This window comes from Dipodomys spectabilis, unplaced genomic scaffold (assembly GCF_019054845.1).
Source record: "Dipodomys spectabilis isolate Male_0828 unplaced genomic scaffold, ASM1905484v1 ptg000289l, whole genome shotgun sequence".
NCBI lineage: Eukaryota > Metazoa > Chordata > Mammalia > Rodentia > Heteromyidae > Dipodomys > Dipodomys spectabilis.
Genome location: NW_024870966.1, coordinates 3,760,027 through 3,888,838, shown reverse-complemented (window position 1 = coordinate 3,888,838; position 128,812 = coordinate 3,760,027). Strand labels below are relative to the sequence as shown.

Here is a 128,812-nt window from a genome sequence, read left to right as displayed (position 1 = left end):
CTGTACATGTTGAGCACTTATCTTTCCCTATTGGAAAGTCTCTCTCCAGACTCATAATATTTTGGAAGCTTCCTTGTGGGAGGAGAGTTGGGATTTTTGAAGCATCTGTTAACAAAGCAAGCTTATTGTTGACAAGCTTCTGGAGCTTATATATTCATTTATCAATGTAGTCCTTAAGTCTCTTCCATCCGTTCCGTGTTAACTATCTTACAGCAGTGATGGCTTGTAACCATATATTCCGTATTTTTTTATTGGAGCATTCTAATGTTTCTTTTAATTATGAATGATAGCTTTCTAGTAGCAGTAATCTATGTTGATGGTTATTTTCACTCAGGATTTGAAATACATTATTCCCTATCCTTCCTTCTAATTTCTGTTGAGAAATCTGCTGTTACTCTGATGGGTTTGCCTTATATGTGGCTGAGCTTTCTGTCTTGCAGTAGTGTTTTCTTGTCTTGTTTGATATAAGTCTCCTGTACCTGGACCACTGTCTCTTTCTCAAGATTTAGGAACTTAAAAAAAAAAGAGTATGTTTTCTATGCCTTTAACTTGAACCTATTCTTCCAGGCCCATCGTTTGCAGGTTTGGTCTTTTCCTTGTACTCCAAAAGGCCTTGTGTACGCCCCACCTTTTTTGTTGTCAAGGTGATGTACAGAGGGGTTACAGTAAAGGTAATAAGTACATTTATTGTCAAACTTCCCTCATTTTTCCTCTACTTTCCCTCCCCAATCCCTCCCCGCCCCCAAGTTGTACAGATTGTTTCCAACATACTGTCTCATGCATATTGCTGTTGCAATGGCTCCCCCTTGTCCTTTGTCTCAACCTTCTGTTGTTCCCCTTCCCTTCCCTCATTCAGATAAATGTATATACAATGCCAGGGAACCAAAATCAAATACAGTGGCAACTGGGGATATACCATAGGGGAAAGAACAACTTTTTTTTTTCTTTGAGTGTTCTAATTCCTCTCTGTTGTGCTCCAGCATTGATAATCTTTCTTCAGCTTGATATAGTCTGTTGAGAAAGGCTTTCAACGGAGTATTTTAAAATTTGAGTTACTGAACTTTTCCAGAATTCTTTTTTTTTTCAATTTTTCTGTCTTTTCGAAATCCTCTTTCATATTCTTCATGTTTTCCTTATTTAATCCAGCTGTTTATTTGTATTCTCTTGGAATTTTTTCATGAGGTTTGTTTATGACCTCCTTCACTGGTCATTCTTGGAGATTTATCCACTTTGTTGTTGTTGATTTTTGGAGGGGTTGTGTTTTCCTTTTTTTTCTGTGTGTGTGTGTGTGTGTGTGTGTGTGTGTGTGTGTGTGTGTGTGTGTGTGTGTGTGTGTGTGTGTGTGTGTGTTTCCATATTTGGATTTGTGCACCTGAAGCTAGGTCATGGTTGGAAGAATTAGTCCTTTCATTTAATGTCCAGAACGCTGTATGTACTGGCTGAGTTAAGGTATAGTGTTTCATCACTAGACAGAAGGCATTGACTTAGCTCCAGCTGCCAAACTTTACCCACAAGACCCGATTCCCAGCACCTCTCCAAGTACAACTGGCTTGCCTCTCTTGTAATTACTAGTATGCAGGTGCTATATGTAGGTCGAGGGTAAGGCTGGCCAAGAGTTGTTAGATGATAGTGTCTGTGCTGCTTTCACCTTAGAAGCTTCCCTTCTTTGTGAACCTGAAGTGACTTCTGGTCGCAAGTAGCTTCATAGTCTGTTGGTCAGGGAGACTCCCACTTGCTTTACAGAGCCCCCTAGTTTGTGACACCAAAGGCAGGAAGTATCCAAGCCTAGAGATATCTCCAGAATGCACAAGTAGAGAAAGTAAACAGAGCACTGGGTTCTGTGCTGGTGGTGGAGAGCTGAGGGACTCAAGAACTCTGCCTGCTGGTCTCAGTGCATTCAGGCCCTGCCTGTTCACTGTCCTGTGGAGGGAAGAGGCTGGGGAATTACATGACTTCTAGGTCTTGTGTCCTCAGCTTTACATGGAAGCAAAAGCTGACAGCCAGAGACATAGCTATTATAGACCTCTAAGAAGGCCTTAAGGGGAAGACATTCTTGAGCATGCTCAATTAAGGAACCTATTCCTAATTCAAGTTCATAGCTAAAGCTAATGGACACATTTTTGGCATACTTAGAACATGACTATGAGGCCTATATTCAAAAGTTTGAAATGATGGGCAGAAACCTTTTGGGCAAGCTCCATCTGTATCCTATGGATAGGTCCAGGCACCTCCCAAATCATAACCTACAGATGCGCAACACAGAACTCAGAAGAAGGCTCCAGAGACCACGGCGATTCCTCTATTTTTCTGGATATGGACGTTCTACCCAAACCTGTGATTTGAGTCTCAGTTGACTGAGCACATTTCTGTATCAGCCACTATGTGTACGAGTCTTCCTTGTCTTACATGTGTGGGGCAGTGCCACACTACCCACCTTCACCCAGGTAAGGCTTTTGACCCACAAGCTCTTTAGATACGCATAACTTCTTCGTGCTTTTGGAGAAGAGCAGAGGTTTAAGTAGGTAAGACCACCTTATTTATGTGATAAATAAACTGCAGGGCAATTTATTCTACCTGCAATTGATTACTCTCCTCCAGTGAATAAAATTGCAGTACTGACAATCAACCTGTGATGATTGTTGTAAAGGGAACACTCTCTTTTGAGGTGGCTTCTAATAAAGCGGTCACACAGCTGTTGTATTCTCACACAAATCTATGTCTGACTGGAATTGGTAAGTTTCCACGGAGGCTGGTAGGAAACATTTGCCAGATGATTTTGACAGATTGAAAGTGTGAAGGACAGCTAGTCCTCAAAGCTGCCCAGCCATTTGGCAAGGTAGAGAGGCCATGATATTTTTCATGCTTACTGTGTATCAGGAGAAGGAGAGAATGGAAGGAGGAAGAGAGAATGTAGTGTGGGTTCTTTATTCCAGGCAGATTGAACCATCATTCAGGCAGGCCAAAGATAATTTGAATCATAGGAGGAATGATAGTCATATTTTAAGCATAAGTTCTTTGTTCACATAGTCATCATCATCATCATCATCATCATGAGCACCAGCAGCTCATTCTCCCATGGTGGTGCTTATTTATACACCCACTTGATAAAAGTGGCCTCTGACCAAATGTGGCATCAAGATTTTCTAAGAGAGCCTCAGGCTTACAAGAATGCCAGTCCCTGGGAAGTGTAGGCCCAAAGCCCTATAGAAGTTTTGGCGAGGAGGGAGCCTGACTTAAATCCCTTTCCCTTCAGAGGGAAAGAGCATTGAGTGAACATTTCCTGTGTGCCAGGAGTGTGGTAAGTCTTCCTGTTCAGAATATTATGAATGTCCCTACAATAGGAAGTAGCCCTTTGTAGCTCCATTTTACAGACCAGAACACTGAAGGGTGCCATCTTGGCTCTTCATGCTTCAGTTTTCATATCTGTCAGCTTTAGCTTTTGTGCCCTGACTGTTTCCTTAAAACTCAGAATATTGTTAAGACATGTTGGAAGTAGTAAGATCATTTAGTTAGATTCTAATGACTTGTCAATATATATATTTGTTGGCTGTGGGGCTTGAACTCTGGCCTGGGTGCTGTCCCTGAGCTCTTTAGCTCAAGGTGAGCACTCTACCACTTGAGCCACAGTGCCACTCTGGTTTTCTGATGGTTAATTGGGATAAGAGTCTTATGGACTTTCTTTGTGCAGGCTGGCTTTGAACCATGATCCTCAGATCTCAGCCTCCTGAGTAGCTAGTAGTACAGGCGTGAGCCACCAGCACCTGGCTTTAAAATATTTTTGATGTATGAAATAATATAGATCAAATTTTAGTGCTCTGAGTTACTGCTCTATCTGTACTGAGGGGCTCAGGTACACTGTCGCCACATGACAACATTCAGTTATGAATAATTTTCTATACCATATGCCAACACCTAATGGGTTCTAGATCCTTTTTAGGAATCCACAGTTCCTGCCTTCCTGGAACTCATGAACACCTTGAGAAACCAACCTTTTGATAAACCCACAAGAGACTAAATAGAGCAAGTAATGATGGGAATGAAGGGAAGCTGGGAGAGGGCCTGGCTTCTTAACGGTGGCCAAGCTCAGGAAGGCCAAGCTCATTCATTCCTCGGAAATGTTGCTGATTCAATAGGAAGGAATTTACTTGGAAAAATAAAACCTTCGTGTGAGAGATAATGGGAGAAAGACAAAACTCATGGTTATTTCAAGTCAGCGCATAGGATTCAGTGGGTTTTGGTAGGTTCCTAGACTCAATGTCTAGTCAACAAGGTTGAACACAAATTGAGAATTTCTTAGGGTAAACACACAGATTTTCATATAGCTATATCAACATGTGTAAATTCATAAGAAAAGCAGTGGGAAGAGACAGGAATCAGTGAGGATTTTACAGAGGCAGTGACATTAAATGAAGCCTCACAAGGTTAGAATTTCAGTAGACAAAGGAAGAGAGAGCCTGGAGAGCCATTTAACTTAGGTAGGGAAGCATGAGAATACTTGCATTGTAGAGAAAGGCAGAAGCAGATGGTGAGCCAGAAAGAGGAGTTATGTTGGGATTCAGATAGGATGGCATTGTAGATGTGACATTTTGTGAGGCACTCATTCGCAGATCTGGGCAAAGTTTTAGGGTTGGTTGACACAGTGTTGTGGTCACTAAACAGAGTATGTATTTTAAAAATTCACAAATATAGTCTTCTGTTTCAGGGAATATGCACTTTCCTTATTCTAAGGAGAACGAAACTTGTGGACATCACATATAAAACAAATGGAGAGAAGGTGTACTAGTTGGGGATGTTGGGAACCAAAGAATGCCTTGTTGGAGAGTTTTCTGGGTTTTATTTTTGCTTCAAACTCCTAGACTTGGAGCTCAAGATTTTCACGACCTGGGAACACTGGGGGGGTCAGGCAAAAATAGCAGCACAATCATATTCTGTCTAACCTAAGGACCAGGAAATGGACAATCTAGCAACACTGAAAACCTTTGGACAATATCTGCAGTATTCCATCCATCTACTTTTATTCTGCCATCAAAGATTGAGTAGAGAGCTTGGATGTCCACTCCTAAAACTGTTAAGTATTACATTAGATCACCCCTCCATTCCAGGGTAGTGTTAGAGAAGGCTGAATAGAGCTGAGAGTCACCCTGGGGTTATTCATCCCTGAATCCCTGTAGTGTCACTGGTTATCCCATGGGGAGTCTAGACATCCAATCTGACCCTATGGTAATGAGCTACTCTTCCACTTAACCTTGGGGAGGTGGTAATCAGAGGAGGCCTGGCTGGAAATTACAACTTTAGTCAAGATCACTGCCCAGCAGAATCTGCAGAAAATAAAGCATAAGGAGATTTTTCTGAAATCTCTAAGAACTTGGTTGAACTCCTGGAGGTAAAACTCAGGAGAGTGTGCTCCTGATCTCCTACAAAACAAAATTGGGTATCCAGGGCTTTTAAACTCTCAAGCTCGTCCTTATCCAGCCTCTAGCATTCATTGCCATTTAGTTTCTGCTGCTGGCTCTGGTGCTGACTTCTGCTCCAGAGACTCAGTGATTCTCTTTTTTCATCTTCCTGTCCCATTTTGCTAGTGGCTTGTTTGTCCTGATTCCAATTCTCCCATTGACTTAAAGGTGGTTGGTTTTCAGTTTGTTCAGCTTTGCTTCTTGCTGTGAACATAAGTTGCAACTCACAAACTCTTTACACATTGGAGCAGAGACAGAAAAACCTGTGTTCATGTCTATACATTAGTATTTTTTTCCTCTTCCTCTGGGACCTGTCTCAACTTCAGGGTTTTATTTTCTTCTGTCTGCTCAAAACAGCTGCTCAGCCTCTCTAGGGAACCATTTTAATTAGCTGCATAATTTATCTTTGGTTCTTTTTACTAGTCCTTACCTTCATTGATAATCTCTACAATGAGATATTATTCTTACTCTTCCTTTTAGCTCTTTAGAAAAGCTTTAACATAGTTCAAATGTTTATATTTTTTCAGGAAACATTTTTATTGATTGTTCCCCTGTCTTTTGTGCATTCTACTTTATTGTTTATAGTTTTCCTCTTTTTTTGGTACAGATTAGACATTTAAAATCATGTTTCTGCCTCTTAGAATCATATGGTTTGTTGAGTGACTTTCCTTAACAAATTCGGTAGCGTCTGTATTCTTTGTAGTATGTAAACACTGAAAATTTTGATTAGTGGGAGTAGGCAAAGCTATCCTAAAATGCTTGGGAAAAAATACCCTATTCTTTACTGAGAACTCTGTGGGTATGTGAAGTGTGCCCCAACACTCTGCTAAACAGTTGAACTGTTAGCATTCCCTTCTTGCTTTAAGAAGAGTCTCAAGGTCAGGTAAAGGTGAGAGCTTAGAGCCATGTCACTTCTATTTTGAGCCTGTTTATAACTCTAGTCAGGCCTGTAGCCTTACATGGGTGTGGTTTTTTACACTTCCAGGAATATGTCAGCTTTTCAAAATCCATGTTTTGGGGAATTTGTGGCATGTCATTTCCCCAGCTTTTCCTTTCAGCTTTTGGCTAGTCTACCATTTGCCCCAAATGTTACCCATCACCTTTGGTAGCCAGTTGTTAACATCATGGCCTACAATTGTTTTCACTAAAGCTCTCTGCAGACAAAAATTACTGTACTGAGTGATCTTCAAATACAGACAGCTTCAAGTAAGGTCTCAGGTAATGAATAGACAGTTCAAAGAATAGCAGTCCTTTGATAAGGATACTTTGAAATTCTGTGTCTCTGGTAGTGGCCACACTGGAATGTGGGCAGTTACTCTTATGGCTACTATGGAGCTAAGGGTGAATAACAGTACAGGGCCACAGAACTGGCTGTATACCTTGGATGCTGCTGATTTCCAAAGTTCTGGAAAGGTCTGATCCTGACTTTTTTGGGTAGATTTTTCATTGTTTTTATGGAGAGAATTTCCCAACTATTCTGTACTATTTCTGTTGATATCTCTTCTGGTGCTCTTAATTAGTTTTTTTCCCCCAGTCCTGGGGCTTGAACTCAGCACCTGGGTACTGTCCCTGAGCTCCTTTTGCTCAAGGCTAACGCTCTACCACTTGAGCCACAGTCCCATTTCCAGCTTTTTCTATGTATGTGGTACTGAGGAATCGAACCTTGGGCTTCATGAATGCTAGGCAAGCACTCTACCACTAAGCCACATTCTCAGCTCTTCAGTTAGGTTTTGACCAGCACATCCAGAAAAATACCTGTGATAATTTAAAAAAAATTATGAGAATTAAAATAATTCCTTCATGTAATTGAGTTGGCTTTCCTGGGTTCAAATGTCTTTGAAATCATGGAAATACAGCTAAAATTGGCATCCTTTTAAGTCACTTTTGAATTATTCACTTTAGCCACAAAGTATGATCTGGTGCCAAATGCATCTATATTGGAATTTTCTTAAACGTTTCTATATTATTTTACCGTGTGCCTAAAATACTAAGTCTAAGCATATATTGACCTTTTAATTGCCATTTAAAGTATTGATGTGTTTTTAGATATTAGCCTCACGACACTACTGCCATTTTGTTTAACAAAAAAAACTACCCAAATTTGTTTTTAATGAGCAGTCAAACTTTGTGTGTTTTGAAGGACAAAAATATCTGAAAAGGGAAGACTGAGAATTATATGACTTAAGTAAGTCTTTGGGAATTCCTATTTCTATTGGTGCTAAGATACCTGAGCATAGAATGGAATTCAGAACTCCATGAAACAGGGCTGCTGTCTTAAGAGCTGATGTCACACAGCATGTGTCCTGACCGGAAAGATGCTAGAGCTTCGAGGGGCTGTCCCTTCCACCAGCTCGGTTGGAAGACTGTGTATACGAAATTGAGTTCTTCCGCCTTGGATCTTAATAAATAAGAGTTTGTGTCTCAAAGGTTTGAGAAATTCCTGATACATAATTATTATTTTTTAAACCCTCGGCCTTCATCTAGCAATGAAGACTGAGAAGGAAGTGAGTATGTTTTGGCAGTTAGATTGTTTCTTTACTCACCAGTTTCTTTGTCTCCCTATAGAGTCAGAGAGGTAAAGAAATTGACTGTTCTGAATTGGATTTCCTAGGAGTATTTGAGATTTAAAAGGAAAATGGGCAGTTTTGAGTAGAAGAATTAAAAACTACTTTTTCCTGAAACATGCTTTAAAAATGAAATGGATTTGCTGATTCTCTGCTTTCTGGAGACAATAACATTTTAAATCAGTCATTTCCATAGGAGACTTCAGAGACTGATGATGTACGCAACAAGGGACAATTCTGAGTGTGGGCATAGTTCAGGAGGCCCAGGCATCTGGAAGTCAAGCTACTACTACCTCCAGTGAAAGTCTGTGTGTTATTTAAGTGTGCAGCACCACCTGTGACAGGTAAAAATCCTTTCCACTATCTGTCCTCTGTCCTCTGTCCTCATCTCCTGATGTCTGGATTTCCTAGAGAAAACTTTTATTTTCCTTTCCTTTCTTTTCTTTCCTTCCTTCCTTCCTTCCTTCCTTCCTTCCTTCCTTCCTTCCTTCCTTCCTTCCTTCCTCCCTCCCTCCCTCCCTCCCTCCCTTCCTCCTTCCCTCCCTCCTTCCCTCCTTCCCTTCTTTCTTTCTTTCTTTCCTTTCTTTCTTTTTCTATCCTTCCTTCCTTGCTTTTTTTTTTTTTTTTTTTGGCTGGTCCTGGAGCTTGAATTCTGGGCCTGGGTGCTGCCCCTGGGCCTCTTTATGCTCAAGGCTGGCTCTTTATCACCTGAGCCACAATGCCACTTCTGGCTTTTTCTGAGTAGTTAAGTGGAGATAAAAGTCTCATGGACTTTCCTGCCTGGGCTGGCTTTGAACCATGATCCTTAGATTTCAGCCACCTGAATAGCTAAAATTATGGGCTTGAGCCACTGGCACCTGGCTTGAGAAACTTGTCTTTTTTTAATCTCAGAATAAACCTTCTTGCCACCTGTGGACCAATTTAGCCCTCCTTGGGAAGTGTCTCATGCTTTACATGTATGAAGATCCATGTTTGGGGTCTGTTCCTCCTCCACTGAGGAAGCTTGTAGAGGTTGCTAATGGCTGTGTGGGGAGGGAGACCACCTTTTCTGCTTACTGCTCTTCTCTGCCCAGGTATGTCTAAGCACATGGACCTCCGGATGGTAATGATTATCATCATTGGTGGTGGGATCCTGGCAGCCATGCTGCTGCTGATCAGCGTTATCTTCTGCCTTTACTTCAAAGTGTCCAAGACAATCAAGTGAGTCACGTGGGTAAGAGTGAAAAAACCTCAAGTGGGAGCCTGGGGCTCTTGGCTCAAGCAGGTTTATTTCTGACCCAGGTGGTGGCACCGTGGGTGAGGTGTGGGAAGCAAAGGCAGGTTGGTATAGAATCTTGGAGGTTTCTGTTGTTGCTGCTTTGTCATTCTGGTTTGGGGTTGTGAGCTCCTAAATGGAATTTTCTCAGCCTGCATGCCACATATGTCAACATGGCTTTGCGGTCACCCAGACGCACTAGGTTTCAAGTGCTTGGCGTCCCCTTACCCGAGCCCCTTCTGTCCCCATGCTGTGGACCAAACCATCTGTGGGGGGTGCTGTGGGAAGGTGCTCTGACTCCTTGTCACACAGGCAACCCTAGCCTCTCACTTGAGTCTGTGAGTCCATTCCTAGGATGGTCCCTCATTCATTGCCTGTGGCCTTGGGAACAGAGGCAGAGGCTCTGCCCAGGACAGGTGACAAGGGGTTGTACAACCAACAAAGAGATACTCGAGTTTGTGGAGAAAAGCCTTAACCATGGGAGAAGCCGGACGTCAGCAGCAGCAGTGTCCTAGGTGTAGGGAGTCGGATGGTGCCAGGGCGCAGGTAACTGCAGCTGATTTCCCATTATTCCTCTTATTTGAGGCTGTGCAGTGACCACTGTGCGGTCCCAGCTTGCAGTTCATGCTCCCTTCCTTTGTCATCTGATTTCACATGCCTAGCAGTTATAGGAGAAAAAAGAGATGGGCAAGGAAGTTGGCATAGGTCAGACAGTTTGACTCTAAGGCGGGTATCACCTGTGAATAGCTGCAGCCCTGAACGGCCCAGCTTAGCCTTGATAATTAGAGAAATGCACTGAGAAGAAAACATGGTAAGCTCTGGCTCTCTCTGTCTTCCCTTCAGATGCGCAGAGGAGTGCGGCGTGATACCCCTGTCCTGTGTCAGCTCAGCCAGGGTTGCCCAGTCGCGGGTGTTCCCAGCCACCTTCATCTCCAACGACTCTCCTTACCAGGCCGTCAAGTGCTGTGATAAGTACAACTCATACACGGGAGTGGGCAGAATGCAACCTTGCCTCTGTAACTCGAAGGAGGGCATTTGACGTGGGAATGGTGGGCAGAAAAGCTGTCAAGAGCACTATTTCTTCCTTGGAACAATGTTTTCTTATCCAATTCAATTTCTATGGTGTCTTAATTTATGCTGCTTGCTGTATACTTTAAATATGCAAGGATGGAAGTTGTCCTCTTTTCAGTATGTCTCTTTGTTTCATATACTCCTTATTTAAAAATATGTATTAACTGCTATGAGATTCAAGGAAACAAGCCTGTGGTATTTTACCTACAAGAAGGAGAGAGAGAGAGACAGGCAGACAGACAGAGAGAAGTATAAATGGATCTCAAGGTGTACAAAACTGGAGCCATGTGTGTGTGTGTGTGTGTGTATCTGTCTGTCTGTCTGTCTGTCTGTCTTCTGAGAATCTGTTTGCTCTTGATCTAGCTTGTCCAGTGATCTGATGGGGACATAGTATGCACGGCAAAACCTCTGGGTTCAGTTGTCTAACTTACGTAGTGTTGGGGGTCAGCAGGGGGGTCTGAGAAGGTCATAGAGAATATTAGAGACTCCTCCTGTCGGCTTCCTCAGTGTGTTCAGAAGCTGGTGAGTTCCTGGGGTTACTCTCAGACTGACAGATTGCTGACTGAGCCATCGGCCTCTTCAACTGTCACCGGAACCTTCAACCCAAGGCCCAGATTCGCCAAGCATCTCATGGGATATGCCTCTTTGACACTTGTGCTCTTCCTGTCCAGCCCTTTCTTGGAGCCCATTTCTAAGCACAGATGTCTCAGCTCTGTCCCAGATACCTGTGGGTGGCATAGATACCCAAAATAAAAACAGCAATTGATTAGTAACAAAAGTGAGAAAACAATTGTAGGAAGCCACTGTGTGACCTCTCAGTTATGGAGTCCTCAGTGCTGTGAAATGAAGCTCAGAAGGAGGGCCATCTAATGGCTGGTCTTTGTCCTGGGGAAGAGCTCTGACTGGGAGTCCTTAGGACATTTGTGATGGAAAAGCATGTGGCTGGTGGTGTGGGTTTTGCCATCCTGCAGGAATCACCGTTGGGTGGGATAGCAGTTCCTTGACAGCACGCCCTGCCCCAGGGAGCCTTAAAGAAGCCAAATCACATCTGCACCTCCTCAGGAGACCCTTGAGGTAAGGCGGCTGGTGTCTCCTGAAGCAGATAGCGCCCGTCATGGTCTCTTGCCTGGCTTTGATTTTCTTTTGTTGAAATTTTCAGCAAGTGGCTAACAAATGGAGCACATGTAACACAACTCTGACCAAGCTTAGCTCGGGGAGCAGTGGCAACCTGGTTTAGGGGTCAGGGAACACAAGGCAGGTGTGATGAAGGGTCTCCAGGGCCCCTCCAGGTAGATAGGAGGACAGAAGCCATGTGGGGCTTTAGATCCCACAGATGTCCCTATAGGGCTTTCACTTGGAGAAGTCTCTTGACTTGTAGCCTCACTGTCCTTGATGTAAAGATGAGACCATCCTAAGGGACCAGAAAGACTCAGCAGGAGGTGGTCTGCTAACCCCCATAGCAACCCACAATTTATAACCAGAAGCCTGAGGCTCACCTCTCTCCTGCCTGGACACTCGCCCCCACCCCACCCCACCCTGACTTCTCTTCTACCAGGCTCCCATCCCAGTTTGACCAAAAAGTTCTCCCTCTCAGTGGTGATCAGGGATTGTGGAAGTTAGGAGATGCTGGTGTGGGCGGTGAGGGGTTCAGAGACAAAGCCGATGGTAAAGAGAGTACGGTGGCTACAGCTCACAGTGAGCAGCCCCTAGAGATGAAAGCGTGTCAGCCCACATATGTATTCTCCCTCTCTGTCTCCCCCCGGTACCAGGTCCCTGCCTCTGTGACTACCCAGACAGACAAGACCCCAACAGAGCAGAGCAGGGCCTTGCAAGTGTCCAAGCTCTGCACAGCAAAGCTGCCTGGCATCCCAGGCGCTGTTTGGTAGCATTTGGCATGGGACTTTGTCTGGCCAGGGAGCCAACTAGGAATGGATCCCTGGGCCACCAGGACTGCTCCTCCCAGCCCGCTTCACAGGCCCTTGAAGGGTCTTAAAATGGACAGCAGGCAGAACAACCTAGGGGGATCAGGAAGGTCCCAGCTTTAGGAGACAGACACACACACACACATATCTGTCCACAGAGGACATCTTTACACATTAGCCAGGCAGGAGAAGCCAGGCATGGGGAGGGGCAGGGGAGGGACAGGGGGGAGATGGGAAGGGGAAACAGAGGAGGAGGCAACAATGCTTGATAAGAAATGTACTCCTTACCTTACTCATACATACATGACCTTAGAATACAATTTCTTTCTCCTGTGACCTTCATTCCTTTATTGGGTCTCTCTTCCATTCCACTCCCGGCATCTCCCTCCCCCCACCCCAATCCTTCACTCACAGCCAGCTACAGGTCTTCCCTTTGTGTGGTCGCCATGCCTAGCTGGTTCCTGAGAATCAGAAAAATACTGATTGCCCTTTTGCCTAAAAAAACATTCCTCAAGACACTAAGTTGAAAATAAACTTTACAACTTTGGTGGGGGGGGGGGGAGGAGTTGGGGTGTGGGGAGGGAAAGGATGGTAGGGGAAAAACAAAGGAGAGGGTACTCATCACTTCACAGAACTGTAACCCTCTGTACAGTATCTATATGATAAAAAAATTATACATTAAGATAAAAAGGTGCATGTTTGTTTTTCTCTGTCAGTCTTTGCTCAGATTTCTCCTTCCCAAGATACCTTTCTTCATCTTCAATGCTGAATCCTCCCTCACCCTAGGCGGTCTCTCTATCCTCTCTTCCAATTTACAAATGTAAACACACCTCTATGGGTTGATTGTTAATTTGTTTGCTTCTTGTCTTTGTCTCCACTTAGGATACTCTCCCCTCCTTGGGGGGGGGCCCCCCACCCCGCCCCCCAGGGCAGGGTCTGACTGTCTCTAGGGAAGTCTGGATTCCCAAGCTCCAGAGTTCAGTGAACAATGGATATTTCCTGAATAAAGGAATGGCTTGTGTACTGCCCTCTCCTTAGGAGCTCTTACTCCTGTAGTTTTACCTTGGGCACTGAACACAGCTTGGGGCCTGAGGGACTCTAACCCACCTGCTTTCCTTGGCTGGTAGACTTTTCAGGAGCTCCTACACGGGTCCCTTACCTACCCTGTCTTTCCTTCTGATCATCTGGTCCTACTTTTCTCCTCAAGCTTAGCCCCCACAGGTGGGCACAGAGTTTACCCAGATGCCACACTATCCCTGACTTGCTGAGCTTGAGATCCCTGAGCTACTCATCCTGGGAAGGAGCAGTGATACCCTCAGGTCATTACTGCCACCTTGTTCATGATCTGCACAGATAGGCCAGGGCCCAGTGCCTGCGGTGCCAGCTGCCAAGGCCGGGAGGAGCTCCGCCAGGCCTACCTTCAGACCTTCCACGAAGGAGTGGGGAGAGGGGGGCACCGCGGGGGACGCTGGCAGTGACACAGCCACACAGCCGCTCTGTTCTCATGCCACCCGCCTCTTGTGTGGCCAACCTGACACATTTCCCCAGGGCTGCCCCGAAGCTTATGAAACCAGTAGTTGTGAAACCCAGGGAAGTATAAAAGCCCGACTGTGGGCACTCAGGGCTTGCCCCCTCCAAAGATGGAGCTTTTAAGGAGCCTCATTATTTTGTTCTTATTCATTTCCTCCTGTTTGGCAGAGATGAATTCAACTGAAGCAGAAGGTAAGAAAACAGAACCAGAGTTCTCAACCCTCCCTTTACCGAGCCTCTTCCAGAAATTTCCAAGGTTTCCTGGCTTACATTTAGCCTCAGAAAGAGTATATATATATATATATATATATATATATATATATATATATATATATATATATATATATATATATATATATATTTGGCCAGTCCTGGGGCTTGAACTTAGGGCTTGGGCACTGTCCCTGAGCTGCTTTTGCTCAAGGCTAGCACTCTACCACTTGAGCCACAGTGCCACTTCCAGCTTTTTCTGTTTATGTGGTACTTAGGAATTGAACCCAGGGTTTCATGCATGCTAGGCGAGCACTCTACCAATAAATCACATTCCCAGTCCCTAGTACTAATATTTTTCAGGCATATTTGTGAGGGTATGTTGAAGTAGAAAAAGTATGCCAAATTTTACTAAGACTTTATCTTCAGGAAAGGATCATGAAGGTGTAGAAAATATTTGTAGATGAATATGCACATGTACATAATTTAAAATCATCCAACAACAAAGTTTCATTATTGGCTTTGTTAGGGTAAATCTATGCAAAGGAACACTCTTCAACAAGGTTTAAAGATACTATTAATCTCTAAATAAAGGATTTGTTAGAATCTACATTAAGTGGAAAAATTTTTACAATATGAAAATACTTTTATTTAAAATATATGCATGGCACTATTTTTGCAATCTGGATGAAGACAAGAAAAGAGAAAGAAATTGGATACATTAATTCTATGTAGATAGGATTTCAGAGTTGTGCTTTGAAGATTGTCTTTGAGTTCTGATATTTTCCAAATAAGCATATGAATAGTTATTTTCAGGTAAACACAACTCAGAGACTTTTATATATTTATATATGTATATATATATATATATATATATATATTCAGCCACAAATGAAAAAGAAAATTAAAAACTCTGTATATAACTAGAGCTTTCTTTTACTTTTCCACATACTATCATTTGAACTTGAGACTTGCTCTACTAGCCATAGCTAGCTTTTTTTGATCACTAAATCTTCCCTGGAAAACTGTGTGTATGTGTGTGTGTGTGTGTGTGTGTGTGTGTGTGTGTGTGTATGTATGTGTGTGTGTGTGTGTATGTATGTGTGTGTGTGTGTGTGTGTGTGTGTGTGTGTGTGTGTGTATGTACCATATGTAGAGAAATCACAAATATTTTCCCCAAAAGGCTGAGGGTGAAATCCAATTTAGCTGCACACGTGGATGGGTATTATGTGTATGTGGTAGAGACCCAGACACTGCTGGAGGAGGCAAGGATTGCTAACTTTCCTCAGTGCTGACTATGGTCTCTAGCAGGCAGATCAAGTTGCAAGGCCAGTCTGGGAGGGAACAACTTGGGAGAGTCCCACAAGTCCCTGGTCCTGCAACTTGGTGCCAATGAGAACTGCGTCTGGACAATACAAAAACCGGAAAACAAGAACCTCAGAATCATCTTTCCCCACATCCAGTGAGTAGGGGCTTCAGCATTTTAGGAGGAAGCTTGACTTCTGGCCACATTGGGGGCGGTGGGGTGGGTCTTTGTGGAAAGGATTTCAATACTACTGGAGGAGGTGGTCATCCTGATGATGGTGGTGATGATGATGATGATGATGATGATGGTGGTGGTGATGGTGTCCGGTAGTTTCCGATCATGTTCATGATGACAAGAGAAGATGGCTGATGGTTTCTGAAATGATTATGATGATGGGCATGACTAGCGTCGTGGTGCTGGTGCTGGTGGTAACAAAGATAATGGTGATGGTAGTTATGATGATAAGGATGATAATAACAATTGATCATGTTGATAGTGATGAAGATGATTGCTGGCAATTGATGACAGCGATTACAGTGATGCTATTGGCTGATAGTCACTGATGATGATATTGGTGATGGTGCTGTAATAGTAGTGATATTGGTATATTGGTAGTGATGTTGGTTGAAGATGACTACATGCCCCCACAGGATTGCCAAGGTCCTGCGTGGTCACTACTAGGGTTACAGACACGGGGAGGTTGAAAACTTGTGGGACTGCGTAAACAGTGAGTGGAATGAGCACAGTTAGTACTCAGCTCATCCAGTTCCAGAGCCTAGGCCTGAAAACTCTAGAATTTGGTGTGTACTAGAACCATCAAGGGTCCTTCCCAAAGCCCAAATTCACCAGTGGTACTGCAGGTAATTAGACCAGTCTCTGGGGAGTAAGAAACAGATTTCTTTACAGTCTTAAGTATTGTTTATGTCAACTTTTATTTTGAAGGAAGTAGATATTCATGGTGATTTTTACAAATGTAAAAATCTGACGTGAAGTCACCTCAGACAGTTCTTTGGGTTGTGTGTCGGTGACTATTTGCCAATGAATTGGATGATGATTCAAAAGCAGGAACGACGTCTTTCTTGCCGCAGACCTGACCTAGCAGAGGGGTTCTGCTAGAGTGGTGCTAGCCCTCTCCAGCAGCCACAGTTTATCCTGTAGATAGGAAAGCCCAGAGAAGCTGGCACACACACACACACACACACACACACACACACACACACACACACACACTGGAGCACAAAAGCTCACATAGAGCACTGAGTTTACATCCCAGGACCAGCAAACACACACACACACACACACACACACACACACACACACACACACGCCCAGAAAAGTCCCTTAATGAGATTAAGTTCCTTAATGAGATTAACTAATATGCCTTCAGGGAGTAGAGGGAGGAGAATGGAAACCTGGTGTCCTAACTCCCAAATCCCTACTTTGCTTCCCCTCCCCTATGTTGTTGATCCCAAGCTCCTGGAGTGCGCCTTAAGGCACACCTGGAGTGCTCTACCAAGGGGCTTCCACTGTCTTATTCAGATGAGTGTGTGGTGCCTGAGAATTTTCGTAGGAAGCAATTCTGAACTTACTGAAGTGCTGTTGGTCCAGAGACCACACTTGGAGAGCCCTGCTCCTCCAGCATTGTAGCTGGGATGACCCACCACGAAGTGAAGTGGGTAAGCCGCAGTGCTGATTCACAATGAAATACAGATTTCCTAGCATGGTCGAAATCAAGAAACACAGATGTCATTTCCAATGTGTAAGGAGAGGAAACGAATGTGTGGGAAGAACAAAGTTGGTAGACGTTGAGATTTAGCACTGGATATTGGATACAGTCTGAGAGCTGGGCCTGTGGTGACTGCTTCATGTGAGGATAGACACTCACACTAGAGTAAAAGTACAATGTGACATCCTGACTTTACAGAAGAGAAAACTAAGGTCAAGAGAGGCTAAGGTGCTTGTGCAATTGTACACAGCAGGTGAGTGTCTAGGGTGAACGCAGAACTCTACCCTGTGACCTTTTCTCTAAGCCATGGGTATATGTCCTCTGGCCTTTCGGGAGATACTGTCAGAAGGGGCCCAAACAGGAAATCCTGGGCATCCATGTTGAACACAGTGTGGGACTGTTGTTCAGAATGAGGAAGTGGTAATATGGGGTTGGGTAGCTGGAAGGAGTAACTGTTAGCTTTCCTTTGAGAGAGGTGGCCATGGGAGACAAGAAGAGCTGTTTCTGACCAGCCTTTGATATCAAGCGTCAGCGAGGATCAGTTGTGACTTAGCAGCTTATATATAAACCGAGTCAATAGTGTACACTGTGGGGAGCGGGAGTGGCAGATGCCACTCTCTGGCATCTGTCCTGGCTCCTGGCCCCTTCTTCATCGTTGACTTAATAGAAGGTGTGGACAGCAGTCAGGCTCAGGTTGAAGATGGAGAAGATGGCGGTCTTGGAGAGGCGTCAAGGGACGCCCATGCTCACCACTTGACACATACATAGCTGTGCTAACAGGAGCTCTGTGAAACCCACTTTCCCAGGGGCTCTCCTCCAGCCACGAGTGTGTTCTGTCCACAGGCTGGATCCTGAAGGGACGTGTGACAATGAGAACATTAAAGTCTTCGATGGAAACTCTACCACTGGCCCTCTGCTAGGTCAGGTCTGTAGCAAGAAAGACTTCGTTCCGGTCTTTGAATCGTCATCCAGTTCCTTGACAGTGCAAATTGTCACCGATAGGTCGACGCCCCAAAGAACGGTCTTCATTTTCTACTACTTCTTTGACTCTGGCACAGGTGAGCTCTCATTGATGTATCCTGTGGCCCTTCCTCCTGCGCACACAGCCTGTCCTCACTCGGCCTGGGTTATTGTAGTATGGAGTCGGAGTGTGTGCACTCAGAGACCTCTCTGCTTGGGAGAGGAGCAGTTTGCTAGTGTGAGTGTGCAAAAATCACAGCCGTGGGCCTCAACGGTGAGATTCTGATTACTTTGTGCTGGCGGTGCCCATGAATTTTCTGGCGAAAATTCTAAAGGAGCCCAGGAATTTTTCTTCCTAACCAGCTTCCTGTTGAGGCTGCCGGTAGAAGCTCAGTAGGTGGTACAGGTTGAACGGTGCTGTGTTAGAGCTCAAAGCAGAATCTGCATGGTTAGCCTGTTTCCTAATAACCCTGAGACCTTGTGCAAGGTCAAGATGATTGAATAGAGGTTAATGCCATCAGCTGTGGCTGATCTACATGATATGCCCAAGCATTGGTGATAAGCCACTCTCCTGAGTAGAAACCATAGCTGGTTCCCAGCCAGTGAGCCCAGGCCAAATTCCGTGCTACAGTTAGTACATGGTATTCTCATTTAACCTCTCATAGTATCAGCTACTAACGTTCTTAAGGTGGTATGATTCATTAGGTTTGGATTGGGCTGTTGGGCGTTCACAGGTATCAGGTTCCAGGGTGATTCTAACAAGGTTAGGGTTCAGGTACTGAGGAAAGCTGGCCTGCTTTTCACACATCAGAAATTACACTGCTCTGCCTTCCCTGTACCTACCTACGTTTGATTGTAGTCCAAGTCAATCGAGTGAGCATTTCACAAGGAAAGCTTCACTCTGGTTTTCTTTTTGAGGCCGGGAGTGATCTCCACACTACTTCTGAAGCCATTGATTTCTTGATGCCACTCGACTTCTGAAGTGAAGCCCTCACACTCTTCTAACCTACACCTAGGCCACCTTTCCACACCTGCCTTGTAGCACCTACCTGACAGGCATCCTTGTACTCCGCCTACTTATACCATTTTATACTTCCTACATAAAGCCTTTGTTATTGCTCCTCTACTCTTTATTTTGAATCTGTACTCACTGGAGCACGGATGTACCAAAGATGTTTTGCTGAAGGTTGTATCTGAGCTTCACTTCACATCAAGACATGGCCAGAGGAAGTAGAGGAAGTAATAGCAAAGAATTCTGCTGGAGCCAGCAGTCCTGAGCTGACCAGGGAAGGAAAGACAGGCTGAAACTGTGGGTCGTGTTCTAATGGGCAGTGCTCCTCCAGTACTGGTCTGGAGAACTGACCTTATCTTCTATGGCACAGGAGCAAAGGGTGTATACCTGGGACAGATCATGTGAGTTCAGTCATCTGGCAACAGTATCTTTCTCTGCCCTGTACCAAGGATCAAAAGTCAAGTCCTAAGAAAGGAGGAAGTTCAGTATGCTACCCGGGGGGTCAGTGAGAGATGCAGAAAACAGGGACGTGTTATACACTGCATATAACAGCAAAATTACAGGAAATCTGTGTTTTGATGCTGGGTCTCAGTCACCTGCATATCTTTTGCAGTTATTCCAGATTGTGGAGGTTACCTGGACACATTGAAGGGATCCTTTACAAGCCCCAATTACCCAAAACCACACCCGGAGCTGGCTTACTGTGTATGGCACATACAAGTAGAGAAAGGTTACAGGATAAAATTAAGCTTCAAGGAGATTTTGTAAGTATGATGATCCACTTCTTTTGGGGGAAAAAATGCAGTGAACTCATGTGGCAGTTGGAAGACCCAACTTGGGAAAGAGAAATAGCCACAGGCAACCTCCGTGTACGAGTTCTTTCCAAAGAATTGATGCAGAAAGGGAAACATAGCAATGCTCTTGCATTCAAGGAAGCTGACTATTTCTTTTTATTTTTAATTTTTATTTTTTTATTGTGAGACTACCTTACAGAGGAGTTACAATCACATGGGCAAGATGAGTACATTTCTTTTTTTTTAATTATTATTGTGAAAATACTGTACAGAGGGGTTACAATTAGATGGGCAAGATAATGAGTACATTTCTTTTTTTTAATTTTTATTTTTTTATTGTGAAAATACTGTACAGAGGGGTTACAATTACATGGGCAAGATAATGAGTACATTTCTTATCAAGCATTGTGGCCTCCTTCTTTGTTCCCCCTTCCCATCCCTTCCCAGCCTCCCCCTGCCCCCCACCCAGTCCTCCCCCCCCCACCAAAGTTGTAAAGTTCGTTTTTGACATGACAACTTGTACTTGTCATTGTTGCAACGGGTCCACCTGTATCCTTATTTAAACGACTTGTTTTTCCCCTTCCCCTCCACAAATTATACCGACTTCAAATACAGTGAAAGCAGGGATTATACTGTGGGGGAGGGACATACAAAGCAACAAAGAAATAATCTTATAAATGTGTTAGAAACAAATGCATGAAAGAAAAAAACATTTAAATACATATCTAAGGGTTCATTTCCATAACATCACCTTATCTGACCTTTTCTGCTTGACTCAGACATATACTAGATATTGCAAATAAGGGAAACCATAGGACCTATGTTTCTTTGGGCCTGGCTTACTTCACTTAATATAATTTTTTCCAAGTCTTTCCATTTCCTAACAAATGGGGCAATGTCATTCTTTCTGATGGAGGCATAGAATTCCATTGTGTATACATACCACATTTTCTTGATCCATTCATCTACTGAGGGGCATCTGGGTTGGCACGAGTACATTTCTTATCAAGCGTTGTTGCCTCCTCTGTTTCCCCTTCCCATCCCATCCCTTCCCATACTCCCCCCACCTCCCCCAACCCAAACCTCCCCCGGCAAAGTTGTAATAACTAGCATATGTCTGAGTCAAGCAGAAAAGGTCAGATAAGTTGATGTTAGGAGAATGAATCCTAAGATATGTATTCAAATGTTTTTTTCTTTCATGCAATTGTTTCTAACATATTCATAAGATGATTTCAATGTTGCTTTGTATGTCTCTCCCCCACAGTATAACCCCTGCTTTCACTGTATTTGATGTTGGTATAATTTGTGGAGGGGAAGGGCAAAAACAACTCGTTTAACTAGGGATACAGGTGGACCCATTGCAACAATGAGATGACTATTTCTCTAAAGGTTCTGCCTGGAGCTAGTGACTCATGCCTGTCATCCTAGCTCCTTAGGAGGCTGAGCTCAGAGGATTGTGTTTTGAAGCCTGCATGGGCCGAAAAGTCCACCAGATTCCATCTCCAATGAAGCAACAAAATGCTGGACTGGAGATGTGGCTCAAGTGGTAAAGCACCAGCTAGTTATGAGCAAAAAACCAAGAAGCGAGAGTAAGAGGCCCTGATTTCAAGTCCTGATTCCAGAGTAAAAAACAAAAACAAACAAAAATTCTGAGGTTCCACTCAGGACTAAAAATGCCTCAGGCTTGACATCATCAGCCTGACATTGAAAGGGAAAATCCTAATGGGATGACAGAAACATAGAACTGAGTTGCCTGGAAAACCTTTTACACAGTGACCTTTATTTGTAGCCTAGAAGTAGATGACAAGTGCAGATTTGATTTTGTGGCTATCTACGACGGCTCTTCCACCAACGCTGGCCTGATTGGACAAGTCTGTGGCCGTGGGACGCCCACCTTCGAATCTTCCTCAGACTCCTTGACAGTTGTATTATCTACAGACTATGCCAATTCTTACCGGGGCTTTTCTGCTTCCTACACTTCAGTTTATACAGAAAACATCAACACTAGTGAGTTACCCTTTCTACACCTTGGCAAGTTTGAGCTTTCTGAACAAACATAGAAACTGCTCCTTCGCTCTTAGCCTGTCATGTATATCTTTGGGAGCACGATGAAAATCTGCGCCTTGAAAATTAGTTCTGTGCATTGCGTAATACAGGAGGGGAATGATGGCTTTGTTAATCTGAAAAAGATTTCTGCACAACATAGGGACTACTTTTCTCAATGCCTTCTGCAAACACACAACTAAAACTGTTGGATTTATAGATTGGAACTTCAAGCCAGGGGAGCAATGAATATTGTAAACAATGTATCAATTGCTGGAGATCCAGGCTTCTAAGGACCACTTATGGCAAGAAAGGTTTCCATGCCCACAGGGAAATCTTCAATATCCAGAATTCTTAGCTTGCACAGAGTCACTCATTTCCTTCCCACCTTTGTTTTCCTGACAGCATCTTTAATTTGTGCCTCTGACAAGATGAGAGTTATCATAAGCAAATCCTACCTAGAATCCTTTAATTATAATGAGGATAACTTACAACTAAATGACCCAACTTGCCGGCCGGAGGTGTCAAACGTTGTGGAGTTTTCGATCCCTCTGGATGGATGTGGTACAGTTAAAAAGGTACAGGAGACTCTGCCAGCTGGGTTCTGGCAGATGCCAAATGCATTCTGGTGATGCATGAGTGGAATGCTGGCTAGCTACTTCCCCAAATCACCACTGGCCCTCGGTGGCTGAAGGAACACATGGTAAGCATGTGTGGACATAAACATATACACACTTATTCACATACCACTGCTTAATTGTCTCTGTTACTGCAAGGTAAGTGGGTAAAGAACTCTAAAACCCCATTGGAGAGCATTTGAACATGTATGTAGTGTGGGTTAACTGGTCTACCTGGAGCCCTTGGGCAGAAAATGTTTATAATCCCATATTGAGTAAAAGTAGAGTTAAAGATCTTCTTCCCTTCTAAAGACACATAGTAAAAGCATCTTTATTTTCAATAAAGTGAGCTTTCCTGTAAGTCTGTGATTTGTTCTGTACATTCTAGAAATCCTTTCCAAGATCTCTACCTTCTCAACCTGTGGGTTCCTTTAGGACACACACTAGAATTTTCACACAGGGTGTGAAACAGCAATGTAATTTAAAAGAAGAGACACTATGTGAGACAAATTGATAGGGACAGAAGTAAATAAGTTTTCTCCCAGAAAGGAGCACAGAGACTTTATTACAGGAGGGAAGAAAGCCAAGAGAGCTCATAGGCCAGCTTGTCTGCATTCCTGTGGGAATTTTCCAGTTAGTCCAGTAACTTAGCACTTCTTATGAAGGGAGTACACTCTAGGGGTTAAAGTCTGTATAGCCCTGGGAAATCACATTCAAAATTGTTTTTTATGTAACAGAAACAAATATTATATATAATTCTACCTTTAAGTTTTCTAACTGCTTCTTTTATTTCACATCTTTCTTTTCCCAGAGTACTTCTTTAAAAAAACACATTTACTGCTTATAATATTTGACATAAAAGCTATTATTTCATGATTTAGTTAAGGCTCTCACTGTATTATTCACATCTGTGTTCTAACAATACTGAACTTAAACTACAAAATCTGAATTTCATCCGATTTTTTAGGTTGAAGACCATTCAATTACTTACACCAACATCATCACCTTTATTGTATCTCCAACTTCTGCGGTGATCACGCGTCAGAAACATCTCCAGATTATTGTGAAGTGTGAAATGGAATACAATTCCACTGTCGAGGTGATGTACATAACCGAAGATGATGTGATCCAATATCAAAATGCGCTGGGCAAATATAACATGAGCATGGTTCTCTTTGAGTCAGATTCATTTGAAAACCCTATTCTTAACTCTCCCTATTATGTGGATATGAACCAAACTCTCTTCGTCCAAGTGGGTCTGAGCGCCTCAGATCCAAACTTGGTGGTGTTTCTGGATACCTGCAGAGCCTCTCCCACATCTGACTTTGCATCTCCAAACTATGACTTAATCAAGAGTGGGTATGTATTGATGTTTGGTCTTCTTTCTTGCCAGTAATTTTCTGAATTTAAATTTTATTGTAAAGGTGATGTACAGAGGGGTTACAGATACATGAGTCAGGTAATGAGTACATTTCTTTTTTTTTTCTTTTTGCTTATGTGGTGCTGAGAAATCGAACCCAGGGCCTCAAGCATGCAAGGCAAGCGCTCTACCAGGGAGCCACCTTCCCAGCCCCCTGAGTACATTTCTTTTTGAGTAGTTACTCCCTCCCTCATTTTCTCCCACTTTTCCCTTTCCTGACTCCCCTTTCCATCAAGCTATACAACTCACTTTCAACATAGTGTCTAGTGAGTATCACTGCTGAATTGGTTCATCCTTTGACCCACTGCAGTAATTATTTTATTTGGTTTTTTTTTTTTTTTTTGGTCCGGTCATGGGCCTGAACTCTGGGCCTGGGCGCTGTCCCTCAGCTCTTCAGCTCAAGGCTAGTGCCCTACCACTTGAGCCACAGTGCCACTTCCGGCTTTTTTTTTTTCTTTTTGCTTATGTGGTGCTGAGGAATCAAACCCAGGGCCTCAGGCATGCAAGGCAAGCACTCTACCACTGAGCCAACTTTCCGGCCCTGCAGTAATTATTTTAATAAAGTAATATATTCGTGTGTGTCTGTGGATAAAATTTTCCTAATGCTGCTATGATGGAATTTTATTAAATTTATGTTGGCTATTTCATAAAATATAGTTACTATATATTAGTTACAAATAATGCAAAACATCTGTGTAGACATAATCCATATCTTCTAGGATTTTAAATGTATTTACAAAATAGTTGATGGTAGAAAACAAATTTATTTTTGTGAAGGAGGCTATATTTGTGTTTTTGATGTTAGTATATTTTATTTTCAATAGAAATCTGTCTGACTCATTGATGTATGCCATCTTTAGAAATAATGTTATCTGGAAAATATGTGTAAAATTCTTTTTTTTTCTTTATGCTGATCCTGGGACTTGAACTCTGGGCCTAGGTACTGTCCCTGAGCTTCTTTTGCTCAAGCCTAATGCTCTACCACTTGAGCCACAGTTCCACTCTCAGCTTTTTCTGAGTATTTTATTGGAGATAACTGTCACTGACTTTTTTTGCCTCTGCTCACTTTTGACTGCAATCCTCAGATCTCAGCCTCTTGAGTAGTTAGGATTACAGGTGTGAGCCAGCAGTGCCTGGCTTGGAGAATTCTTAAAAGGAAAACTGTAAAGTTCCTCTTTGAAAGGAAAAGTTTACTTGTTTTTCCATACAAGCTGATGGCCTTTTGACCAAATCAGCCACCTTTATACATTAACAATAAACATGTAAGAAAAAGGTATTTGAGTACTAGTATATGGGTATCGCTTTTTGATTAGTTTACATATAATTTCAGAGCTAGAAGGAACTTCACCCAGTAATCTGTCCATAGTTTTAGTTTACTACAGTCTGAACCATAGATTCCTTTCTAGAGAAGACTTTCTAAAGACTAGATCTACAATTTAGACTTCACAACTTGGATTCTTGTGCATCTTCTAAATATGTGCATAAACTCTGTTCTAGATGTAGTCGAGATGAGACTTGTGAGGTGTATCCCTTATTTGGGCACTACGGAAGATTCCAGTTTAATGCCTTTAAATTCTTGCGAAGTCTGAGCTCCGTGTATCTGCAGTGTAAAGTTTTGATATGTGATAGCAATGACTCCCATTCTCGCTGCCACCAAGGCTGTGTCTCTAGAAAGAAACGAGACATTTCTTCATACAAATGGAAGACCGATTCCGTCATAGGACCCATCCGTGTGAAAAGGGATCGAAGTGGAAACTCAGGTAACACAAAAGCTATTTCATGATCTAAGAATACCTTGTGGTGTGAGAAATGCCACTCAAACTGAGTTCTTCTCTATGTAGAAGAACTCTAGAGAGTCATACCAGAAGTTCTAACAAATAAGTGAGGAATATTAACCACATAGGATAAATGCTTATTTCCATTGCCACACCTTGTGTAAGCATATGAGACACTGGTAATACCATCATTCCCATGGCTCTTGAATATAGGTCTATATCCTTCATTTCTACAAATTTCTTTTAGCTTCTTAACTCCTTATGATATACATGCCATAACTTAACCAAACCATCTGAAAGAAATAAAGTAAAAATTAAACATAAATATAAGCTAATTCAAATATTTGATAATCATTCCTCTTTGATGTATTGGAACTATGCATTTTGCATTAACTCAATAAAAGATTCATATGGTATAAAAAGATATTATAAATAATGCTAATATATGCAAAAATCTATATTCAATTGCAGGGCTTCTGCATCAAACCCATGCAGACATTCCACAGCAGCCTTTCAATGCTCTGCACCTGTTTTCATTCGTGGTCCTTGCTCTGAATGTTGTGATTGTGGCCACGATCACACTGAGGCATTTTGTGAATCAGCGCCAAGACTACAAATATGAGAAGCTGCAGCGCTACTAACAAATGGCTCCTTTCCTAAGATGGCACCTTTCTCCATGGCTACAGAGCTTATGAAGAAACTAGGAAGGATCTGAAACCGTAACACACAGACAAATAAGACTTTTAGCTCTCATCTTACAAACTAAAAGCATTGTATGAATCAAAAACTTGGTTTGTTTTTGGTTAAATACAACATTTGAAACAAATATTAAATGGAAAGAAAAAGGTTTTTCTTTTTTTTTTTTTAAGAAAAGTAGTCTTTATGTGGTGGGTACGTAGTATGTACCTATAATCTCATTGACTTGGGAGGTCAAGGCAGTAGAATTGAGGGTTCGAAGCCAATCCAGGCTAAAAAGCTAGCAAGACTATCTCCAAAACAAAATAAAAACAAAAAGGCTGAAGATGTAGCTTAAGTGGTAGAGTGCTTGCCCACCAAGTGCAAGACCCTAGGTTTAATCATTGTGACTTCCCCATTCTTCAAAGTTGTATGCTTTTATTATTTATATGCCAAATAAAGCATGCACATATAAAATGTAAACAGTGAATGGGCAATATGCCACCTTCTGAAACATCAGAGGCTGCCGCCTGATACTGACGTGCAGGAGAAAGCATCACGGTCTCCTCCATCTCGAGCCTCTCTGCTGACAAACATTCTCCTGCTCCACACCTGGGTCAGCTCAGAGAAGGGCTTTAGAGGAAACAACCTGACTGCCAGAGGCTGCAGGCAGTTTTTGGGTTCATGAGATAAAAATGTTTCTCTTCTCCTTTACATGAAGCAGAACAAAAACCATTAGACTCTAAGCTGATCTGAGTTTACACTGGACAAAAGACAGAAGCTAATTATGTTAGATGAATAATACAACTCTACCTCATCACCTAATATAAACTGAAGCAGGTAACCACTAGAATGCTCATAGATAGAAAGATCTATATCTATCTATATCTACATCTATATCTATAGATCTCTATATATTATCTTATATTTATATCTATATTTATAGCTATAGAGATCTATATATCTCTATATGTATATGGATTTTATATATAGGTATAGATTAGCAATAGATATATTTATATCTCTATATAGAGAGAGCTAGAGATAACTATAGATAGATATTAATACTCCCTATTCTCCTCCCTCTTTATGTCTCCTCTCTCTCTCTCTCTCTCTCTCTCTCTCTCTCTCTGTTCCTCCCCCAACCCCAGGTGAACTAGGAAGAGGCTGCAGTGAATGGGCCTGCACACGTAGACCATTGTCTGGAGAGTCCTAGGGCTGGGCTGGGTATTCAGAGATGCCCTGTTGAGGCATGATGCTCAGACCTTTATAAACCTCTGTGGCCCAGTCACTGGACAGAGGCTGCTGAAACTGTGGCCATGAACTCTGGCAAGAAAGCTGTCTTGGGCTGAGGGGGATTCCTAGGGAGCAGTGGCGCTGATAGCTACAGCCACCAACACTCCAGCAGCCAAGTGCAGCACTGACTCTACCCGAGGGGACCAGCAAGATTTTCAGAATACCTCACAAGGCAATCTACCTCTAGGCTACATTGAGACTTGTTTAGCAAAACTTTTCAAAAAGACTACACATGCTGTAGTCTTGTGATGGCTGTAATCACAACTACTTGGGAGGCTGAGATAAAGAGGATTGGAAGTTTGAGACCATTCTGGGCAAGAAGTTCACAAGCCTTCAGCTCAAATAGTAAAACGCTGGGCCGGTGGCACAGGGCTTCACCCCAGCTCTGTGGGAAGCGTAGCGAGGAGGACTGATGTTCAGGCATAAAGCATGAGCCTCATTCAAGAATAACCAGAGGTGAAGGGCTGAGGGCAGAGTGTGAGTGGTAGAGGCCTGCTAGCAAGCTTCAAGCCTAGAGATCAAACCCCAGTCCCGCCAAAAAGATAAAGGTGAGCCACAAAGGGATGAGAAATTGGAGTACCAGGAACATGCAAGCTATAGGGGAGGAACTGGAATCCGAGCTCCCGGCTGGCCTCCGCTGCTCTGAATGGGGCTTCCCCTCATCCCGCTAGGCAAGGACAAGGGTCTTTGGGTTTGCTCTAAACAGCTTGGGTGGACGTGTTGGTCCAGGCTCCCTGCCTGCTCTGTGCCAGGCTCAGGGAAGCAGGTGAGGTGATGCACATCCCAGTCTCCACGCTGCTTTCATCCTGGTGAGGCCAGGCAAGGGGGAAGGGGCGTGGAGAGAAGGAAGGAAATTAGCTTCCCTAGTCATTTCTTACTAGTCTGGGGTGAAAGCCAGGACTCCAGGGTTCCTGGTGTCTGGTTGGAAGAGAGCAGTTTTTGTCCTGTTAGATCACCCCTTTGCTGGGAAAGCGAGCAGGCTTTCCTTGGGACACCTTTGGTGTTCCCTGACTGACTCCCTGTTTTGATCCACAGAGCATGGGAGGCTCCCCAGTGACCATGGCTTTAAGTGTTCTTAAGAATTGCCTGGCTTGGGATGGGAAGGTGGATCAGTGGTAGAGTGCTTGCCTTGCATGCATGAGGCCCTGGGTTCGATTCCTCAGCACCACATAAGCAGAAAAGAGCTGGAAGTGGAGCTGGGGCTCAAGTGGTAGAATATTAGTCTTGAGCTGAAGAGCTGAGGGACGGCGCCCAGGCCCAGAGTTCAGGCCCCACGACCAACAAAATAAATAAAAGAATTGCATGGCATGCTTTCAGAGAGGGCTGTATCCTGGGCTCCACCCCTTGAGCCATGCCAGCAGGAACTGATCTGGAAGCTTTTTTTGATTCATTTATTATTTACGTGGTAGTGCTTCCATTACTAGCACGTTTACGCTTGGGATTTGTTAGAGGCACAACATGCTAGATTTTGGTCACTGTTTAGTTTCTAATTACTGGTCACCCTGTGGATATGCACAGTTAATAAAGTAGATGATCTTTGGAAAGCAGAAACTCCAGAAGTACACAATTACTTGGAAAAAAACTCCTTTAATCTGTATTTGCATGAAATAGATGTCCAATGCAAGCGTCATTGTTTCATGTGACTGAGGGTGAACCTACTGGGGGCCAAGTCATTACCATTGGTTTAAAGACATTCTGTTCACCAAACCAGCCACTCACATTTCACCAATTTCTAGGTATGTTTATACATAGAACTTCATACAAATAAATACTAACATCCTATTTTGTTCAACCAAAACAGTTCTTGAGGAAGTGTATGCTTGTAATGAAATGGAGATGATGTTCTTGGAAGAAGTACCCCCTTGGGATCATTTGTCAGATTTTCATCTCTTAAGACCTCAGGGTTAGCTCCCCGTTTCTGCCTTCCTCCTTCCCTCGCCACTTGGCAGTACTGTAGCCTCATCTGTTACATGCTGTTTATTGACAAAGACCACAACAACTTCTGGGAGATGGGGACACACTTTTGATATTGCTACTGGCTATGCCGACAAATGAAAATATCTGACTATGCTCAAGTCTGTTTCCTTAAAGACAACGTTGAGGCTAGGGAGTCTTCTTGTGGAGTTAATATGCTCCTTTTCCAGAAGGATGCTGTTATCCATACTGATCTGCCTATGCTTGCTTTTCTGATTTCTTGTGTACTTTTCAGGTTTCCTGGCAGCTTTGAGACCTGGACTTAGACAGAATTGAGTGAACATTTGGCTGCTCAGCAAGCGCCCTCAGTCTTACCTTGAGTTTCAGCTTCTCAATTGCAAGCTGAAACCCAAACTCCAAATTGTTAGGCCTTCTGAAACAACAATGAAAACTTATTTTGATGAATCGGTGGCTTATGTGACTCAACTGTCTTGTTCTTAAGAGTTTAAAGAAAAATGAGCAATGGCTTCCCAACAAACATTAAAGTTGTTTATTATTGTTATTATTATTACAGGACCCTTAGCAAGATCTCGAAATAAATTCTCACAACACCAGAGGGACAGAAAAGTATGCTTACTTATTAGCATCTGGATAATAAGATACAAACTTAAAAACAAGAATAATTAAATTGACTATGGATTAGAGGGAGACAATCCTGCTTTTTCTAACATTTACACATAGTAAGACAATGATCAAGTTCTTGAAGTGAGGAAGTAGAAAATCAACATTTTTAGCTACCAAGAGAGTAACCGCTTTAAAAGCTCAGTAATCAGAAAAGATTTAGTAACAAATCTCAGGAAAGAAAGCTACTATCTTTCTTTAGCCAGGCTCTCCATGAGTAACTTTTGATTCATTAGTATTTCCCTGAAAGAAATAGATTTGGGTTCCTAGTTTCTGGCAGATTCACATGACAGCTGGGAAGAAAAAATCACACGAGGGTCTTGCTGTAAGCAGAAGCTCTGGGGACCTCCAGTGGCCCCACCATTTGGAAATACTCAGTCTGTTCTTCCTTGGCCTCCACAGGGCCTGCACCTCTCCTCCTGCGCTCTGTACATCCTTGAGAACACCGAGAAGAGTAGTCTCCCTCTCTGCACACAGCAATCTTACACTGCAGATAGATCACTTCGTAGCTGTCGAGAATGCTGAAGGCATTGAACTTGAACTGGGCCACATTCTTCTTGACGGAGTGCAGGTTGGTGTAGGTATTGTCTTTGATGCACCTAATGGGGAGAAAATCCGCAAACAATTCAGTATGACATGGATTCACTGAAACCCAGGTAACCAGGCTTGGCCCAGATGTATAGATTTCAAATGGGACTCTTCCTACCACTCACTCTTTCTTCAATGAGGGAACTACTAGAACTATCATTTTAGTATGACTATGAATGGAAACCCCCTACTCCTGGCTGTAAGTAGAAGGGGACTGTAAAATAAACACAACAAAAACGAAAAGGTTTTAGCTAGACCTCTTGCCTTCAGAAGGCTGACACTCTTTTGTTCCAAAGGGAAGATTTTATGTAATGGTTCTCTTATTTCTTGGTAGACTTAGATTATTTAAAATATGTGTTGGTAAACCCCAAGGAAACTTCTGAAAAATCTGGGGGAAGATGTGTAAATGGGTCCCAGGGAGGAGACACAATGGAATCATGTGAGTGCTCAATTATAAACAAAGGCGGCAGCAATGGCATCTGTGGGGTTAAACGAAGCACACATGCAGTATGAGCAGATGGTGCGTGCTCATCAGCCTTGTGAGCAATCACTTTAAACAGGGATAGTCTAGATATACTATTTTAAAGACAAAAGACAAGCAGACTAAAAATGTCAAACTACATGTTGTCAGTACAACTTTCTTTTTAAATATACAAGCACAGAGAAAGCAAGGGAACAGGGAATGATGTGCCATGCTAAGACGAACTAGATGACAGCTGCAGGTAGCTGCATTAACTCACAACAAATCTCAGAGCCAAATAATTCTCAGGATCAAAGAGGGACATTGTATAATAATGGAGAGATGAAATCTTCCAAGAAAGACAATCCTTAACCAAAATAATCAAGGCACAAATGATCCTCCAATTTACTATGATAGTCCTGATGGTATACATACCTACAAACAGACCATCAAAATACTTGAGGCAAAAACTAATAGAACTGCGAAGAAATCGACAAACTGCCTATGCTCATGGAATTATTGTTAGTGTCCCTCCATCAGTAATTGATGGGTACAGCAGGAGGAAAGGCTGTAAGGATATAGGTGATGTGAAGAGCGCTACTAGATCCCTGGAACTAGCTGACATTCCACCCAACAACAGCAGCAGCATGCACCAATTCCTTCCGCTCACACAGGACTTCTTCAGAACTGACCATATTCTGTACCCTCAGAAACATCTGAACAAATGAAAAGAACTCTATTCACAAAAACACTCTCACATAACAATGAGATTAAACTAGGAACCAATGACAGAAATAGTTCCGAAAACTCCCCAAATGTTTGGAAAGCAGACACCGCACCTTTAAAGGAACTTGTGGATCAAAGGAGTCTCAAGGAAGGTTCTAAAATATTTTCTTTTTTGGGTCCAGTCGTGGGGCCTGAACTCTGGGCCTGGGCGCTGTCCCTCAGCTCTTCAGCTCAAGGCTAGCACTCTACCACTTGAGCCACAGCGCCACTTCTGGCTTTTTTTTCTTTTTGCTTATGTGGTGCTGAGGAATCGAACCCAGGCCTCATGCATGCAAGGCAAGCGCTCTACCACTGAGCCACCCTCCCAGCCCTCTAAAATGTTTTTGAACTAAGTGTAAATGAAGGTGAAATGAATCAAAATCTGTATGAGGCAATGAAGGGAAATTTGCAACCCTATCTGAATGTATTAGAGAAGAGAGGGCTAAAATAACCTAACCCTTAAAAATAGAGAAAGGAGAATAAGCCTAAAGCAAGCAGAAAAAATCGTGGGTTGTTAAATTTGGGCACTAACTCTAATTTCTTGCCTTAAGATGTTCAGAAAAGGGATTAAAAGGGAAGCACTTTTTCTCTGCTCTGGGACTCAGTGCAGTTTACTGCTGTGATGCACCTCTCATCCCATCAGTGACAGGTTCTGTCTGTCCCTCCCCTGGCCTCTGGACGTGGGTACTGCCAAACCTCTTAGGACCGTCAGTCTGCTAAGATCTCATTATGCTCTAGCTGCCATTAAGTGAGGGAGGTGTTTTGGTCTTTTATGAATTGGTTGACAGTTACCTATTCATAAGTGTTTGGCTCCTGAAAGGGGACAAAGGACCTATCAAGGCAAACGACTGGCCAAGGTTCTAACTTGGCAAATCATTGGATTAACTAAGGGAGCCAGAAGAAATCTGACTAGTATGACATCATCTACCTTGAGGGACTTCATCAGCTCACCAGGAAGGGCCAGATGCCCAGAAGGCTGCACCTTGAGTGCAAAATCTACTGGAGGTCTCAGATTGGAAAGGAAGGGAGGCTTGCATATGAGAGGGTGGAGTGGAGCAGAAGAGTCCAGGGCAGCTAGGACTCTGCCCAGGTATCTTTGGAGAATCTCCAACTGAGATCAGAGGGCCAATAAGGATCCCCACTTCATCTGCGGGGTATGACTAGAATTCTTTTTTTTGGGGGGGGGGGTCCGGTTGTGGGGCCTGAACTCTGGGCCTGGGCGCTGTCCCTCAGCTCTTCAGCTCAAGGATAGCGCTCTACCACTTGAGCCACAGCACCACTCCCGGCTTTTTTCTTATGTGGTGCTGAGGAATCGAACCCAGGGCCTCAGGCATGCAAGGCAAGCGCTCTACCACTGAGCCACCTTCCCAGCCCCTGACTAGAATTCTTGTACACAGCTCCAATTTAGGACTTTACATTTAGCAACTCCAAGTTTCCTAAGTCATTCCATGAAAATCTAACAGAAAATCCTGGCGCTGGCAGCTCATGCCTATAATCCTACCTAGTCAGGAGGCTGAGATCTCAGGATCACAATTTGAAGCCAACCCTGGGGCAGGAATGTCCTGTCTGTGAAACTTGTATCTCCAATGAACCCCCAGATAAAACCAGAAGTGGCGCTGTGGCTCAAAGTGGTAGAGCGCTAGCCTTGAACAAAAAGGGGCTCAGGGACAGCGCCCAGGCCTAGAGTTCAAGCCCTAAGACTGGGGTGGGGCGGGGTGACTGGGGGGGGGGGTGAAGAAGAAAGAAAGAAAGAAAAGAGGGCCTTCCATTTTCCTCACCCTTGCCGGATCAGATCGTATGTGTTGGTTGTGAAATCACTGGCATTGGGAGAAGCCACACACGTGTCCACGGAGAGCCTCAGGTTGGGATCTGTGCTCTGGAGCGTAGCCTCAAGGAACACCTCTTCCCCCTGGCCGGCATAATAAGGTGCCATGCCTTTCCCCCGCGGGGATGCGGGTGACTGGATGAATGAAATGGACACTTCATAGCCAGCATCCTCTGCCCGGGCGCCAGCTTCACCCGTGGATGGGCCATCCACTCTGCAGGTAAACTTCAGGTGGGGCACCTTGTGTCTCACGATGACGCGGCCAGGGTGATCCCGCCCTCGACCTCTGATGGAGTTGGAGTAGCTGAGCGAGCCACGGTGTTCCTGTGAGGATCAGAGGAAAGCTGGGGTGCCTGGGGCTCTTTCCCACCCCTGCTGAGCACTTGCTTGTTGGTGTGCTGGAGGCCTGAAATCCCTAGCCAGACTTTGGTAGTATTTAATGCCCCAAAGGAAGGAAAGTTCTAGACAAATGATGAGCTACTTTAGATCTCACCAGACTCAAACAAGCTCATGGCTTGTGTCCTTTCCCAGTTCCTACAAGGTGTTCAGCGGGTGGAGTTCCGTAAGCCCCTCCCTGCCCCATCTCCGCCTCCCTCCACAGGGCGGCTTCCTAGTCAGTTTCTGACCTGCTGGACAGTGCCGCAGCGGCCGTAGGGAATGTTAAAGATCAGGTAGCGTCCTGTGACATGGGGGCGACACGCGTTATCGTTTAAGTGAAGATCCCAGGAGGAGTAGCCCAGTCTTCGCAGATAGCCTCGATCCACGACAGCTTGGAAGCGGTGAGGTAGGCAGGAAAGCTGGGCTGCAGGACAGGGCGAGTGGGGGGAGCATTAGGAAGAGAAGCCAGGGTCCCAGAGCCAGGTCAGGGAATGGGCCTGTGTTCACCATCTAAATAAAAGCAGCGCTCTGGGCTGAGGCTGGCGCAGCCGTCTCTACTCTGCACCAAAGGCTTGACTCCAATGAACATCCTCCTCTGCCCAAAGCCTCTGAGGTCTCAGGCTAGCCCCAGCATACGCCCCGTGTGCTGCGAGGTAGAGCTTTGTCCAAGGAGTTCCAGGGCACTCCTGTCCCATGTTGGGAACACCCACGCCTAAACACACATCTATCCGGAGCTTTGGATGGAAGCTGGGAAAGGAAGGCATGAAGACAAAGGAGGAAAGAGCGCCTGGGACTCGCTTCTTCCCCAAGCCCCTGAAGCCCAGTATGTGGGGACACAGAGCTCCCAGCAGGCTCCCTTCTTTCTTCCCCATTTGTCTGCTTTTAGCCCCCCACTTTCTGTACGTTGTGTCCCAGGCAGGAAGATGACATTACCATTGTCCTTGGGTACAACAGAGTCCTCCGGACCTGCCGAAAAGATAAAAAACAATGTCAGTGGTGCGATGCCTCTGGAAGTGGATGATCTAGACGCAGGCAAGCTAGCCACGCTGGAGAACCGAGGCCTGAGAGCATCCCAGGGCATGCAAAGGCCCCAGGCCTCCTCTCAGAGCTGCAAGCCGGCCTGTGTGGAGTAGTGTGGAAAATATGGATGCTACCAACACCAGGATTGGTTGAAGCAAGAGAGCAATCAACTGGGGCTTCAGAGGCAGTAAATGCCATCAGATAGGGGAGATCCTGGCTGGTGTCCCTTTCCGTGCTCACGGCAGGCTTGGGACCTCAGGCTAGGATCCCAAGAGTCTGTAGCTATTAATAAGGGTTTCTCAGGCTCAAAATGAAGACAGGACTTCGGCCAGGAAGTGTGCTAGTCAGATTTCCCCAACTTCTTCAGATACCAGACCCCGATAACAGAGACCTCTTCGTGTGTACTCTTGGGCAATATTGTCTAAGAATAGAAAATGGAGTTTCACTGAAGGTGGGACCCTCCCAGGAATGGCAGACAGTGAAAGTGAAGGAGAGTGAGCTTACAGAAGTCAGACAGAAAGGTGGGAGTAACAAAATAACGCCCGGGAGAGGTAGAGGCCCCACCTTGCATGGGAAGGACTGGGGCATATTTGGAGGAGGGTAGGCCGTTCTGTTGCTTCCTGAGGGTTAGGTCAAGGTGAGGCAGGGGCCCTCTGGATGGGGACCTTGGTTCTTTCCTCTGAGATAGAAAAGGGAACTGACAAGTTGTAATGATGGAAAAGAAGCAGGTTCTTTGCCCCTAATCATCTCAAGACATTTCCATTTTCTTTGGCTTCATCATCCCTTGCCTACATTTCAGAGCAAATATTTCACTGAAATGGGATTAGATAAAACTGATGACTAAACTCTCACGGGGGGGGGGGGGGGGGGGGGGTCCGCATTTCTAGTTCTTCATAATAGAATAAGGAATAAGCTACCAAAAATTGAGCCCGTAGTAAAGACTGAAACAGTAATTACCAGACACTCAGGAGGGTGAGAGAGGGGAAGATGGGGGGTGGGGGGATTGCTTAGCAGCTACAAATAGGAGGAATACATTTCAGTGTTCTATTATTACATAAAAAGTGGTTATACATTATATAATTCCAGAGAGCTAGAAGAGAGATTTTGAACGTTCTCCCCATTAAGAAATGGTAAATGCTCAAATGATGGGTGGCTTAAGTATCCTGATCAAAGCACGATATATAAGTGGATCAAAACATTACATTGGCAGGCGCCAGTGGCTCACGCCTGTAATCCTAGCTACTCAGGAGGCTGAGATCTTAGGATCACGGTTCAAAGCCAGCCTGGGCAAGAAAGTCTGGGACTCTTATCTCCAGTTAGCCACCTAAAAACCAGAAGTAGATCTGTAGCTCAAAAAGCTCAGTGACAGGCTGGGAAGTTGGCTCAGTGGTAGAGTGCTTGCCTTACATGCCTGAGGCCCTGGGTTCCATTCCTCAGCACCATATGAGAAAAAAGCCGGAAGTGGCGCTGTGGCTCAAGTGGAAGAGCGCTAGCCTTGAGCTGAAGAGCTGAGGGACAGCGCCCAGGCCCAGAGTTCAGGCCCCATGACCGGACCCCCCCCCAAAAAAAGCTCAGTGACAGCGCCCAGACCCCGAGTTCAAACCCCATGACCGACAAAAGCCCCACGTCACATCATTCTTCATAAAGATGTACAAATATTATCTGTCCAGAAAGGCACACAACGACTACGACCTGTCAAAAGCGTACACCATCTGTCAGTTACCATCTGTACAAATTGTTACCCTACGACTACGATCTGCCGACTATATCGGTCAAGAAAGCACAAGGAAAGGCCCGCTCTTCTCCGGTGGAGGCCTGGCCCATCCATTGGAAACTGAGGCCCTCCGCTGAGCGTGGGGTCTTGGCCGGAGCACGTACGGATTTATCTATAGGGGTGCGTGGAGGTTTCCTCGTGGCAGTGCCTGGGTGGAGACCCACACGCGGCTCCCAGGCCGCGGGAGGGGGAAGAGGCGTGGCGACTCGGGGTGTGGGCGGGGCGTGGGCGGGGCGAGTCGGGGCGTGGGCGGGGTGTGGGCGGGGCGAGTCGGGGCGTGGGCGGGGCGTGGGCGGGGCGAGTCGGGGCGTGGGCGGGGTGTGGGCGGGGCGAGTCGGGGCGTGGGCGGGGCGTGGGGCGGGGAGGGGCTGGGGAGGGGCGGGGCGACTTGGGAAGGGGGCGGGGCGGGGCGCGGAGGGGCGGGGCGGTACCTGCGCAGATCACGCTGGCGTCCTCCTGGTGCCCACAGTTGTGCCGCCCCCAGCCCGGGTGGGCACAGCGGTCCAGCGCAGCCTCGGAGCCGGAGCAGCGCACGTCGTCCAGCAGGATGAGCCCCGTGCCCGGGCCGAAGTGGGCGCGGCCCGGGGCGCGCAGGGCACGGCCGCAGCCCAGGAGGCGGCACACCACAAAGGCGTTCTTGATGCCCCAGTGGTCGTCGCACACGGTGCCCCACTGGCCCCGGTAGCGCACCTCCAGCCGGCCCTCGCAGCGACTGCGGCCGCCCACCAGGCGCAGCGGCCGGCCTGCGGGCAGAGGGGCGGTCAGAAGGCCGCCGCGGCCGCGTGCAGCCCTGGATCGGCCCGTTTCCGAGGCCCCCCTCCGTCTTCCGCTTCACTCGGAGCCGCGCACCGACTACGGTGACATCCCTTTTACGCTCCGTGAGTAGAATGACCCAGTTTAACCGTCAAAAGGCTGTCACAGCCCGGCGCCGCGGGCGCACGCCCGTCATCCCAGCTACTCAGGAGGCTGCGATCTGAGGATCGCGGTTCAAAGCCAGCCCCGGAAAGGAAAGTCCTTGATATGCTTATCTTCAATTAATCACGGAAAAAGCCGGAAGTGGTGCTTGGCTCAAGTGGTAGAGCGCTTGCCTTGAGCAAAAGGAGCTCAGGGACAGCGCCCAGGCCCTGAGTTCAAACCCCGGGACCAACAAAAAAGGCAAAGCAAAACAAAACAAAGTAAGAAAACGGTATTACATAACCTATCTATTCCACTTCTACACAATACGTGAAAACATTCGTCCACAGAAAGATTTACACGCGGCACCATTCTCCATACTAGCCCCAAACTGGAAACAACATACCAGGATGCACAGACTATAGTATATGAACACAATGGAATATTACTAAGCAAAGAAAAGGAATGTATTACCAACTCATGGAACCACATGTCTGCACTTCAAAGAGAACTGTAAATTTAATTTTACTTAGGTAAAAAAAAATCAGATACAAAAGCTCATGTTTTATCTGATTCTATTTCTATGACATTCTAGCAAGAGCGCATCTAAACTCAACAGACAGCAGATGCCTGGAGAAGGTAGGAGAAATAACGAGAAAGAGGCAAGAGGGAATTTCTCGGGTGTGGGAAATTTCCTGGGTGATGGATATGTGGTGTATTTTAATTGTGCTGGTTATATAACGGCATGCATTAGACAGAATTCATACATGTGTGTCATATATATATGATACTTCAAAAATTGATTTTAAAAGACAACAAAAAGACCTCTACATTCATGTATCATGCAATGCTGAGGACCTATTCTGAGAAATGCATTGTTCGTTGTACAACACTGTAGAGTGGACTTATGGAATGGAAAACTATTTCAGTGTCACTTGGCAACATGATTTTATGGGGTGCCTGACTGATTATGTTGGCAGTACCTCATACATAAGTGTGTAAAATGAGTTCTCTTCATATTAATTGCTTAATAGTGTCTGCCTTGAAATTTTCTGTACTTTTAGGCATATGAAGAGGCTCACTGAATGTGGACTCACTGGTGTTAGATTCTCTGACTACAATCAGAGAATTGGCCTAATTGAAGCTACAATATTGGAAGCAAGATAATCATATTTGTGTGAACTATGAACACAAGAGCTGAGGGTGTATCTCTTGAGTGGTAGCACATTTGCTAATATATATGAGGCCCTGGGTTTGATGATGGAGCACCATCAGAAGAAGAAAAAGGAAAAATAAGAAGAAAAAGGAGAAATAAGGTGAAGAAGAGAATGAAAAGAAGGAAGAGGAGGAGGAGAAAGAGACAGAGAAGAAAAAAGGGGAAGGATGAGGAGAAAGAGAAGGAGGAGGGGAAGTAAGAGAAGAATAAAGATGAACTTCGAACACAGTTAAATATCTTCTGTGTGAGGTCTTGGAGGATAAACTTTGGGTGGATTTCTGTCCCACAATGTGTGTGTGTGTGTGGGGGGGGGTGGTATCTGTGTGTGTTTGCATATATACATCTACAAGCTCATAAAATTTTTTGGTAAGGAGGATGGAATTTAAATGAAAAAGAAATCTTATTCTAACAGTAATACCAAACTAGATATAAATAATATAGGTATATTATCATTTTAGAGATTAGAAATAAATGAAAATATTTACCAGGTAATGGGGCCATTTCTTTATCAACTGAAATTGTAACTGTAAAAGAAATAATAAAAGGTTTAAAATGTAGTCCCACAAAATCACATATTTCTATTTAAAACAGAAGAATAAAAGTATATTCAGACATGAATACTTTTTAAGTTGTTACTTTGGTTTGAGTATAGAAATAGTGGCCATTTAATTTCATTTTCTTGGTATCAAATGTAAAAGTGATGTTATATCCTGTTAATCCTTTAGAATTAACTTAAAATAACATATGAAACAATCACAAAGGAACCTATGCAAATATACTGATTTTGGGGGGAGGAAGATAAAAATATTAGATTTTCCTACAAGGGTGGAAAATGAAATGAGAAGAGTCATAGTCAGACAGGAAGCTCATAGCTGAGAGGTGCAGTTCAGCCTCTCAGCAGGTAAAGAAATGGAGCTAGGAAAACTAATGAACTTTATGATAAAAATATAGTTATTGTAAACTACAAAACTATTTTAATTGAGGAACAGGTATATGATCATTACCAGGCAATGGAGTCATTGTTGTCCAAGTTAGATCTGGGGCTGCCAGAAAAATAAGTAAAAAAAAAAAAAGATTACAATTTGGCTCCATTCGCAAGTCAGTTTCCTCAGAGCTCTGCATTTATTTTGTGGATGTGCAGATGTAGGTGTGAAATTGTGCCTGAGAAGATGATGTGAAGCGTGCTTCTCCTCTGAAAAAGATCATTGTAATATGACAGCAAAACTTACATCCCTGAGCCAGGTCAGGATTAGCACTATTTTAGTGATGGGGAAATGGAGACTCAGGATTGGATAGCGTGACCAGATCTCCTGCAACTGAAACCTGTAAGCCTGTAAGGCCCCAAATCGCATAATCGTTCTACCTACTCTGTTTTCAGGGGCATAGGAGGTGGGGGTTGCTTTGGTCCTGGAATCAGAGTGGTAAAGAACAGAAATGAGGAGAAAGGAGAGGCTTCTGAAAGAAGCCTATGTCTACACCTATACCTACGTCTATGCTGACATCTATGTCTATGCCTATGTTTATGTCTATGCCTATGCCTATGTCTATGGTTGAGTTCCATCCCTGTGAAAGGATGCTGGACTTTCTTAGTACTTGGGATTTGTATCATAGGCAAGGTATTCTGAGTCCAGGTTATTTGCCAAATAGAAAGATGAAACGTTGTGTTTCACTTAAGAAATATGTCAGCAGAAAACATTACCAGGCGGACTGCCCTCTTCTGCTGAGGTATTGTCCTCTTCTGCTGAGGTATTGTTCTCATCCTCTTTTGTTGAAGTATTTTTCCTTCCTGCTGAAGTATTTTCCTTGTCTGCTGAAGTATTTTCCTTGTCTGCTGAAGTATTTTTCTCTTCTGTTGAGGTATTTTCCTCTTCTGCTGAATTATTTTCCTCTTCAGCTGAGGTATTGTCCTCATCCTCTTCTGCTGAGGTATTTTCCTCTTCTGCTGAGGTATTGTCCTCTTCGGATGAAGTATTTTCCTCTTCTGCTGAAGTATCTTTCTTTCCTGATGAGGTATTTTCCTCTTTGGCTGAGGTATTATCTTTGTCCTCTTCTGTGGAAGTATTTTCCTCTTCTGTGGAAGTATTTTCCTCTTCTGTGGAAGTATTTTCCTTTTCTGCTGAAGTATTTTTCTTTCCTGCTGAGGTATTTCCCTCTTCTGCTGAGGTATTGTCCTTGTCCTCTTCTGTGGAAGTATTTTCCTCTTCTGCTGAGGTATTATCCTTATCCTCTTCTACTGAAGTACTTTCTTCATCTGCTGAAGTATTTTCTTCTTCTGTGGAAGTATTTTCCTCTTCTGCAGAAGTACCTTTCTCTCCTGCCGAGATATTTCCCTCTTCTGTGGAAGTATTTTCCTCCACTGCTGAAGTATTTTCTTCTTCTGTGGAAGTATTTTCCTCCACTGCTGAAGTATTTTCTTCTTCTGTGGAAGTATTTTCCTCCTCTGCTGAAGTATTTTCTTCTTCTGTGGAAGTATTTTCCTCTTCTGCAGAAGTACCTTTCTCTCCTGCTGAGATATTTCCCTCTTCTGTGGAAGTATTTTCCTCTTCTGCTGAGGTATTTTCTTCTTCTGTGGAAGTATTTTCCTCTTCTGCGGAGGTATTGTCCTTATCCTCTTCTACTGAAGTACTTTCTTCATCTGCTGAAGTATTTTTCTCTCCCACTGAGGTATTTTCCTCTTTTGCGGAAGTATTTTCCTCTTCTGCTGAAGTATTTTTCTTTCCTGCTGAGGTATTTTCCTCTTCTGCTGAGGTATTGTCCTCTTCCTCTTCTGCTGAAGTATTTTCTTCTTCTGGGGAAGTATTTTCCTCTTCTCCTGAAGTGTTTCCTTTTCCTGCTGAGGTATTTTCCTCTTCTACTGAGGTAATGTTCTTGACCTCTTCTGCTGAAGTATTTCCTTCTGCTGCTGAAGTATTATCCTTTTCTGCTGATGTATTTTGCTTTCCTGCTGAGGTATTTTTCTCTTTTGCTGAAGTATTTTCCTCTTCTGCTGAAGTATTTTCCCTTTCTGCTGAGCTGTTTTTCTCTTCTGCTGAGGTATTGTCCTCATCCTCTTCTGAGGAAGTATTTTTCTCTCTTGCTGAGGTATTTCCTTCTTCTGTTAAGGATGAAGGTTCATCTAGGTATAAATCAAGAGACTGAGGATACTTTAAATAGCAGGGTTAGCAGTGTAGCTTAGAGATAGATTTCTTGGTCAGTGTGTGTGAGGCTCTGGGTCCAATGCCCAGCACCATGAAAAGACATAAGCTGAGTGGCACCGGTCATGTCTTTTCATTGGTTTCTACTTTATGGTCCACATGATTATTAATAAGGTTTATTTTCTAAAGAAAATATGACAAAGAGATCATCTCATTGAACAGTACAACGAGAGACTTTACCTGTTGGAGAGGTTGCCTCTGCTGATGTTGATCTATGATGTTGATCTATGCACAAAGAGAAAAAGTGACTTAAATACCAGGAGGGACTCCAAGGTCTCTATTTTTTTTACCAAGACTTTTGGGGGCAAAGTTTATGCAACAGCCTAGCTTTATAAATGATACCCCAGGAAGAGATATGTAAGGGGATGGCAGACAGAGCTCTACCTGATGTGGAGGTCACAGCGGTTGAGACTGAAGCTGTGGATGGACAGAAATGACAAGGCAGCAGTTAGTCGTGTCAGGCTCACATCCCTCTACACATACAAGGGGTTTTAGGGTGCGGCATAGATCAGTCAGCATGCCTTCTTGCTCTCCAGACACGTGTGTGTCAGGCCACGTTCAGATCCTCTACGGCTCCGGGACATGCTCCTACTTCTTGAATCTCCCTTTGTGTCCTCACCCTTTCCTTCTTCACGTAGAGATGGAGATGACTTGTCTGGAGGGCAGTAGCCATTGGCTGAGTTTCTGAATCATACAGGGCTGGTCTACCAATGATTCTGAATGGAGACTGGCTTTCCCAGCCTTCCTCCTCTTTTCAGATGGGTGGGACCCAGTGAGTTGGAGAAGTGTCATCTCTAAGCTGGGAACTTTCTCTGGACAGCTTGAGACTAGGAGGGATGGCTCTGAATTAAGTATAGCCGTCTGAACCAGCTTTACTGGCAATAGTGGCCATATTTTTGTGCTTACAGTGATGATTTATTTCCTAATTGCTTTAGCACCAGACTGAGGAAACACAACCTTTTTATTGCTCCCCCATACAAGCCCTCTTCACATTTCTTGTTTTTTTATTTTGAAGTAGTTTATAGATGAAGCATAAAATATTGTTGCTTGTTTAATGTGCTCAGTATATCTTTACTGAAAGTACGCCTTTTTGGGGAACTATAATAAGCTCATTACAAAAAGATAACATAAAATTTCAGTAAAAGTCAAGAATCAAAATTTTGACAGTTTTCACTTTACAATCTAAACGAGATGACAATTATGCAACAAAATTATTTAATAGCCAAAACATAAACTTAAATACTTTTCAGATGGAAAATTTAAAAAATTATATGAATACAGAAATATATTCATATTTCAAAATACTGAGAAATATTTCCATAATCTAATAATATTTCTGTAGATATTCTTGCGTATAAAATTGAACGAGGTTAGTGAAAAAAAAACAATTTGTACTATTTCTTGTTTCACCTAATTAATTTTGCCTTGATTTTACCAATAGAGAAGAGATTTGGAAAAATGCCTTCCCTTGTGCTTTTTGAGAAGCATGCCCTTTGACACTTTTGTTTCCGATCTCCAGCTTTTACATTATGATGTACCAAACTTCTATTCTCTAAGACATTGAGTTTGAATGACCTTCTTATATGAGCTCTAGCAAACTAATCCACGCATTCTATATGTCCTGATAACATTGGTAAAAATTAAGGTAAAGCTAACTTGACAAAACTCTTCATACTCTCATTTATAAAGTTGTTTATTGTAATGGCACACTAGGAACCCCTTGCATAATTTCAAATGGTATTACTCAAAATCTATCACACAAGAATGGCTTGTGGTCTAGGTAGCTCTGCTGTGTGGCTGTCTTGGCATAGATCTAGCAGATGGCTGAATGGTAGGTGAAGGTTAGAGGATCACTGAAAGCTGTGGTCTTGATGTTTCCCTATGCTGGCAATACTACTTGGTGGCTAGCCTCTATAAGAAATGGAGAGTGAATAGGAAATTGTACTTGGCCACAGGTTGGTTTTGTGTATGTTTTAATCGACTTGGCTTAATATGTTTTTACTCTGGCGCATGCATTTGGCTGGGTCACCCAGAACTCAGGGGATCCAGAGATGGATCTCATGAGTCAGGCCAACATAAACACATTAAAACAAAATGAAAAAATACTAAAGAACCAAAGATTTAACCAATACATAAATTATTTGATAGATTCACTGGTGATTAGAATAATCTGTAGCGAGTAAATTAAATTTAAATTACCTGTTGAAGTTGTTTTAATAACATTCAAAGTTTCTAGAAAAAAGAAAAAAAATTTGGTCAAACCTTACCAAATGGTAAGCAAACACTGCTTTACAATGAACTTTTTCTTGTTGTTTCATGGCTGACTTCCTTCCTTCCCTCCTTCCTTCCTTCCTTCCTTCCTTCCTTCCTTCCTTCCTTCCTTCCTTCCTTCCTTCCTTCCTTCCTTCCTTCCTTCCTTCCTTCCCTTTTAATTAACACATCTGATCACCCATTCCTGGGTTCCAGGCACTGAGCAGATGCTGAGGTAAAAGGTCAATAAAACCACGTAAGGTTGCTGTCCTCACAAAGAGAATCCATCACAGGCAAGAAGGAGTAACCATACACATAAATATGAGCTTGCAGTGGTGAAAGCAAGGTCTGGAGCCTTTGACAGGGGGTCTGTCTTGGCTAGGGGGCTTCCAGTCTACATCTGCTCCTCCCACCCCCTTGTGTCTGGCACAGGGTCTGGATTTGGTGCTGAGTTCAAAGATAATGACCACCTGATACTCCACCCTCCCCCTCAAGCCTGCCTCACCTCAGCCCCAGTGGCATGAAGACCACTTTGCTGTTAAATACACACAGTGCCATGGGCAGAGCCCATGACCAGGTGAAGGTGTGATTTCTTCTGAAGTGGAAGTCATGTCTGAATGTTAAACACCAGGTAGGAACGTTAGTCCACCGGTCAGAAAGTTTTCATCCATTTTCTAGTTGCACTCAATTATGCTTTTGTTATGGTCTCATATACTAGTATTTCTTTTGGGAAAATACGAATATACTAGTCTCACCATTCTCATTTTAGCATTATGCTGTAATTAACAGAATGAGAATATATATCTATTTTGGAGCCAGGCCATCAAACTCACAGGAAATAGCCTCTACATGTGCAAACTCAAGTTTCATTATTTCCTTTAAGCCAAGCATTGTCCAAGGTTCAAAGTGAAAAAAACAAAGTACAACAAAACAACCACAAGAACCAGGGAGTGGTCAAGCAGTCAGAAGTTCCCGTGTGTTTTCCCAGTCCTGGGGGAGACACGGGTCTATATGGGTACAGACATCACTGTAACCTCACAGAGTCCCCGAGACACAGCCAATAACCAGAAAGCATCAAGAGAAACTTTGGGAGGATTACCAGCGGTGGGAGTAGTTTCTGCCAGGGCTGGAGCAACTGTGAGAGCTGAAAGAGAAAACAGGTGATGTTCACCCGAGTGGAGGTGAACTTTGCTAAGACCTCACAAGCTGAGCTGGAAGTGAGCTTTCCCTGGTCCAGGATGGTGGGTGACCCCAGGCAGTGCCAGCACGGGCAGGCCGGCATGCTCAGGGGGCCAGGCCAGCTGGACAGCAACTCTGAGCCACCTTCCCTGTCTAGCAAGATACTCATTAACGCATCTCTCTGAATTGTACAAGAAAGATCGGATTTAGCCAATCAGCAATTAGGACAGCATTTATGTAGCATAATTCTCTTTGGAAATATATTAATGAGAAAATCATGAGTTTGACATACTTAGGAAAACCATTCTGGAAATTTAAATCTGACCCGGGAATCTGGTTCGGGTATATTTATGGTCACAGATCTCTTCTCTTCTGTTCGCCAGGGAAAACAGGCTGTGATGATGGGCAGAGGGACCTCCTTTATTGTCACTAGAGCGCCAACATCCTGTGTTGTCAGGGTCTTGTGGGGCTTCTGGGTGTGTGTGGGCTTTCAGGGCTACAGCCATGACAGTTCTGGGAGAAGTTGTTCCTCCCTCCTGGGATCCCTTGCTGTTTAGGGTTGGCCTTCCTGGCGGGTAAGGTGTGCTGTTTGCAAGGGAAACAAGTTACTTGGATGGAACCCTGGGGTTGTGGACATGTCTGTGAGCGTCCTCGTGGGCCTGGCCCACAGTTGTGCACAGACAGGCCATGGTGGTGACCCTGCCCAGGTTGGTTCTCTCTCTGTATACATAACATTGTTTAAAAAGATGGGGCTGGAACCATTGTTAAACGGAGTGCGCCAGGGGGCACCAGGGCTGAACCATCTGCTGGCACACCACCTGGGCAGCACCAGGCCCATGAACCTTCCAGGTACTTCTGTGATGGCCCTCCACCTGACTTTCACACCAGCTCTTCCCATAGGCCAGCCTCACCACCGGCAGATCTGCAGGGGCCAAAGACTACATCAGCTTGTGAAGGCTCCTTCAGGACTCGAGGGAGATAGCACCGCTAGCTGTGAACTTCCACCACTGTGGGGGTAGCAACACCTGATCAGGTGGGAGTGTGCTAACATGGGAGCCTTCTGTAGGCAGCATATGCACACGACTGCTTTTTGTACCTGGAAGTTAGTGAGATGCTGTGTTGGTCTCTGTACTGGGCAGATCCATCAGGGAATTAAGGACACTGTCATCTTTGTGGGAGATACTTAAAAAATAACATCCTGCGTTTACCATGCTTGGGATGTCACTTTTCATGCCTTATTTTTCCCTCCTAAAAAATCCAACACAGTGAAGCTGAATGCTTGGAGTTCAGGCTTTGCCTTCCGAATCCAGGCCTATCAGAGAACATGTTGAGTTTTTCAGAATGCAATTAATTTTGGTTTACTCAAATTTAGGAAGCTGTAAAACATTGATTTGGGAATGATGGTGGGCAGGGGAGAGGTTGAAAGAAATCAAACCGAGGAAGTATTGCTTGAAGCCTGCTGCAAGGAAGCGATGGGGCACAGGGAAAGTGCATCCTCTGAACCCAGAGGAGAGGAAGTTCCTCAGGGGCTCAGCCCTCAAGATTGGAGCTGCCTTGTGGGGTCCCTTACAAGAACATGTGGGTACACAGCGGGGCCCTGCAGGGATGGGAAACAGCCTGGCCTTTTACCTTCTGTAAGAATCTGCTTCAGGGCATTGTCACGGAGGGTTAAAACTTGCAAGAGAGACCCAGCGTGGGACCCCTGCCCTAGACAGTCACCAGCAACAAATGCGGTGGATCTGAACTCAAACTTACGTGGAGGTTCAACAGCCTCAGAACCTGTGGGGAGAAACAGACAGGAGGATGTGGGCATCAGAGGCTGCGATGGTGTCATGACTGAAAGGGCATTTTGTTAAATAGCACTCAGCAAGGTGGGTGGAAAGAAAGTTGTTCTTCAGCATTGAGGGTTGACATTTCCAGTGTGGGTTGTTCTCTCTGCTTAAGAACTCTGACAGAATTTGGCTTAGCAACTAGAACAATGTCAACAACAGAATGGCAATAGCTATGTGTGTTTTGTGTTGGATGGACACTTGCCCAAATGTCCAATATGGGTTGTCTGGTTTATTCCTTCCAGCAACTCTAGGAGGGAAGGACGGGCATTTTCTTTATTTTTACAAGTGATTGGCCTCTGTAGACTCTACCATTGAATAGGACCACCCCTAATACTACAAAATGGGAACACACACACACACACATTTCCTTTTCAGACTTGGAATAGAAATCTGCTACCCTGGCCACAGCGAAAGGCTCCAAGTAGAGAGCTCTTTCCAGACTCTTCCGATGACTTCGGGGCCCCCTGACCGGTCCTGGATGGACATTCACTCACCTGCGCAGATGACACCGGCGTCTTCCTGGTGCCCGCAGTTGTGGGTGAGCCAGCCGCTGTGAGGACACAGAGCCAGGGAAGGCTCGCTGCCCGTGCAGTTGACGTCATCGAGGAGGATTCTTCCTGACCCCGGGCGGAAGCTGGCCCCCGGGAGGGCAGACAAGGCTGGCCCACAGCCCAGCTGTCTGCAGACCACGTGAGCATCCTCTATGGACCAGCTGTCATCGCACACGGTGCCCCAGGTGCCGTCATGGAACACCTCCACTCGGCCCTCACATCTGCTTGCCCCATTCACCAGCCGCACGCCCAGACCTTGGGTGGACATTCCAAAGCAAAGTCACTTTGAGTTCATCGCCAGAGCTCACCAGAAAACCTTCCATTTCCTTTGTTCTTTTCATGTCTTACTTTTGTCTTGGGAACCATGTGGTATGTTGTAGATAGTTATAACTGGTTTAAAAATAAAAACAACTGTTCCTTAATCAAGTGGACTAGTGACCTGTACCACTGCACAGGTGTCTTTTTACTGTGTGTGGTGACATCTTCATTTCTGACACTGAGTTTCTTCAATTTTTCGTGAGCTAACTAGCACACATGTGTGTGCATGTGTGTGTCTTTACACATGTTAATCAAGTAACAACAACAGTTCTTGCCTACGTTGTTCCCAGGATCAAGTATGGCTGAATGAATGCGTGAATCTATTCTCGGCAATGGTTAAGGTGGCTCCCTGCATGTTCACACCCACATCCAAAGGACTGTGTGTCCCAAGGAAGTAGAAGCCTTGTGTACTCAGGGCAGAGCAAAGATGAGTTTCGAAAGAGGGACTGGATGGAGACTGGGGGTCATTAGGAGTCTTCTTAGATGCCAATTCCCCAACCAGCCTCCTTGGATCTTACAGCCTTTTTTCCCCCTCTCACTTTCCAGTCTCAGATTTCTAGGTGGGGCCAGACAGGGCCAGGCTGAGGCCGGGGAGGAAGGTGGAAGCGGACAGTGTGTTGCATGGTCACACTTCCTCCATAGAAATGCTGGGTCTCTCTGAACTCACAAGGGGAAGGCAGCCAAAGAGACAGCAGGTTACCTGTGGATAGTGGTGCCTCAGTCGGCTTCAGGAAAGGTACTAAAGGTAATAGAAGGCAAAAGAAGAAAATCAGACATCTTAAGATTCATATGATATCTTAGTTACATGTCAGACATACTCAACTTGCAGTCAATTGTCAGTGGGATCTCCATCTTCTAAAAGCTCTGCACATACTTTCTGGCTCTAAATCAGATTTTCTTCTGATGTCCTTTTCCTTTTTATCCCCCAACTTGCATGTGTATAGCAAATAGGGACCAACTTGTATAAGCTCAAGACAACTAAAGCTTGGGGATTGATCAAGTTTTCTTTTTCTTTTTTAAAAAATCCCCCCCCCCTCAACTCTTTTCTGCATATTGGACTTCACTCTAAAGATTTGTGATGGGAAAACATTTAATCAAACTTGAAATGCAACAACGTTGGGGCCAGAGCCAGGAGCAGACTCAAAAGTGATGTTCTCAGCTTCTACCTTCTTAATTCTGCAAACAGAAGAATTCCTGCAGAGACAGATCCGTGCAGTGCTCTGGCCTTGGACCAGCTCGGAAAACCATAGCTAATGTCTACATAGCATGCTGTACCATACAGCAAGCACTGCTCTAGCCACACTGTACAGAGGCAGACACTAGCACCCAGCACAGCCTTACGAGGCAAATGTTTCTGTTCTCAGCCTCATCCAGAGGAAGATACTGAGCCATGCAGTGACTGGAAGACTTGCTGGAGGCCTAACAGCTGGGAAATGATGAAAATGGCATTTGACTTCTAAACCACTACAGTATGGGATAGCTCTGCCCAGGCCAGTTACTGACAGACAAGCCATTCAGATTCAGAAGAGCCAGGGACATTACCTGAAGTTGCGTAATTCACAGCAGCCGATGGTGTTGAATGAGGGAAGGAGGCTAGGAAAGACGGAAGGAGTGTGGTAAGTCATCTCGTTTCATTCTTAAGCCTGAGAGGTACCCTTGCTTATCAAAGCACATTGACTTGTTTGGGAGAGAATCTCAGACCAGATGTACCCCACTGGGCATCTAAGAGTGGCTCTGAGTTACTATAGCAACAGCCACCTCCCACCTTTGTTCTCTGGGGCCATTTCTGTCTTGTGACTGGACACTATACTGTAGCCATTGTTGTCCCTTTGTTTAAAGTACTTGTCTTGCCTGTTGGTTTGGTTGTATAGGTTTCTCTGTTTTTCTGTCATGTGTGTGATTGTGTGTGTGTATGTGTGTGTGTGTGTGTGTGTATGTGTGTGTGTGTGTGTGTGTAGGCCTTTTTCCCCCAGTAAATGTTGGTTTGTAAAGGGCAGAGCCACATGAGTCTCAAGGTTATGGACAAGCGACTCAACTCAGGGAGGGAGGCGGGGTGGCAGAGTTGGGCCAGGTCCTCCAGCTGGGGATGGAGGAGAACTCAAAACTGCTGCTTGGTGGCCCAGGCTTTTCTGACCCATCTCTGACAGCTAAGCCTCTACTCGATTCTCAGATGTCATCTGCAGCCTGTAGATTCAGTTTCTGTGTTATTCAGAGTATACTTTCATATTTTGACTTTTCTCTTCTCAGAACCAGTTCACCCTGTCCTGTCTGGCTGATATACTCGTCTGCCTCTTTCTAGCCAGGCCTAGTAGGATACAGGAATAGATGAGGGACATGTGGCTACATGCCTGAATTTATCAGCTGGGAGAGGCTGCCTAATAAGAGCCCCGGATGTGGATCTGGGCTCCTGGCTTTCTTTTAGGGAAGTTCTCTGTTCACCCCTCCACTCTTAGAAGTGTAAAGCGGAGTGAGTTGTCACTGTGAGGACCGGGGTAATTTGCGATAGTGTATCATCTGTCTTAAGACTTGCATATTTATTGCCTTAAAATTTTTAATTTACATTTAGTTCCATTCTAAATAGGAATATTTGCAGATGTGCATGGGTGTGAATTGATTGAAGTGAGTTCACGGTCACTTTTAAAGCATTTTAAACAGGATGTAAGGCCAGCCTGTCTGTTCAAGTACTGTCTGTTTGTGGCAAGTGGATCTGGTTCTGTACTTAGGATGGGCAAAGCATGAAGAAGGAAGTGTGAAAGCCACACCATGGGTGGCAGGTGGGAATGTGAGAACCGGATTGGCTGAAGTGTGAGGGGTAACGGTCTGGGGCCTGTCCCAGGTCCCCACCCCATCTCTTCCCTCTGCACTGGGCAGAGGGCTCCCCAGGGTGGGAAGAAGCCACAGGCCCACCCTCCCGGCTCAGACCCCAGCCCACCTGTGCAGATGACACCCGCGTCTTCGTGGTGGCCACAGTTGTGGGAGAACCAGCCCCCGTGCAGACACTGCCACAGCCGGCCTTCTGTCCCCGTGCACTCCACGTCGTCCAGGGCGATGGGGCCCACGCCTCGCTCGAAATGTGCCCGCCCGAGGGCCGCCCGGGCTCCGCCACAGCCCAGCTGCCTGCACACCACCCGGGCGTCCCTCAGGTCCCACGCGTCATCGCACACAGTGCCCCAGCTGCCGTTGTAGTGCAGCTCCACGCGGCCCTCACACGCGTGGCTGCCGCCGGCCAGCCTGAGGCCCACAGCTGGAGGACAGACGCCGAGTGAGGCCCACAGGGCACCCACCCGGCTTTGCGGCCTCCCACTTCCCCTCCCAGCCGAAGGGGGCCCTGGGGGCTAAATCTAGCTACAGAAGCATTCAAGTTGCATCTCTCATGGAGGGGAGGTTGCTTTTAAATGCTTTCCCCCAAACTGCACCAGCTCTGTGCTTCACAGAGCTCAAAGACGGCCTCCAAAGACCTGTGTAAGTTGACAATGACCACGTATGAACGTTTTTTATTTCTGTGGCAGCATAAGGGATTGAACCCAGGACTTCATGTTTGCTGGGCAGGTGCTCTACTACTTAAGCCATACCTCCAGCCCCTTTTGGTATTAGTTATTGGTAGGATCTTGCCTGCACTGGCCGGGCTGCAGTTCTTCTGCTTGTGTTTCCCCATGTCACTGGGGATGGTAGGCACATACCATCATGCCCAGCAATCGAGTGAAATGGAGTCTCACATACTTTTATGCCCAGGCTGGTTTCAAACCATGATCTCCTGATTTCCACCTCTCAAGTAGCTTGGGTTATAGGACTGAGCCACCACTCCTGACTGGAACAACATTCTTTCTCTCTCTCTCTCTTTGTCAGTTGTGGGGCTTGAACTCTGGGCCTGGGTGCTGTCCCTCAGCTCTTCAGCTCAGGGCAAGTGCTCTAGGACTTGAGCCACAGCACCACTTCTGGTTTTCTAGTGGTTAATTGTAGATAAGAGTCTCAAAGACTTTCCTGCCCGGCTGGCTTTGAACCGGGATCCTTAGATCTCAGCCTCCTGAGTAGCTAGGATGACAGGCGTGAGCCACCAGTGCCCAGCCAAGGAACATTCTTTGACACCATTGTGAACGAAAGTCTCCAACACAGGCCTGGCCAAGTCCCCCTCCTCAGCCTCGTGTGTTTAGCTCTAATCTCAGAAGTATGTGTGGAAGATGCTCTTCAAGTCACATCTTAGTAGACATGACTCCTAAGGAGCCTAGAAAACCTCTCTCAGTCCCTAGTGCCCACGGAGCTAAGTGGTCATTCAAATCCATCATCATTGTGACCAGGGCTGGGGGTGGGGATGACTGACGGACCTACCTGTGTCACTGTCATCCTGTATCAGAGCCTCATAAGATGCATAGAAGCCAACGTTGGTGACGATTTCATCACTGTGGAACACCACGGTCATCTGGTTTGATGAGGAGGTAAATATCGGGGTTGTTTCTGAGCAGAATCGTCCCAGTGAAAAAGATTCACTTTGTGGGCCATCAAAGATTTCAATGAAGTCATAGGGACAGCCATAGAAATTTTCCAGTCTGTGAAATGAAGTGGTGTCATTTAAGCTCGGACTATTGGAATTTTTTTTCTCCAGGAAGCAATTGCCCAGATGAACCCAAGAAAAAAGTTGGGGACAAGCTGCCAGAAATCGACCTCTCTTCTCACAGGTTGGAGGAAGTGCTACTCTCCTGTTTCTATTTTTAAGTTTCTTAAAATTGTGCACCAATGGTATTTTATGAGTATGCATATAAGCACATGGAATAGAATTCTAATGGCATCGATGGTTCATGGCAAAAAGTAAGATTTTCTTCTGTCCTTAATTTTTCTCTCTTCATTGCCACAATAGGAAGCCGCTGCTTCCTAGAAGCAGCTCCAATGAACAGTTTCTTTCATTTCCTTCCAGAGATAGTCTTTGCACAAATGGGAGTGGGCTATAGTATTGTTCAATATCCACAATGCATGTGACAGCTAAGAATGTACCCACAGTTATTTAACTGATCCACAAGAGATGGACAGCTAGATGGTGTCTGTCCTACTATGTAAAACATGTATATACTGCCATGATTGTCCTCAGTGCATACACAAGACATTGTATCTGTAGACAAGACTCCTGGGACTGGAAATGCTGGATTAAATGATCTGCTTGTGTAAAGTTTGCATCAACATTGCAATGAATTTCCAGGCCTTGCTCACTATTTTTTTTTTTTTTTTGTGTGTGTGTGTGTGTGCCTGTCCTGGGGTTTGGAATCAGGGCCTGGATGCTGTCCCTGAGCTACTTTGCACTCCACCAGGGAAACTATAGCTCTACTTCTAGCTTTTTGGTGGTTAATTGGAGATAAGAGTTTCATGGGCTTTCCTACCCAGGCTGGTTTTGAACTGTGACCCTCAGATCTCAGTCTCTTAAGTAGCTAGAATTACAGGCATGAGCAATGGATGCTGGGCCTCTAAATATGGAGGGCTTTTTGGGGGGGGGTGTTGGGTGGAAGGGAGAGGAGGGAGCAAAGAAGGAGCTAAAACTGGTATGCATGGCTGAAGGAAGGTGCCAGTACCAGCAGGAACTACTCACTTGACTACTTCAAATGTAAGTCTGATGTGAGCCCTGCTGTCCACTTGGATGTCCCAGGTACACACCACATTTGTGGGGTATTTTTTGGGATACCAAGGGCTGGAGAAAGAGCCAGAAATATTTGTGAGCAAACCACCACAGTGGAAATCTTCATCTGTAAGAAAGTGAAGAAACTCCATCACAAAAGGTTATTGACTTGAACGGTTTCTGTTTCTGTTCTTTTTTGTTTGTTTGTTTTTTAAAGTGGGGTACGATGAGAACAGGAGGAAAACAAGCCAGACATGGTGCTATGGGCCTGGGATCCCAACACTGGGGAGGCTGAGGCAGGAGGATCATGCGTTGGAGGACAGCCCGAGCTCCATAGCTAAACTCTGTCCCATGAAAACAAAAGTAAAAGGAAACAAACCTAGTCTATGTAGTAAAACCCTGTCTCCAAACCAAACCAAACGAATAACAAAAAGAAGTAGGCTGCTGCTGCTGAAGGTTGGGTCCTTCAACCCTCCATCATGGTCCTCTGCAGATGACCATCACGGCATGTGCTTTTGTGGAGAGAAAGCAGCAGAATCACGAGTTTAAGGGGTTCTATGAATCCATGAGCATAGATAGGCACACACAGGCAACGATAGTGGAAAAAATATCAAGGAATAAACACAATGCAGGGCTAAGTAATCTCCCTCAGCACAGTGGGTTTGTTATAAACCACCCAAGATCAGCAAACTACCCCCTCACCCCGCAGATGAGTTTATTAAAATAATTTAAACTGATCCAGTGATCTGGGTTCCTACATTAACAAATCAAAATTCCATGCAGTGTAAACTGCTTTGGCCAATCAGAAGCTTCCAACTTGTCTCTTGGGATTCACGCTGAAATGATGCCAAGGAGGCCACTGCTCCACTATCACCAAACGTTTTGATTGCCTCCAAATCTACACTGTCGGGCTCCCCTCCCCCCTCAAGTCCCCACGCAGGGTGCCCTGGACTTCGGTGGCCATTCAGTGGAGTCCTAAACTATTTCATTTTGGAGTCACTGAATTCCAAAGTGCTTCCTTATTTTTGCCGCGCAGGTTCTCTACGATTTGGACCATGCACCCATTCCTTTTTGCTCCAGTGACTTTTTGAATAGAGTCTATTTATGCCCACACTGTCCTGGATCATGACTCTCTTATTTATGCTTCCTATATAGCTGGGATGACAGGGCTGAGATGGGAATCTTGCAAATGTTGTTATGTTCCCCATGGCAAGATCTCCAGGTCTTTGCCTCCTGAGTAGCTGAGATTACAGGCATGAACCCCTGTGCTCAGCTTTAAAAATTTAATATGCCAAAGTTTATCTTTTAACAATTAGACACAAATCGTAGCTGAAATCAAGACCAAGATTACCTAAAGTGTCCAATTTTAGCTGCAATATTGGCTATACATATGCATACACATGGAAGGATATCCTTCTAGATTCAGGAATAGCTAAATGGAAAATAAAGCACATGCAGGACAGTACATACAAAGCTGAAGTATACCTGTAAAGGTGTTGTCATCTGAGATGCCTGTAAAAATGCAGAGGAAAAAAAAGTACCATGAGCAAAGACTTTTATCCAGAACACTCATCGAAAATACTCAGGAACTTGGAGCCAGGCTCTGGTGGCTCCCGCCTGTAATCCTAGCTACTCAGGAGACAGAGCTGAGGATTGTGTTTTGAAGCCAGCTCCCCTGGGAAGACAAATCTGTGAGACTCTTATCTCCAAGGAACCAGCAAAAAACCAGAAGTGGAGATGTGACTCAAGTGGTAGAGCACCCACTTTAAGTGAAAAAGCATGAGGCCTGGAGTTCAAGCCCAGGTACCAGCACAAAAATAAAGTAAGAAAAATAGAATAGAATAGAATTGAATACTCAGGAACATTGACCTCAAAAGCTGTGCCCATGGACAGGAGGGTGTCTGATAGCTCAAGGGCTTGGACATTTGCATCTCACCATACCATACCACACCATACCACTTTTGTTGAAGTTGACCCTGAGGTGTCTACATGTTTGCTCCTTCTGGTGTACCACAGCGCAGCCCTATGGTCCTCTCTCCACAGCAGACATGACTCAGGGAGACCCCAGCTCACATCTCAGGCCTATCTGAACCCCTCTTCCTTCCTACCTCTCTTGCTCTCACCTTGGTAGCCCCTCGCCCCACTGTGTGGTCAACCCCAGTGGGCTGTTTGTACATCAGAGACCTGGCAAACAGAATGAACGGTAGGGCTGAACCGTACCTGTTGGTCCTCTGCTTGGACTGGCATTGATACCTATCAAAGACAGGGGAGGCCATGAGAGACAGATAGGGGAAGATGGTTGCATCAGTCATTACAAAAATCTGGTACTTGTTCTGGATCAATGATATTCTGTTGTGAGCCATGGGGACAGCAGTATCAAAACGCATCAAAGTTGGCTGAAAGTTAAGTGCCTTCTGGGTAAGGGCGTACACATTATTCTTGGTGGCTCAAATGCAGCCCCATACTTATTTGCAGTGACTGAGATTTTTTTCTTCCTTCTTTTTTTCTTTTTTTGTCAGTTGTGGGGCTTGAACTCTGAGCCTGGATGCTGTCCCTGAGCTCTTCAGCACAAGGCTAGTGCTCTACCACATGAGCCACAGTGCTGCTTCTAGTTTTCTGGTGGTTAAGTGGGGATAGGAGTTTCATGGACTTTCCTGCCTGGGCTGGCTTTGAACTGTGATCTTTACATCTTAGTCTCCTGAGTAGCTAGGATTATAGGCGTGAGCCACCAGTGAACTTTTTAACAGAGTTGAGCTCAGCAAGGCAGTATTTTCAGAGTATATGTGATCTTAGATCTTCCTTTTCTTTCTTAAAGTCAACATACTAATGGCTGACATGGTTAGAAGCTACAAAGATTAAATGAGAACACAAATACACTGCTTGTAGCACAGAATTTGGCTTGAGTGCAGCTCTGGCTAGGAACCAGCTACTGTTTCTACTCAGGAGAATGGACTGCCTCCAATGCCTGGGCATGCCACACGAAGAATACAATGTGTGATGGTTCCAACCCCTTAGTTAATAACCAAAGAATACAATGTGTGATGGTTCTGACCCTCTAGTTAATCATCAAAGCTTTTCAGGTGGGATCTGGAGCATTTTATACACACAACAACTAAGGAGAAAGAAAACGAATCCTTAAACATATTGACCTAACTTGCTTGCTGCCCAGGGCTGGTTGCTGACCGTGGGCTAGCATGGAGGCCTCTGCTGGGGAGCCGGCCCTCCCCCAGGGGAGCTGTGTGCCCGCAGCGCTTACCTGAGCAGATGACGCTAGCGTCCTCATGGTGCCCGCAGTTGTGGGAGAACCATCCGTTGTGCGTGCACTGCCACACCTTGGCTTCCTTCCCCGTGCACCGCACATCATCCAGCAGGATGTGGCCAGTTCCTCCGTTAAAGTAGCTCTGAGTCGGGGCTGCCATGGCTTCCCCGCAGCCCAGCTGCTCACACACCACCTTGGCATCTGCCAGGTCCCAGCTGTCATCACAGACGGTGCCCCAGGTGCCATTGTAGGAGACTTCCACTCGGCCCTCACACCTGTGGTTACCATTCACCAGCCTCAGGGCCAGACCTGGGGGACGAGGAAAAGGGGACTTCCATGAGTACAGGGCCATCTTCGAACTCTAGAACTTTCTCCAAGTTGAAATGTTTTTTTAGACTTGGGGACCCCTAGGTAGAATAGCACAGTGTCCTGATTTCCTGAGATAGCCCTGGCTTATGGCCATTGACTACTAACACCTGTTATTTATTTTAGAATCCCTTTCAACTCTCAAAAGTACCTCAATTGGTGACAACTTTGTGTCACTCTAGGAAAAAGGAAACCAGTGCTCTGAATCACTTCCTGTACTGCAGAACCTAAGAGGTTTGTATGTGTTCCGGACAGTATGTACTAGGTTCAGCCAGGAGCTTGTGGGCTGATAGTAGTAGTTGGAGATGATTTTTCCATCTGAATGATTTTTCTTTTTTCTTTTTTTGTTGGTCATGGGGCTTGAGCTCTGGGCCTGGGTGCTGTCCCTCAGCTCTTCAGCTCAAGGGGGGTGCTCTACCACTTGAGTCACAGTGCCACTTCTGGTTTGGAGATAAGTCTCACGCACTTTCCTGCCTGGGTTGACTTTGAACCACGATCCTCAGATCTCAGTCTGCTGAGTAGCTAGGATGCTAGGCATGAGCCACCGGCACCCAGCTTGAATGATTTTTCTTATTGGGTTTTCCTTTCCTTTGGGGGAAGAAGGCCCTTAATCGGGTCCTCTGTCAGCATGCAACAGACAATGCAAGATGCAATGTCAGTCGTCTCTTTCCTCAGAGAGGACAGAGCAGGGTGAGGACTGGAGCTGGTGACTCTCGGTGTCAGTACAATGTCATCAGAGGAGAGGGACAAGTCAGGTGGGATTTGCAATCTTCTCTACTAAAGAAGAGAAGCTTGTAAATAAGCTACACATATTTCCTTCCAGGGAGTGTGTGACAATACCCACCGCTCTGGCTTTCATCTTGCTGGATGGTGTTGTACAGAGCGTAAAACCCTGTGTTGGTGACCATGGCATCGCTTCTGAACACCGCAGTCATGACGTTTGAAGAAGAGAGGAACGTGAGCCCAGTGCCAGCACATACTCGGCCCAAGGATCGCGAGGCGGCTGGCTGTCCATCGAACACCTCCACAAAGTCATAAGGGCACCCCGAGATGTCCTCCAGCCTGAGCAAATGACGGCAGCATCAGTTTTCCCAGAGACATGGGCACAGGAACCCCTTCCAACTCCTTCTACCTCATCTCCACACACACACGGCTCGACCTAGGAGTCTCTCGACTCTGCCTCGTGTGCCTTCTCCCAGGGCTGCCCATCTGCTAGACTCTTTCTCACCTTGTGTATTTTAGCAGCTTCTCACCTTGAACCCTGGCTTTCAGCTTCTCCCACCCTCTTCTGCTCTACCTGGAGTCTAACTCTATCTCTACTGTGGATGACCCTAACTTGGACAATCAGTCTGTGCTAACCATGTTATCTACAGCTAGCTTCTCCTTTGCTCAAGCAAAACACTGTAGTTTCTAATGCATTAACTTCATAGCAGCTTAACACTATCTAAAATTGTCCCTTGAGTTAATGGCTTATTCAAGTATTATTTGTTTTTTTCCAGCTGATTAAGAACTGAGGTCTTGTCTGTTTCCTCATACAACAAAGCACATTTCCATACTGGAACCCTCATGGTAGGGGGATAGGTTCAGCAATAAGTATGGGAAACCTACCATGACAAAGTGTTAGGTACATACGCTTGCACCTAAACAGTAAGCCGCATTCGATGCCCACATTACAGCATCTCACCCCATAAAATATACCCACTCAGTGGACACCATTACAATTTGCAAACAAACTAAATACCGGATTTGGAAGCTTACTATGCAGAGCATATTTATTCCAGTGGGGAGGCGGGGAGAAGCCACCGACCTAAAAATAAACCATTTTTAATTGTTAGGAGAAAGTGAGTGATAATACTTGTATGCAAGGCACACAGTGAGAATTGTAAGAGTGAAATGAAAATGGAGACCAGCCTTAAAGAATCCTGAAGCGGACAAGCCAAGTGGGTTGTGTAAGTGACCTTAGCCCTGCTTGGCTTGCAAACATAAGCAAATTTGTCTGTGGTAAAGGAAACAGAAATTAGGCTGCACCAGAAGCAGTCAACACCAGGGCTTTCTAATAGGAAAGGCAGCCACGCAGGCATTTCTTCGCTGTGTGCACCATCACGGGCTTCCCCTGGCCAGCTCTCAGGGGCGCTCTCGAACCGTCTCTGGTGGGGTGACACGAATCCTTGTTTGCCAAAAAATTAAAAAAATTTTTTTTTACTGTGCCTTATTTTATCTAGTTTAACACAGGTGACCTTTGAATCTGAGAAGTTATTTCCTCAGAAGGAAAGAAACCGTGGGAATGAGATGACATAATTGAAATATGTATCCTTTTTTCAACAAATCCAGTATGGGAGTTTTGTGGTCGTTGAAACGGGAAAACAAAGATCATCTCAAGTGTCAATCAGAATTCCACCATCCCAGCACCTCCTCCAGAGGGAAGGAGAAGGGAGGGGAGGAGAAGAGAGGGTAAGATAGGGAAGGGGAGCAGAAGGGAAGGGAAGGGCTGGGAAACTGCCTTGTGCTTTAGAGAACATTCAGCAGCAGCCCTGAACACTATCCACTAGATGGCAGCAACACGCTCCAATTGTGACAATCAACAAGGCCTGCAGACCTGGCCAAAGTCCTGAGAGAGCTCAGAATCACTTATTCCTACTTGAGACCACTCTAAAAACAAATGAATGTTATGTTCTGAGAAAAAAAGCAAGTAACAAATTTGCAAATTTGCAAAATAGCGAATTTGGACTTCAACCCATCACATCCATTCCATTCAGCAACTGTCTTCTCCCCCAGCCACCTCCTGGACTTGTACGCTTCCCAACTATCATAGGAATTTAAGCTGGAATATCAACCATTACATTACAGACGTGGGTCAAACAGTTTTGGAATAGCTATTTTCCAGAACTGATAGAATACCATCCTGTTCCCTAAAACATTAGAACTGTGAATTTCACAGATTTGAAGGATATGGTACCAAAATTCTCATGAACATATATGCTTTGAATGAATGAATTTGTAAGTATAGTTTGCTCAGAAAAAACAGTTCCCCTGACACTAGGTTATGTCCTCTTTATCCAAAAAGAATTTAGTCATCATATAAAACCAGCTGAATTTACCCCTCACTCCACTACGTACCCTTTGTATTCAGAGCCCTTCAGACCCTTGACCACGCTGTGGCCAATGCACACAGATAGAAAACATGGATGAGGTCTGGGACACATGGTAAGGCAAATCCAGGAAGAGTGAATGACCCAGATGTGGCCCAGCAGAGACAGATGAAATCAGGGCTAAACATAACCAGGCAAAGTATTCTTCCCCCATAGAAGGTCACTCATGTGCATGACCTTGTGTATGAATATATGCATGTATATGAATATATGCATATGAATAGATGAATATATGTATGAATATATATGTGTATATGAATATATGGTTAAACATTACCAGGCAAAGTATTCTTCCCCATAGAAGGTCACTCATGTACATGTTGTTGTATATGAATATATGCATGCGTATACAGTTGGTTCTCTATCTGCAGATTTTAAATCTGAGGATTCAACCAACCGTGGATTCATAATATTTGAAAAATTAGTATCTGTACAGAATATAAGCAGACTTTTTTCTTGCCATTACTCCCTAAATAATATATAAACTATTTATAAAGCATTTACTGTGTATTAGGAGTTATAAGTAATCTGAGATGACTGAAAATATACAAAGAGACATGCTGTGATGCTTTCTATAGGAGACTCACATATCTGTGGGCTTGGCACTGGGAGGGGACCTCACACCAAGCTGTGGTGCATACCAAGGGCCAAAGTGTACACATGCTTATAAACACACTTAAATAGGAGAACACCTTTGATTAGAGAAAGGTGTAGGAAGTATAAGCTACACAATGGGAGGAATGAAAGAAACCCTGTAATTTGTAGAAGAAAATTCCAGGTAGGAATATGCTAGAACTTCTTGAAGGGAAGAGGAGCAAGATTTTGATTGTGTAGCACTCAAGTAGGTAAGAGGAAGGGCAGATGTGCGCTGAACTGGAAGCAGCTTGTGTCTCTGAGGGTGCAGGGACGAGGGCGGCGTCTGTGAGCAGCGTTCACTCCAGCTACGTACGGCTCCATGGCCGCCTGGCATCTGGATGTTTGTGGACTATTCTCTCATTGAATAGGAGGCTGAGCTAAATGCCTGGAATATTATTATAGCTCCCATGACCAGACCAATTCTCATTGAAAACGGGTAAGGATTTGTCCATTGGAAAGGGCATGTGTATGGGAGGTTCAGAGATCCAGCCTGGCTTTTAGACTCGAGAAAGTCAAAGCTGCTTACTGCACAGTGGGGATCACCAGCTCTATGTGGAACGCCTCGGCCACGTGTATCACCCAGACACACTCCACGTCCGTGGGGTAGTTGGTAGGGTACCAGGGACTGGAGAAGGAACCCGAGAGACTGGAAATGACGCCGCCACACACGTTGCTTCCTTCTGTGGGAGCAGATGAGACACCGTGGTTGGCTTCACATGTGCCGTGCATTTTCTCAGTTGCAGAACCCAGAATTTTAAACGCCATAGTGCACTTACAAAACAAAAAGAGACTGCTGCCCTGGATCTCGCTGCGTCTTAGTGACTGTATTTGTGAGCACAGGTCATATTTCTCTTTAACTTGGCAGAAATGGAAACTCAGTGTTGTACCTACCTGGGGGCTTCGGAGTCACCGCTGCCGCCCAGTCCCCAGCATCTACAGGCATGGAAAAGAAGTGCATTCAGAATGTAAAAGATGTACATCCTAACAAATTCACTGAAGACAAAAAATGACGAATTTCTAGCATGAGAACCTCTTAAGCAATCAGACTTTGTATTTTACAAGCAAGCACAAATGACAGCTTTCTCCAGAGAAGGCATCAGCCATTTGAGTGGCTCTGGTGTGTTTGTGTGTGGATCAGTCAGGTTTTCAGTGTCCTGTGGCTACTTGGTTCAATGGGCATTCATCTGTTAGCAACTGGCCCCAGTTCCCTGGCCCTCCACCCATCACTAAGATGCTTCACAGAAGGAAGAGAGGAGAGGAGGGGATACCTGAGCAGACAACACCAGCATCCTCATTGTGGTCACAGTTATGGTCTGACCAGCTAGCGCTGGGGCACTGACCGAGGTGGTTCTCACTTCCGGAACACTGGATGTTGTCCAGGAGGATGTCTCCAGAGCCTGGGCCAAAGGAGGCCTTTCCCAGAGCAGCAATGGCGGGTCCACAGCCTAGCTGTCTGCACACAACTGCGGCTTCATTCATGTCCCACAGGTCATCACACACGGTGCCCCAGGCCCCCTGATGGAGGACCTCCACACGTCCTGAGCACCGACTGGAGCCCCCCACCAGGCGCAGTGCTGGCTCATTTTCTAAACAGAGAAGGGATATATGTAAGGAGTAACATCTTCCATGCTGGGCCTAAGACAAACACAAGGGCAAAACTTTTAAAACCATCTTGATTCCATTGTAGGCTCAAGGATGCTGGAGGGGAGATACAGTGGGTTTGAATCCCAGTATTATTGCTCCCTAGTTGTGTAATATCTGATCAGTTCTTTTGTCCCCTGAGCCTCAGTTTCCTTCATCTATAAGATGGGGACTCCAGCATCTGTCAGTGATCATGAGAATAAACACAGTTCAGCATCCCGCATGTCATGGTTACTGCCAATCTTGTGATGAGCTTCTGCATGCTGGTTATTAGGGAACTAGAATCCCCCACTTCTTTTGGATGAGCCTTAGCTATGTGTAGATTTAATCCCTGCAGGGCCTCAGGCCAAGGACGTGACTATGATTTCATAGAGCCCAATGAGAGTAGCTATGTCTGAGTGAAAGAGCTGTGGTCAGCTAGAATTACCTCCAGTCTTCTGGAGATACCTCAGGGACAGGACCCCCTTTCTAGACTTCCAGGCTCTGCTACTGCAACTGTCTTTCTGTGGCTCTTTCCTCTTGAAGATCTTTACATTTTCTTTCTGCCTGAAATGTCCCTGGACTTCCTCACATGTCTCTTCCCCAGAAAGCCCCTCCTTTCCCACCGGGTCTACTGTAGCCCCTTCCCCAGGGAGCTCCACATGTCACTTTTTTTTTTTTTGTTGGTCATGGGGCTTGAACTTTGGGCCTGGGTGCTGTCCCTCAGCTCTTCAGCTCAAGGCTAGCACTCTACCACTAGAGTCACAGCACCACATCTGGCTTTTTCTGCTTATGTAGTACTGAGGAAATGAACCCAGGGCCTCATGCATGCAAGGCAAGCGCTCTACCACTGAGCCACCTTCCCAGCCCCACATGCCACGGTTTATCCTCAGCCTTTATATTTACTATTGTTTTTATCCTTCATCCTAAATAACCTCATTTCTTGTTTCTTATGCCTTGATCTTTCCCCTCATATCTACATCCACATGACAGTACAAGGCAGGGGATTGTATTGCTTGCTCTACTTGCTTGTTCCTATACTCAATGGAGCCTGGCTTGAGTGTCTGGATTCTTAAATTTGGAGTTTGTGTAGCTTACCCAAGGTAGGATCTCATACACACCATTGAGTGTCATATAAAGGGAAATCCCTTACACAGAAACAAATGAACTGAAACTTCATCCTAGATCTTAGGGACCCCTGAAGACCAGAAGTCCCATAACTGGCCAGTAGTGTGCTTACCAGGTGAAAATTGAACTTGGGTTTGCAATGACTGGCTATAGCACCCCAGATAATAGGCATCAACAATCCTCTCATTTGGATGGGTCTAAAAGCCAGTGCATTAAAAGTGTGAAATGGGTCCGCTGGAGGAGGGCAGTAGTCTCCTGAATATGGGGCCTCCACATTTCAGCACTCTGGACAGCTCCCACAAGGCTGGATATAGCAGACAGCCCTCCAGACCCTGCGGGACAGTAGCTGCCTATCACCACCTTACTGTAACTTGCCACGTGGCTCTCCTGGTGAGAAACCCTAGCACCTTTGAAGCAGAGCTGATAGAGTTATGTGTGGGGATCTTTTAAAACTGAGTCTCAGGCCTCTGCCCGTGGGGGATGCCCTCTCAAGTTAACAACTGCCTTCTTTTATTTACCCAAAGCTTTATACATTTGAAGCTTCCTACCTGGCTCCCCTTCTTCCACTGGAATCGCATGAAACAGAGCATAAAAGCCAGTGTTGGTTATCATGTAATCACTTCGGAACACCACTGTCATGATATTTGAGGAGGAGAAAAACATAACAGCTGCTGAGGCACAGAACTTCCCCATGGAGAGGGAGGCGATCCTGGGGCCATCAAAGATCTCAACCGAGTCATAGGGACATCCAAGAATGTCTTCCAGACTGGGAGGAAAGAAGCGGGGTGAGGGGGGGAGGTCAGCGGCAGGTTACCAATGTCCTCGTTATCAATGCCCCCCAAAAACGTGGTGATCACTGAACTGATCATTGAATATCGGGAGTGCAGTTTAAATTGCACATGAATACACAAATATTGATTAACCTTTTCAGGTGCTTTGTCTTTGCTTGAGAAAAATGTGTGAAGATGGCGGTAACACCTTTAAGACAGAAGCTTTAAAATCATTAATGTTTTTAGCCAATCACAATGAACCCAGGTTTTAGTTAACAAAGATAGCATGGTTTAGGACCTCTGTCTGCTTGCTTGCTTGCCTAGGGTTAACCCTATGGTCATGGGGTTAGTCATAATAAAAAAAATAATTTGCTGGGTTGGCTAAGGCTAGTTTACTGTGGAATTCCACGGTCTTGGACTGCGGTAACATGATGTGTGTCATGAACAACAAAAAGAGATTTTTTTTTTGTAAATTTACTCATAGAATCATATTTGTATGTGTGAAAAATATCATAATGAAGTCCATTCTTAAACAAGTCATAGATAAGAAGAGATGATCAGCTTCACTATTAAAGACAAAAATTCTCATATTGTACAGAACAGATTTGGACTGACCCGTGTAGGTTTCCTTGAGCATCTAAGTTTCCTTCTCAGTCTCTTTACCTCACCCCTAAGGGGATGACAAACACGTCTATCTTTGGGCTATCATGACAGTGGAATAAGACAAAGCATAAAAGCATGTACTATGGAGTCTGGACATAAAGAATGCAAAAAAACGTAAAAATAAAAACATGACAGTGCCTTTGGAATCACTATTTTCTTCTTTTCACTTAGTGGAATATTTAGAAAATGCACAACCCAAGGCTGGAATATTTGTCTAATGTGTATATAAGAAAGTCTCTTAGTGCTCATTTAAAACTTAGATTAGAAAAAAAAAAAGTGTAAGAAGACAGATATTAAGACTCAGTGTACCATGGGTATGTATTGAGAATTTCTGTGATGTTTTAGGGAAAATGGTCAAAAGAAAAGCTATCAAATAGGCTGATGATTTATTGTGTGTCAAATAACCCAAATTTGGACTTGGACAGACTATGGAGTTTTATATTCTTCCATTTTGACCTTTAAATGTTTCCCAATAGAAAACAAACCTTTATTATATTTTGAAAATGAGTATACTTATTTAGATAAAATCTCTCTAATAACTGTTTCCTTACTTCAAACTTGGAATCATGAGTTCTATATGAAACTTTTTGTCCACGTGGATCTCCCAAACACACTGGATGTCTGTTGGGTAGTTTTCTGGATACTGTGGACTAGAAAATAAGCCGGAAAGACTAGAAATGACTCCTCCACAAGAATTGTTTTGTCCTGGAACAATAGGGAAAAAAGAACGTCAGGAGGTCATTTGTATAGCCATAGGAATGATGGCTCATGGCCAGTGGTTAAAGCTTGCTGCGAGAGACAAAGAGTAGGTCTTCTTAAAGATTGGGAAGGAGGGACAAAGGAGACAGAGTATACATGCAGAGTTAGGGAGGTGTGAGCAGCAAGGAGTTCTAGAACAACCCTACAGTTTGACGAGTCAAAGACAAAGAGAAAGGGACATGGTGCACTGTTGTGGGAAGTTATAACTGGGATCTTCTATAGGAGCTTGTCTATCCTTTTTCCCCCTGTATAGGTTATGTTCCCTTTAACTCATTCTGCTCAGACTGAAACTTGCAAGTTTGAGGATTTGTAAGGGTTAAAATAAAGTAACAGCAAAATCAAATCCTTTCATATTAGTGGTCACATTAACATAAATAAATTTACACATGTACAGCACATGTATATATTTAAGATAGCATGCACATAAGGAAACAGAAAATGTAGCATCATCAAATTATTCTGGAGGAAGTTTGAAAACACCCAAGAGATTTCATTGACCTTGTCCCTGAATCACAAAATTCCTTAATTTTTCTTCCTTCTGTCCCTCTGGTCAACTTATACTTCTCCCAAAGCTCTGCAGGTCCCTAGTCTTTCCTGGGCTGAATGGTGGGAAGTAGTGGGGCACCTGGCATCCTATCTTCCATGACTGATTATTGATCACAGTAATAGGTTACAACAGCAGAGCCTGTCAGACTGACATTGAGAGTCGTGCTCTCCAGAGTCTGTACATGTGAGGCAGGGGGTTGATGGCTGACCGGCTGACTCAGGACTGCTAGTGCTCACCAGAGCATTGGGTGAATGTGGGCCAAGTGGACTGGGAACCATGTTCTAGTCTCTCTTGTCACCCTGGGCAGCTTCCTGTACTGCTAAAAAGCCATCATTTACAGAGTGTCAGCACAGAAGCCCGAGCTGCTCTCAGGGCTCCTCTATGCTGTACTTCAGCATATCACCTGCTACTGGCTGTGAAATTCTCCTGACAGGGAGCGACCCTTTCAACTTAAAAATAAGTCCCAACTTACCTGCTACTGGATCCCAAGAACTCACTAAAGGACCTGGGAGAGAAAAACAAACATTAAAACGGAGATACTATTGATATCTGGGGGAAAATACCTTTGGAAGTTAGCAAAGTGTGAGTGTTTCCTTGGGAATATCTACGTACTTAGTGCAAATGGAGAAGGAAGTTGCTGCTGAATATTCTCTATGCTTTTCTGGCAGATCAAAGCAGGCCACACATTCCTGGACATACTTGCCCATTACTAGGCTTCCTCCTTTAAGAACAGTTGGGCTCTGTGACTGCCTTGAACAGCATAGCAGAAGGAGTGCTGTGCTTTTTTTTTGTTTGTTTTTGTTTTTGTTTTTGGGTCCGGTAGTGGGCCTGAACTCTGGGCCTGGGCGCTGTCCCTCAGCTCTTCAGCTCAAGGCTAGTGCTCTACCACCTGAGCCACAGCGCCACTTCCAGCTTTTTTCTTTTTGCTTATGTGGCGCTGGGGAATCGAACCCAGGGCCTCAAGCATGCAAGGCAAACGCTCTACCACTGAGCCACCTTCCCAGCCCCGGAGTGCTGTGCTTTAAGGGACCGGTGGCTTCCACTTCCTGTGTTTGAGCAAGGCTGGCTTACTCGGATAGTCCTATACTACCTTATTGACTGAAGTCTGCCGTCCTGTTGGCCGAACCATGTAAAAGGGCCAGCTGGAAAGGCGGAGGGCCCCGGTGTGAACCCCTCCTCTCAGTGTTCCCACGAAGCCAACAAGTAAGAGGTTCTGCTCGATGCTCTGGGGTGCAGAAGAATCTCACAGCTAAGCCCTGCCCAAATTCCTAACCCACTATACCACTGCATATGTCTACATGGCTGATGTACTGAACCACGAAGGGATAGCCACAGATAACCCGAATAGCTTCTTTCATGAGACATGTTTTCCCCATTCCTCTACCATTCATACAATTTCCACACAACAGGGAAGCTGGAGATGAGTCTTCCTTTGACTGTCTGGCTGTGAGACACAGCTCCCATTCACCCATAAGATCATGTAAAACAGCAAAGATTTATCAGTGGGCTGTATTGACAAACTATGAATTTCAGTAGGATAGTAGGTATAGGAAATTCATTTTGACCTATGATATGACTAAATTATAAATTGAAGGACAGTTGTATATTCATGAACAGTGCCCATTAACAGTGCCTAGCTCTTAATATTTATAAGCAGTCGCTGTTATTATTATTCTTGTTGTTATGATTATTGGAAAGCTCCCTAGGAAAAAACAGGGACATACCTGGAGGTGTGGGTGGCAGGGCATCTTCTGCATCTGCAAACACAAAGGAAGACCTCAGGTCACTGTCCTTAATAAGCCCAAAGGGTAGACAGATGATATGACAAGGGCTGTGTGGAGAAGTATAAAAGAGACAGGGTGCTGCCTTTCTGAGTACAGGAGTTAGACTACTAGAACTTCCCACTGGGCACCTGCAGCCCTTCTCCAGCAGGATGACTTAGGGAGCCAGGGCATGACAGCGCTCTTGGCTACTCCTATGCAGAATCCCTGAAGGATCTGTTAAAGTGAGTTCTCTTAAGCCCCCTTTCCAAACCTACTTAGTCCTAGTGTCTAAGCAGAGCCCAGAAATCTCAATTGTAATGCCCCAGGTGGTACTGGTTCCAACACCTCTACTACAAATCTCGGAGCTGCCCATGACAGGGCATATGTCTGCTTCCAGGGCCTGGTCCCAAGAGGGTGCTTGATGAATGAACAAAGGATGATGAGTGGATGAATGGAAGGATAGAAGGATGGAAAGAGGGAAGGAAAGAGGGAAGGAAAGAGGGAAGGAAGGAGAATTCTACCCATGAAAAATGGTTTCAATGATAACATCCATTCATTCCGTTCATTCTATTCTTCTTCTTGTATTATCCTATCCTAGTCTTTCTTTTATGGCCTTGGGGTTCAAACTCAGGGCTTCCCCGGGGACTTTTGTCTACCTGAGCAGATGACACTGGCATCCTCGTGGTGGCCGCAGTTGTGCTCCAACCAGCCTGAGTGGGCACACTGGCCCAGGTACTGCTCTATCCCAAAGCACTGGAAGTTGTCCAGGAAGATGTCTCCGGAACCTGGGCCAAAGTAGGCCTCACCAGGGCCAGAAATAGCTGTACCACACCCCAGCTGGCGGCACACGACCTCAGCTTCTTTCAGGTCCCAGAGATCGTCACACACGGTGCCCCAGGCCCCCTGATGAAGGACCTCAACGCGACCCGAGCACCGGCTAGGGCCGTCCACCAGCCGGAGCTCTGGCCAGTCACCTGCAGACAGAGATATGGCACGTGAGCAGCCACAGAGGCCAGTCTGGGGTCCAGCAGGCCCAGGCTGGGAGGTTGCCTCCTCTCTAAGTTGTAAGTCTTGGGACTAGCTTGTTTCTCGCTTTCCTCATAGGCTCATTCATTTCAAAAGTATCTATCCATTATTTCCTGTTAGGAAACAGCTAAAAACCAAGAAGCCCATCTTTTCTAGTAAAATATACACACTGGTGGGATGCATTATCCCGTGCACACAATGCCATGATTACATATGAAAAATCAAAAAGTCAGTCTAATAAGGCTTTCTAACAGCATCTCAACAGTGTGAAAAAAAATCTGTGCTTTGGACAAGGAGTGAACTCAGACATATAAGACTAAAACAATTCCTGAACAAAGTCATGTACTGCTGACAGTTAACTCCCATCAATGCAAGGCTATGACTCACCATGACTGTTCGTCTGAGATTCTCTATCACCTGAAAATGGGGAAAAGTCAGTATGTCAGTATTTTGAGAAATCCATGACTTTAATATTAAAAGTGATGTTTGATTATACCTTTACACCTGTTTATTAATCCAGCATGGGAGAGATTAGTCCCTTGAAATAACAAAGCACAACAGAATTAGCTCTAGACAGAAAAAGTAAGCTTCTCTGTGGTTGTTGGCTTGCTACTTGGTGGTAAGAAAATGGCAGATGTGGAAGTGCACATCTGGCTTAAACTTTTTATTTTGTTGTGGATAAATTTCACTTTGGAGGTCTTCATAGGTATCTCAAATCGGACAATTATCTTCTACAGTGCTGAAACTTGGAAATTGCATAGGCTTATGAATCTGGGCCTAGGTTATAGGTGTAACACACAATATACCATAAAACCAATGGACAAATGAATCACCAACATCCAAGACAATACTTTAATGTATGTACATATATGTAGAGAGAGACAGAGAGACAGAAACAGAGACATGCATACATATATATGTGTGCATATATATTTGTTTCCATTTCCTGGAACTCATTTTGATAAATGTTATTTCATATGATCAGATGCACATAGACATTATGCCTTTCTGTTCCTCTCCTAAGAGTATCCTCCTATTTGCATATGTTTGAGACAAGTTCTTGCTATGTAGTCTGGGCTGGCTTTAAACTCCTGATCAGCTTCTTAAGCCTATGCCTGACATAGACAATGATTTGTTAAAAAAAAATTTAAATTAAGAGCCACATGCAGTAGGGCTGCATACACATGGACAGTTCTATGTAGTGAATACATTCTATGCAGTGAATATTATTAAAGTCATGTCAGAGATTGCAATTGTTAATTTACTAAAAGGTAGCTCTTTGTCAGGACTGTTAGAACAGACTTCCGAGAGGTAACCAACTTATTGCCAGATGTCGACATATAAGTACTATAAAAAATTTGTCACAAGGCAATTTAAAGAAGTCATTTTAGCTGACAGATTTCCTTGTGTTATGACTGAGTGAGGAAAATAGTAGTAAGCATCATCAAACGTGCACCCTATAGTGAGGTACCACACAAGTCTTTTGCAAAAGAGGTTCTGAGAAGGCAAGCGCAGGCCAAATACAGTCAATGTGTTCATGCCAACTATGAGCCATCCCCAGGCTTTACTACATGCCCTGCCTCGATCAGTGAGTACATTGTCAGCTGCTGAGCAACTGACCCACCATGTCCTCTGCATCTTCCTTACAGCACAGATGCCTTTGGTAATTCTTACTACCCAAAGAGGAAAATCAGAGGTTTTATCCAGTAGACTGTAGTTAACACATTGTGGTTGTTGTTATTGTTTTTTTGCTTGTTTGGATTTTTTTTTTTGCCAGTCATGGAGCTTGAACTCAGGGCCTGGGTACTATTCTTGAGCTTCTTTTGCTCAAGGCTAGCTCTCTACCACTTGAGCCACAGTGCCACTTCTGTCTTCTTCTGTTTATGTGGTACTGAGGAATCGAACCTAGGGCTTTGTGCATGCTAGGCAAGCACTCCATCACTAAGCCACCTTCCCACCCTTAAACTTGGTATGTTTAACCAAGCTGGAAGAAGGGAAACATTCAAGTGCTACATGTCTGAGGGTCCTGTCCTTGTCCCTGGCTTGATTCTGGATGCCAGCAGGTGGTCTTGGGCATTCCAGAACTAGTAGTGCCCACCCAAATTGGGGAGAGTTACCTGAGCAGATGACTCCAGCGTCCTCATGGTGACCGCAGTTGTGCTCCAACCAGCCTGAGTGGGCACACTGGCCCAGGAAGCGTTCCATTCCAGCACACTGGAGGTTATCCAGGAAGATGTCTCCAGAGCCTTCGCCGAAGTAGGCTTTCCCAAGAGCGGACAGGGCCCGACCACACCCCAGCTGGTGGCACACAACCTCAGCTTCATTCAGATCCCACAGGTCGTCACACACGGTGCCCCAGGCCCCCTGGTAGAGGACCTCCACACGGCCTGAGCACCGGCTGGAGCCCCCCACCAACCGCAGCTCTGGCCAGTCCCCTGCAGACAGAGACCTGGTGACTTTTGTCATCTGGGAGCATGGTACTCTTCGAGAGCAGGCTAAGCCACACCCTCCTATACTACTATTTGAGAGAGAGAGTAGTACAGTCATTCACAGGTCAACTTCCAGCTGGAATCTGATCATTCATTAGCATTTTCGTTTTTTTGTTTTTTGCCGGTCATGAGGCATGAACTCTGGGTCTGGGCGCTTTCCCTCAGCTCTTCAGCTCAAGACTAGTGCTCTACCACTGGAGCCACAGCGCCACTTCCGGCTTTTTCTGCTTATGTGGTGCTGAGGAATCGAACCCAGGGCCTCATGCTTGCAAGGCGAGCGCTCTACCACTGAGCCACCTTCCCAGCCCCTAGCATTTTCAATAGCAGTTAGCCTACCCACCATCTACCTACTTTGTCAGAGGTTGGTGGCCAACCTGTTTCAACAAATGCAGAGAAAACATAAGTAATTTGCAATGCTTTGTGATGCTTGTAAAGCACTTTCCTATGTATGTGCTGTTGCCTTTAACTTGATGATAACCCAGTGGGATAAACAGCAGAGTACATATTGTGCCAATCTTATCCATAAAGGATCTGAAAGTTGGAGAAGCAAAGTTGATTCACCCCAATTCCCACATCTGGTAACTAGAATATCTATACTTTAGTCCTCAGAGTCCAGAGGTCCTGCATTATTTTTCTTTGTCGGTTTATCCTCTTAAGGATGCTAGCGACAGAAGAATCTAAAATTTTGAATGGCCATAAAGCTTGCATAGATGCAAAGTGAACTGCACAGTTCCAATTTTCTACGTATGGAGCTGGTGCAATTACAGATGCCAAGAGGAAGGGACATTTGATACATGGATGGGTGCATTTCCGGGCTTACTTGGTTTTGTTGTTACAGGCCTGGACGTTGTCGTTGGGATGGCTGTGGAGAGAAAAAAATCTTGCATAAGAATGAAAAGGAGGACTTGTCCTTGGAAGTCTACAAATTTAATGCAATATCCATCAAAACCCTGATGTCATTCCTTATGGAGACAGAAAAAGCAATTTTAACATTGTTGTGGAAATACAAAAGGCCTCAAATAGCCAAAGCAATTCTAGGCACCAAAACCCAACAAAACAAAGAGCAATACTGATAGTATTATAATACTAGATTTCAAATTGTCCTGAAAGCTGTAATAACAACAAAAACAGCTTATTACTGTCACAGAAACAGATCCAGAGTCCATAGAACAGATTAGAAGAACCAGAAATGAACTCATACATCTACAGCCGACTGCTATTTGACAAAGGAACCCCAAATACACATTGGATAAAGGATAGTTTCTGCAACAAATGATTCTGGGAGATCCAAATCTTCACATGTAGAAGATTGAAGCTAGACTCTTATGATCTCTTACCCTGTCCCCATGTCGATGCAAAGTGGATCAAAGACCTTAAGGTAAGACCTGAAACCTTGAAATTACTACACGAAGAAGCAAGGAAAACACTACAGCTTATTGGCAGATGCAGGAACTTCCTTAATAGAATTTCATAGGCTCAGCAAAGAGGAAAATCAACAAATGGGGTTGCATCAAGTTAAAAAACTTCTGTACAGTGAAGGAAATGAACAATATGCTAAAAAGGAAGCAGGCAGTATGGGAGAATATCTTTGCCAACAGTACATTTGATCAGGGTCTAATAAGAAGATTATGTGAGGAGCTTAAAAAGCTGAAATCCTAAAGAAATCAATAACACAACAATAAATGGGCAAAAGAACAAAACAGACACTCGTCAGAAGAAGGTCAAATGGCCAATAAGTAGTTGAAGAAATGCTCAACATCCCTGGCAGCAGGGAAATGGAAATCAAAACAACCTTGAGATTCCATCTCACTCCAGTCAAAATGGCCATCATCAGGAATCTAAACAGCAACAGATGCTGGTGAGGATTCAGAGAAGGAATCCCATTACACTGTTGGTGATGATGTCTATTAGTGCAACCGCTATGGAAATCAGTACAAAGATTCCTCAGTAAACTAAGCATAGAACTACCCTGTGATCCAGCCATACCACTCCTGAACATCTCCGAAAGTTTGAAAGGCAAGATACAATAAAGGCACATCTGTATTCATTGCAACACTATTAACAATAGCCAAACTATGGAGCCAGCCCAGATGCCCTACAATGGATGAATGGATCAATAAAATGTGACATATATCATAGGTATAACTTCATTTTATATACTATGCTGTATAGTATTGTTTATTTTATATTATATCATATATTATGATGATATATAATTATATAATATACTAATATATATGACAATATATTACACAATATATATCTATTTATATCTATATAATGAAATTTTATTCAACCAGCAAGAAGAAAAAATTTATGCCATTTTCAGGAAATGATGGATCTGAAAAAAATACTGATTTGAAGCAAACTAGGCCCAGAAAGACAAAGGCCAAAAATACAACCTCTCAGGAAATATGCCCAGGGGCATATGCATAATACATGACCAAATCATACATGTAGTCACATGTATGTGTGCAGGAATGAAGCTCCACAGTGTCAGCCCTTTGAATAATTAAGAGAGTCTAAAAACATGAGAATCAGAAGGTTGTGCTGTATTTTGAATGGTGGGGTTGTCAGGGGCGATGGGTGGATGAATGGATGAATACAGTCAAAATACTCAATGTACATATATGAAAAAGGAAGTGGTAAACGATTTGACTGGGAGGGAGGGTGGGTGGAAGGAGGGAAGGGACAGCCCTGATCAAGATGTGCTATACTCATAAACGGACATGTTGATAAATGACAAATATGGTAATCCCTTTGTATACCCACGTATAGATAAAGCATATTGAGAATGAGAAAGACGTGGGGACTGGGGCAAGTTGAATGGCAGCTTTCTGAGATATATCTTCATTCAGTGCCCAGGTGTGGGCTGATTCTTTCTCCCCCTTATCCGTGTGGTAAGTAACATCCCAAATCAAGGTTTTGGAGGTGAGTCCTGTTTCTCAGGAATGTGTAGTCCAATGGAAATGCTATTCTACTTTTCTGACCAGTCACTAAAAATACAAGAAGATTTAAATTGTACCAATATGTGTGAAAACGCAAACACTGACAGTCCTGCAGAGGAAAATGGCATCTTTATGCTGGCTTCTGCTTTCTCATTTCCCTACGTGTGTAGTAACTGATGAGGCACATGGAATTATAAAATCAAATAGACAATTGCCAAAAAACCAGAAACCTGACTGTTGGAGGCATGTTGGTTCCAATGTAAATGTGCATTGTACTTGTGCAAAGACTCTGCAAATAGTCTCTCAGTATGGTAGTTGATATAGGGAAAAAGAAGAGCTAAAGCACCAAGAGTGAGGACGGGTGAATGAGGATTAAGTAACAAGGTGAAGGTTGACTCACTGATCAGACTTGGGGTGGAGAACACTGCCCCTGCAAATACAAGGAAACTGCATCAGTGGCTGATAACCATTATGGTGATTTTCCAAATCCACTTGGTGACTCAGAGGCGCCTCTTTTTATAGCATGTGTCCCCAGCTTGCTCTGTGAGTTACCCTGGTGTTCACCAAACACACTGGAGACCATTCTGAAGAGTGTTTCGGATGAATGAAATGGAAGACATCATTAATTCTATAAACTCTGCCTGTACATCATGTTGGTTACTAGTCTAGGGCCCCAAATAAATACTGAAGCTCTTGAGCTCCAGCTTTTCCATCCGCTGAGAGGGAGAACCATTGTGTGAGGATAACATATTCAGGGAACTTACACTGCTGCCTGGCACATAGCAGACATTCAATCCACATCATGTTTTATTTGAGTGTTTGGATCGTGTAACCATTCCTGTTCTTAGGAACTTGATTATACACACTTCAACCATACCTCTACCTCCCATCTCTTGGTTTATACTGTCCTTGACCTTTTGTGCTTTCTCCATTTCTCTACCCACAGCCTACCAGGCCGTAAAGTGATAGCTAAATCAGATTTCTCCTGGTGTTTTTTCTTAGTTCTTGTAATCTGTATTGCTGCCCCTCTTTCCTTCCAATGTCTTTTGCTAAGATGCATTAATAAGCTAATTTAGCAAATGCTGATGTATCCTCTTGTTCTACTGGCTTTTATCAGTCTAGTACATTCTACGTGTCCTCTAGTTGTGCCATATGCATTTTTAGAACTCTCTCTCTGTTTTGCTCAGGCGTCTCTCAACCAGGACCACACATTCTCCTTGTGAGACCCTAAAACACCCTTGGACTAGATTCAAAATAGATCCTGGCAAGCTGATTCCAATGAGTTGTTTATGTAAAACCAAAAAGTCCATGATATAGCTGCCAATTGCCAAGCACATAATAGGATGTACCATCCCCTTGGTAAGTGATTCCTTGTATCACTGAATGGAATCATGACAGCAAGCCTAGGAAATAAGGGTCACCTAAGAGGAACTTGAGGCCAGGAGAGGGTCGAGTCACTTGTTCAAGGTCATAGAGCAAGTGAGGGTAGCTGGAGAACAGTGCAGAGCCGCGGCTCCTCGCCACCCACTTACCTTTGGCTGCAGAATAATAGTAAGCCATAAAAACTTTCCCTATGTTGTTGAAGCTTCGGAAGTACACAAGGGTCATTAAGTTGGAGGAGGATGAGAAGGTGAGGTAGTAGCCAGAGCAGGTCCTCCCCAGGGACTTCGTAGAGGAGGGGGGGCCATCCAGGACTTCAAAGTACTCATTGGTACAGTCGAGGCTGGGAAAGCAAACACCCAACAGGCTTCTTAGTCTCCCCGATGTAAGGGCAAGGAGGTGTGCTGTAAGAACAGTCTATTTCCACACTATAAGAGAATCAACCAGTGGGCTGAGTTTTAAACCACATGGCTTATGTAAGTAATGTAATTCACACTTACTTAAGATGTGGAAATGCCAGCAGTATGTGATCAGATGCATTTGCCTGGATTTCCCACACACAGGTTATGTTGTCATGCATTTCATTTTTGGGGGGATTCCTAATTGCTCCAGATGAATTGGTGATAATTCCTCCACATTGAGGCTTGTCTAAATGCAAAGAATAGTTTAAATTTCAGGTTTTTCTTTGTTCTGGCTACTACTTTTATAATTCACATGTCTTTCCTAAAGATACTTTACTAGTGATCATTCTTTGGGTATTTTTTAGAATCTAGTAGGGATACAAATTAGTTTATAAAGTACTGCAAGTGTGGAATTGTGGTAAGACCATGAATGAAGTTCTTATATCGTTGGAGACTTCTATCATTGGCATGAGCTTGTTAGAAAAGGGCTGGAAACTGAATCTAAGCCAGACCTGTCCCTCTGATTGCTCCCTGGTGAGTAAAATCTTGCTTCAATTTTCCCAGTTAAGTGTTCCCCAGCTGGACCCTCTGCGTACATGATGCTGACACAATATCAGCTGCCATTTTTTAAAACGATGTACTCAAAAACGATCAGATCTATTTCATTGGCTAGTCACCGCTGGACTGGAGGCCCCCTTAAAACCTCCCATCTTAACCACCTCCTCCGCGTCCATTGTGCACTGTCTCTCTGCACACCTCAGAAGGGGCAGAACAAAGGCGCTAGGGAGAGGTCTGAGAAACTGAAGATCGGGTTCCTGTTTGTGCGAGGCACAGGGGAGCACGTGGAGAGGTAGCAAGCAAGGCCGAGACAGATGGTTTCTACGCCTCCAGTTGGACAGCCAGGCCTCACTCAGCCATTCCATTTGCTTGGAGAGTGAGACACATGTACTTACCAGTGGAACAATTTCCACACTCATTCATGTCGCCTCTCCTAACTTGGGGGTCGTCCACGGGATAGTCAGCATCTATGGTGAGAAACGAGAGCAGCCTCGGTGAGTGAGTAACCCAGGCTTTCTCACCAGTGTGTGGAGGGTGCTGCCCCAGAGGAGCAGAAGCTGGGCTCTGCCTGGGATGGGGGCAGGGCTTTACCTGAACAGACCACACTGGCGTCTTCAGCATGATCACAGTTGTGGGAGAACAGCCCAATGTGGGCACATTCCTCCAGGTGCTCCTCGTGTCCCTGGCAGTGCACATTGTCCAGGACGATCTTTCCAGAACCTTCCCCAAAGTGGGCTTCACCAAGGGCAGAAATGGCCGAGCCACACCCCAGCTGCCTGCAGATGACGTGTGCTTGTGGAAGGTCCCAGAGGTCATCACACACGGTCCCCCAGACTCCTTGGTAAAAAAGCTCCACACGACCTGCACAACGTGTGTGGGTGCCCACCAGCCGCACAGGGGCCGGGCCTCCTGGACAAGAGCAAGGGGACCGGTGAGAGGCAGCTTCTCCCTCTGACTGCCGATGCAGACTTTCTGCTCTTTACCCTACTCTTGGTTAGAGTCCTCCCAGTGGAGCTTGCGCCATTCCTCTAGCACATCTGCCCTAAGAAGCCTGTGGTATCTTCCTTGTCCATACACTATTGTGAGATCACTGGCCTATCATGAGCTGATTAGAGAAAGGGCAACCGTTTTCTTCCCTGCCTTTGCTCTTCGCAGTGTGACATTGAAGCCTTCCCACTGAGAGGCTGGGTTTCTTTTCTTACCCATTGATGCAGGGCTGGGGGCCTTTGGATCATGTTGGCTGTGACAATACGGCAGACACACTGTGCAGCTACCCCTTCAGTGAGCATCTGTGAGGCTGCTCAGACTGCAATTCTCTCCCTAGGGCCTCTGACAGCATCACCTGGATGAACTTAAGCTAGTCTACTGGGTGATGGAGGACCTGTCACTCAGGCGACAGCCAGGTGACGGAGGCTGTCCTAGGCCAGACAGTCTTCAGCTGTGCATGTAATATAGACAACTAAAAGTTACTGCACCAATGATGGCACCTTTTGTGAAAGCTCACATTCCCAAGGCAATGGACAAAAGCTAGGACCCGCAGCACCTGCTGGGCACTTCGGCCACAAGGATTCTCTCAATGTCTGGGGCTGTGACAGTTGCATTCTGTTCTTCTTCTGCGATTTATAGCTGCACCACTAGATTAAGGGAACGTAAGATCCTACTTGAGGCTGAATGCCCTAAATATGACCCATTCTAGATCACTCGGACCACTTTTCTCTTCACTGACTATGTGGCTATTGGCCCTAGGGTCTAATCTGACAAGTAGACTAATGTCCCTCACCCTGTAGCCTTTAGGAAGTCTGTCTGTCTGTGTACATTTGCCTATATCCTCACACTTCAGATCTTGGGTTAGACTTTGTTTCTTCTTGACTGATTGGTTGGGTCTGGAAGGACACCCTCTTTTGGACACCCACAGTACCTGCACTCTCCATTCACTGTTCCCCAGGCTGCTGCAAAGCCCCAGTGGACTTAGCTTACACGAAGGTCTGCTTTGTTCACTGCACATCCCAAATAATCCACACTCATTCAGCCATTGTTGTCCAATGAACTAACCATTCCCAAGTTATAATACACAAAGACCCAGCCCTACCTGGCGGTGCAGTAGAAGGTGAGTGTTCAGCCGCTGATAGTGCAGAAGATGTGGGAGACAGGTTCTTTTGGAGTTCTGAAATACAGTCATCAGGGAATTGTCACAACTCATGAGAGAGGAGATAGGGTAGCAGCCAGATGGTGTCTACCTCCTTTTGAGGATTTAGTAGGAAAAATGATGATCCTGAATTCTGAAACTAGTGACCTCATATCCTCAAGATCATTATTTAGAGCAGAACATGATATTATTGCTTGTTGACAAACTGACACACACAAGTTCTCTAAGAAAAACAAAACTCATGGGTAAACGGTTCTCTGTGACTTGCTGTACAAGGCTGCCATCTGCCTTCACATGTCACTATCATGACTTTACCTGGACAAAGTAGAGAAACTCACAAGATGATCCACAGAGAGAAAGAGCCAACTATGAAATGGATGAGGAAACCTTGCCATAATCATGGACATAGCCATACAACTTTGCACAGTTACCAACACCCACCAAACTGTATCTTAATATATGACACAGTTGGGGATCTTAAATCAAGCTTTAATAAAAATAAGATAGATGGATGTGGATTTAGCAATTTAAGTAGAATCTAGATATTGTTATATGTGTCAAACTTGACTGCATTTTGGAATGTTCTCATAGAATGCTGAGGAAATGCTCTATTTAATGTCTATTCTAAGGTCTAGACCTCTATTTTTTGGTTCCAACATATTTCACATCCAATCATTCTAGGTGTCTGTTGTCTTCTTGTTAGCAACAAAACATCAAAAGCATAACATTGTAGAAACATGGGTTCCAGTGAACCTGCTATAATGATGGGAAGATGGAGAGTCAATGTCATTCATCTGGCCCAGGCCATTTGACCAGGAATAGATTCCTGCAGGTTAGGGGCTCTTTTCACCTAACACATCAACCCTGTCAGGTACACATGTGATCAAGAAAAGAAATCATGGCCGGATGAGTGCCTAATAGCATAAAACTGGGGTGGTCACATGTTATATCTGTTTCTTCTGCTAAGGAGTGAACCCCATGGAAAAAAAGACCAAGTGTGTTTTGATTCCTGACAAGTCTTCAGGACTGACAAATCTTCAGTTTGGCATGAGGTAGACAGTCTTTCAGTCTGCAAATCTAGGAGGCCATATCCTGGCAAGCACACAAGACAAGTCTTTCTCTCGTTAGGGTTGATAACTGCATTATTTGAGTTGCGAAAGTGGCACATATTCCTCATAGACAAATTGAATAAAATAAGCAGAAAGAATATAATAAATTCTAATAAGCCTATCCTTCAAACATAACCTCCACAGAAACCATGGTATACAACTTTGTTGACTGGTTTAGGCTTTCACTCATGCAAGTGAAGATGTTCATGAACACAGAGACATACAAAGTAAGTTGCTGGTTTTGTGTACCCAAGAATTAGCTAACTTAATAATGATATATGCATATTGATTTTGAGGAAATCATTTCCTATTTGTCCCATGCCAAAGTGATTCTTGTTATGTCTTAAAAATATGTAGTTTATCTTACCTAGTGGTAGATTTTTTGGAGAATTTGTACCTATATGGGTTGGGAAGATGGTTTCAGCAACATACAGAGAAAGGAAGAGCATATTAGTCTCACCAACCAGGTAGAGTAGTCTCAAATATGCACTGGGTCTAAATCAAGGGGTCCTAAACGCCTCAATTTGTGGAACTTGTTGGAGACACAGACTTTAGGGCCTCTCCTCAGAGTTTCAGATCCAGGATGACTTTAGATCCAAGAGTTTTCTACATCTTAACAAGTACCTGAAAAATCACCCTGTGTGTACTGGAGCCCAGAATTCCCGAGATGTGCTTTGAGGGTTTCATCCCTGCCTTCCTTGGGGTAGGCACTGATGATGCTATATCATATTTAATAAGACCTGGAGGACTGCTTCGACTTTCAAAAAGAGAGGACAGAAAAAATGGTCCTAGTGGGTGACTTAGCCCTGCCTCTACCCTAACCAGCTGCCACTCAGCCCCGGACTAGAGAAGCTGCGGTACCTCTGCGACACTGACTTGCCCTCCTTCTGGCAACTGGATGCCCCATCTTTTCGCTAATTGTCTTTCTGTCTTCCTTTGGTACCCAGAAAGCTCAGTGCCATATGTTGAAGGTCTATGGTAAGAAACTAGATAGTATCCTGACTGTACGTTGATTTAAGAGTGGGTACCAGTGGGAGTGGAGAGAGCAGAAGGAGGCAGTATGGAGGTGTTGAACACCATCGAAATATTCTGTACACATAGGTACAAATATGGAGAACACTGCGGGCACAGTTATACAGTGCACTGCCTTTGAGGAGCTCAGGTGAACAGCTGGCAAGATAAGTGGGCAGAAGAGGAGGAGGTGTTCCTAGGTCCTCAGTCAAGTTCCATAGACATATTCACAATTACTTCATCTGGGCAGCGAAGGGAAGTTAACTCTCCTTGATGGAGATGCGGTTAAAGACCTGCACGTCACAGTCAATGGAGAGAATCTACTCCCATGCATTAGGCCATCTCTAGCGCACATTGTGTATGGGGGCCTGAGAGTGATATTTATGCAGTGGGCTGAGGAATGCCAGTCAGCCCCTAACCTGCACAGATGACTCCGGCATCCTCCAGGTGCCCACAGTTGGGCTCGGCCTGCTCTCCATGCTTGCACTGCCCCAGGTGACTTTCCATGCCCACACACTGCACATCATCCAGCAGGATCTTCCCAGAGCCTGCTCCAAAGTGGGCCCCCCTGGGGGCGGACACAGCCTGGCCACATTGCAGCTGGTGGCACACTACGGTGGCCTCGGTAAGGTCCCAGAGGTCACTGCACACCGTCCCCCACGTGTCCTGGAAGAGGACCTCCACACGACCTGAGCATTTCCCTGTGCCATTCACCAGCCTCACCTCCAGCCAGGCTCCTGGGGACACAGAAGGAGGGGACACTGAGGCCTGGCCTCTGCCTGGCGGCAGAGAGGTTTTCTTCAGTCTCTGGACAAAGAGGGGTTATAGCTTGATGTGACAGAGCTGTTAGCTATTGAGCATCAAGTCTACTTGTCACCAACAAGAAGCAAAGATACTAAATTTCAAAGGGCATTGAGATTTTCTGTGCTGCATTTGGTGAATATTGAAGTGTGTCACAATCTGTTTAGGAAGATTTTTACAATGACAAAACATGCTTTAAAAACAATCACAATTTTTTGTAGGTTTTCTTTTGGTTGCCATCAATATTAGGATCTGTTATTCAAAGAAAACCACTGAATGCCTACTACCTGCAAGGCACTTGGTTTGTTCTCTGGGTAAAAGGAGGTGAATGTTTAAACATCTCCCCCAATCAAGAGGTTTATAAATCAGATGAGCAAGCGCATGGTGAGCAACCTGAGCATAAGAAATGCTCTGGGAATTTTACAGTGGATACTTGGTGTGGACAGCCATGTCACACATGTTGGTCGTGGGGCCTGAACTCTGGGCCTGGACACTATACCTCAAAACTCTTCAGCTCAACGCTGGCGCTCTACCACTTGAGCCACAGTGCCACTTCTGGCTTTTTCCACTTATGTGGTACTGAGGAATCGAACCCAGGGCCTTATGCATGTAAGGCAAGCACTCTACCACTGAGCCAGCCTGTCACCTGCTTCTATAGCAGGGCTTCCTGAAGGAAATTGAGCTCCACTCAACAGGAGTTTCAGAACAAGACCCATGGTTCTTCAGAAGGGTCCAGCTATGACAGGGAAGGCCGTGTGAAGTGGGGAAGGCCGTGTGAAGTGAGACTCACAGCAGAAGTGAGCAGGCTATTTATGTGGAGATGAGCCCTCTGTTTTAGTATACTCAAATGCCTATTTAACCCAAGTTGGAATGTCTTTGGTACCATGCCAATTCTTTCTTAGGTACGTCTCAGAATTCCCCACATAGAGACACTACATCTGGTTAAACTACCAAGCCTCTATTCCAAATATGTTTGTGAATTTTCCATGCTACCTATGCAGTGCAGCACTCACATTGGACTTTTAGGCACTGCCTTTTCTCTTTTCTCTCTCTCTTTTTTAAAATAAATCATGAGGGCTGGGAAGGTGGCTCAGTGGAAGAGAGCTTGCCTCTGGGTTTGATTCCTCAGCACCACATAAACAGAAAAATCTGGAAGTGGTGCTGTGGCTCAAGTGGTAGAGCACTTGCCTTGAGCTGAAGAGCTGAGGAACAGTGCCCAGGCCCAGAGTTCAGGCCCCATGACTGACAAAAAAAATCTTTTGAAACATTAAACAAACTATCTTAGGGTTCTTGAATATGGGATTCGTTTGTGCTAAGTAACTAGGCTCTCAAGCAGTAGTTGGCTAAAATGGTTGGTTGAGTGCGAGGCAGGTAAAAATCCAATTCACTCATTTAACCTTTTTATCTGGGGGAAGAGGAATCTATTGCTTTATGGTTGACCACCCTTTGATCTGTAGAATTATCCTGGATATATAAAAATATTTAATTTGCTTTAGCAGTTGGTCATGCAGGAGGTCTCCTGCTCGGATATAATGAGGATACCTCACTGTGAATGCTACCAACCAGGATTTCCTTGCCTCTCTTTCTTGGATCACGTTTGCTCCCTTCAAGGAAACCTGTGCTTCTGGGGTCCTGACAGAAGGACACAGAAGAAAGAACCTTCCCCGTGTCCTCCTGCCCTTTCTACCATCTTACTCCTTCATCCCTGGGGAATGCACTGCCTTCCCTTCCGGCTTCTAGGTCTGCAACATGAAGCGGAGCTCATAATGACGCTGCCAAAAACTCCTGTGCATCTGTGTGTCTAAAGGGAAAGGCTTACCTCTGCCTACAAAAAGCACCCATTTAGCCATGTGTTTCCTGTTTAACTACTTCCATTGTTTCTAAGACCATGAATCAGTTTGTACTACGAGAATTTTCTGACAATCATCACTGATCAATAACTTGTCTTCTTTTTTTTTTTTACAATGGGGTCTCACTATTGTCCTGTCCCTGCCTCCTGAGTGCTGGGATTAGAGTTGTGTGTCACCATATCCAGCTAAGAAAAGGAATTTTTAAAGAACTCCAAATGATGAAATAAGTGTCTTATTCCTCTTTTATTAACTTTCTGATCCTGCTTAGCTCCGTGCTTCTGGATATCATGAAGGACTGCTAACACACTTTCAGAAAATAACCCTCCTGACCCATAGGACCCAAAAATTTGAACAATCTGGGTGTGTGCGTACCACAGCGGCCTCTTCAGGCTCAGCGGTAGGGATGAGGGCTGGAAAATCATTGGTCTTTAGAAAAATACAGGGACAAAGGGCGAACAAATGCAGCAGTGGTTCTCACTGGACACTATGTTGAAAATGAACTATACAACTTGTGGGCACAGGCAAGAAGGAAAAACTAGGACAAAGCGAAGGAAGAGGTGACATTGTCTAAAAAGAACTGTATTCTTTTCCTTACTTATGTAAGGAAATAATAACAATAAAAAGTTTTATAGAAAAGAATGAAGAAGGAAAAAGAAAAATATAAATTAAAGCCATAAAGAAGCATCACTTTCTCATTAGTAGAGATGTAATAGTGGCTCAAAACTAAAATAGACAATCTTAAGTGTTGACATGGATTCAGAACAACTATGACTCTTATATATTGTCAGTGGGAATGACAAATGGTAAAGACATATCAAAAAATCATTTGCAACTTGTTCATGAATGTCCAGCAGGTTTATTTATTTATTTTTGTCAGACATGAGGCCTGAACTCTGGGCCTGGGCACTGTCCCTCAGCTCTTCAGCTTAAGGCTATCGCTCTTCTATTTGAGCCACAGTACCACCTCTGGCTTTTTCTGCTTATGTGGTGCTAAAGAATTGAACCTAGGACCTTATGCATGCAAGGCAAGCAATCAACCACTGAGTCATCTTCCCAGCCCAGTAGGTTTATTTTTAATAATAAAAGTCAGGAACAAATTCAATGTCCATTAAGTTATAAATGGATAAACAAATGATACATCTGTACAGAGGAGTACTGCTTAGCCATAAAAAGGAATGCATATCTTATGCATGGAATTACATTGTGCTAAGCAAAGGATCTGAATATAAAATGCTATGTACTGATTACATTATGTAACATTCTAGGAAATGCAACTCTAAAGACTGATCCTTGTGGTTCACAAGGACCTAGTGGGTTCCTAGGGAAAGCTGCTTACCTGGGGATCTGAGCTTTGACGAATTGCCTCTGCCGCTGGCAGATAGTGAGTCAGCCATGGGTAGGCCTGGAATGATACAGGAATAGAGGTCAGACCCGGAAGTCTCTTTTCTGAGACTGACCTGGGACACATCTGCAAAGGACTCAATTTGCAGCCGGCCAAGAGCTACCAGCTCAGTCACCCCTAAACCTGAACATCTGGACTGGCCACACAGTCATAATGAACTGCTGGGCCTCTTCTTCTTTCATGTCATCATTGTCATTATTTAACCAAACAGTTTAAATGCACTTCGATACGGAAGTCCTATACAGAAATTCCACAAAGAATGCCAAAACTCTAATTTATGGAGTTGAGTTTTAAAAAGCTGATTAGGGTTATCTGTCCCTCAGTAAAAAGATTTCAGGAGAATACATCTTACAATGCAAACCAAGGACTATTTTTATCCAGTAATTTGTGATTCATTCAAGAGGATTTCACTGTGAGTGCACTGGTGTGGGAAATACTGTGTTTCAGTAAGAAAAGCAGAGAAAAATCTTTTAAACAGATGTTAACTGGCATTTTAACTGTAGTTAGCACTATAGAATTTTATATAGCGCTGGATCACACTTAATTTTTATAGAGTTCTTTTACTGATTCTATTTATTAGGGTTCATTCAATCCTTTATATAGAAGATAAGGTTGAAATTGGGCGGAAGGTACAGAAGATAAGGTTGAAAGTGAGACATATGAGAAGGAAGTGAAGGATTTAGAGCGAGAGAGAGGAGAGAAAAGAAAGACATTTTGGTTCCTGGTCTTACCATACCAGATTATTTTGGGTAGAGATCCTAGAATCTTAGTGCATTAATTCAGCAGGAAAGATCATCTTTTTGAAACATGTTCTGCATTTGTTTTGGGTATTAGAGATTCTAGAAGTATCTATTGGTTCATAAATTTTTCAAAAATATAGCTTTTACTGAACTTAATAGATTTGAAGCACTGCAGATTGCTCTTTTTGAAGGAAAAATTGTTACTAAACATTTTTCTCTCTTTAGCTCACAAATGAAATGAAGAGTTGGATTTGTTGTTGAATAATATGCCTAAAATTGAGCCAAAGGTGCTGACAGATTTATGAGGAGGATGGTGTCAACTTCAGAAGTCTGACAGAACCCTTCTAAGTGCCTTTCTTCCCTTTTAATTCTGAATTAATTCCAGGTTCTGTAGCAGTAAGATGAGTCATCGAAGAATTGGACCAAAAACTGAACAACCCTTCAGTCATAAAGATGCTAATTGTCCTTGATCACTCTGCCAAGGTCATCACACAGCCTAGCGAGTGGTCCAGCTCAGCTCATCCCACCTGACGGAGAGGCTGCATACCCAGGGGGCTAACGGAGAACTCACCAGTCTTGCCTGATAAGACAGTTGGTAACTTTTTGTTCTCTGTTGAAACTAAAATGTAAATAATGTCTGTTAGAAGCATCTGACTTTATTAGTTTGCTAAAAATTTGTTTTGGAATAAGGAGAATAGTGCAAATGGGACACTGGCATCTTCCAGAGTGCTGCTGCGCTGGGGGATCTGCCACCATGACTCCCTGTCTAGAAGGATTATTCCTGGCTATTATAATCTGGATCTGTAATGTCCCCTGAAGGCAGACGGGTCACTGCAGCAGTGTTTGGAGGTGGGCGTTGGGAAACTGATGAGCTCAAGAGGGCTCTGATCTCACGAATGGATTCATCTGAGAGCACTATTGTGTTACTGTGGAAATTTAAGGAAGTCTAGCTGGAGGAGTAGATCTCTGTGATTTTGCCCTGTAAGAGCACCCCGCACCCCCTCTTTGTATGTCCATGCTTCTCTCTTTTTCTTTCTCTGTTTCCTGAGAATCGTGGTGGGAACAGATGGATCCTATCATATATGCTGCCTCACCGAAGCACAGAAACAACAGAGCCCAGTGATTATGGACTAACACTTTTGAAATCATGAACTAAAGTGAGTATGTCCTACTCCTTTGTGTGTGTGGGCTGATGATCCTGGGGCTTGAACTCAGGGCCCGGGCACTGTTCCGGAGCTGATTTTGTTGGGGGTTTTGTTTTGTTTTTTTGTTCTTTTTGCTCAAAGCTAACACTCTATCATTTGAGTCACATCTGTACATCTGGCTTTTTTGGTGGCCAATTGGAGATAAGAGTCTCACAGACTTTCTTGCCTATCTGGCTTCAAACTGCGATCCTTAGATCTCAGCCTCCTAAATAGCTAGGATTACAGGCGTGGGCCATCTGTTCCCAACTGTATTTCCTACTCTTATGTTGCTTTTCTCAGGTAGTGTTTGTCACATCATTAGAAAGCTGATTGACTAATACATTGGCCAAGACTGAAGCTGCACCCCAAGGGGCCAAATGCCCTTTCCACAATGCACTATTTGCATGTCCTTTCATTCATTCAGTGACTATTTGTGCAGTGCCCATGATGTGCCAAGCATGCTGATATATGCCCAGGACATAGTGATGAGCATTGGTGTTAAAGCTGGCAGCACAGGTGACATCGAGCCTTTGCCTTTGGTGTTAAAGCTGGCAGCACAGGTGACATCGAGCCTTTGCCTTTGGTGTTAAAGCTGGCAGCACAGGTGACATCGAGCCTTTGCCTTTGGTGTTAAAGCTGGCAGCACAGGTGACATTGAGCCTTTGCCTTTGGTGTTAAAGCTGGCAGCACAGGTGACATTGAGCCTTTGCCTTTGGTGTTAAAGCTGGCAGCACAGGTGACATTGAGCCTTTGCCTTTGGTGTTAAAGCTGGCAGCACAGGTGACATCGAGCCTTTGCCTTTGCTGTTAAAGCTGGCAGCACAGGTGACATCGAGCCTCACACATTCTCTCTACGTTGCTCAGCAGGGACGTTTCCCCTCTTCCCAAATATCAACTCCTCTTCTCTGTGGAGTTAACATGTGGCCCATGCAATATATCACACCTAGCTTTTGTTTTAACTCAAGGCACATTGACTTACCTGATGCCTTCATTCTGTGGTTAACATCTTCTGAGTTGGTGGAAGTTGAGAGAGCTGATGGAGAAACAACACAAGGAAAGTTACACCTGATTTACTATTGAATAGAAAGAGAAGGACGCTCCTTCTCCTGGAAAACAATTCAAGATGTTCGTACAAGCACGTTTAAAAAGAGACTCTCCAAAGGAACCAGCACTTTTGAAACAGCGTGCCAGATATTGCATATAGTGTGGTGCCATTTTCAATGCAATATCCAGAGTAAGTAAATTCATAGAGACAGATGAGCTGTCTGAAGGAGTGGAAGTCAGAATACAATAGAGGCACCTGTACACATACCAACTCCTTGAAGTAAGTACTTGTGCCATTTCTCAGGTGAGGTAATCAAAGCATAAAGATGTAAAGAAACATAGTTAGGGTCACGGGGTTGAGTTAGTAGAGAATGGGGGTCCAATCCTAGTGTCCAGGAGTCATTCTAAGCATCATATTGCCAAATGAATGGAGTCTTCCACTTAGACTTCCAATCTACTCTTATTTAGTCATTTAGAAATGAGAACCTAGTGTTTAAGTAGGTTTGCGCTCTCTCTCTCTCTCTCTCTCTCTCATGTTGAAAAGTGAACATAAGAATATAAACTGAAAACAGCCAGGAGGTCTTCATTTATCTGATGTTTTCTTGACATTTTTGTTCATTTAACAAGTCTTGAGTACCCAGCCTAGAGGAGTCAAGCAGACATTTTTGGGATTCTGTGTCTTATGAAGTCATCAGGAAAACGAGTGGATTCAGACCTTCTGTCTGAGAGTAGAAAGAGCTGGAAAATGTGGGCAGGTAAAGAACTGCAGCTGCCCCAAAGGCCAAGAGCATTAGGAGTGTTGTGCCTAGGTCACAGGACCCCCACCAAGAAGACCACCGAGAGTCAGGCTTTACAGCTGTTTTAAGGTTTTATTTAGATGGGCTGCAGCTCGGGCCTCGTCCTACACTCCAACACAGAGGAGCCTAGGAAGGGAGCCCCCGAGCTAAGGATTTGCAGGGGTTATTTAGGCACCCAACCAACCAGGTGTTTGGATTACCACCACGTGTTGCTCTGCTAGACAGAATTTGCTGATCTTAGGTTTAGTTTAAACAAGCAACAAGTGGTCACTGTCTCAAAACTTTAACCCTTCATTCCCCCCCTTGATTTTATGGTCCTGAGACACAATCTTGTGGCTCCGGCCCAAAACTAAAGGTAGTAGAGAATGGGGGTCCAATCCTAGTGTCCAGGAGTCATTCTAAGTATCATATTGCCAAATGAGTGGAGTCTTCCACTTAGACTTCCAATCTACTCTTATTTAGTCATTTAGAAATGAGAACCCAGTGTTTAAGTGGGTTTGCGCTCTCTCTCTCTCTCTCTCTCTGTTTGAAAGTGAGCATAAGAATATAAACTGAAAACAGCCAGAAGGTCTTCATTTATTTGAGGTTTTCTTGACATTTTTGTTCACTTAACTAACAAGTCTTGAGTACCCAGCCTAGAGGAGTCAAGCAGACATTTTTGGGATTCTGTGTCTTATAAAGTCATCAGGAAAATGAGTGGATTTCAGACCTGTCCCAGAGGAGAAAGTGCTGGAAAATGTGGGCAGGAAAAGAACTTCAGCTGCCCCGAAGGCCAAGAGCATTAGGAGAAATGCCAAACATTGAAATGCATGGTCAGCTCAGAGATGAACTCATTCTACTCCTAGCTTCTCCTATCTCAAAGGAATCCTCCATTTCTGAATAGGCAGCATGCTCAGTCTTCTTGTAGTTATTAGTAGCTAATAGGATTTTACTGTGGCTTAGAACCATTCAAGATCGCTGGTGTTATCATTCAACTGACCTTGAAGACAATTTTTAACTTATCAGAACCTGTGTTTCCTTATCTGGAAAAGAAATTCTAGGTGCTTCCTCCTCTACATGTTGCGAGACTCAGATAAGAGAAACTACACAAAGCATTGAAATAGCAATTGAAAGGGTATTAGGCAGTGCTGCTTAATGGAAATTAGGCTGGAGCAACAAAGGTAATTTAAGATTCCCTGGTAACTACATTTTAAAAGGGTGAAGAGTAACAGGTGAAATTTATTTTAATGATATGTGTTACCTGTTACACTTGAAATATTATTACTTAATATGTGATCAACATAAAATACCATTGAGCAATTAAAAATCCTTTTTATAGTTCTGTCTTTAAAAAAACCTATTCTAAAACATGAGGTATAGTTGATATACTAAAACATGCACATGTGTAGTGTATGTAACTTGATGCATTTGGACATGTGCATACATCTGTGGTACATAATCAAAAGAATGAATGAATGAATCAAAAGAATGAGTATGTCATCTCTTCTAAACATTGCTTAGCATCCCTTTTATGTAGGTAGTAAGAATAATGAATGAGATATACTTCCCTAGCACTTTTTTTTGAGACACACTTTTACTATATGGCCTAGGCTGGGTTCTTTGCTCAAGTATTTGGTTTACAGGTTTAAGTGGGCCATCATGTTTGACACCAAAATTTTAAAGATTTATTAAAGATGATCATATACCTTGTCAGATTATTCATTACATGATGGTATAGCTAAAATGTCAGTTGTCATAGATGATGGAAGACTGAAGATGACAAGCAGGATGATAAAATGGGAAAGGACCACAATCACAATGGTGGCCACCAGGGATGGTCACTAGGAAGAATCATCCCTCTCCATGTGGCTCACCAGGTAGGAGAAATAACTAAACTCTCACCATGGTGGACAGCTTCCAGACATCAGGCAGTTCTTTCTATACTTTATTTCTTAGGTTTAAAAGATACTAGATGATCCTTTAATAACTTTCCTTTCTCTGACACACATACATGTGCATACACACATGTGCATGCACACACAAACACACATACACAGAACCTCTTTTCTTCTTATTCTTTGCATTTCTAAAAGGATATAACATGAGAAGTCTTGAATTACCATTATTTTTGTGTGTGTGAAATCACAGAGTCAATGTTGATGTTGGGGTTGACCATCCAAGGTCCATTTTCTTCCCTCCAATTAACCCTAAATTAAGCATTATTGGTACTCAGTGAAGATGGCAATGAGCTCAGGAGTCGAGGTGCTTGGGTCTTACCTGAATGTACAGCAGTTAAGGGAGATAGCCGAGTTGAGACAGCAGCAGGGAGAACTGCAATAAAGAAACACCTGTTAGGGGCTGGGAAGGTGGCTCAGTGGTAGAGCGCTTGCCTTGCATGCATGAGGCCCTGGGTTCGATTTCTCGGCACCACAGAAGCAAAAAGAAAAAAGCCGGAAGTGGCGCTGTGGCTCAAGTGGTAGAGCGCTAGCCTTGAGCTGAAGAGCTGAGGGACAGCGCCCAAGCCCAGAGTTCAGGCCCTACGATCGGACCCCCTCCCCACCCCCCCTCCCCCCAAAAAGAAACACCTGTTAATGGTCTACAACTTCTCAAAGCACTCCATGGTGCATGGCCACCTAAGGGCACCCTGAGCTTTTGCAAGATACAATTTTGTCGTAATTCCAAAGCAACCACTACATACGTAAGTGTTACCCCATCTCTTAGTCACCGATATTCATTTCCAATGAACTCGATGTTCCCTATTTTTGTCTTTGCCAGACTCAAAGTCCATGTACAGGTATTTGGTGTTTTGTGGTGTGAGTTGTGTGCTTTAGATCTTAATATTCTCCCTGAGAGCTGGCCCAGTGACCTGGACATTCATTTGTTATGCTTATTTTAGTCCTCTGCTTGTTTTATTACCTCTCTTTCTATGGTAGGCACTTCCTATTTGGAGGTGTGGCACTGGTAGACGTTACAGTAGTTAGATGGGGAGTCCTTTGGTCAGCTTTTACCATTAACGTGGCACGTGCGGCCTTTCTTCTAGCTCACCTTCCTTCTCTCAACTTGCTATTTAGGTATCCTATGTCAGTGTGTGTCTTGAGAGTGGTGTCCATTCTGAGCTTCTGACAGTACCACATATGCAACTGCAGTGGCAGAATACTGTCTTGTTCCTCAAAGATATCAAGCTCTAAGCTTCTGGCTCTGAAGTCAGAGGGTATGGGCCAGGAATGCAAACCACCTCAAAATACTGACAAGGCAAAGAAACAGAGCCTTCCTTTCCTTTATTTTTTTTTAAATTGTAAAGGTGATGTACAGAGGGGTAACAGCTATATAAGTCAGGCAATGAGTACATTTCTTTTTGGACAGAGTCACCCCCCCCCTCATTTTCTTCAGTTTTTCCCCTGGGTCACCAGTGTCTCGTGGGGATCACTGCTGAATTAGTTCACCACTGTTTCTGTGCTTCCACTCCTTCCCCTCCTCAAACCGGATAAACTTACATACCAGACAAAGAATACAGAAATCAAAAACAGTGACAAAAGGGATAAAACGCAAGAAAAATGGAAAAGAAAAAAGAATACCACAAACAGCACAATTAAAAGAAAAACCTCTTGTTTCAATTTCTTGGAGTTCATTCCAATAAGCATCATTTTATATAATCACACACATATAGCTATTGAGCCTTTGTGAGCCTCTCCTAAGAATATCCTCCTTTGGTCTCACCATGTAAATGTTTAGAGTCCTGCTTAATTAATCATGTCCAAGAGTAAATTTTTGTCTTTTACTATCCATTGGGTTTACTTGTAGATATATAGACATGTTCTAATTATTACAAATGAGGGAAATCATGCAACCTCTGTTTCATTGGGTCTGGCTTACTTCACTTCATATAATTTTTTCCAAGTCATTCCATTTCCTTAAAAATGGCAGAGCCTTCTTTCCTAGAGCTGCCAGAATGAAGGTAGCCTGACGCACACCTTGCTGTTATCTAAGTGAGACCCACTTTGGACTTCTGACCTTCAGAACTGTGAGGAAATAAATCTATGTTGTTTAAGCCATGGGGTTATGTTGTTTGTAATAGCATCAATGGAAACTCATAACAATACTATATGTGAGTGAATGACTCTTCCTCCAAAGAAAATTCAAAACATGTTATTTACAAAATTGACAGTTTGAATATTTTCAAAGCTGAGCAAATGAAAGCCTAAGGACAACTATGAAAGTCACATTCAAAATATTATCTTTCAATGAAAGTCTCCTCCTCCTCTTCCATTTCTTCTTCTATTTCTTCTACTTCTTTTTGTTCTTGTTCTCCTATCCTTTTTCTATTTCTCCTCCTCCTCCTTCTCTTTCTTTTCCTCCTCCTCCTCCTTTTCCCCTTCCTCCTCTTCTTCTATTTCTTCTTGTTATTGTTCTCCTATCCTTCTTTTATTTTTTTCTCCACCGCCTATTCTTCCATTTCTTCTATTTCTTCTTGTTCTTATATCCTTCTTCTATTTCTCCTCCTCCTCCTCTTCTCCTCCTACACTTCCTCCTCCTCCTCTTCTTCTTCTTCCTCTTTTTCCTCTTCCTCCTCTTCTTCTTACTTCTCCTCCTCTTCTTCCATTTCTTCTTGTTCTTGTATCCTCCTCCTCCTCTTCCTCCTCCTCCTCCTCTTCCTCCTCCTCCTCCTCCTTTTCCTCCTCCTCCTCTTCCTCCTCCTCCTTTTCCTCCTCCTCCTCCTCTTCATTCTTCTTCTCCTTTTCCTCCTCCTTCTCCTTCTCTCTTTTAAGCCAATAGTTCATCTATTGTAGCAAGACCCTAGGAATCATTTCCATATAAATTCACTTATTATAGATAGGTTATGAAGCCACCTGGAGAGCTAACTAAGCATGTACTGTCATTTACTTCTCTCCTGAATTTGGATAGGTAAGAGAATATAACCCTGCATACCACTGGCCCAGGAAAAGAACAGGATTAAAATACAAACTATGGTTCCTATCACTTTCTTGTGACCATAATATCTGAAAGTCATGTCATATCTAGGAGGAGATAACAAAAAGTTTTTTCTTACCTGATAATATGGTTACTGAGCTTCCATCACCTATTGATACAAATAAATTGAAATATTTATTATTCAATTACAATCAATAACCTTTAAATAACCTACTTAATACTTTTCAAAAAACGAATATGACAGGTTTTAATTACAAAAAGTGAAATAAATCCCTGGTAAAACACAGCCCTTAGGACTTAACAGGCTTTCATGACTTGATTGTTCTGAAGACACTGTAGGTAATACTGGCTTTTTGGAATGCCACATAATGACAGCAAGCCAGTCACTAGAGGAATTTGAGGCCATCTTCTTGCTTTAGATGGTCCATTTATAACTAAGCCCAACTATGTACAGAATATATAATCTATTCTCCCTTCCAAATTTAACCCAGTAATTAGAATGAAAAACAAGATTGTCTTAAAACTAAAAGGAATATTTGTACCCAATAAGGACCTTGAACTTCAGCAAGAAATCACTTCCTACCTTGATGCATTGGCAGTGATTCTTCAGCATTCTCTGCCAGGAGAGGGGCTGAGAGTTCGGTGGCTGTTGGGACATACAAGAGTGGATGGCAGTCAGGTCCTAGCCCTTTCCCCGCTGACCGGAGTCCCGCAGAGTGCAGAAGGACATTGACTAAACAGCCATATGAGCAATAGAAACTATTTGCCAACATTTTTCCTCCACCACAGAGAGGTAGGAATTATGCTTTTAATAACAATTTCACTGGGAAAAGTGAAAATAACAACATCAGAGGATAACCAAGATGCTTATGATTAAAATTAAAATGAAGCTAATTATTTAGAAAGAAGAAACTGACCCTACAGCATTTTGAACCTAATGGCCCGTTTATCTTAATGGCCCAGTAATGTAGAAATGGCAAATGATGACTGTTGAAATATGACAACCAAATACCTTCCAACACTATTCCTCCATTATCTTCACACAATTTGCGCTGGAATGGAAAATGTCCTCCATAAAACAAAAACATGAACTTACCTGATATAGGCTTTGAGTGGTCACTCTCTGTAAACAAGGAGGAAAAGAAAAGATCTGTTTAAGAAAAGCGTAGTTAGTGTTGCTAGAGACTCTCCTGTCACAAGGGAATTTTAAGGTGACAAAATATATCTCTCGGAAATTAAAAAAATATTGACTCTTCTAGGCTTAGTTTACATGACTTCACTTGACCACCAAATGTCTAAGTACTCATTAGCACAGTGTGTCTAATGACCCATGTTGGATCCAATTGTGACTGTGCTATCTCCAATGGACTAACTCTGTAACACTCTCAAATAGGAGGCAAATAACTCTTTTTACTTACAGAACAGTTTAGTGGACCTTAGAAGCTTTATAGAGCACATGTGTTTTGATGGAATTTTAATCAGGAGAGGGATAATAAAATGAAAAATCATTCAACAATAGCACAAATAGATAGGCAGATAGACAGAAATACATACATACCCTCAATTAAACTTCAATAGATGTAAGAATCTAATTCATCACTTTAATATTATGTAGGTCTTTCTGGTTGAATGTAACTAGAAAATTTGATGAGTGACCAAGTTCATTGCTCTAGATACACCCCTGCCACACGCGTGTGCGCTCACACACACACACACACACACACACACTGCACATTGCATACACATTTGCTTTTAGCATTGATAGTATGCAGAAAATTAATTGCAAGCATGGTGGACATTTGTTCATATTTCTGGACCAGTGGTTCCTAGTTGGCAGCAATTTGCTCCCTAAGGAGACATGTTGGGAGACATGGTAGGATGTCACAACTGGTGGACAGGTACTATGTGACAGTAGCAGAGGTCAAAGACGCTGCCACGTGCGGGACAGCCCACCCACCACGAGGCATCGTCGAGCTTCAAATATCCAGAGCCAGGGTGCAGGTTGATCATAGCCATACCATTTTGTCAAGGACTTGTGATCCAGAATTCCCGGCCTGAAATCAGTCAGCAGGACAAGCTAGGACTGTGCTAACCTGGTCCTTTGCCCACCTTCCCTAGACTGCAAACCCAAACGCTTTACATCATCACCCCCCACGGGCGCCCCGAACGCTTCGCCTCACTAGGGACTGGGGTCGCCTCTCCAGGAGACGTGTCCGACAGTCTGGTCCTGCCGTTTCTCTCTCTGTCAAATCCATGTCACGACTTTGGCCCCCACATTTCTGAGCCCCAGCCGAGGTCCTCCAACCGGCCGATGGGCCAAGCCGGAGGCGGCCCTGGCCTCACAGCAGGCCGGCCTGGCCCGCGATCACGCAGGCCGCGCGGATGTGCTTGGCCGGGGAAGGGGGGCGGCGCATGACCTCAGCCCTGACCTGGGGGCCTCCCCTGCGCCGAGGACGCCCTGCGTCTTGGCCGGGGCCGCAGGCATGCACGTGCCCGCATGCGCACACTGTCCCATGACCTCAGCCCTGATCTGGCTGTCGGCTCATCACCTCGCGCCGCGCTGGTCCCACTGGGGGTGGCACACCCGCCCCACCGGCCAAGCCAGAAGCCTCGCACTCGCCCGAGCACCTGCCCGAGCAGCCGCCCGACCTGAGCACCTGCCCGAGCAGCCGCCCGACCTGAGCGCCCGCCCGACCTGAGCAGCCGCCCGACCTGAGCACCTGCCCGACCTGAGCAGCCGCCCGACCTGAGCACCTGCCCGACCTGAGCAGCCGCCCGACCTGAGCACCTGCCCAACCTGAGCACCTGCCCGACCTGAGCAGCCGCCCGACCTGAGCGCCTGCCCGACCTGAGCACCTGCCCAACCTGAGCGCCTGCCCACCCTGAGCAGCTGCCCGACCTGAGCAGCCGCCCGACCTGAGCACCTGCCCGACCTGAGCAGCCGCCCGACCTGAGCGCCTGCCCACCCTGAGCACCTGCCCGACCTGAGCAGCCGCCCGACCTGAGCAGCCGCCCGACCTGAGCACCTGCCCGACCTGAGCAGCCGCCCGACCTGAGCGCCTGCCCACCCTGAGCACCTGCCCGACCTGAGCAGCCGCCTGACCTGAGCGCCCGCCCGACCTGAGCAGCCGCCCGACCTGAGCAGCCGCCTGACCTGAGCGCCCGCCCGACCTGAGCAGCCGCCCGACCTGAGCGCCCGCCCGACCTGAGCAGCCGCCCGACCTGAGCAGCCGCCCGACCTGAGCGCCTGCCCGACCTGAGCAGCCGCCCGACCTGAGCAGCCGCCCGACCTGAGCACCTGCCCGACCTGAGCAGCCCGCCCGACCTGAGCACCTGCCCGACCTGAGCAGCCGCCCGACCTGAGCACCTGCCCGACCTGAGCAGCCGCCCGACCTGAGCGCCTGCCTACCCTGAGCAGCCGCCCGACCTGAGCACCTGCCCGACCTGAGCAGCCGCCCGACCTGAGCAGCCGCCCGACCTGAGCGCCCGCCTGACCTGAGCAGCCGCCCGACCTGAGCAGCCCGCCCGACCTGAGCAGCCGCCCGACCTGAGCAGCCGCCCGACCTGAGCGCCTGCCCGACCTGAGCAGCCGCCCGACCTGAGCACCTGCCCAACCTGAGCACCTGCCCGACCTGAGCAGCCGCCCGACCTGAGCAGCCGCCCGACCTGAGCAGCCGCCCGACCTGTTCGCAGCGGTGGCGGGTCGGGAAGGGCGTGGATGATGTGCGGGAGGAGCGGATGCGCATCCACCTCGGTGTGCTCGCGCGGACGGCCACACACGCGCGGTCACACACGCGTGGACGGCCACACACGCGAGGACGGTCACACACGCGCGGACGGCCACACACGCGCGGACGGCCACACATGCGCAGGGCCACACATGCGCAGGGCCACACACGCGCAGACGGCCACACACGCGCGGACGGCCACACATGCGCAGGGCCACACACGCGCAGACGGCCACACACGCGCGGACGGCCACACATGCGCAGGGCCACACACGCGCAGACGGCCACACACGCGCGGACGGCCACACATGCGCAGGGCCACACACGCGCGGACGGTCACACACGCGCAGGGCCACACACGCGCGGACGGCCACACACACGCAGGGCCACACATGCGCAGGGCCACACACGCGCGGACGGCCACACACGCGCAGGGCCACACACGCGCGGACGGTCACACACGCGCGGACGGTTACACACGCGCGGATGGCCACACACGCGAGGACGGTCACACACGCGCGGACGGTCACACACGCGCGGACGGTCACACACGCGCGGACGGTCACACACGCGAGGACGGTCACACACGCGAGGACAGCCACACACGCTCGGCGGTCACACACGCGAGGACGGTCACACACGCGCGGACGGCCACACACGCGAGGACGGTCACACACGCGAGGACGGTCACACAGGCGCGGACGGTCACACGCGCGGACGGTCACACACGCGCGGACGGCCACACACGCGAGGACGGTCACACACGCGAGGACGGCCACACACGCGCGGACGGTCACACACGCGCGGACGGTCACACACGCGAGGACGGTCACACACGCGAGGATGGTCACACGCGCAGACGGGCACACACGCGCAGACGGGCACACACGCGCGGACGGTCACACATGCGTGGACGGTCACACACGCGTGAACGGCCACACATGCGCAGGGCCACACACGCGAGGACGGTCACACACCCTCAGGGCCGCACACCCGCAGGGTTGCACGCATGGACGGTCGCGCACCCACAGGGCCGCACACCCGCAGGGTCACACACGCAGACGGTCACACACCCGCAGGCTTGTACGCATGGACGGTCGCACACCCATAGGGTTGCACGCGTGGACGGTCGCACACCCACAGGGTTGCACACATGGATGGTCGCACACCCACAGGGCCGCACACCCGCAGGGCCGCACACCCGCAGGGTTGCACACATGGACGGTCGCACACCCACAGGGCAGCACATCCGCAGAGTCACACACGCAGGGTCGCACACCCGCAGGGTTGCACGCATGGACGGTCGCACACCCGCAGGGGCGCACACCCGCAGGGTTGCACACATGGACGGTCGCACACCCACAGGGCAGCACATCCGCAGAGTCACACACGCAGGGTCGCACACCCGCAGGGTTGCACGCATGGACGGTCGCACACCCGCAGGGGCGCACACCCGCAGGGTTGCACACATGGACGGTCGCACACCCACAGGGCAGCACACCTGCAGAGTCACACACGCAGGGTCGCACACCCGCAGGGTTGCATGCATAGACGGTCGCACACCCGCAGGGTTGCATGCGTGGACGGTCACACACCCGCAGGGCCGCACACCCGCAGGGTTGCACACCCGCAGGGTTGCATGCATAGACGGTCGCACACCCGCAGGGCCACACACCCGCAGACGGTCACACACCCGCAGGGTTGCATGCGTGGACGGTCGCACACCCGCAGGGCCGCACTCCCGCATGGACGGCTCCGGGGACCGATTGCGAGAGAGACCCGCCCTCGCTGGCCCGCAAATTAGAATCCAGCTTCAGAGTCCGGAGGGGTCGGGTCAGCCTAGAGTCAAGGGGGATTCGGGGCTGGGCCAGGGGCCAAGGAACAAAGGCGGGCGAGGGGGGGGGGGCGTTCACGATGTCTTGAGAGGAAAATCGTGCTGGGAATGCTCCCCCCCCCCCCCCCCAGGCCTACTGTGTGACTTTGGCCAAGGCGCTTGACCTTGACTAACTTTGGCTCTGAACCTCAGTGTCCTTATTTGCAAAACAGGGATCACGAAGCAAGCCCCTGGCAACAAGCGTTGCCAGGATGGATGGAAAGCACAGTGCGACCAGATGGGATTCCGCACTGAGGTCATCTCTTAGACAAAACCACTCAGCGATTTTTATACCCCTGGCTTGGAATAAACGACAGGCAATGATCCCAATGAGAATTCAGTAAATCAGCCAAAATAGCATAGTTACAAGAAATTATACACCCCTGCAGATACAACAGGATAAATGAGATCAACTTCCATAGAAGATGAGACTCCCAAGAAATTACTGAGAAAAGCTGGATGGGGCTAATCCTTGGTGAAGGAGCTAGGGACAACTCTGCTTCCATTATCAAAACAATTAATAATCAACATGTTATTAATTAATAAGTCAACATCGTAATGAATACATCCAACCGCACATGCTTGATTCTAAAGCAGAATTTTTCAACCACAGCACTGTTGAACTTAGGGCTGGAATACTGTGTTGGGGAGGGTATTTAGTAGTGCTCGTAGCCTACCCACAGATGCTAGTAACACCCTCCATTATGACAATCAAAACTGTCTTCATACATTGCCAAATGTCTGCTGGTTGGGAGACAGGGGAAATTGCCATGCAAGAAAGTCTTTTAAAAGTGCTTTTAAATCTCCTAAAGCAAAATTTATCTTCACAGGAATTTGCTAACTGGTCTATCCTCAGTTCCTCCCTCTCGTCCTCCTCCCTCTGTCTAGGGCGTCTGAGATAATCATGTGCTGAATAAGAGAGGCAAGAGCCTCCTCCCCACCTAGGCTGCTCACAACTTCCGGATGAGGTGAAGGCAAATTCTGCTCGGTGCCGCCAGGGCTTTGGTCTATCTTAAGGCAGGACTCGGAGGTCAGGGAGGCTGGAGGAAGGCTGTCCCTCATAGGTTGGTAAAGACCATGGGGATGGTGATTTTACAAGACAGAGCTTTCTCTTCCACACCTTTACCCCAAGATGTTACCCACTTCCCACCTCCTTCCTTCTGCCATGTCTGACTGGGACTCACCTTCCTGCTGCTCCACAGGCGTGCCTTCGGGGGGGCTTCTCCTGGTGCGTCCCTTCCCCAGCCTTCCTCCAGATCCTCTGACATCTCTTCTGTAGCCAACTGAGGTACATCAGCCACGTTAGCGTCTCACCAGGGAACTGAACGCCGCGGGCCCCCAACAGCTCCAGATCTACTGGAATCTGATTTTTTTAATTCACAGTAGAGATCCGATGGTGGCACCAAGCGTGGGAAGCCATGTTCCGGATCAGCTCTTGCGGGGGGGGGGGGGGGGGGGGAGGGCAGGCGTGGGATTGCATGGGATCCTTTCATCAGCTTTGTGTTTCTACCGTTCTTCCAACTTTTTGCCAGTCTCTCCGTTTCGTTGGGAGTCTCTAGTTATCTACAGTTGACCTTGAAGCATTTTGAGTAAGATACAGCTTGTATATACGTATGACCAATCTGATTTAAGCACTGCATATACATGTACCATGGTGAGGCGCCTTTGAATAATGAACATGCACTTCCACAAAAATGAATAGCAGGAAGGCAAAACGTGTCCTGTCTGGGGCGTGGGTACTAGTGGGGAAGAAGAACAAAGAGGCTGGAGAAGGATGAGTCCATATTAAGGAGGCAAACTGCTCAAGACACTACAGTGCAAGTTATTCAGAATGGGACCTGTGGCTTGCCACTGCCCTACAAAGGGCTCATTGCTGTCCTGCCTGCTGATGGGCCAGCCCAGGGCCAGGGTCCTGGGGTGCCACCACACAGACGTCAGTCTGGCCCTGAAACAGTGAAGGGCAGCATGGAGCAGTGGAACTTCCCAGCAAGCATTCAGGAAGAGTGATGATGTCACGTCATTGTTTCACCCCAAGACTGAGCCTCATGTGGACCCTGCTCACTGACTGCCTCACCCGGGATCCCAGAAAGCAACCCGTGGGGGATGGGCCAGAGAAGGGGGAGAGGACCACCGTATGCTTCAAATACATTTCCTCAGCTTCCACAGTCGGTGAATGGCTTACTGATTGAAAACATGAAGTGTGAGAAGTGAAATACTAAGGAAAAACTGGATCAGAAGGAACAGGTGGTGAAGGGCTTCTAATGCCTGACCAGGGGTCTTAGATCTTCATTCCATAAGAAAAATAGAGCTAGTGGGCATTTTTGCAGAAAGGAATGAAATAATCAGGGTTTGAAGTTTTGCAGAAGGAGTAAAATAATCAGGGTTTGAAGTTTTGCAGAGAGGAGTGAAATAATCAGGTTTTGCACCATGAGCCATGAGGAAGGTGAGCCCCAGTGAATGTGCAGAATGGACTCCTAGGTAGAAGAGGCTAGAGGTGGGCGAGGAAAGGAAAACACTGGGGACAGAGCCAAGAGGTGGCAATGGGAAAAGACCGAGGAAGGGAGTGGCAGATAACAATGCTAAGACTGGCCAGCTAAGAGGAAGGAGAGGAAGGACTCAGAACAATGACAGGACCAGGAAAGGCGAGCCTGTGGGTCAGTGAAGTCAGTGTTAGAGACCATGCTCTTGATGGTGTCTATGATCTGACAGAATTGTTCAGTCAGGAAGCAGATGAGATCATTGAGGGGAACGTGCATAGAGCGTCTGCAGACTTCAGATGGGAAGAAGGAAGATGGGCTGGTGAAGGTAAGACAGGAAGCCAGGAATAAAAGCAAAAGGCTGAGCCACACACACAGACAAGGGGAATGATGGGTCCGGCCACAGGGACTCTCAGACGGAGGCCACTGGCTTGGCAGTTACAGACCAGTGGACGTCTCTGCTTAGTAGAGAGGAGCTGGAGTGGAGACAAGTGAAGGGGGCTGGGGCACCGTGGCTACGAAGTCAGAATCTGCCTCTGGAGAAAGAAAGAAAGGTTTCCATAAAGAACGGTAGCAGGCAGGAGTAAACCCGACCTCCAGCCTTTCTGTGTCGTTGTGTTGTGTTTTGCTCTGTTTTCTGGTCAGGTCTTGCTATGTAGCCCAGGCTGGCCTCCAGTTCACAATCCTCCTATCTCAGTCTCTTGAATGCTGAGATAAAAGACCAACACCCCCATGTCTGCTTTTGGCCTTTTTTTTTTTTTTGAGGGAGTGTGGGGATTAGACCCAAGATCATATGAGTATGAGTGTGAATGTGTGAATAAACGAGAGGTGTGTGGGCCGGAGTGTGACAAGTGTGAGTAGAAGGTGGTCCTCAGAGCTCTCAGGAGAGCAAGGTGGTGTGCCACCTGTTGGGGTCTGACAGGAGGTACATGGCATGGCAGGGTAGCTGTGGACATCAACAGTCACCACCTGGCCAGGGTTCCACAGTGAAGAACAGAGAGGGCAAACTGGGCCCGTGGGAGAGTGGGAAGGAGGGACCTGTGCTCCCCCAGACAGAGCCTGAGAGCAGCATAGCAGCCCACATAAGGGACTGTAGAGACTATTTAACAGCTTAATTTGGATTATGTTAACCAGACAGATGCTACTCCAGGGAATGATGAATATCCCTCTTTCTTGGGTTGCCCTTCAGCCTCACTGTGCAGATGAAGTGCTCTACTATTGAGTGAGCTCTCGTGGTTGCAAGTGCCCCGCATCCTTTCCAGTGGCATGTGACCGGCAGAGGGTTGGTGTGTTCCTGGAAGATCATACTGGGGCCTGTTGTTCCTGAGCCTCTTGTACAATCAGCAGGAGCCTAACAAAGCCTATTGGGTTATCTCATGTCACTAATCCTGAACTCCCGGAAGCTCAAGAACACTTCCCTACACATGCGTGTGTGTGTGTGTACACACACACACACTGGAAAACTGCAGGAGGGTAGCAGACACATCCTGGGGGAGAATATGAGAACAGGTGTGGCCAAAGGTCACAACAGTGGCAGGGACAGAGGAGAACTCTGGGAGCCAGGAAGAAAAATAGCCCCATTGATACCTGAGCCTTATAAATGGTGGTGACTTCCAAGATCAGTTGAGCCTCTCAAATATCCTGAGATTTGCAGTAACTCAGGGAAAACAATCTCATAATCCTCTTATTTTTATTTTGGGAGGGTCTTCTGGGCAGAGATTAGTCAAGAATGCAGTGTTTTTATTCACTGTTGCTCCATTCCCTGACTTGGCCTGTCTATGCAGGTCTCTTATTTTGCTGAGTGTTCCAAGACATGGGGCACAGCAGGGGCGTGCATCCCCAGCATGGTGAACAGCTCTGCTATTTGGTAAGAAGCTGGCAGATTTTAAGGGAAGCAGAATAAGACCAACAAGAGAATGGAGTGTTGTAACTGGGTTATGAATGAATCCTACTCAATCAGCCCTCACGTGGGCTGATTGCCCCATTCGAGGTAGGAGTGAGACTCAGGAGGGTTGGGACCAGGATTGAGGCTTACCCTTGATCTGAGAGACTCACCCAGTTGTCCCCAGTACATTATTGTGTAGCTGTTTGGTTATAAACTTCAGAAAATCATCAGAGGACCCCCCCGCCCCACCTCGGCCCTCCCAGCCTGGCCTCCCAGCCGGGCCTCCCAGCTACCAGAAGTTATTAAACTCATCTGAGACTGGGATTTCTCTCTTTACTTCTCACTCCAACATCTTTCTTCAATCCTGTGGGCACTTTGGGCCCTAAGCCATTTTCACTTCCCAAGGACTAGGGGTAGGGAGAGGGGAGGGGAAGGCAGAGGTCATGTGACTCCCGGATTGGCCCATGGTGGCTCTGCCATATCTACAGCCATGCCCTCAAAGGCCGCACAGGACCTCATCAAACTCCGCCTCATTTTTTTTTCTCTACAGTGAAACAAATATGATGGATTCGAACTCTGAATTCTCTCCGAGATTTCCAAACATTGTCATGCATCAGAATGCTCGATAGGGAATGTACTCATTACCTTGCTCATGTAACTGTACCCCTCTGTACAGTATTTTTACAATAAAAAATGTACGATAAAAGAAACCTCCACCAGTTTCCGTATGTGGTTGGTACGGTTTAGAGAATTGATTTGCATCGTATGGAGGAACTGGGAGAAAAACAAAGTCCTTTCCTGTTGGTTTTTTTTTTTTAGTTGGCTCTATTGAAAGTTACATTGAAATATTGAAAGGGAAAACAGCTTGGTTTCTTGGAGAGTAGAGATCCAATGGAAAATGTTATGTTCTAAATCCAAGAACTATGTTTTTATTACTTCCTATTTTATGACATATTTAGTCATTTATAGCATCTACTGTTGTATTTGATAGTGACCTTACATTTTCTATGCCTGAAGCACTCTCCCAAGTGTTTTACTAATATTAATTCATTAAAGCTCCTTTAATAATCCTATGCATTATACTCTTTTTACATGAGAGTTTATTGAAGCATGGAGGTCAAAAATGTATCTAAGTTCATGGAGTCAGAAAGGGCCCAGTCCAGTTGATTTGTTCAGTTCTTGTGGCCCCAAAGCCCACTTTCCCAGACGTGATCCTCACACAGGTGAGAAACACAACCCAGAAGGATTCAAGAAATCATTAAATCCTTAATATCCTAGTATATTTTGATAACTACGCTTGAAGATTGGACATCAATGTATCTGTACATTTTCTTGCAGAATTAAAAAAAAGAATCTGAGAATAAACTTTACACTCAACCATAATTCTGTGGATAGTGAGCTATGCCTCTTTTGCAGTTAGTAAGAATAATATTCAGGGTGTTTGTTGGCCAAATGTTTTTCAAACTTTTTATTTGATAAAAAAGGAAAAAAAATAACTAATTGATAATCTCACTATTTTTACCCAAAGCCACAAAATAATAACATAAATGAAATTATGTAGCTGTTTTAAATTAGCTTGGGTCCAAAGTACAGTAAAACTTTCTTAAGAGAACTAGATGTGGGATGTACATTAAAACCAAGAGTATGAAAAAGACCAATTTGTTTTTATAGACAGGTATATATTTTCAGATTAGACAGCTGCATAAATCAAGTCGAGATAATTTTATGGCATGCCAAAGTTTTTAAGCTAAGAATATTTTACAGTACATTCTCGAGCTCCATTTAGCAGCAATAAAGAACCCATGTCTGTAATTCAACACCCTCAGTACAGAATACCAAACTATAACGCATAAGCCAAATAATAGTTTAAAATCCTCATTAGATTATTTACAGCCGGGCATTCCATTGTTGTCCATTTCTATCCAATAGCCTACAAAAGGAGCTATAAATTGGTTAGTGCTTTGTTTACTGAAAACAAATCTTACAGAAAATACTTGATCCGACTTTCCTAAAATTGATTGTGATGATGCATGGTTGGTTACCACAGCAATGTCTCATCAGAGAATTTAAAGGATCCCTCTGTCCAGATCGAATTTTAAGCCAATGAGTGGGTGAAGAAGATTCAGATAACCCCACTTTCCCTTTCCAGGTTGTAACAAGGCATGCACAAAACAGCCCTGGAACACTGGCTGCCTACCTGCTTCAGGAAGCACCACAGCTTGGAAGAGCAGTAGCCAGAGGAGGTGGGCATGGCTGCCCATGTTGGGAGGCCTTCCTGCTGCTTGCCAGCTTGGGGTTCCAGCTTTATACACTCTCTAGGCTCCCCGGTGGGGGTGGCTCTGGAAACCTGATGCTCTGCCCTGGCTTGGATTGGCAGGCGTCCAGAGCAGGGGACAACCGATTTCTTTGGACATTTTTGTGCATATTTGCCATGGGGAGACAGAGTGATTTCACCTGTAATAGGTGAACCTGTTGGAAGATGAAATCAAACGTTAAACCGTGGGCTAGTACCTGGTGAGGCAGATGAGGCCCTGTGGCCCCTTGGAGAAGAGAGGACTCCAGGTGACCTGGATCCTACAGAAGACATGCTCTCCTATAGCACATGGCTGTCCCCGTAGAAGAGGCAGCTGGAAGTCTGCTCATCTTTCCATGCCCACGTGCCCTGTGTCTCCATTTTTCTTGTAATTTCCCTGTTAGTCTCCAACTAATGGAAGAAATGGAGCACATATATTTACCTTATTCTCTAATGCTCACAACCCCCTGCTTCGATGGTCATTTCTGACATTTTGCCTGACTTCCTGTCAGCTTGCATGCGTTTTGAGGGTAGGATTTCCCTTTAGATTGTTTATCGTCTGGCTTCCAATAGAACTTACGTGTTGCCTGTTTACTAGGATGCCATGTACATGAATGCTGAATGGACCTGCTCTGTACAGATGGATAGCTGATGTTCGTCAAATGTTCATTTTGTGATCAGGTAGTTTCCCTCTACCTAGATCAAATAGTGTGCAAATAGTAACAAATTATCCCACAATCTTAGAGAATTCTTTCCGAAGACTGTTGCACACAGACTGGAAGCAGAGAAGAAGTTGTTAGGAAGCACTTTTTTTTCCCTAGACTGAACATGCTCATCTTCATTGTCAAGACCACTTTACGAGGGGAGCGGAGCCCAGAGGTTGATCAGCAGGTATGGCTTTCTGTTCTGTGGGGAACTGCAACAATTCGCCACCAGTTACATATCTAGTCATGATAGCAAAATATTTAATATGGCTGACCCTGGAACTTGGGTTTAAAGGGTTCAGGTCTTGCTCCCTACATTGTGATTGGAGAAGATGAGCTCAGCTTCACAGCACCTTAGTTTCCTCATCTGAAAGAGAGAGAACACTATCTGTCTCATTTATTTTAGAGGGCAGGATGCTACCAGGATAAAATTAGGAAAATGTAAGATTTTCATATTATACAAATGAAGATGACTATTTCTCAATATATACCAGAATGTAGAGCTTTTTGTTTTATTTTTAAATATATTTTCATTATCTTTATGTAGTTGTACAAACTAGTTACCATCCAACAAAGCAGTTTATGAATACAAGGCATCTTGACCAATATCACCCTATATATTCTAAAAGCTTTTCAGATGGCCACAGAATGAATTCTGTCCATCTTAGCCAATGCAGGAAAAACAATAAACACCAAGGGAGAAGGTGATGTCACACAGATAAGCATGACTCTAGCTTACATACTTCACAGACCAAAGGTGAATCCATATTTCTTTTCCTTACCTCAGCCTGTCCTTGGAGGCCTCATTTGTCTGACAGGGGGCTGTAAGGAAGCTCCTCTGTGCCAGGGCTTTTCTTCTTATGTCCAGGATTTTCTCTTCCTCCCTTAAGTACCTGGAAGCACTCAGCAGGTCTTGATCCTTGGTAGAGGAACCCCTGGTTCCTAGATGCTGGTTCCAGTTCACACTGCCGTTCATGATGCACCTGCTCAGTCTTGTCCTGTCCTCAGACACAATCCTCCCTCCACACTGGTGCTTGCTGAGGTGTTGGTATCCCTGTGTGGTCCCAATTAGTAGAATTCTAGCTTCTTTCTTCAGCATCTCATGTCCTATCCCCACCCCCTCTTTGCCTCTCTTCTCATCCTCATGGGGAACTCTAGCAAGGACACTGTCTCTCACAGTCTCAGGTGATCAGAGATACATAAAGTCTCTACTTTTGGAACCCACAGTCCCCACATGATCTCTGTGTTCTCATGTCTGTGGGCATTAGAGCCCTGACAGTATAACCCTCTTGTTTCCATCCTGTCCCCTTGACATTTTAAAGAACCAAATGAGATTTCTTCCCCGTATTTCTTGTTCTGTATCTTTGAACACATTGAATCCATACTATGATGTTTATACATTTTAGTACTTTCCAGAGATGGTAAAAGTCAAGATGAAGAGGAAGAAAGGCCCTAGATTATTGCTGCACTGTATCATCTGACCATATAATGAAAGAGCCAAATCTTGCACACAGACACCATCATGCTGGTGAAATGGGGAAATGCTGTAACAGCAGCCAGATCTCTGAAAGTAGATTCTTTTGTTGTTCCATTTTAGCTCTCAGCACTTCGGCTCTCTCACACTGGAACAGTGATGTAGGTCTCACAGGGTCATTGTAAATAATTAAAGAACATGTCTGCAGAACACACAAGAGAAAACCAGCAAGATAAATGAAATCTAGTGTTCTGTTATGAACAACAATCTGCCCTCCTGAGATGATATAAAACTATTTTCAGTGTAATGTATAGAAGATATTTGTTTGCTTTTTTTTTACAACAAGCACTGAAAAATTGAATTCTACATATAACAAACTGCTCTGAGTCTTGGATTATCCAACTATGAATAATAGATTTTGAAAATATTGAAGCAGAACAAAAGGGCCTCTAAGTTGCACGCTTCATCTCTCGTGCTTTGGCTGATGGCCTGAGGCTTTGGTTAAGACCTGGGTTCATCCAGGCTGCTGTGGAAGGGATGCAGAGCCCCCGAGGAACTCAAGCTCTCAGCTGACAACATCTGTCCATCAATATCACATTTTAGTATCTGCACCTTCATAAGACAGGCCTCGTTTCTAGAACTTAATCACTCTAGATAAACACAGGCTTAGGGAAGTGCAGGAAGGACACATGTCGCCATCTTGAAGGCTCAGCAGTTTCCTGGTAATGGCTCTGAGAAAGTGAGCAGAGCTCTGTGACTGCTTCCTGCTATGGTAATGAGGGAAGAAATCTTCCCCCACCACCCATAACCTCCTTCTTTCTTTCCCTCCCTCCTTCTTCCCCTTCAACCAATACCACATACCAACCTTGTTTTTGGCACTAGGGATGTATCAGTTAAAAATAGACAATACCCTGCCCTGAGGCAGCTCTGTATTGAAGTGAGCAAGACAGTAACACAAATGGAATGCACAGCCTGTTATTGATGGGAAGTACTTTGGAGCAGGGGAGGCTTCTGTGAACAGTTAAAGTCTGAGCAAGGACATCTGGATGCGGTCTGTAAATGAGTCTTTGAGTGACTCTTAAAAGAGCATGGAGAGCAATCAAGTAGATTTAGCCCAGACATTGTAATGGTGCCAACACTGCAATAGCACCCCAGGCCAAGTTGGGTGAGGGCCCAGGATGTCACTGTACCAGTGCAGGATAATCGATCAGGAAAGGGTGTGAGACATGGAAAAAAATGAAGTCACATTGGCATGGTGATACATGCCTGTAGTCCCAGCTAATCAGGAGGTAGAGTAGAAGGACCTTGATTGGAGGCCAGTCCTGGGCAAACGCATGAGAGACCTAAAATGAAAACAACTTAGGGATAGGCTCAAGAGCCAGAGCACTTGATTAGCAAGAATGTCTCACAGTTCCATCTCCAGTACTGAAAGAAAGAGGACAAGGAGGAGAGGAGGGGAAGAAACAACGCCAGAGGGGCCTCCAGGGACCAGTGGGGGCAAGTCCTAGTGCTTTCTGTAATATTGACCATCAAGTATTCATTGCAATGAAGTGTTGAAACATCTCCCATGTTCTCCTTTGCAGTAGTAGGAGATGTTGGAGAGGATATGAATTGTGTCTATAAGTTGTGAAGAGTGCTAACATATGTACTCTCACAATAAGAAACCTGAGCTCCAGTCTCCTCTCAGCGACTTCATGCACACCGCTGGCACATGCTTTACCTCACTTAACCCGCTGTTTCTTCTGTAGAACAAGGATTTCAGACCCACCCAAGACAGCACATGGCTCAAGTAAATGTCACCTGAGATCCTCCTGGGACAAAATTTTGTCTTTATCTCTCTCATCAGCATGATTAAATGTTGTAAGGGGTCACAGGTTTAAAGGAAAATGTGACTGTCACTGGGCACTGGACTCAAGAGGGTGAGATCTCAGGGCTGTGATTCAAAGCCAGTCTGGGCCATTAAGTCCGTGAGACTCATATCTCCAACCAACCACCAAAAAGCCAGAAGTGGAGCTGTGGCTCAAGTGATGAGTCATAACCTTGAACAAAGAAGCTCAGGGACAGTGGCCAGGTCCTGAGTTCAAATCCCAGGACTAGAACAAAAGAAATGGGAATTGAGTTCCATCAAAAGCCAATATTTTTTAAAGCTTTTATATGGTAACACGATTAAAATAATATACATTCACTAATAAAATCATGTAAACCACAGGAAAATTCACAGAAGCAAATATACAACCAATGCTCACAATGTAGACATTATTAGTGTACATCCTTTAAAGCTGGTTTCCTGGACATACACCCCTTTTCTTGTTAAGTATCTAGGCACTAGTATTAAGTTCACACCCTATATATGGTGGCGTGGCTATATATGCTTTCCAAAGTTCTCTATATCACAAGAAACTGCCAGTTTAAATGTTCTTTGAAGCTGTGATTTTGGATAGCTGCATATTTTATTTCTGAGTGTCCTTTTTCTGTTATTGACCACAGGCACTGTTCCCAATAACTGGCAAAAGTAACTGCATTTAAAAGCAATCGCTGGGTTGTCTAAGGGTCACCAAATATTTTCAAATTGTCTTTGCTGTATTCTTTGGCCTGTGCCTATCCCCAGACAGCATTCTCCCTTTGTCCCTCTTACTTCTATGCTCTTCTTCTGTCTCTGCTGGGGCCTGTGGCTCTGAGGAGCAGATTGTGTTATATGTCAATGGAAGATGGGGCAGGATCCCTGGAGGGACAAGCTGCTCTTGAGAAATAAGAATATCAGGAAATTCCTGCTTTCCAGTTACTTACCATGTACAGAAACAATTGATCCTTTCACTGGAATAGAATGCAGTTGGGTCGTATTATGTTGATATTTAAAGAAAATGAGAGTTCTTGCTCTTTATAAGTGTTCACACACACACACACACACACACACACACACACACACACACACACACACACACACAGAGTTTATTTGTTTCTAGTTCAGACCAAATCCCTATTTGTGCCAGTAAGTTTGTGTTCAACTTCTAAAACTTGACTAGTGATTCTAGAAGTTATATCTAGGTGGAAGACAGTTTGGTAGGATTGAGTCCTGTGGGTCACTGGTAGCCTAATGTTACCCAGAGCTACTAAGGACGTAGCTTAGAATGGCTGATGATCACTGAGCACTCCCTGGAGTGGATCATGCTCACTGAGCACTCCCTGGAGTAGTTGATGATCACTGAGCACTCCCTGGAGTGGCTGATGATTACTGAGCACTCCCTGGAGTGGTTGATGATTACTGAGCACTCCCTGGAATGGCTGATGATCACTAAACACTCTCTGGAATGGATGATGCTCACTGAGCACTCCCTGGGGTGAATCATGCTCACTGAGTACTCCCTGGGATGGCTGATGATCACTGAGCACTCCCTGGAGTGGCTGATGATCACTGAGCACTCCCTGGGATGGTTGATGATCACTGAGTACTCCCTGGGATGGTTGATGATCACTGAGCACTCTCTGGGATGGATGATGCTCACTGAGCACTCTCTGGGATGGATGATGCTCACTGAGCACTCCCTGGGATGGTTGATGATCACTGAGCACTCCCTGGGATGGTTGATGATCACTGAGTACTCCCTGGGATGGTTGATGATCACTGAGCACTCCCTGGAGTGGCTGATGATCACTGAGCACTCCCTGGAGTGAATCATGCTCACTGAGCACTCCCTGGAGTAGCTAGTGATCACTGAGTACTCCCTGGGATGGATGATGCTCACTGAGCACTCTCTGGGATGGATGATGCTCACTGAGCACTCCCTGGGATGGTTGATGATCACTGAGCACTCCCTGTGATGGTTGATGATCACTGAGTACTCCCTGGGATGGTTGATGATCACTGAGCACTCCCTGGAGTGGCTGATGATCACTGAGCACTCCCTGGGATGGATGATGATCACTGAGCACTCCCTGGGATGGTTGATGCTCACTGAGCACTCCCTGTGTCCTCGCACAGTGCTTGTGCTCCACATGCACATTTCTGGACTCTGCCCACACTCTAGGAGGTGGACACTGTGTTGTAGATCTGGGGATTTAAGAAAATGACTTGACAGATGGCCAGTTTATCACTGTCTCCCTGGTGTCTAGATCAGTGAGACTCGATTCATCCAGCTTAATTTGTAGAGGAACTAGAACTCGGGTTCAGGTGCTAGAGTGCCAGCCTTAACCAAAAAAGCTAAATGAGAGCGTGAGGCCTGAGTTCAAACCCTAGTACTGGCATACACACAACAAAATAGTGTACAGAAATTCCCACAACTAGATAGCAGTGCAGACTAAATTTTAACCCAGAGATTCCCAACCCCACAGAGTAAGTAGAAGGCAAATGCTCCATATGACTTACATCCTCTGTACACTTTAAATACCTCACTGTACCAGGAATGATTATGTCAGGTTTGACTAATTTGTGGTTATGCTTCAACGGTCAGGAAATAATGACAAGAAGAGCAAAGCATGCAATCTTGTTTCCACAGATGCAGCTGCAGCTGGTAGGAGCTCTAACCTGGTGACGGTTGACACACCTCTCTCCCAGCCCAATCTCACATTCACATTCTACAAAATGAGGCCAGCCTGGCCCATGGAGCACATCTTAACTCCATTTCACAGGCAAATGTTTAAAGACTAGCACTGTCTTTATTATTCAATAATGTATTAAACATTTTAACCCTCTAGGGAGACCTTGAAATACTCAATTTCTGTCATATAAGTTAACAAATGGATAATTTTCTGAACATGAAATGTGAGCTACTGGAAATTTAACATTTTCATTGTTTTGATATGCCATCAAAATCAGATAGACACATCCACCAGCTAGAGTAGAGTCTGTTTCAATGACCAAGTGGCAAAGTCACAGGGATGGGACGCTGGACTCCTAAACCTGTTACTTTTTTTTTTTAATAAGTTTTTTATTGTGAAAGTACCATACAGAGGGGTTACAATCACATGAGCAAGGTAATGAGTGCATTTCTTATCAAGCACTGTTGCCTCCTCCTTTGTTTTCCCCCTATCATCCCTTCCCTCCCATCTCCATGACTACACTCCACCCTCCCACACCAAAGCTGTAAAGTTCTAAACCTGTTACTTTAACACGGTGATCTCCTGTGACAATCCTGATACATCTTCGAGTTCAGCCCTGTTCCTAGGTGACCAAAAACACCCTCATAAGAATCAAACTATAGTGACAATAAATGTATAGACATGGCTATAACATATGTGTGTGTATTCAACCCAAAATTCATTATAGTTTAAAGTGGAATAAATGGCTTTCTTTTTGATATCATAAACTCATTTTGTAAACAAAAATGCTTTCTTTAGAAGTCAAGTGTCTAAGATTTTAAGCACTTATTAAATTACTCGAAGTTTTCCTCAAGGACACATACAACCCTGGCACACAGGCTCCCTCAGTGCCCGAATCTGGCTCTCCATCCCAGTTTCCTCCATCTTATCCTCGGTCCCTCAGGAGGAGGCATCATCGGATCCTACAGGCCATCTGGCCTTATGTACTCTAAGATCTACACTCGAAGAGTATCAGCCAGTGCCGAGCGCATTAGCAAAACACTGCACACGAGGAGGCGGAAGCTCGTGCATGGATTACTATGTGGTCGTGAGATCCTACAGGCTCATCGCGTCACCAGCACCCTTCCCTTCCCTTCCCCACCATCGGTACGTCACCACTGTCAACACTCACGCTGCGCTTCGATCCTTCATGCCCCAGACCTGGTTGGCTTCCTTGCTCAAATGTCAGTGCGTCAGACAGGTTGAAAGAGCACCTGACACCTCAACAACCCACAGATGGTGCTGGAAGTTGGTACAGTGACAGCAAAGACAAGAATGAGTGTGATTGGAGGCAGGGGCTGCTGCGGTGACCACACTGGAGGTGGTGATGGTGTGGGTAGTGATGGAAGCTGCCACAGGGACAGTTCACTGGGGACAGAGGAGAGGAGGCTGAGCAGTAAAGACCACAGGCCTTGCCTGTGACGGGAACGGTGGGATAGAGTGGGGAGCAGGCAATGAGCCCAGCAGCCGCAGTAGGGCCTGCTCTATAGACAGAGCTCCCCCCCCCCCAACAGCTCTACCTTCCTATGACTATTAAAAATGTTAGTATATTGCTACCAAAAGAACTGACGGACTCTTGAATGAAAAAGAGGCAAGATGCTGCCCACTCCATGTAAGAGTTCAATGGTTCATTTTCAGCTTCCCGGCATTAACCAAACAGGGCTCTTCCCAGAACCCCATTGAAGGCACACAATTGACCTCACAGAAATACACTCTCTTAGGGGCTAGATCCCCAACAAGATCTACCATAATTCCCTCTTTTCCACCTTTGTGAGCACCAGTATCCTTAGTAAAGGCCTTACCAGCCAGGGTTTTAAGATAAGCTGGTGTCATGTTTGCATATCATAACTCAGCTGATATTTTCATGCATGCTCAATTAGGTTCAGCCTTCTTGGGAAAACACAATTCTTTCTGTAGCAGAACTCCTCGAGGGGAGGAGGGCAGTCTATGGGAGAAGTTCAGAGATAGATTAGGTCTTTGTGTCACCTGTTTATGATCAGTGATAAACTCATGGCCTTCAGAGCGATTCACCTCCATGTGTAGAAAAGGGTTTCACACGGGAATCTGCAAACCTTGGGAAAGGGATAACTCTGAAAGAGATGGATAAGGAGGGAGGGAGAGGGCTACCCTGAATTGTGTGAAACATGTAGAAGATTCTACTCCAAGAATGGTGGTGATAGCAGGTGAGGTTTCCTGAAAATGACCACGGGCTGATACCAGCCTTTAGGGCTGGTGTTCAGTTACTACTGATTGCCACCAAGGTCTTGTTGAAAGAGATTACAGATTACCGATCTTTCCACTGGTGGACAAGTCACCCCTAGAACACCGGCCTCTTCCCTGGCCCACATTCCCCGACAGAAAGCATAAGCACAGAACCTCTGTGCCCTCTCCTGTACTAGGCTCCAATATTTCTTATGGCACCTGTCTGTGATGACTGTGATGAATAATGAAAGGCAGCACTAGTTTGTTTTATAGCAGATGTGTCTTCTAAGAACTTTTGTTCATCTTGTTTGATGAGTAGACATTTTAATGAGTTCATACCTCTATAGCTCATAGACTGGTGCCTGCTTGTAGTAAATATTTAATAAATTCCAGCTATTACTATGATTAATTGTATTGATGCTCTTTGTTTCAGGCTAAGCCTGTCATTTAAGGGTGAGGGTGGTGGGGACTACTAAACCTTTGCCTATCCTTGCAGGAATCTCCTCCTTCTATTCCATTTAAATCTTCTTATCAGACCAATTTGCTTCATTCAGTCACCACACCATTTCCTGGGGAATCAAACCTCAGATTATATTGAGCTTGGTAAGGATCTGTTTTGTTTTACTTTCTCCAATTTAAAATTCTGTGACCTTGGGCAAACCATTGGAACTTCTACTTAGTACACTGGTTTCTTTGTCTGCAAAAGGCTAGGATCAGACCTACTGAGGGAGACTGAGCAAGAGTTAGCTCTGGGACCCCGGCCCTGACACATGCCTCCCTACTGGGAAGCATGGGGCGTGGCTTCTGCGCAGGCTCATGGGTGCTGACCTGCCCTTCACCAGGGTTACCCAGGCAGTAGCAGCTTCTTTAGGTTCTTCTCTCCAGTCTTCACCATCCAGAACCTTCTACGAATTCTGATGAGACCATCTGGAAACACAGGCACTGTACATGTAACAACACTGTTTGAATTTGCAATCTTCCTTGCATAGGAGCTAGGGGGACTTACTCTCTTTTGAAAAGTCTTTCTCCTTATAAGCTGATTCAGACACAGTATTCCCCATCATTTCTTCTCTGCTGTGTCTTAACCTCTTTTCCCTTCATCTTGTTAAAGCTCTCACAGACCTATAGCAACCAAGTACAGAACTTGAACCCAGAACAATATCTTCCTCGGGCAGGAGGAGGGAAGAGGTGATAGCCGTCCTTTGCAAATGTAATGTCCTGGATTCTTTCTCTTCTTCCTCCTCCACGTCTCATTTGTGTGAATTACTCTCCTGGCCAACCGTCCCACACCCCAGGGCTCTGAGCTGGCCGGTTAAGAATTGCAGTCACATGACCACATTAGTAGTGTGGAGTTTTGAGCACAGGCAAGCACAGTGTCTGGATAGAGGTCTAGAATGGTGTTATGGTCTAGGATTAAATGTTGTGACGAAAATCTACTAAAACCAATATATCAAAAAAAAGACAAAACACATTTCACAAAGTGAGATGAGACAGGCAGACAAAAGACCAACGCAAGTTCTTCAAGTCTAGAAGAGATTCCCCCAACCAAGACCACCCCTCTTCACCTTGTGTTTGTGCACCTCTGTCTTCTACTTCTATAAGACCAAGATACCATGTGGAGTCACTCATGGCAAAATTTCACAGGAAACAAAGGTAAAGTTCTCGTGTACTTTACCTTTGAATATCCCTAGCATTGCCACCTAAGAGGTTTCTCTGAGCACTTGGTTCAGGATTGCCAGTGTACCTACTTTGTGTACTTGTAATAGGTTTTTTTTAATGAGTTTTTTAAATCTGCAAATCTCATCCCACATTGTGAGATCTTCTGGAGGGAAGGTCCCAGTCTTCTTTATGTCTATGTCTCTAATATTGAGCGTACATGGTTGAGCTCAGGGCACAATTCAAGTGAATAAATGTGTGTACATATGCACGTATGCATCAATGTTCAAATATCAAAAGAAAAATGTTCTCCTGGGGCTGGGAAGGTGGCTCAGCAGTAGAGTGCTTGCATGCATGAGGCCCTGGGTTTGAGTCCTCAGCACCACATAAGCAGAAAAAGCCAGAAGTGGCGCTGTGGCTCAAGTGGTAGAGTGCTCTCCTTGAGCTGAAGAGCAGAGGGACAGTGCCCAGGCCCAGAGTTCAGGCCCCACAACCTACAAAAAAAAAAAAAAGAAAAAGAAAAAGAAAAGAAAAATGTTCTCCTTTACATGGTATTGAAGTGTGTCCAAATGCAAAGCAAGCACACAATAGTTAACCTACCCCATCTTAGATTTTTTTCTGTGTGTGAATAAGAGGGAAAACACTCCAAGTCTGCCTACATACCCAATATATTCTTCAGCTCTTTCTCTTTTGGCCTCCACAGCGTCCATGTTCCACCTGCTAAGCCTTCTATTTGGCAAGCCACACAGGATTCATCACCCAGAGATGACCAGTTCCTTTACCCACATGTAGCAACCCAAGACAGAGATACATGGGGTAGTCAGTGAGGCATAGGGAAAGAAGACCAGAGTGGATCCTGCATTGTTCATCCCACTTTTCCCCAAGTCTTTTCCATCCCTTCCTATCACAGAAGAAAAACTAACAAGGCAATCTACAATCTTGATCAGATGGGGCAAGAGGGAGTGTCTTCTCTCCTATTTTGTTTACGTGCAGACTTTGAAGACTGATATGTGGGAAGGAGCATTCCAAGAACAGGAAGGATGCCCACCCCCAGTCTCCTACCTGGTCTGGTGTGGTGGGACCAACAGAATCATGTCTGGCTTGCCTGGCGCCATCTTCATGCAAGGCTAATTCAGGAAGTTGCTGCTTAAAGATAAGGGAAACCACAGTCAACACCCTTCTGCCATAATCTGGTGGAGTCAGCCTACAGAAAGTTAAGAGGCTCTGCAGCCAGGTGTGTGTGGAAACCCAGGGCTCATGACCTCAGGCATTATCAGCCTTACAAGCTTAGGTTGGTACTCCTGCTTCATGGGAGGAGGGCAGGTTTCATGAACATGGTTCTAGAAATCCCTCTCAAGATGACAGGGGCAATGAATTAACCTACTTACTCTAGCCCAAAAGGCAAGGAACAAAGGCATCACTTTAAAGTGAAAATAAAAAAGACAAGTCTGCCGAGACATAAAGAATGCCAATAGTTGCTTGAGAATTAACTGTAAAGTGGCATAATAGATGTTTATGGGGTGATAGAAATATCTAAAATTGAAATATGATTGATATAAGTGAATAAGTGAATTTCATGGCATGCAAAGTATACCTTCATAAAGTTCATTTAAAAAATGAGAGTATTCAGCTTGCTACTTTCTTCCTTAAATAGTTATGCAGGATTCACTGCCCTACAGAAAAAAGCCTAACAAAATCTATTAAGGTCTTCAATCTCTGCCAACCTCTTTTCCTAGTCCCTGCCCCCCATTCCACCTGCAAATCAAACTGCTTCCAGTTCTCCAAACACACTAGCTCTGTCTCTCTCTCTCCAGAGTTCTCCCACCAATTCCTCCTTAACAAGTCACTCTAGATGGCTGTGTGTGTGCGTGCGTGTGTGTGTGTGTGTGTGTGTGTGTGTGTAAAACCATATCAAGCCCAACCCTCCAAGACTGGCAGAAGACAGAATGAGCAGGCCTGGACTGCTGAACTCATGGGTTACATGCACGTCCTCTTCCTTGGGATGCACCATGCTCTCAGAGGACTCCTCGCCAGAGTCCCAGACTGTATTAAAACCTGCCTCCTGTAGTCCAGAAGTCCAGTTCAGTTTGTACTGCCATTTTAGCCAATTTTTTCTTATTCCACCTATAAGTGAGTACTTTCTATGTCCCATGTATTAGAGACGATGCTAGGATCAAGAAAAAAAAACATCAAATCAGTCAAGTTCTCATCTCTAAGAGCTGACACTCAGAAGACATAGGGACATAAAAACAGGATTCCTAGAGATGTCTCTAAGGCAGAAGTTCTCTATCAGGGTGTTCAGGAAAACAACCTAAGGAACAGCCAGCTATCACAGGCTCCAGCCTACCCCAGGTCTATCAAGCCTGGTAGTTTATTCTGGGTACCAGCATTTAATGAAGTTAACACGTGAGTTCAATGCCTCTATTTCTGAAAACTGTGGATGTCAAATCCTTACATGCAGAACTCTCAGACACAGGGTGCTGACTCTACTCACAGAGATAAGCAATCTGTTTCAAAAACAGAAACAATTGTTATCTCATCAGTGGTTCCATACAGCTACTGCAATTCCAGAAGAATCTGCTGTGAAGCTTGGATGTTTTAGATGAGTGACCATTCAGTGATGAAAAGAATTCCAGATGACAGCGCATGTCTCATTAGAAAGGAGGCTACTCTAAGAAAGTCTTGTTTGTCAGACCAGGAATGATTCGATATGCCAGACAACGGACTAACGACCAAAATATACAGAAAACTCAAAGTACTAAACTCTCTGTTTGGGCTCTAGATTTTAGATTGCTGAAAGATACCACTTCCCCATGACTCCATATGTATGTGACTATAAAAGGATGTGGAAAGATTAGTAAGCTAGCAGCATGTATGGGAAAATGGACAAATAGTAAAGTATTGGATAATAAATCTCTAAAAGAAACAAAGAGAAAACTTAGCTCACAGGGAGACAGAACTGATCAGCTTCACCCCAGAATTCATTTTCTCTTTATTATTATTTTTTCTGTTCTGCTTTGTTCTGCTTTAGTAAGAGCCACCCACACAGACTATTGTGTAAACAGAAGATGGCAATCTTTTCCTGCTATCCATTGGACAACTTCTAACTAGTGTCTGTGCCCCACTTTCTGGGACAAAAATTCCAACAGGGCAACCAACTATTGGATTAAACTGGTTTCAACCCTGATCTTGTTTGCACAGGCCAACACAGCACAAGGAGACAAATGCATGCTCCTTGAAAAGTCATTCTGTTAAGCAGACTGATTAAAGATCCTCATACCTGGAACCAGATGAGTGTAAATAACTTCACAAGACCCCTACCCCTACTGCATGACCAGTGTTATGACTCAGTGCCCTGAGTCACTGTCTAGTCAGAACAAGCATTTGGTCTCAATTCTCCAAACAAATGACATGATTTGGTGAGCTGGTTTACAAAACAAGACATGAACATCTGTTGCTTCACAATAACCTCCAAAAATAGCACACACATTTGTTCCCAGAGTTAATGAGAGAGCACCACCGATCTAGCATCAACTGCTCAGGCTGAAGAGACAAGTATACACCAAAAAGAGAGACTTTGGGTGACTGAAAACTTTTTCTTTGTCCTATAAGAACTGAGCGTTCAGACTTCTAACACTGTCTACTCTCTTTCTTAGGCTCCAGCCCGTTGGAATATGGTAGTGTGCTGAATCTGGATTGCGACTCATTAGTGTTAGATAAATTAAATTAGGTAGCTGGTAAAAGAACACCACGAGGTATTCAGGGAGGAAGGTATTCAGCCCCCCCCCCCACTGTGCATGGTGGAGAGGCCCATGTTCCACCTGGGTTTAAGTAGGGCAGGGGCAGGGAGCATGTGTGGCCAGGTGAGGGAAGGTGTGGCCACGGCAGGTGCAGATGTGACCTCAGGGCCTGGGACCCTCCCTTGGCCCAATGGGAGGCGGGACTTGGGAGAGCCCAGGATGTAATCTTGGCGGGGAAGGTGACTGCTTCCAAGTGTGCCAGTTACCTAGGTGACACAGGTACTGGGTAGAGACTTAGCCAAGAGGTAGGAAGGCCAGGGCCTGTATGGCCCAGGGCAGACCTTACAAGTAGTTCCTGGAAAGTCCAGAGAATCTGCTTATCTTTGAGTGGTGATGCCATTTGCCCAGGACTAAGCACCTCTTACAATGTAGTTCTACATCAGTCACAGTTTTGTTTTACCCAAAGCAAGCAAACCATTGCCTCTGCTGGAAACCTGTCAGAGGTACAGAATTTCAGATCCCAAGAGCCAGACATAAGATTCTGTAGAGGAGATTGTGCTAGTTAACTTTCTGTTACAAGAAAAGATACCTAAGAGAAATACCTTGAAGGGACAAAGAATGACTTTTGGTTCATTGTTTCAGAGGTCCATGATGGGTTTCTCTATTGTTCTGTGAGGCAGAACATCATGAAAGAAGGACATGGCAGAATAAAAACTCACCTCATCGTTGCTAAGAGAGTGAGCAGGAGGCAAGGACAGCATAGCTTCAGGTGGAATCCACCTGAGACTTGAGGACTTGTTGGCTTCATCTATGTCCCACCTTCTAAGTTTCCATTTGTTCTCAATAGCCCAGCAAGTCATGAATCCATCAACTGAGTAGTCCGTTAGACTCGATTACTCCCACAAAATCCCACCTCTGACTAATTACAATCAATAATTAATCTATATACAAGCGACTCAACTACTCAAAAGTTCTGCAAAAGTTTCATTTCTGAGCCCTATTGCATTACACACTGTGCCTTCAATGCATGAGCCAACGGGGGGAGGGGAGAGCATTTCAGGTCTGAATTATGGTAAGGACCGTGCGCAGCTACTCACTTAAGGCTTGCTTATTATGCAATATTAAGAAGGAGCCATATATCAAGGGCCTATCACATAGATTTAGCTTTGAAGATGGCAGGAGGGCCTTGGGAGTCAACATGTAATGGGCTGCAAGATCCACCAGAGGGAGCCAGAGAGCAGACACAGAGCAGGGGATGGCTACAGGAAGAGTCCTCGATTTTTTCCCTGTCTTGTTAGCATATAAATACTTTCCCACAGTTTTTTTTAACAGCTACAAAAAGTTAGTTGAAAATATACTTAAGAAAAAGCAAATAATTACAATAATATATTATTAATAATTACCATTAAGTTAATTTTGCATGTATAAATATGAGAGAGCATCATTCCTGCTTAGGGAAGGAGGCCATTTCTTGAACAAGATATCAAATTATTAACTCATAAGTATGAGTTAATATTATGAGTTACAGTACAGCTGACATGAACTGACATCTTCCATTCACCAAGAGACACCTTTGAGGAGATAGCCAGGCATGTCATAGTGTATGAACAAATAGTTACAAAGTATATAACCAACAAAATACATAGAGAAGTTCTTCTACATATCAATAGGAAAGTAAAATTTTATTAGGAAAAAATGTGCAAAGGAAGGACTTAAATAGACAGGATAATCTCAATAGCCACTAGGTATTCCCCTCACTGTAATCAGAAAAACTTTAAATTAAAAATAAATTAAAAACAAAATTTAAATCCACTTGTGGAACTGCAGATTGGTGGAGACACTTTGGAACACAGATGAGAATTTTCTAGTGAATTCATACTGCGTAGACTTCCTTCCCCAGCAATTCCACCCCTACATGCATACCCACCATGTGTGATTCTCCAAATCAGAACAGAAATGCAACAAGTGGAAAATCCAATGAATGCAATATGGCAGTAATTTTCTTCATTGCTCAGGGGCCTCCTGCTGAACTCCAGCTCACAGCTGGTGAGGAAACTACTTTTGTCAGGATGGGAGGGAGGATTGCTTCTGGATTTCAGATAGTTGCAAAGGCCCGAGTCCCGGACAAATTCTAAACATTTCCCCTGTGAGTTTCTGACAAAATCAAAGAAGTTGCAGGATCAGTGCATGTCAGGGACTATGTGCAGACTTTTGCCATGAGCTGCTTGTTTATGAGTTTATTTTTTCCAAATATTTAATACATTCAGGTGGTTTTAAATTCAAGACCATATAATAATATATGCAATGAAAAATCTCCTTTCTTCTACTTCCTTCTCTGCCAATATCTTCCTCAGGTTACAAAAGTCTCTGCAACTGAGATGTACACACTTTTTGTTCTCCAAATACAGAAACATAATCATAGTCAATAATCGTAGCTGTAAACTTAGTTAAAATTAAAATACTGAGGAGAAAAACTAGTGAGAACAAGGAAGGGGTGACACTGTTCAAAAGAAACTGTACTCATGGGGCTGGGAAGGTGGCTCAGCGGTACAGTGCTTGTCTTGCATGCACTAGGCCCTGGGTTCGATTCCTCAGCACCACATAAGCAGAAAAAGCCAGAAGTGGCACTGTGGCTCAAGTGTTAGAGTGCTAGCCTTGAGCTGAAGAGCTCAGGGACAGAGCCCAGGCCCAGAGTTTAGGCCCCACAACCAACAGAAAAACAAAACAAAACAAAACAAAACCCCAGAAAATGTATTCATTACCTGACTTATATAACTGTACATCACCTTTAAATGAAATTTTTAAACCTAAAAATAAAAATGAAATTAAAGTACTTCACCTTGCCTTTTCCATTTAGCCATATTTGTTGGAGATATTCCTACATAAAGATGTTTCCTCCTTTTTTAAAAAATTTGCTCCCGTAGCCCTGTACTTTATGTAGTATTTCATTTGTGGCTCACCAAAACTCTGTCCAACCCACCATTACTAGACAATTTGTTGTTGTTGTTTGTTGTGTTTTTGTGCTGGTACTAAGGATTAAACTCAGGGTTATGGGTGCTGTCTCTGAACTTTCTGCTCCAAGATAGCACTCTACCATTGAGCCACACCTCTTCTTCTGTCTTTTTTTTTTTTTAAGAGTCTTACAGACTTTCCTACCTAGGCTGACTTTGACCTGTGATCCTTCAACTCAGCCTCCTAGCTAGAAGCTAGGATTACAGGTATGAGCCACCTACCCCAGCAATCATCACCAGATACTTGTCATGGTTGCCGTTGTCCAAACAAGGTTACATTAACTAAGTTTTGCATCTTTGATTTTTGTATCTGTCATTAGGCTAAAGACTAAGTATACTGGTCATTTTGCATATATATTGCCAAATTACCTTTCCCAGGGCTTGTGACAAAATCCATTCCAACTAACACCATTTCTCACCCCGCCTCTGCAGCTGGGACTCGGGAAGCATCTAGCTGAGCCTGACCCCAGTCCCAATGCTAAGCAACTGCACAGGAAGGACTCAGATGCGGGTGGCACTGGTTTTCAGTATGGAGGGAGGCATGTGGCACAGCATGATACCAGAAGTGCTATGAGAAATGGACGGAGAGTCAGTTATTCCGTAAGGAGGTCTTCCGAGGAGGCACAAAGAAGCTGGGCCCTGAGAGGCAAGCATATGGGCAAGGGACAGACAGATGCTTGAGGGACAGACAGACAGATGCTCCAGATACAGTTGTAGTTGGTCTCTGGATACTTGTTTCCAAAGCTACAGATACAGCAGTACTCAAGCTAAGGTTGGAGAGGAAAGTACATACCAGACAGACTTTAGGTGACTGCAAACTCTTTTCCTTTGTCCTGTGGGAACTGAGCCCTCGGATGACTGCCCAGCCCCACTCTTTCTCTCTCTTCCTAGGGATCCAACCTATCAGAGTGCGGTACTGTGTGCCAGTTTCACCCCCGGAGGCCTAAAATGCAGACCTCACAATAGCCTCCAGACAGGCAGGTTATGATGCAGGCGCTGCTCATGACTGCCCCTTGAGGTCCCATTAAACTATTCTTGGGAACAAACTACAGGTATTAACACCTCCTCCCCCAGCCTATTGCCAGAGTATGGTCCGAGAGTGGGAGAAAGGCTGCCAGGGAATGGAAACCCTTCGAGCTGCATACCTGAAGGCCCAAGAAAGGCCCACCGCAGAGGGGAAGTGGAGTAAGAATAGAAGGCCAGACAGAGTTTTCAGTGTCATCTCTTTGTCCCCGTATGGAGAGCTTGCATCTTGCCAGGAGAAGCTGTGTCCTGTGACACCAATGAGGTGAGTGTGATCTGGCTTCCAGCGCATTCGTGGGTGGGAAGCACCTTACCCAATGTAGGGTTATTCTCTGTGAGGTTCTCACTGCCAAAGGGAAATGTAGAATGGTTCTTTCCAGAATTCTAACCCATCGGCCTTTCTGCCTTCCAGGATATGGACTAATTTCTCCAGATCAGATCCACGTATTGCCTTTGGGAAATACTCCCCCTTGGAAAAAGAGATTCTAGTAAGTTTACACAGACAGATATCCCTCCAAAGTTTACCGGTTAAGCTAGGGGAAGCTCCAGGTTCAAAACCCATCCAACATCACAGTCTTGCCAGTGGATGCAAACTGGCCAATCCTAATGTGGATTCCACACTCACACAGCAAAATATTTTCTTACTTAAAGGTTCTGGTTAGAATAAAGCGTAAACGATAATGAACGACACAACTACCTTTTTCTTTTTCTTTTTCTTTTCCTTTTGAGTTTTCTCCTTGCACTTTTATATTCACATGCAAAGTCTTGAGGTTTCTCAGTATCTGTCAGGTCAATAAGATTCAAATTCATAGGACATCAGGGAGAAGTCAGGATCTGAACACTGGATTGTCTGACCCCCAAGGTCTGCCCCTCTTTCCCACTAGCAGAGACTCAAACACTCTCAGCAAAGGAGGAAGAACAAGCCACGAGCCAATCATGTCGGGCAGTGGCTACCTAGCTCGGGGCAGTGACATTTTAACAATCTCGTGTGTTGTCAGCGTCTAGGTGGTGTTCACACGGTAGCGGCAAGAAGGTTCTTGGCTGCTAAAGCGAACGAAGAAAGGAAAATGATGAAGCAACTACAGTCCATATCTCCAGAGTTCAACCAAGTGACAGAATGTGGAGAACTCTCCTCTCCTTGCATTATGTGTAAGCCTACAGAGAAAATATGGACGGCGAAAGTGATGATACCTGCAGAGGAATTTAAAATGCCCGTGCGCGAGAAAGCCAACATCAGCAAGCACATAGAAAGGATGCAGCTGGCACGGGCCCAACAAAACGAGAAAGACACAGTGCACATTGCCAAGTTCGGAAACTCTCCAGTTCTATCTGGAGCAGGCCTGGGCCTTCCAGCGAAAGACAAGTCCAGGGAAGAGGGAAATCACCCCAGCTGTGATTCCTCTGATAACACCAAGCAGGACGAGAGCGAGGAGGCCGAAGGCAAACCCATAAAAAGGCGAGAAATGAAAGTGGATGTCACTTTTAAGTCAGAAGAACCCAAAAAGAGACTGAAATACCATCGAAATGATTGCCAGCCATTCCTCCAAAAGAAACAGGAGCGGTGCATCACAGGCCAAACCAACCGAAATCTCTTCCCCTTGGCCGAATTCCCTGGAGATCTGATGCTCTTGCGTCAAGGTTGTATAGCTGAGGGATTCCCCCCCAGACATGGGACCAAGACTTACCCCCAACCCCAGTAAGAGAGGGCCAGCAAGAGTGCTTTGAATCCATATTTTAAAAAAAACAAAAGAAAAAAACAAAAAACTTTATTTCTCACAGGCGACCACGTGTTCCGATCCTTATTTCTTTGGGACACGCTGGCCCATTCTCTTTCTCTTTTGTCTTCTTTTGGGACTTTAGCTTCCTCTGTTCTAGCTCTAGTGATTTTCAAAGTAAGACTTAGTTGGGAACGCTTCCTAGTTTCTGACAACTTTGAGTTTTTAGCTCCCACCCTCACCAACAGCCCAGGCCTCCTCAATCTCACCTGCTCCCACAGAAAGGAGGCCTCTGTCTCTTCTTGCTCCCTTGGATCCAACATCAGTTATTTGTTTCCACCAAACCGATCATCCCAAAGAAAGGGACTTAAAAAGAAATCATCTCAGTTGGCTTGTGGTTTGTGGACAGGGAATTTAGTCCACCGGTGAGGGGGGCCTGCTGGTGTCAGGTCAGCAGGTAGATTTTTGCCGTGGGAGCTGATTACTCTCCTCCGGGTCAGTAGAGATGCCTGGACCACTCATTTCCTTCCTGCAGTGGCCTGGCCCAGGCTGGTTCACAGAGGGAAACAGAAAGCATCCAAGACTTCCTGAAACTAAGGCTCAGAAACAGCTGTCAGGCGTGTGAGGTATGTCAGACACATAGGTGGGCACCCTTCCGTCTGTCCACCATGTCACAAGTTCTTGGATAACCATAAATTCACAGCACACACCCATCCCCTTGGCATTGATTTGCCAAATACCACTGGCTTTGCTTATAGCTGTGAGTCAGCAAATGGCTTCTATGTCCATCTCAATGACCCATACTGTGTCTCCATCACGCATTGCACTTCACAATAAGAAGGAAGATGCAGACGGCTAATAAGGGGTTGAAGTGGCTTTAGGGTTCAAATAAGCATTTGCCGTGAGGTTCTGGCATGGTGAGTCTGACGTGGTGGAGGCCAGGGCAGAGAGCTCATCCACAGATGCTCAGGGTGGCCCTGCCGGTGGTCGGATGAGATTTTAGCAAATCCAGTGACGTGTCAAGAACACTTGAGTTGCTCCAAGGCACAAGGTTGGTTCCAGGTTGGATCAACAACAAATTCCACTGGTGACGTTACAGGGCCAAGCTGAGCGGAAGTGCCTGGAAGTCAGTGTTCATCGTCTGCTGGTGTGTGACGCATGCCTCAGACGGTCTAAAGAGGTCCTCGTGCGCTGCTGTGCTCTGCCGTGCTGTGCGATGTGATGAAGCCTGTGCCAGCCATGAGACTTCGGACATGATGTTGTAGCTGTAACCCTCTCAGGTGGATCATATAAAGGAAGGGCACCCATTTTCATACATGCATATGAAGTACTTTGATTTCATGCCTCACCTCATCCTCTCCTTTGCTTTTTGTCTCAACTACAGGCTCCCCAAACACTTCCCCTCTCCCCATACTTCTACACTCTTTAGTTTTTAAGTGTAGACTCCATATATATATATATATATATATATATGTACATATATATATACACATACATATATATGTACATATATGCACACACACACACACACACACACACACACACACACACACACATATATATATATATATATATATGAAAGAGAACAGGTGCTATTTGTCTTTCTTAGGCTGGATTATTCTGCGAAGCATGGTGATTTCTAGTTCTGTCCATTGTTCCCCAAACGATGTATTAATAATGCGTTGTGCGCATATACAGCATTTTCTTTATTTCCTTTTTTTTTCCCTTCTTCCTTTTTCCCTTCTCTTCCCTCCCCTCCCCTTTTCCCCTTCTCTCGAACTAGAGTTTAAACCCAGGTCTTTGCTTTGACTAGCCAGGCACTTTTGCTGCTGAAGCTGAGTGCTGTAGGCTGGGGTCACCTGCAGAGAGTGGGTCTAAGGTGGCGGCCAAATTGGGGATCCAATAAGCTGGAGGCTCCTGAAATGAAGCACCCCGT

The 128,812-nt window shown here is 45.1% G+C and overlaps 4 protein-coding genes across 5 annotated transcripts; 3 read left to right on the top strand and 1 right to left on the bottom strand.

The window, feature by feature from the left end:
* The first annotated feature begins 9,104 nt into the window (after positions 1 to 9,104).
* Positions 9,105 to 10,311, top strand: LOC122126826 (protein FAM24A-like). The gene is made up of 2 exons (XM_042701354.1): positions 9,105 to 9,217; positions 10,116 to 10,311. Exons 1-2 carry the CDS (start codon positions 9,105 to 9,107, stop codon positions 10,309 to 10,311), a joined length of 309 nt encoding a protein of 102 aa, XP_042557288.1.
* Positions 10,312 to 13,905: 3,594 nt separating this feature from the next.
* On the top strand, positions 13,906 to 26,507 carry Cuzd1 (CUB and zona pellucida like domains 1). 2 transcript variants are annotated; one of them, XM_042701393.1, is made up of 9 exons: positions 13,906 to 13,987; positions 15,317 to 15,467; positions 17,881 to 18,095; positions 19,623 to 19,773; positions 21,593 to 21,810; positions 22,252 to 22,424; positions 23,431 to 23,822; positions 25,381 to 25,643; positions 26,130 to 26,507. In XM_042701393.1, exons 1-9 carry the CDS (start codon positions 13,906 to 13,908, stop codon positions 26,297 to 26,299), a joined length of 1,815 nt encoding a protein of 604 aa, XP_042557327.1. In that variant the 3' UTR covers positions 26,300 to 26,507. The 2 variants fall into 2 exon arrangements, with proteins under 2 accessions (XP_042557327.1, XP_042557328.1); XM_042701394.1 differs by having other exon boundaries at positions 13,914 to 13,987; positions 15,314 to 15,467.
* Positions 26,508 to 30,049: 3,542 nt separating this feature from the next.
* LOC122126825 (deleted in malignant brain tumors 1 protein-like) lies at positions 30,050 to 106,744 on the bottom strand. Its single transcript, XM_042701353.1, has 41 exons — positions 106,681 to 106,744; positions 101,306 to 101,404; positions 99,434 to 100,036; positions 95,104 to 95,166; positions 94,639 to 94,668; positions 91,869 to 91,922; positions 88,751 to 88,804; positions 85,904 to 85,971; positions 85,783 to 85,848; positions 84,819 to 84,872; positions 82,215 to 82,602; positions 79,619 to 79,693; positions 78,121 to 78,438; positions 77,925 to 77,996; positions 77,071 to 77,218; positions 76,723 to 76,913; positions 71,871 to 72,188; positions 70,141 to 70,170; positions 69,384 to 69,701; positions 68,689 to 68,721; positions 67,437 to 67,469; positions 66,210 to 66,363; positions 64,774 to 64,991; positions 62,746 to 63,063; positions 62,004 to 62,187; positions 58,537 to 58,754; positions 57,324 to 57,635; positions 56,288 to 56,320; positions 54,041 to 54,194; positions 52,795 to 53,012; positions 51,401 to 51,712; positions 48,094 to 48,405; positions 47,523 to 47,546; positions 46,621 to 46,689; positions 40,844 to 42,259; positions 40,512 to 40,551; positions 37,466 to 37,824; positions 35,174 to 35,206; positions 34,489 to 34,664; positions 33,816 to 34,186; positions 30,050 to 30,823 (listed from the first exon to the last, which is right to left on the bottom strand). The coding sequence occupies exons 1-41, from the start codon at positions 106,742 to 106,744 to the stop codon at positions 30,532 to 30,534; spliced, it is 8,292 nt and encodes a 2,763-aa protein (XP_042557287.1). The 3' UTR covers positions 30,050 to 30,531.
* Positions 106,745 to 125,226: 18,482 nt separating this feature from the next.
* Positions 125,227 to 126,861, top strand: CUNH10orf120 (chromosome unknown C10orf120 homolog). The gene is made up of 3 exons (XM_042701352.1): positions 125,227 to 125,426; positions 125,574 to 125,649; positions 126,160 to 126,861. Exons 1-3 carry the CDS (start codon positions 125,227 to 125,229, stop codon positions 126,859 to 126,861), a joined length of 978 nt encoding a protein of 325 aa, XP_042557286.1.
* The last annotated feature ends 1,951 nt before the right edge of the window (positions 126,862 to 128,812 follow it).

Excerpts from the sequence above, each read along its gene's own strand:
- LOC122126826 (XM_042701354.1), top strand. The coding sequence starts at position 9,105 with ATGGACCTCCGGATGGTAATGATTATCATCATTGGTGGTGGGATCCTG. Across the intron at positions 9,218-10,115 it reads AAAGTGTCCAAGACAATCAA|ATGCGCAGAGGAGTGCGGCG; the intron begins GTGAGTCACGTG and ends TCTTCCCTTCAG.
- Cuzd1 (XM_042701393.1), top strand. The coding sequence starts at position 13,906 with ATGGAGCTTTTAAGGAGCCTCATTATTTTGTTCTTATTCATTTCCTCC. Across the intron at positions 15,468-17,880 it reads ATCATCTTTCCCCACATCCA|GCTGGATCCTGAAGGGACGT; the intron begins GTGAGTAGGGGC and ends TTCTGTCCACAG. Across the intron at positions 23,823-25,380 it reads TATGACTTAATCAAGAGTGG|ATGTAGTCGAGATGAGACTT; the intron begins GTATGTATTGAT and ends ACTCTGTTCTAG.
- CUNH10orf120 (XM_042701352.1), top strand. The coding sequence starts at position 125,227 with ATGGTCCGAGAGTGGGAGAAAGGCTGCCAGGGAATGGAAACCCTTCGA. Across the intron at positions 125,427-125,573 it reads TGTCCTGTGACACCAATGAG|GATATGGACTAATTTCTCCA; the intron begins GTGAGTGTGATC and ends TCTGCCTTCCAG. Across the intron at positions 125,650-126,159 it reads CCTTGGAAAAAGAGATTCTA|CGTCTAGGTGGTGTTCACAC; the intron begins GTAAGTTTACAC and ends GTGTGTTGTCAG.
- LOC122126825 (XM_042701353.1), bottom strand. The coding sequence starts at position 106,744 with ATGGGCAGCCATGCCCACCTCCTCTGGCTACTGCTCTTCCAAGCTGTG. Across the intron at positions 94,669-95,103 it reads ATCACTGCCAATGCATCAAG|GTGATGGAAGCTCAGTAACC; the intron begins GTAGGAAGTGAT and ends TTGTATCAATAG. Across the intron at positions 91,923-94,638 it reads CTCAGTAACCATATTATCAG|TTCTCCCTGCTGCTGTCTCA; the intron begins GTAAGAAAAAAC and ends TCTTTATTGCAG.